The sequence below is a fragment of the Pollachius pollachius genome, assembly GCF_949987615.1.
Source record: "Pollachius pollachius genome assembly, chromosome: 1".
NCBI lineage: Eukaryota > Metazoa > Chordata > Actinopteri > Gadiformes > Gadidae > Pollachius > Pollachius pollachius.
In genome coordinates, this window is record NC_136934.1 from 11,104,676 (window position 1) to 11,226,571 (window position 121,896).

Consider the following 121,896-nt stretch of genomic DNA (forward strand, 5'->3'; position numbering starts at 1 on the left):
TGGTGATGTTTCTGTTCTCCATCCCAGGGTGACGACGGTCTGATCGGGAAAGCCGGGAAGAAAGGACGCAAGGGAAAGCGGGTGAGGGGACGTGTCTCGCATTTGAGTTCGAGGAACTATGACGAAATGAGTTAATGTACTGAACCCTCATTTTGTTTCCGGTCTCCCAGGGAAAGAGAGGGAAGGCTGGGAGCAGAGGGCTGAGAGGAGTCCGTGGGGAGAAGGTGAGTTCTAGTTAGTTCGTTATGGACCTGGTGCTTGTTGACAGACTAGTAATGATCCTGACGCTTGTTTGCAGACTGGTCCTGGTGCTTGTTGACGGACTAGTAATGGTCCCGGTGCTTGTTGACAGACTGTCATTACGGTCCGTTATGGTACTAATGCTTGTTTACAGACTGTAGTTATGGTCCTGATGCTTGTTTACAGACTGTATTAATGATCCTGATGCTTGTTTACAGACTGTATTAATGGTCCTGATGCTTGTTTACAGACTGTATTAATGATCCTGATGCTTGTTTACAGACTGTATTAATGATGCTGATGCTTGTTTGCAGACTGTATTAATGATCCTGATGCTTGTTTACAGACTGCATTAATGGTCATGATGCTTGTTTACAGACTGTAGTTATTGTTCTGACGCTTGTTTACAGACTGTATTAATGGTCCTGATGCTTGTTTACAGCCTGTATTAATGATTCTGATGCTTGTATACAGACTGTATTAATGATCCTGATGCTTGTTTACAGCCTGTATTAATGATCCTGATGCTTGTATACAGACTGTATTAATGATCCTGATGCTTGTTTACAGACTGCATTGATGATCCTGATGCTTGTTTGCAGACTGTATTAATGATCCTGATGCTTGTATACAGACTGTATTAATGATCCTGATGCTTGTATACAGACTGTATTAATGATCCTGATGCTTGTTTGCAGACTGTAGTAATGATCCTGATGCTTGTATACAGACTGTATTAATGATCCTGATGCTTGTTTACAGCCTGTATTAATGATCCTGATGCTTGTATACAGACTGTATTAATGATCCTGATGCTTGTTTACAGACTGCATTAATGGTCATGATGCTTGTTTACAGACTGTAGTTATTGTTCTGACGCTTGTTTACAGACTGTAGTTATGGTCATGATGCTTGTTTACAGACTGCATTAATGGTCATGATGCTTGTTTACAGACTGTAGTTATTGTTCTGACGCTTGTTTACAGACTGTAGTTATGGTCATGATGCTTGTTTACAGACTGTGGTTATGGTCCTGATGTCTCAAAGGTCCCTATCTGTGATGTTGATTAGCCTGTGCTATTCATTTCAAATTCGACACTATAGAGGTGCAGTCCATCTCTCTATTATTCCAGTTGGTACAGTCCACTGGGTAGGCTGGTTGGTTGATCTATTTATCCTACCAGTAAGTGTAGTCCAATGGGTTGGCTGATCTATCCATCATATGTCTGAGAGGACACTCTTGGTGTGATGTCACTAATGTGCAGGTTTTGAATTGATTTGAAATGGGTCATTGACGGATTCCAGAGGTTAAAGTTCCTCACCATTTGGGGTCTGGGGTCTGCTCTGGTTCATAGGGGATGAGAGGAGCTGCTGGTCCACTCGGACCTCTGGGAAGACCTGGGGCTTACGTATGTCTTCTAAAATTTTCTCTGTCTCTGACTTTCCTGTTGAAAACCTGAACACTTAGACTTAAGTTAAAACGTTAATCGGGATCCTGTGTGTAAAATAGATAATGCAAGTCAGGTAGATCTTATTGGAACCGTATCTTACTAATACTAGTACTACTATTGTGTGTGTGTGTGTGTGTGTGTGTGTGTGTGTGTGTGTGTGTGTGTGTGTGTGTGTGTGTGTGTGTGTGTGTGTGTGTGTGTGTGTGTGTGTGCGTGCAGGGTGCAGGCGGGCTACGAGGAGTTAAAGGGGAGAGGGGTCGAGGGGGTTTAAAGGTATGTGCCCATCTCTAACCTTCCTTCACTTTGTAGTGTATACTTACCAATATATTTGTTATTTCAAAACAAATGAAAAACTTATTTCACTTACAGGGGGAAGTTGGACAGGGAGGGTTGTATGGCCGTCCTGGAAAACAAGGATTAAAGGTGAGACAAAGTACTGACTAGTACAGGGTGTGTGTTCATCCAGTTTTTGTTTGTGGTTCACTGATGAACATGGACTCACAGTTGCCTCACACCATCCATTTGAAGCCTATTACTGCAGATCCATTTGAAAACACTTTTCTTTCTGTCTTTTCCTTGCTAGATTTGGCCAGTTAAAGTGGTCCGGGCATGAACTGAAAACGCTGTTTTAGTGTGGTGCTGAAAATGCTGTTATGGATGGAAACATATTGACCTTTAATGGCAGTAGTGTGGACACAGTCTCAGTCTGGCCTCTTGTTGTCCCCACAGGGAGTCAGAGCGTCTGCTGGGAAGAAAGGCAGTAGAGGATCAAAAGGAGAGCAGGTACCCCCACGTCTGACCACACTGTCCTGATTCACTCACTGTGGAGAACAGCACTGTTGGGCCACTGTGGGTCAGGTTGTTTATTTGTTTGTTTGTCTGTGTCTTAGGGTGATATCGGCCCAGATGGGAGGTGGGGCAAGGCCGGTCTACCAGGATTACCTGTAAGTCTAATTTGCTGGATCACAAACCAACATTTTCCGTTTATTCCTGAAATCAATGTTCAGGTGACAAAACTTTAACTTTGGTTTCATGTCATCTTCTTTAGGGGCTGTTTGGACACAAGGTAGGTCAACCTTAAACAAAGTAGAGAAAAGTGAACCTCCTTTAGCCACGTGGTAGCTTCTAAATGCTTTATGATAGGCACCAATGCTATGTGGTGGCTACTGAATGCTGTGTTAGCATCTGACTTCTATGTGAATGCTATAGATGCTATAGATTTAGGTTTTCATTGGATGCTATATGTTTCCATCAGGGTCTTAAAGGTTTCTCCGGAATTTCCGGCTCTGCAGGAAAGAGAGGTTTACCTGTGAGTACAAATGTTTTCAAATACCTATTTTTGACACTTACACCTGTAATGTTTACTGAAAAATAAAACCAAAGACCCTATCTGCTCCTTCATGACCCGTATCCAAGAAAAACAAATCACTGTCAGTCTCTTTAGATGAAAGTGTCCCTACTTATTTAAGTATGGAGAAACCAAGATAAACTTTACTGTGTTTCATGTCTTGTATCAGGGACCTCCTGGCCCTCCCGGACCCCCAGGAACCTCATTGAACCTCACACTGACCAATATAAAGGCAAGTAACCGAAAACCATTAGGATATACATGTAGTTATATATACCTGCTGACCACAAGTGTTTTAAATGAATGACAGTGAACACACCAATATGAGCTAGTGTGCCAACTTAAAGTGGGATTTTAACCATGTCATGTTTTCAATACATTAAAACCTACGAATATCCATACCAACCTGTAGGAACTCATGTACGTGTCAGGCAAACCCAACTACCTCCTGGTGCGCACTCTGTTGGCCTCCCTTCAGAGAGACCTGCGCTGGTTCCTGGATCCACCAGATGGCAGCAGAGAGCACCCCGCCACCACCTGCCTGGAGCTGTGGCTGGTCAAACCAAACATTTCCAATGGTGAGGGCACTGTTGGGGTTCACTCCATTGCAGCTTGTTGGTTTTTTACATGTATGTTGACTAGAAACAGTTTTTAGGGAGGCTTACTTTTGATTACAATTTACATTCAGAATGATCTACAGCACAGGTGTCCTGGTTGAAATGGTTACAATTACTGAACTCAAGATAATAGAAAAATAGATACATTTAAATAAAACATGTAACACAAAAATACAGTAAGGCAAAAATAAAGAAGTATATATGTATACAATCTATACCATTTACCATGTACCACGATACCATATATCATTTAAAGTTGCTCGTGAAAATGCTATTGATGATATTGTCAATATGGTACACGAACAAGTTGGTATGATGCAACGCTGTTAAAACGGTTTTCCTTCCAGGGAATTACTACGTGGATCCGAACCAGGGCAGCCCTGCGGATGCCTTCCAGGTGTACTGCGACTTCACGGAGGAACCAAAGACCTGCCTGAAGCCGCTGCGGTCTCAGGTAGGACAACGTTCACACACAAAGCATGTTTTGTATGTTTTGTATGTGTTTACGAGCTCTTGTATCATAGTTAACATGTTAAATCAATATGAGGTCCATCCTGAAAGATGACATATTATACCACCATGTTTGAGTGTGATAAGCCGTTAAAAGCAGTTTTGAAAATCTGCCTCTTCCGACATCAAAAGTGGGCGTGTCCAACTAGATGTATGACGGATAGATGAGCAATGTTTGCTCCAGTCCACTGGGTATGCTGATAGACTGATCTATCAAGCACATATCTAGGTGGACACGCCCACTTGTGATGTCAGAAGAGGCAGATTTTCAAAACGACTTGTAACGGCTAATCACAAATCACACCTGGTTGTACAATATGTCACCAAAATACAAACAATGTAAATATTGCAGGTTCCAGTCAAGCCATGGCTTGTAGACGTCGGCACCGACGTCGCCTTCCAGTGGTTGAGCACCTTAAAAGGTGGCTTCCAGGTTTGTACCAAACAACCAATGTTTCCAATAAGCAGTTGGTGTTCATGAAGTGCTTTTTATGCACCACGTGTCTAGTGCAAGCGTCCAGAAGATAGGAGGTCTGCCTCAACACTATAGGCTTTTAAATAGTGCTATCGATCCACTTGCGTTGCTTTGAAAGTCATATTGGAAAACCTGACCCTCTCTTATCTCCAGCCTGTGTTCAAACCCTTCTCCTCCCAGTTTGAGTACCCTGGGTCGGACGTGGTGCAGATGAGGTTCCTGCGGCTGGGCAGCCGGTTCTGCAGTCAGAGGGTCAGCTACTCCTGTGGGCCGGGGGGCCGGCAGGGGTCCCAGGAGAGGCAGGTCAAGTTCCTGGCAGACACGCGGAGACAGAGCTATCTGGCCGAGCTCAGCGACTGTGAGGTAAGCGACCGTGTCAGGTGAGGTAGTCACAATGCATGGGTGCAGTCCTTTTATTTCTTGCATGGGTGGCCACACTGAGAGTCAAACCCCTAACCTTGATCGAAACAAATGAAAATGTCGCTTTTGTAGGCCTTTTTTATTGATTAAAAAAAGTCCATGATTAAAGATATACCTAAAAGGTTATTGTGTTGACATGAATATTGAAAATAAATGTAAAGCTAAATCCTTTAACAAAAAAAAGTCAGCCGCAGTTACTCTGCCAACTCAGATTCAGTCATCCGGGACTTAAGAGAAGATCCACTGTACTCTGTACGTCCCTGGGAAAAAAAACTGCATTGATGATTTTCTCTGCAGCCATCGAACGGGCGGGACCCGGAGCAGCCGGAGTCAGTCTTCCTGTTTGAGAGCGAGGACCTGGGCCTGCTGCCCCTCAGGGACGTGGGGGTACTGGGAAACCACCGGCTGACCCAGGGGTTCGGCTTCACCGTCGGACCCGTCTGCTTCAGCTAGGGGAGTCAGGGGGGTGGGGGCGATGGGGGGAGTTGCAGCCAGGATGCGGGTCCGACGGTCGGCCCCGCACCCCCCGACAGCAGAGAGCATCGCGGCGTCAGCTGGGGAGTCCATACTGCTAGGAGGAGCCGGTCGTTTCAGACAAAGACGTTATTTGAGACGGGAGGTTATACCGAAGCTGCCTTTTGAGATTTTCTTTTAAGCTATCATTTGTACATTTGTGTTCACATGTTTGTATAGTTGAAACTGTTTATTTATGTCATTCCTACAAACATGTTTTCTGTTCAGGTATTCGTGTTCTAAGCCACATTGCTGTGGTTAAGTCCTCGTTGGTTGCAACTTTACACACAACCCCTTGATGCATTGCTCTGCTCCAGATTCTTACAGTAATTTGGCGAATCTAAACCTCAACATAAGCACCTCTAAAGTAATACATAAACCTCAATGTCACCTAAAGTGAATGATCATAAATCTAAAGTCCTTATTATTGTACCTGCCTATGCCTCAGTAGAGCTTTCATTCCCTTACCCATTTAAGGTGTTGACATGAAAGATTACACAGGGCAATGATTGAGTTTTAACCAAGTTAAAGAATAGTTGCTTGACAGACCTTAGTTGTTTACATCGCAAACATCTTATTGCTGGGTAATGACTGAGCTATGTAAGAATCCTATCCGAGTTAAAACCTAAGAAAACGGGTTTACATCGCAAACATCTTTGCATGAATTGTCCAATCTCAGTGGTTCAGAGAGAAACACTGGGATTACTCGACTGGCAGGGTTAGATATTTACTGTAAGCTCATGAAAGCCTGTGGTGGTGAAGTGCTTGTGAAACATGAAGACATGAGTGATCCACCCCCTCAGAAGCCCTATTCGGGCCTGGGATCCTTTACCTGTGCTTTGTTCGGTTTGGCCTACTTGCACTATTTAGGGCTTCACCATTTTGAGGGCTGTCTAAAATGTACAAACCTAGTTCTGTATATAGTGCACTACTTTATAACCGTAATACACCATCAAATAAGTGTACAGTACTGATGCAGTTATTACAGCTCAAAGGTTTTCATTATCATCCGATCAACCGCAAGAGATAGTCTGCAGATACTGTTTGTTTATTCAAATTAGCTCTTACAGGTGGACATCTTATAAAGGGTCGGCTTGTTTATGAGATTCATTTACATCCTGCCATTAGATATCTGGTGCTTAATTAGTGTCCTAATTCACCATATACTTGTTTCCTAAATAGTAGGGGAATGGGGAATGAGGACACAAGTGAGAACAAATGGAACCCAGACCTGGGTTCCATTTGAGACTGAGATGGAGTTCTGAGCAGGATCACACACACCTTATCAAGCACACCCGACCCGTCATGTCCTGATCAGCATTTTCCTTCTCCAAAAAAAACACGTTCTACCCATCACTGTTGCCATGGCACCCGTATTCAAAGCAAACCCATTAAATTCTGCCTTTAAGTTGTGTATCTATAAATAGACTTTGTGATGATGAATGATGACAGATCATGCAAAATGCATCCTGGAATGTGTTCAGAAATGCAGATTTTCACACTGCACTGCCAGTGTGGCCAAATGCATCCCCTGCTCTGTGATCAGCAGTGATTGGCTGATTATTAGATTACAATGAGCCTTGAATGCAATTATTCACCCCTGTTTTCAAAACTGTCCATTTGACGTTTTATGGTCAATGTTTATGCTACCTAAATCTTTGTCACTATCTCTCAAGGAGTTAAATTTTGTCAGCTGTGACCTCACTTTAACCTAGACATTCAGTAGTCCATTCGACATCCCACTAGTACATAGTGGCACCAAACTTTTTCGATCTCAAATGTATCTTCTGGTAAAAACACTCCTGAATTTCGATCTCATAAACTACATATTTGTCTTAAATACAATTCCATCCAGTCTATTAAACGCACCAGCAAGTTGCAGGAACTTTTCTGTGCATGTGCATGTTGATGTTGTATATTAATGTTCACTTTAATAAGATTAAATGTACCCGTCATAGCGAAAATGTAAATACTGTGTGTACTGTGTGCAAAAGGCAACTGCTGTAAATATTGTTGTAGGAGTTGTTTTATGAGTGTGTGGGAATTTTAATGACATTCAGTTACAATGAATGTATTATTTTGTAATTTAATTTTATATATCCTATTATGTGTTGAAATTTATTTGAAGTAAGTATTTATGTTTTCTTGTTTCAGGACAATTGTTATTTCTGCCTCAATTTAAATATTTTTTATTTTCCTCAACATTTTGTATTTTCAGCTGATGCTGCACATGAATAAATAAATGGATGGCTCGATTAATAGATGGCTACAGAACTACAATACACTCTTTATTCTTGTTGGTATTGATGGTAATTTATTAACACTGAAATCATATATTTTAACATAAGGACGAATGCTACCATGGTTTTAAAGCACTTTGCTAATTCCTATGACCTATTTGACAATGATAGTAAATTGTAATACAACCGAACCAGTGTTTTGTTTTCAAAATACTAGCTTTAGTTAGTCTATAAAGCTAGTATTTTGAAAACAGAACACTGGTTTGTATAGTGATTGTCCTTTGGTTGACCAGATAACTATAAATTATAGATATCTGGGCAACCAAGGACAATCACTATACAAATGGGTCGGTATTACGCGCAGCCTATCGCATGCAAATGTTTTGAATGGCCACGTTTCCTTGCGCTTACGCGTCCGGTGGGGCGGCGCTGTAAGAGGCGGACCTGTCAACTTCAACAACAGCGTTACAAGGAACTGGACACACAACCAAAGCTACAAGTGGATATCGTTTGTCACATACGCAGCGATTTCATTCGTACTATTTGACTGGATCGCATAAGAGTGCATTGTCGCCTCGATATCAACCCAACAGAACGCGATGTAAAGTGTGTTGCTGATACTTGCCACAAGACACATTCACCCTGACAAGGTATGTATATACAATTTCTATCCCAGTCGCTTTTTAACTATGCCGCTGTAATGACACCTTACATTGCATACCTTTTGGGCATATTTTGGATGTCTTTTTAAAGCACGCCTCTTTTACTTGGAGCGCATGGGATACATCAAGGCCTCATTTGAAGCCTCGGTCTGTAGTAGAACTGTGAGGCGGCGAAGACTCTCCTTGTCCCTGGGAGGTCGCTCTGCTGGCGCGTCGCAAGTGCTGTACTGTGTATGAATACGCGGAAATCCCATCTGGCATGAATCTAACCTTTTAAGTTGAAACAATGGTGCATTATAATATTTTTTATAAATATTATTTGTCCTGTCGGTATCTGTTCTTTCTGATTAAGTAAACAAGCGCACTGGGGATGTTTAGACTACCGATGGACGGATGTAACTGTCATAATATAGATAACGTTAGTAGCCTAACGTTACTTGTATCATGCATGTCAAATTGCCCAGTATCAAATTTGACTTGTTTACGTTATGTATCATTAATATCATTGTATACAGGCTATTGTTTATATGATTAATGTATACATTCTTGACAGCATCACGTCCAACAAGTAGTGTACTGCTCAAACGCTCGTTTTGGATTTTGAACCATTGCTGAGATCAATGAATAAGTGAGAGAACAAGCTATGTTTGTGCTGTACACAGTTGGGTGTCTATGGTGCCCCGGTGGACTGTGCTGGAGCCATGCCCCCCCCGGCCAGGAAGGATTACGTCTCGGTCACATTCGGTGAGCAGAGCGGCGGGAAGTACAACAACAGCAAGCAGTTGCGGAGACGATCTTGTTGGAGGGTGAGAACAAAACTTCCCTTATTTCTTATTGGGAACCTTATCTAACATTTCCTTCCCTGACGCAAGTCAGCTGGAAGAGGAGGGACCACTCTTCTTCTGTGTACCTTCTCAAGGTTAATGATGAATACTCCCATTTTCCTTGCACTTCACAGGGCTTGGGGTTAGTGGACTGTTGTGCAAATTGGGGCCAGTGAAGCCCTTTGAGACTGGAACTCTAATAAGGGCTTGACAAATACAAATAACATGACTAGACTCCACCATTGTCCCACTTTCCCGATACACAACATTTGTACTGCAGACATTTGTCTACGTAGTTAATACACGCAAGCATAATTATGCTGAACCAATCCATATTGCCCTGGAAATATAAGCAAGCAGCCTACCTACACAATTAGATTTTCTTCTATGCACACCAATGTTTCGTTTCGGTATGCACACAGATGGTAACACAAGGCATAAGCAGATGGTAGATTTCCTGTTTCTATTATTTTTAGCAAACCTTTAATATTGCCTATATCCTTATAAATTGGGTATAGTCTGAGATGCTGTACAGCTGATATTTGTGATCTTATCTCATATAACTACAGGTTTTTGACTGACTTACTTAAAAATTACATCTGTACCTAAATGTCAGCTGCTGATGAATTAAAACATAATATTCAAAATGAATCCAATCATTTTAAATTGATGAACAACTTCTTGTGTCCGATGAAGCTAGACATAGTTTCCATCTGACGTCCAACGTATTCTTTCCGTGGTTCTCGTATATTTTTCCGCTCCGAGTGTTGCTGTTGCGTTCTATGCGTTATAACGCCTCATCCATGTCAATAATGAACATGTGTTGCGACAGCCTGCCAATAATGTGTTTGTGGTTCTGCGACTGTAGAAATGGAAGCAGTTGTCCAGGCTCCAGCGCAGCATGGCCCTGTTTGCGCTGGTTCTCCTGCTCATCTTTGGCATGTCCTCCTACCCTGCCATCCACCAACACTTCAGAGGTATGACGCAGGCTGACCCACCTCCCAGGGTGGTTGGTTTAGCAGAAGCTACTAACCTCTGCGCTAGGTAGTGCAGAGGCTAGGTAGTCCTGTGGTTATCCCAGACACGACATGTGTGTGTCACAGCAGAAAGTACAGGAGAGTACTGCAACGAGATAAAAACTAATTTAAAATAAGAATTGAACTTCTGGTAATCTACAGAAAATAAATGTAAAGATGACAGACAGTTGAGGTGGAGGATAAGCACATAATTAAAATGATTCATTATTCATCATTATAGTGTCTTAAAGGTCTTGGTGACGAGTGTTCTGTGCTGTCATGTGTATTCACTACTACACTAGCTTTGTGTGTGTGTGTGCGTGTGTGCGTGTGTGTGTGCTAAATTTAGATAATTTAACAGAGTAATTGGAACAACCAGCGTTTTATGATATGACAGGTTGTTTCTATATTATTTATAATTTAATTAAATATTTATCTAATTTAGTCATTGCATTAAATTTTACTTTATTTGTGTTCCCTGGCTGGTTTATAAACCATCTCTCATTGTGTCCTATATTTTTAATCCCTAATGGATAATGGCTATCTGTTACTGTTTTTAATCATGTTAAGCACTTTAAAACACAATTTTCTTAAAGGTGCTATGCAAACAAAGTGTGTTAATACTACAACATGTCAAATACATACGACATACGTACATCACATTTTTATGTATTCGTTTTTTTTACGGCCTACAACAATTTGCTATCAAAATAAAGAGATCGACGTGTAGTCTTGTGTTGACCAAATGCTTGAAAAAGATTAACGGGCAGCTCCTCCAGGCCTTGTTGTGGTGGATGAGGAACGAGGGGCTGCTCCCGGCCTGCCACTCCCCCCCCGTGTCCTGCAGGAGCCAGTGAAGGTCCAACCTGAAGACCCTCTAAGACCAGAGCCCCCTGAGCTGTCCTCTCAGGTAGGCTGGGTCCAATGTGTCCCCTGGTCACATAGACCCAGTGGAAGCAGGGGGAAGCGGGGGAACACTTGTTTTTTTTTATGCCTTATTTAAAGAGAGGTTAGTGTAAACAGACCAGAGCGTGGGCAGAAAGAGAGACATGACATCCTGTAATAAACCATGCATCAGAATCGAACCTGGGCGGCCCACATGGATAGCACACAATAGCAGGTTGATTTTTATGTATTGTCTTCATAGTCTGTTAAAGGTATTTTATAATGTATCCTGCCTTATGTAAAGCGTGAATGACATTGTGGTTTAATGGGGTTGTATACAGTATATACTATAGTAAACCTATTGATTGGATTGTTGCCTCCATTGTAAGCCGCTTTGACTTAATGCGTCTTCTAAATGACTGATGGAAATGTGTATTTAATGCCTTCCGGGGCTGGGGAGAGGGATGTTTACTTCATTACCCAAGCTGTCTTTGTGCCTTTTCCCCTCCTGTTTCACCTCCGGTTTCCACTTCCATTTCTCAACCTGTTTGTCCTCTGGTTTCTTCTCCTCCTCTTTCTCCAGAGTCAGAAGAAGTGGCCCCAGAAGCGCGGGCCCCCAGTGCTGTTGGGGCGTCAAGAGAAGAGGGAGAACATGTCGGGCCCCCTGGTGGTGGGGTTGGGAGGAGGAAGGGGGCAGGAGAAGAAGAACAAGGAGTCAAATGACAAGGAGGAGGAGCCTGTTATGAGGTCAGGACTATACAAATGATAGAACAGCTTTTATAGAATTATTACATAAAAAAACACGGTTCCCCTGATCAATGAAGTGTCTGTTCTTCGTAAAATGGGTTTGAAATAAATGATTCTTCCAAACACACAAGCATGCTATGATAAAGGAGTGTGTATGTTTGTAAATATTGTTATTTTCAGTGAGTTGTGTGGACATTTCTGTTCTATTGGGTTTCTCAAGATTGTACAAATGTAACAGGTGACGATTATGCAATGTATACTTTCTTATTATGTGAAAAATAAGCATTTCAGAAACATGTATTTTTCTCTTCTCCAACTAAAGGGGGGCGGCGATTGAGGCGGACAAGCCCAGCGACTACCCCAAGGCTGGGAACAGCAAGCAGAACTCACCTGTGCTGCATATAGAGAAGACGCCCAAAGAGATGGGTAATACAGGCTGTTATTCAACAGTGTTCTCCCCAGGCACTCGTTAGCACCATGCTAGATGCACACTTAGGTGTGCGTGTTGTCCCCCCCCTTGGCATTTAGATGCAGCACAAATTAGAGTATGACAAATCTAGATAAATTAACATTATGAACGGTTGAGGTAGACATTATTGAGAGTTTATACCACAGTCTCGTTGAATACCTATTCCCGATTGGTCAATTACGTTCAAAATTGAACTCTGCTTTTGAAAAGTTCAACATCAATTTGCTACAAATCCAACTTTAAAATCAAAAGTCAAGTAGAACTATCCACCAAATGCTCCTAAAAACAACCCAAAAAATAACAAGAATTATGAATAATAAATAAATGTCTAATGCGCCTTTCAATGGGACCAATTTCAAAGCGTTTTGAGGCTTAGCGTTAGGCTGTCCTAAAGGGGAAAGTCTGTACGCTAGTACCTACCGGCCTAACCACCCTGCCTCGTGTTGCGCTCTTCAGAAGCATTTCGGCTCGAGGGGGTTCGGGAGTCGTTCCGGCACGCGTGGCGGGGCTACAAGGAGTTCGCCTGGGGCCACGACGAGCTGAAGCCCATCACCAAGACCTACGCAGAGTGGTTCGGTCTGGGCCTCACACTCATCGATGCCCTGGACACCATGTGGATCCTGGGCTTGAAAGAGGGTACTTCCTTATTCATTCAATAATTAAAGCTATCGTTATTATTTAACTGGGCTGCTAGCCAAATAACAAAGAACAGGAACAGAGCCGTTGTGTATTCGTATTAAAATGCTCGAGCCAATGTCTTGAATGTAAAAGGTATTAGGTAAGTATTAATCTTTAATCGGGTGAGAAGAGAAAACATGGATTACAACGATTACAAATGAATGAACAAGGGTAGTTTGATTCCGATGGTTAAGGAATGTGAATTGGTCATTCTCACTTGCACTTGCACTTGTTTTCCGTCAGTGGTTGTGATAATAACCACATACATATTGCGTAGAATGGGTCCATAATATCCTATCCACAACAAGATAATTGTAGGTCTGTACTTGAGGGAGATCTCTCCTTAGTCTTCAGTCCGTCCTCTGTATTTTCCTGAGTTTCAATGTGAATAATAGACTTGTGTTGACACTCTCCGCCTGCAGAGTTTGCGGAGGCCAGGGAATGGGTGAACACTGAGCTGTCCTTCAACAAGAATGTGGACGTGAACCTGTTTGAGACCACCATCCGCATCCTGGGGGGTCTGCTCAGCACCTACCATCTGAGCGGAGACAAGATGTTCCTGGAGAAGGCTGTGAGCGTGCACACACACACACACAGACAGAGACACACACACACACAGACAGAGACACACACACACAATTTAATTTGTTAATCAAATGTACTTGGCTGTGTTCCCCCTTACGCGGAAGCTTTCTTTCTTTTGTTTCCTTCAAGCCCCTGAATCCTGCCCGCTTTCTGCAAATGTTCGGAGATTCAGGATATGTTTTGGGTTGCTTGAGTAGTGCTCACACCCGTTTGAGTCTTCCCTTGAGCCTATCAGCCCTTTGTGCCGTCTTTGAAAACTGCTTGGATGGGAGAAGCTTCAGACTGAATTGAATGAAGTGAAACCCTGTTTTGTAATTCAGGATGATTATTGGCCTAATTCCCTGTTTCCTCCGTCCTCCAGACAGACATCGGCTCGCGGCTGATGCCGGCCTTCAAGACCCCGTCCAAGATCCCGTACTCTGACGTCAACATCGGGAAGGGCACCGCCCACCCCCCCCGCTGGACCTCGGACAGCACTGTCGCCGAGGTGACCACAATCCAGCTGGAGTTCAGAGAGCTGACCCGCCTCACCCACGACCAGCAGTACCAGGTAAACACACTCCCACCTCAGCAGGTAACATGCCCGTATGACACAAGGGCACACACCCAGTCAAAGAGATCATGTTGTCATGACTGTTTACCTGCTGTTGTAAATGGTCCCCACGATGGTGCCGCCTAGCGTTACAGTCAGAGGTCTATCATCTGTCTATGAATAATGAAGGCTTTTAAAGGCACTGCCTTTATATATATATTGTCTATACTATGATATATATATATATATATATATATATATATATATATATATATATATATATATATATATATATATATATATATATATATATATATATATATAAACTAATAATTGAAATATCACTTTTCGTTACATTTTTTAATGCAACTAAGCTAAATACCTGATGTTCAGCGATACATGGTTATTCAAATGAACTTCAGCATTTTTGGGGAACTTTTAAAGATCATCAATAAACAATTTAGTCTGGAGATTGAACCCCAGACTGTGACCTCTCTCTGGCGGTGACCCCCAGACAGTAACTCTCTCTCTGGCCGTGACCCACAGACAGTCAACCTCTTCCTGGCGGTGACCCACAGACAGTAACCCTCTTCCTGGCGGTGACCCCCAGACAGTAACTGTCTCTCTGGCGGTGACCCACAGACAGTCACCCTCTTCCTGGCGGTGACCCCCAGACAGTAACTCTCTCTCTGGCCGTGACCCACAGACAGTCACCCTCTCTCTGGCCGTGACCCACAGACAGTCACCCTCTTCCTGGCGGTGACCCCCAGACAGTAACTCTCTCTCTGGCCGTGACCCACAGACAGTCACCCTCTCTCTGGCCGTGACCCACAGACAGTCACCCTCTTCCTGGCGGTGACCCCCAGACAGTAACTCTCTCTCTGGCCGTGACCCACAGACAGTAACCCTCACTCTGGCCGTGACCCACAGACAGTCACCCTCTTCCTGGCGGTGATCCCCAGACAGTCACCCTCTCTCTGGCCGTGACCCACAGACAGTCACCCTCTCTCTGGCCGTGACCCCCAGACAGAACCGGTAACCTCTCCCTGGCTTTGCAGAATGCGGTGGGCGAGGTGGCGAGGCAGGTCCACCAGCTGGAAGGAAAGCAGGACGGCCTGGTGCCCATGTTCATCAACACCAACAGCGGACAGTTCACCCGCCAGGGGATCTTCACACTGGGGGCGCGCGCCGACAGCTACTACGAGTACCTGCTCAAGCAGTGGATCCAGGGTGGCAAGAAGGAGCACCAGTAAGACCTTGTTTAGCACTCACTCTCACAATCCTCTACAGCTTAGCAAATTAACCTTCCTGTGACATACAGTAGTGTTCTGCTATACAGCTAATGGGGCTGCTTTACAGCTAGAGGGGTTGCTATACAGCTAGCGAGGCTGCTTTACAGCTAGCGGGGTTGCTATACAGCTAGCAGGGTTGCTATACAGCCAGTGGGGTTGCTATGCAGCTAGCGGGGTTGCTATACAGCTAGCAGGGTTGCTATACAGCTAGTGGGGCTGCTTTACAGCTAGAGGGGTTGCTATACAGCTAGTGGGGCTGCTCACTTCCTTGTTATCATATTTTGTGATAGAATAATTGTTAGTACCATTTATCAATTCAACTTTATTTCCAGTATTTTGTGGTTTTTTTGCAAAACTGCAACGCAAAGTGCGTTCCTACAAACGGTGCGAATGTGCTTAATGATATCGATGAACATGACGTGAGTCACCAGATACGACCAGGGCTGTTACTTTAGACTTGGTGTCAAGTAATGATCATGTAATTGAATACGTTTGTACCCAGTCTGACTGCATCGCTAATACGCTCTTTCAGTCAGAATATCATAAACTCATGTGTACATCCCCTACGCCAAACACTTTAAACACAGACGTGTACTTTCTGAAAATAATCGGCTGACATTTTGGACTATAAGCTTTTTGGCTGGTTCCACACTTTCAAAGAAGTCAACCGACACCAGCCTGACCTTTGGCATGAACCTCTGAAGTGGGGATTAAATACCGTCTTTTTCCAAAAATAAATACCGAGTTTTTCCAAATAACATATATGCGTTCAATATGTCAGGCCATTTATAGTGCTTGACACAGGTCAAGATATACCATCTCAATGACTTGTTTGCTTAGATTTTTTGCCCTAATAAGCATATTGACAAATCAGTGATACATTCATGTGTTTAGAGACTAGAAAATAAGATGTTAAGTTCAGACATGCATTCTAATAAAATGCTGTGGCAAACCCGTCCTATATGCTACTCACTAGGCTCCACGTCTGTTAAACAGTTCATTGGTAATTATCAGTAAGCTGTGCAGTATGTGGGATCTAATCCCTCCACCACTCCATCAGACCTGCCCCGGTATCACAACCAGCAGTGGGCTGAAGTATTAATGTCTCTATGTCTGGATTCATTTGCCCACACGCTCAGAGCAGCTCCTTCAGATGAAAGATTCATGCACTGTCGTAGCAGCAATCCAAGCTGGTGTACACACACACACACACACACACACACACACACACACACACACACACACACACACACACACACACACACACACACACACACACACACACACACACACACACACACACACACACACACACACAGTCCTCACTCCAATCCCAGGCCCAGCCAGAGGAGACTGTTTCAGATTAAGCAGATTTGTGCTGCTGGAGGTTTATTAGAAATACACTGCAGGGAGAGTGAATTTAGGATTAGTCAGAAAAAGTACTTGAGCTTTTTGGGTCAAACAGGAATTATTTATCTTTAATCCCTACAGGGTCATTTAATTCAACCCATTCATGATAAATTAATTTTTTTTGACCTCCAAATAAAGGACATAACATTATATAGAGTATATTGTGTATGTGATTGAATGTTTTTTGTGTGTGTGTGTGTGATACCAGGTTTCTGGAGGACTACCTGCAGGCTATAGAAGGTGTGAAGAAGAATCTTCTCCAGAAGTCCTCTCCCAGCGGTCTGACCTTCGTTGGAGAACTGTCCCACGGCCAGTTCAGCCCCAAAATGGTCAGTAGTCCAAGTGCATTGAAAAGGAAAGTTGGCGTCCCTGGTCAATTCATCTGGGAAAAGTATGTCTAAATCCATTCCAAAATTAGTTTTTAATCGATCTAAATCGACACTCTGAGCGTTGTGACCCACCAGCATTGTAAAATGTATTTGCGTCATACTTAACATTTATTATAGACACTGTGTGGGGCAGTTATATATCCCCTCGCTCACAAACATGTTTTTCCAGTTGAGTTGGCTAGCTTGTTTATCTCAGCAAACCTCTGTTCTTATTAATTATTCACATCGTGCCTCTTGCGACTGGACTCCCAGCTGGTATATCCTGGGTTTTACTTCCAGGCATAGCAGTCTACTTGGAGGCATCCTAGATCAAGTGGCCCCTAACCCAGTGGTTCTCAACCCTTTTTGGCCCGTGACCCAATTTCTAGCCATGAAATTTTTTGGAGACCCCAACTTTCACTTTTCTGCACCTGCTTCCACACCAAAGGTTTTACACAATCGGCCGGTAATTTCAGTATCGCGGTGAATGTAATCACATGGCTCTACTTCACATCGAGTGATAAGTACTTGTTTGCCCATGACTGTAAAAATGGATCAAACATCTATAGCAATCTCCTGCGACCCTATATGCATATCAGGGGACCCTAAGTTGGCCATGTTGCCTTGTTTGGGAACCACCGGCCTAAGTCCTACCTGCTCCTTAAGGAAGATCCTGTTTGATTCCCTCCCCTGTCCAGGACCATCTGGTGTGCTTCCTGCCCGGTACCCTGGCCCTGGGGGCCCACCACGGTCTCCCTGACGACCACCTAGAGCTGGCCCGGCTGCTGATGGAGACCTGCTACCAGATGTACGCTCAGATGGAGACGGGCCTCAGCCCCGAGATCGTCCACTTCAACACCCACCAGGGGAGCACCAGGGACGTGGAGGTCAAGGTGAGAAAGGAGGCCTTCAGCAGGGAAACGTGGAGAACTAGTCACGGCAAGGTTTTGTTGTCATGGCGACCTCTCGCATGTTTTCCCTCTGATAAAAAACACGCATGGTCAACCATGACAACCAAATCCTAATCCGTTTTCCCTGGTTCGAGTTTGTGGTGTAAAACAGAACAGACTGTGCTGTTGTTTGCTGTTACACAGCCGACACCTTCGCCTAGGATGTGAGCCTGTGTGTGTGTGTGTGTATGTGTGTGTATACCCGGTGTGCATTTCCATATTAGGTACATTCCCCTCCATTTAAGCTTCACCGTATTTGCATGTGGTCTGCAGAGTCTCCACATCTGTATCCGGTCTGGGTGACTCATGAACACACCGCACTGCAGTGGTTCCCAACCCCTTTTGGCCTCATTTATAGCTCTGAAAATGTAACTTTTGTGCATCTGCTGCCACGCAAATTGTTTTTTCCCAATCAACATCTGGTAATATCAATGTTCCTGTCAGCGTAATCACGGTGACAGGAATAAAAATGGTCCACACACTCCTTCCACACACTGAATTGAATTGCCTGTCTGAATTGCCTGTGGCTTTTGATTCATTAGGCAGGCAGGCAGGCAGTCAGTCTGTACTTACAGGGTGTCTCTTGAATATTTGGATCATCAAATATTTATCCTTTATCTGAGTAGTCTCCTGCGACCCAATATGCATATCAGGGGAATCCAACGTCTGGAACCTGGGAGCATGAATGAAGTGTGAACATGAGACCTCATGTGAGTTGTCTCATCCTTCTCCCTCTGTCTACCCTCCAAACCCCACCCCCCCAGCCTGCTGACAGACACAACCTGCTGCGCCCGGAGACGGTGGAGAGTCTGTTCTACCTATACCGCTTCACCAAGGACCACAAGTACCGGGACTGGGGCTGGGAGATCCTGCAGAGCTTCAACAAGCACACCAAGGTATGCTTATTGCTAGTCTCACAAAACAGAGTTTTGTTAATAATGTATCCTATAGCAAAATCTGGGTGAACGTGGCATTTTGTGCCTCGACCAATGGTGTTGCTGGAAGCGCGTAATTGGCTAGTAACTACACCCAATAGCAGCGCTTAGAGCAGTGTCTCCCAACCTTTCGATCACCTGATGCATCTGGAGTCATTACTGACCTCTACTGATATCAATTTTTGAGGGTTTGTTATTTTCTCATTGAAAGTGAAACGATAAACTATTATATCTTGACATGTTTTTCGCAGGTGTCAACGGGGGGGTACACCTCCATCAACAACGTGCGCGACCCTGACTTCCCCTTGCCCCGGGACAAGATGGAGAGCTTCTTTCTGGGGGAGACGCTGAAGTACATGTACCTGCTGTTCTCCGACGACCTGGACCTGATCAGCCTTGACCGCTATGTCTTCAACACCGAAGCCCACCCCCTGCCCATATGGCCCTCTGACCCAAAGGAGTGAAGACCTCATCGACACTCGCGGTGGACTTTAGCCAACATCAAGGCTTGTGACTGGCAGAGAGTTTGTGTGTGTGTGTGTGTGTGTGTGTGTGTGTGTGTGTGTGTGTGTGTGTGTGTGTGTGTGTGTGTGTGTGTGTGTGTGTGTGTGTGTGTGTGTGTGTGTGTGTGGATGTTGTGGGGGATGGAGGGTTGGCAGTTTGTCTCAGGGCTTGATAGAAACCTAGATTTGTCGTCATGAATCCTTGGTTCTGACTTTTTTTGTATTTTTTCCACGTATCCTCGATGGCGAGACACAGCTTCATCAGACAATTGGGGGGGGGGGGGTTCAAGAATTTCCATGAATTTCAGTCCATGAATTCCTTAATCGGTTACATTTGACCGGACCCGCTTTTTTAAAGATGCAAACAACACTGTTATCGAAGTGTGTGTGTTTGTGTGTGTTTGTGTGACATTTTAAATGGCAATTGCTAGCAACCATCACGGTTTGGTAGCAAGGAGCACAACTGCTGAAACCTTAACTTCTCAGTAGTTGGTCCAGGGATTTTCAGTTTTTCACATGATTGGTGCATTCCTTTACTTCTTCTTTCTTATATCAGGAACTCTGCCATTTTGATACTGTGAAGCACTTTGTATGCGTGTAGCTTTGGTTTTGTTGTCTGGTGGCTTTTTTTGTTGATTGAGCTGCTGCTATGTACGTTTTACTGAATGTCTGTAGCTTTTTCCTCCTCCACCCCATCGCGGTGGTGGCAAGGGGTACAGATGTGTGCTGTTTCAGTGAGAGGACCAGCTGTACCTGAGATTAAGGTTCACATAATTATATATTCAAGTGATGTATGTCTATGTGTCGTGTAAAAGGTAGTTTAGATAGTGGATTTTCTTTCATTATATTTGTATTGTTTGGCTTGATGGATGTATTGATTGTAGTCTAGAGAAAATTGCTATCTTTCTTGTAAATAGTGTTAGGTGAGAGATAAGCTGGGACTCTTATTTTGAAAGAGTTTTGTACCGAGACCAAACACACCATTTTGATACCCAACCCTTATCAGAAATGGTTTGATCTTTCCTCTTTAACGTGCGTGGTCTCTCTGCGTGCCTTTGACGTCTGTCGCTTCAGACAGCAATTTACAACACCACTATTAACTGCCCATGTCTATGGTATACACATTTCTAAGACACTCTCTACAATTCCATTTGCAATCGAAACAGTTGGATATTATGAACACAGAGGAGATTTTTTTTATATTTTTTGGCAACAAGAAATGTGAATACCTTTTTTTTTTTTTTTTTTTTTTTTTTTTCTGGAGTTTCCTTTTAAAGAAAGTCTTTAAGTGTACAAAACAAAGTCCAAACCGGGTTTGCGTGTCCTGTCAACAAGGGCTCTCTTCTTAAATGACAAGTCCCTTGTCCGTGTTTGGACATTCCTGAGCCCAACTTTCTGGATGATTCTGAAAATTTGAAGAAAAGCCATCTTTCCAAAGCCATGTTGTTCCCTTCAAACAGTGATGAAGACTACGTTCTCAGAGCTTTTGATATGGTGCCCCAGAAATATGTTTTGAAGGTTCCACCTCTGCTCAGTATGTTAAATACTGGCAACGTCAAAGATAATGTATTTTCAAAACATAGGTTTTAGGTTTTATAGCTCACTACAGTGGCAAGGAATTCAAAATTTTTGATTTATAAACAATACCAACTTTCTTCTTTAGTAATGGTTATATTTTGGACATTGCTGAATTGCTTTTTCGAATGACCACAAGTTAGAGAATTTTGGTCACTCAGGCCAAGATGTTGAGAAAAAATATGGTTCATAGGTAACATCTATTTCATGCTACTTTGAAACGTTGAATGTCTAAAAACAAGTTATTTTTTATTCACTTACAATTAGCCCTTTGTGTGGTCATGAAAATGTAAACATGTGTCACATCACGACTGAAATACTGAGTCTTAAACTAGTCTAAACGACTTCACTTGAAAATGTGTAGCAGTCCTACAGCTTACAGATTGGCTGATCAAGACCCTAACCTGTGCATCACATGGCATTTTACCATTTGAATTGTATGTCATTGCAAAAATGTAAAGCTTTGCTGTCTTTGTGGAAGCTTGCACTTCAAAATAATAATTGGGGATCTTGGTTAATAATTAACAATGTTCAGGTATTTATTATGAAAGCCTTTTGAAATCACTATGAAATGAGTACAGGTAAATTAGTCATGAAATGTACAAACTGCCTAATGGAAGGCATATTTTAAAGGTTTTGTTGATTGTGTTGCTCAAACTATATGCCAAAAAGTGGCTCCAAATGTGCTTTAACAACTCCTGCATCTTTAAAACCTTGAATTCACTTCGGGTCTTGAAACCGTAGCTTGGTCTGTTCCAAAATGGGTTTAAAGCTCAACTACATGAGACCACATCTTTTAGTTTGCTACCATCTACAGGTCAAAAACTTTCACAACCTAGTTACCAAAAACTTAATTTGGTGCTACTGCTCTACCAAAGGTCAATCAGAAGTAGTTTGGGTTTTCTCTTTGCGTTTAATAATTGTTTATATGCATAATATTTTATGAATTCAAAAAACAAATGTTGTTGCAGTGTCAAATTTCAGTGAAGCCCAATATTGGAATATTGGTTTGAGAGTATTTTGATGTTTACATTCAAAGAGCACTAAATCTATTTTGTTAACCTCTCCAGATGGTAGCCAACTCAATGTTGAGTGTGTAGTTCATCTTCATTTCAATCTCAAGGGCTGTGCTTTCACGGAGATCTCCATTTTGTGTTGGTTCACTTGAACATCGACTGCCATGAACACAATGTTTAATTGTCACCTTGTTTACAGATCGGTTTTTCTGCTTTGATTTAGGGAAATGAGATTAAAAAAAGATTTATTGCACACTTTCAATATTTCATTACATTTCATTTCAACCTCAACCTTTCCATTGCCACCCACTGAGCGATGAGGTTGGCTTCAGTCTTCCTGGCGCTGATAACGGACGCTGGATCAGCGTCGTTTGCTCCTCTGGAGGCCAGAAGAAGAAGAATGGTATGAATAGGAGTTATGACAGGATTTAACGGATACTGAAATTGGGTTTTCCCAGCGAGTCATGAACGCCCCTCCCTTTACCTCAGATCCAAGTGGTGAGCTCCGTCTGTTATGTTGATGGCCACCACTGAGGGGCTAAGAGACGTCCGCACCTGAAGTGAAGAGATGGAGCTCTTACTATAACCCGGCCGATCTCGCTCCAACCTTCACATATAATTAAAGAGATGAGGCCTATGTGTTTACCCCTCCGTTGGCCCAAGGGTCTAGATCTCCGTTGGAGTAGATTATGTTGGTGGCTGTAGACAGGGCTGGGCGGGGAAAAACAACATGGTTAAGGTGATTCTAAATAATATATGCTGTTAAGGGAAAGCGTTTATCCAAAACATATTGCAGTACCGTGGGTGCTTAAATCTCGAGCACGGTTGGCTCCAGGGGGAATCCAACCCCCTAATCATAATCATGTTAAAACCAAAATGCCCCAACCAATCGCGCTTCATTAATTTAGAATATTACAATGAATCATTACGATCATCCCTGACGTTATTCAAGGGTCTTGTGTCTAGAAGCTGTGGCTCCACATCATCCGGAGCAACGCGTCACCGGGGGTCTCACCGTCTCCCCAGTACTGGGTCCGGAGCCAGCCCGGTCGCGGGGTGACGCCCCAGCGTTTGGAGCAGTACGCCAGCCGCTCCGCTTGGGTGAACGTCATGGCCGGGAACATGTCGGTCACGTTGTTGCTCTCGTAGCACAGCTCGATCTCCGTGCACGCCTGTAGAGAGATGACCGACGCACGTGAGTGGTTGTTTTTCAAGCGGCAATCGGCACAAATGTGTGGTCGCCCTCTGGTTCCTCTCATATCAGGGAACTGAATCTCTATGCCAGCGATGTTCAGGCAGAATTTAGTGTAATGGTATTTTGTGTGTGTGTGTGTGTTATTTTGAGTGTGTGTATGTGTGCGCGCACCTGGTAGTCCCAGGCCAGGCTGTTTGACCCCAGGCCACAGCCAGTGGGGTCAGCACACTCCACATACAGACTGTACAGGTCGAAGCAGCTCTGCTCCCCCGTAGAGTTGTATACGATGCCTGCATTGGCACACACACGTTAGGGTTCAACACTTCTGTAGCACAGTATACACAACCACAGTAGAGTGGTATTTACCAAATACTACTGTACAATATATAATACTATAGAACACTTTGAAAGAATATAAGCAGAGCAGAGGTTGTCCATTTTAAGTGCAATACTGCCCTCTTGAGGGCGCTTGTTTGAAATTCATCCGAGCTCCCAGGTAAAACTCAATGCTACACCATTTATGCTTGGTTGTGTTCTATTGTCCTCAATGCCACACACAATGTTATAGTGTGGAAAATGTCTGTATAGTAGTTGATAGGTACATATTACTTAGTCTTTAATAATGTATGTACATTTGTTTTGTCTTTGCCTCTGAGCACGATTATGGGGGGACACAGGACACATTCTTACTTGGATCTATAAACGTGACATGTACGTTTCTCTCCACTAAATTACATATTCATCGTTCATATGCGCCCCCGTGTTTGCTCACCTGAGGTGTTCCTCAGGTTAGCCAGCAGGTCGGGTCCACTGAGCATCGCCTCACATGCCACCTGAGGAGCAGCCGGCGCACGTTACCATGACAACACGAGCATGACGTGAGGTGGGTGAGCACACAACAAAGATATCATACATGTGTTTGCAGGACAAGCCGCCTCCTGCTGATCATTTCTCTAACTAACTGTAGAGGAGTGAATCGCTTTCAGTCATTTAGTCAACGCTTTTAGCCAAAGCTGCTTGCATTGACTGTAAACATTTGGGATCGAACCCCAAACCTTTAGGTGTCAGACTACTTAACCACAACACTATCCTGCCTCTTAACCTAATTTTCTGAGCATTGGCTGATTGACACGTCAGTAAGAGGTTGACTTTGTATACAACAATAAGATAAAAAAAGAATCAAGCAACTATGTCTCAATGTTGGGTAGTAGTGAGATATTTTTTAATTGTGATGCAAGGTTGTGCATTGAAAGTTGTGCCATTTGTGAAGTGTGCGGACAGTCAACGCAAAGCCATGGCATTTATATGCGCGGTTTGTAACACTTGTGTACGTGCGGTTTGCGAGCTATGCCTGCAGAGCTTCAGAATGCCAGAGATATGCTAGAATCGGCCTATGAGCCGTGCAGAGGCAGGCCTGTCCCCCCAGTGTGGGCTGTAATCACCTTGCTGGGTATAATAATAATAATGAAAACTAATGGTGGTACCTTAACAGGGTGGTTGGGACATGTCCCCCCAGAAGTGTGGGCTGTAATAACCTTGCTGTATACAGTGGGGCAAAAAAGTATTTAGTCAGCCACCAATTGTGCAAGTTCTCCCACTTAAAAAGACGAGAGAGGCCTGTTATTTTCATCATAGGTAAACCTCAGCTATGAGAGACAAAATGAAAAAATAAAATCCAGAAAATCACATTGTCTGATTTTTTAAGAATTTATTTGCAAATTATGGTGGAAAATAAGTATTTGGTCACCTACAAACCAGCAAGATTTCTGGCTGTCACAGACCTGTAACTTCTTCCTTAAGAGGCTCCTCTGTCCTCCACTCGTTACCTGTATTAATGGCACCTGTTTGAACTCCTTATCAGTATAAAAGACACCTGTCCACAACCTCAAACAGTCACACTCCAAACTCCACTATGGCCAAGACCAAAGAGCTGTCAAAGGACATCAGAAACACAATTGTAGACCTGCACCAGGCTGGGAAGTCTGAATCTGCAATAGGTAAGCAGCTTGGTGTGAAGAAATCAACTGTGGGAGCAATTATTAGGAAATGGAATACATACAAGACCACTGATAATACATACAAGACTCCCTCGATCTGGGGCTCCACGCAAGATCTCACCCTGTGGGGTCAAAATGATCACAAGAACGGTGAACATAAATCCCAGAACCACACGGGGGGACCTAGTGAATGACCTCCAGAGAGCTGGGACCAAAGTAACAAAGGCTACCATCACTAACACACTACGCCGCCAGGGACTCAAATCCTGCAGTGCCAGACGTGTCCCCCTGCTAAAGCCAGTGCATGTCCGGGCCCGTTTGAAGTTTGCTAGAGAGCATTTGGATGATCCAGAACAGGATTGGGAGAATGTCATATGGTCAGATGAAACCAAAATAGAACTTTTTGGTAGAAACTCAACTCGTCGTGTTTGGAGGAGAAAGAATTCTGAGTTGCATCCAAAGAACACCATACCTACAGTGAAGCATGGGGGTGGAAACATCATGCTTTGGGGCTGTTTTTCTGCCAAGGGACCAGGACGTCTGATCCGTGTGACGGAAAGAATGAATGGGGCCATGTATCGTGAGATTTTGAGTGAAAACCTCCTTCCATCAGCAAGGGCACTGAAGATGAAACGTGGCTGGGTCTTTCAGCATGACAATGACCCCAAACACACCGCTCGGGCAACGAAGGAGTGGCTTCGTAAGAAGCATTTCAAGGTCCTGGAGTGGCCTAGCCAGTCTCCAGATCTCAACCCCATAGAAAATCTTTGGAGGGAGTTGAAAGTCTGTGTTGCCCAGCGAAGGCCCAAAAACATCACTGCTCTAGAGGAGATCTGCATGGAGGAATGGGCCAAAATACCAGCAGCAGTGTGTGAAAACCTTGTAAAGACTTACAGAAAACGTTTGACCTCTGTCATTGCCAACAAAGGGCATGTAACAAAGTATTGAGATGACCTTTTGTTATTGACCAAATACTTATTTTCCACCATAATTTGCAAATAAATTCTTTAAAAATCAGACAATGTGATTTTCTAGATTTTTTTTTCATTTTGTCTCATAGCTGAGGTATACCTATGATGAAAATTACAGGCCTCTCTCATCTTTTTAAGTGGGAGAACTTGCACAATTCGTGGCTGACTAAATACTTTTTTGCCCCACTGTATAATAATAATAATTATAATAATTATAATAATAATAATATTAATAACCATAATGGGGGGACCTTAACAGGGTGGGTGGGACATGTCCCCCCAGAAGTGTGTGCTGTAATAACCTTGCTTATTCAATGATAATAATAATAGTAACAACTATCATGGTGGTACCTTAACCGGGTGGGCGGGCATGTTCCCCCAGAAGTGGGTGCTGTAGGGGTAGTCGAGCATGGCTAGAAGGGTGAAAGCGTTCCTCAGGAAGCCCTTCAGTTGCCTGACGTCTCCTGGTGACGATGGCTTCTTGCACAGGGCGAAGGCTGCCTGCAGGCGATCGTAGGCTAGAGGGCGGTGGGGTAAAGTAATCATCAATGACTTCATATCCAACTGTAATCCTCAGTACAGCAGACAGTTAGAAACCATAGCGTACATGTTTAGCATGAACGAAGAGATAGGAGGATGGTACAGACACAGAATATGTTCATCAGTTATTCTAATTGTAAGCAGGATGATCGTCCGTATCCAAAATGTTTGGCTTAACCACATCTTATTCGCATCAGGCTCAGATTGTAAAACAAGACTTAAGTGTAAGTGAAAACTGTGTGAGATAAATGTATTCTGGATAGTAAATAGCTCAGATTATAGCAGGTGTTTTTTGTTTTTTACCCTGGTGCTCTGCTAGGTCCTGCACACGCTGAAATGCTCCCCTCACTGCCGCACTGCATTCTGGGGCATAGCCCTCAAAGTCCTGCAGCAGAATATTCAGCACACTGAAACCTTCACATATCAAAACCTCATGCTGTGATGTGGTGTTGAGTGCATGAAAGCGAATGTAACAATTTCCCCAGATTATTTCCCCAGCCAAAAGGTTCTGGGTTTGATCCCCCATGACCTTTAGGCATCTCAGAGCAAGATGTGCTCTGGGATGTCTACACAGCAATGATGGGTTTGACTCACGGATGTGACATCTCTGAAGAACTGCCGGGGGTCTCCCATCCCGGCTGTGGACAGGACCGGGGCGCTGGCCGCCAGGGCCCCGGTCACCAGGTTGGGGTACCGCTGCCTCATGTAGGCCGACAGCATGCCTCCGTAGCTGGAGGAGATTATTAATGAAAGACTGTTATAATGACGCTTTTAAAGCCACTTGCATTGAATTCAGATACATGTCATTCAAGGCATACTCCAACTTTTGGGGATCTAGGGTATTTTCCACGTAACCCTACGTCAAATGAGAAGCAGCGTACCATTTTGACTCACTGGGGGATGATATGTCTGCTGTATAACACTCCTAAAAACAAAATCCCATGACAACCTTCCTGTTGTTGTTTTGCGGAGGCAATGCAGCACTTAACAATGTGCCTAGCTGCAAAAATATTGATCAAATCACCATTTATGTTCTCAGTCTCACCTGTAAGTCGCTTTGAATGAAAAGCCTAAATGTATGTAAAATGACTAAATGTAAAACTAAGACAAAGTCGTTTTTCTATTAGATATTCTCCCTCACCTGCCACCAAACACGATGACCGGGCAGTTTGAGGCCCCCAGCTCCTGTTTCAGCTGGGAGATCAAGAGGGCAAAGTCAGCCAGTGCTTGCTCCACTGTCAGCAGCCCCACCTGGGGGATGTGGAACGACTCCTGGCCGAACGGTAGGGACTTGCCGTAGTACCTCTGGAAGAATCAAAAGCACAAAACGTTTAACAAAAAGGATGACTCTTGGTTAGTTCAACATAGAACTATATTCATTTCCCAGTGTATTAGTTTGGTATTTTACAAAATATAAATAATCTAAATACTGTCTATGTATTGTCTTAAAAAATGGCTTTTCCTGCAAAACTGCAATACAAAATTACTTGGAAGTGAAACCGGAACAAGAAAGGAGTGTATAAGAACAGTACAACTCAATGCCTTATACTGAGAGGCAGGATTAAACCAGGAAAATTACACCTTAAGTGAGAACTTTATATTATATGGGAACAAGTCTTAAAATACTGTAGTATTGACCACACATATCAACCTCGACCCTATTCTCATATCCCCACCCGATAAATCATCTTAATCTATCCACTTAAATAACATTCTCTTACATGTTCAGCAAATATGACCAGGGCTCTCTGCTGTTCGGCCAACTCAGTGATGAATCCTGAATTCAGAGCAAAGTCCCATATGTCTCCCTCGTTGCCCGTGTAGAAGAATATAGGGCCATTTTCCCTATCCCAGTACTTCTCTAAACGGGGGAAGAAAATACAAAGGGCTCGGTTCATAGACCCAAAATAAACAAACGTGAATCGGTGGAACAGAATAGACCAAATGTGTTACCTGTTATGAGGTAACGCTGGCTAAACGTCCCGTTACCCATACTGTTGAAGTTAAAGTGGTCAACAATCTGAGAGAAATATTTCTCTGTAAAAGGAGGTTCATTTTCTGCTGTACGTCCATGGTGTCCTTTAGACTAAAATAAAAAAACACACATTAGGGCTCCATCGTTATGGTGTCATTGTTGTTTTGTTTGCTGTTTTGTAATGTGTGAAAAGTCAAGAAAAAATGCTTAAGGTGGAAGTTTTCAAGGGAATCGTGAAAACAAAACAAAAGAGGGAACGCACAGTCGAAGGACTATTTACCTTAAAATAACGGCTCGGTAAACTCTCTTGCACCCCTGCCATAACACCCAGGAGGGTTAGAATGATTGCAACAAAATTCATTTTCAAGGAGCGTTGTTTGATTTCCCATTCAATCAGTTCAGTGCGCAGAGCTTGTTGTGGTAGTTGCAACGAATGGATCACATGCTTAATGATGCGTTCAAGTAATATGGGACCTCCGACTCATAAATGGCGTTCAAGCCATAACTATACATAACAACGATCAATTCATAATTTAGAACTAGGAATCGTGTGTCTTAACCCTAACCCACACCTAATGGTTAATAATAAAGACGTGACTGAATAGCAAACAAATGAGTAAATACTAATAATGGACACATCATCAGCTGAAACCTGTCGTTCAATGTAAGTAGATCGTAATGAATGTAGTTATAATGATGTCGTTTCATTCATGCCACAGTTTTCTAACTATTCAAGGATGCTACTAGAAAAACACAAGCAGTGCAATTAAACAGAGGTCTACTAGTGTTGTAAAGATGGAAACATGGACGATCGGAAAATTCCCACCGCTAATCAACCATCCATCCAAATGACTTGAAGGCGCCATTATTCTCGGTTCCTGTTCATGATGTGTGTTGCAACGCCGTTGATCGTCACGGAATTTGATAGGCCCAATTGTCCGAATCCAAGAACCATCATAGTGCGGCTTTTCAAGATTCATGCACATGTCATTCAGACAATAAGATAAGAAATTAGTACGACAAAAGTAAAATATATAGAAAAATGTATCTAATTTGCCCTTGTTATTTAGGGTAGGGACAAATCAAGGTATTGATGTAGATGGAACGGTGAAAAAAAAATCGAACCGAGAAAATAATTGTTATCGAATGCCCCTTCGAGTAGCTTCTTCAAACACAATTTACATTAACCTTACTACACATGTAGCTGTGTTGGTGACAAACCGCATGAGGTCCCAACGGAGAGTCAGTATACAGTGAAAGTAATAGTCATAATTAAAAAAGTAACCGCACGTGCCTTCAGGATAGTCAGGCACGTTATTGCATGTCCAATAAATGCCAACTGTTTATGATACACCACAGATTGTTGGAAATGAACACATGCCCCAATTGTCAAGAATATGACTGCACTGCTTTTATTTCCTGGTGCATTCCTGGCACTAGGCTACGTGCACACAGTCAGCTATCACACTAGTAGGTGTATTTGAGGATTAAGGACAGAGGACTTCCTTGTAGGAGGGAGCTGGTTTGAGAGGGGGTGGGACGCTCCTGGTAGGCCAGTTCCACAGGTGTGCATGCTTGCTAGATAGAGAACAGACACAACAGGTGCTCCAGCCCGAAGTGAAAAGTGACTGAACTCTGCTTTGCTTTTTCGTTTAGTTGACACAGGTAAGGGATACTACTTTAACATTTGTTGTAGTGTTTTCTTAAATTGTGATTCGCAAAACACAAGCGTGTTTTGATAACTATACACTTTACATTTACATTGTAGTTGACAGTACTTATTCGGGTAGACTAAGTTATATATCGGGACACACCTACATGAAATAAGAACTTATGATAAAGCAAAAAGTAAGTCATACTATAGGATTCTGTACGACGATACTATTTAATACTGTACTTTTACATCTTACAGGATGCTGTACATTAGTATATGATACTATAATTATACATTCTACAGGATGCTGTAAATCAAAGGCCTACTACTCTTCTGTACTACATGATGTTGTACACAGAGCTTTTGCGGCTGTGGGACGGGGCGGCCCTCGGATACTCTAATACACTTTTGTGTACTCTACTATAAAACTATACTCTTCTCTACTGCAGGATGTTGTACACGGAGCTGCTGCGGCTGTGGGACGAGGCGGTGAGGGCCATGGACGCCCGTGACTGGCGCCGGGCCCTGGAGCTGGCGGGCACGGTCACGGAGCCCAACTCTCGCACCCTGTTCATAGAGGCCTCCGCCCACCTCGCCCTGCAGGAGCTGGAGCCTGCGCTACAGGTAGACTGCTCCCTTGTGTGCAGGTTAACCTGACGGGGAAGCATAAAGGCAGGCACCGGTGTGAGGATCCATGACGATTTGGATCCGGGCATAACATGCGGCATGCAGAACTTTAAATCAGGCTTTACCGATGCAATGTCCCTTACTGGAGGAAGTGAAAAAATAAGAATGACATATTAAAACACATTTCTTGATGTTGAGTCTGGGATCCCAACGAGATATTTAATCGCCAGATCTCGCTAGAAATAAAGCCTTGTTAAGTCTTGTTTCCGTTGTGTCTGCGGTGTCGTCCAGGCGCTGAACCAAGTCATCCTCAAGGATGGACGTCTGGCGGTGGCGTTCTTCCAGCGCTCTGCAGTGCTATTGCAGCTGGACAGGTAAGGGACAACCAGAAGAACTAGTTGTCAAAACCATATCACAACCGGCAGACTTGTGATATGATGTCAAGCAGGAAATCTCTTCTGTTCTTGCTGCCAAGAATACCCTTTTTGAGAGTATGTCTGATAAACTGTCAATACCCCTGACTTTATTTAGAAATCTGTTTAATCTAGAAATCTAGGTATTATTGTTTAAACTTATTTGGCATTAACCAAAAAAGATCCTCCCTCTATTACCTACATACAAGCTGAGTCCTGCATTTAGTAATAACCCAGCTATATCAGCAGCCTGTATAGGCTCTTTTGTCAAATTTGTGTATGTGTTGAAGCAGTAATCTTGTGTCCAATCTGCATTCTTTAAGGAGTGTAACGCTACTCTCTGGGTCCAATCAGCATGCTGTATGACTTGTCATGTGACCCGCAGGCTGGATGATGCTCTCTCTGACTGCATCTGGGCGAAGAAACACATGAGAGACAATACAGTGATAGACTACAGGCAGCTGGGCCTACCCCATAAACTGTTCAGCTGGCAGGTTTGTCTCTGTCTGTCTGTCTGTCTGTCTGTCCGTCTGTCTCCCTTCATGTTTTCTTTGTTGATTACTTTTTCTCTTCCCGACTCATGTATCTCTCCTCATTCTTTCCCAAGTACACATGTGTGTATGACCTCAGAAAACAGACATGCACATACAGCACATGTATACACACACTATAAACACGTTACAACAACTCAAAGGCACTCCCCTGGTTTCCCATCAAACTATAAATATCCAGATGCCTTTAGTCAGTGCTTCCAACCCCTCAGGCTGTCTTAGGGGATACGCAGAGATGAGTCTCGGTTTCACAGGCCGGTCCAGCTCAGTGGAACAAAGAGATTGTTGAAAGAGAATTAAGGAATGAGTTGCAAGATCTTACCACTCTGTCTTAACTCACAGGACAGGTTAGACCACTCCTCATCCCTCCTAATGAGGTAACTCCTTTATCTATCCCAGCAAGGCAGCACCTTTCCTCCTTCATTCCGGGGAGACAGACTTTATCTGCCTATAACAATATGTTTGTTTGTTTGTTTTTTTTAGTTTAATGAAAGACAATGCTAGAATTGATGAATAAAGTCAAGGTATTTAATGATCCAATAGGAAGGTCACCCAATTTGGTCATTCTGCCTGAAATTCATGTGATCTACGTACCACAGAGACACAGAGTACATTTTATTATGCCCTTTACAATAATTAAAAATAAATGAACAAAAATGATAATAGAATAAGGTAAAGAACTGCAAAAATAAAAACTCAAAAGAAATTAACATAAAAAATAAGAACATAAAATTATTATTACAGATGAAACCGTTTATTGTAGCTTGTAAAAATAAGAAGCAGTAAAATGGGGACACAGATGGAGTTGAATGTGATGAATGTGATGGTGGTGATGGTGAGGATCTTGTGGTCGTTGTGGGGTCTCAGGTGGTGTACAACTCAGCAGCTGTGTACTCCCGGATGGGCCAGTGGGAACAAGCCAGGGAGCTCTTGCTGTCCGCTTCCCAGGAGAAAGGAGGCATGCGGAGCAGCAGTATCGCGCCGGGCCTGGAGAGCATCTCTGTGAGTCTGGAACCTCACTGATCCACTCATTTTAGATTTCTTTTTAGAACACTTTTTGTGTGTGCGTGTATTTCTGCGTGTGTGTGTGTGTGTGTGTGTGTGTGTGTGTGTGTGTGTGTGTGTGTGTGTGTGTGCAAGCTTAGATGTTTGGCAATATCTTTATATATTCACATGCATGAAAATGTAATCATATATATGTGTATGTGTGTGTCAGAGGGGGGAGGTTCTGAACCCAATTCTGGTGCCAGAGGGGGTGGTCTTCAGGCCCAGGAAACAGGAAGTAGAACAGCTCCAACAGAAGGACTTTCTTGGAAAGGCCAAGGTACCAGAGCCCTTATCTCAAGAAACGCGATCAATAGTTACTTATCATGACAAACGCCTATATTATGCAATAAGAAAGGACACATGGTTCGCAGGAACTCTTTTAATTGTGGTAGTTAAGTGCATAATAGTCATTACCGACAATTATGAGATACACATAAAGTACATGCCTTTCTCATTCACTATCATTATCTATCAGTCTACACTGTTTCTATAGACTATACACAGCATGCTGTTGATTGAGAGAATACAACTAACTAACTAAAAATCAATTAGAAATGTGTTAGATATCGGTCACATACTATGTTAACAGAACAGATTTTTCCTACTACATGGCACATATACATGATATAATCAAATAGTACTTACATAGTACTTTACATAGTACTTGTTACTTATGAACACAAAGTACTTGACATCATACTTGACATAGAACGTGATATAGTACTTTACCTATTGTAACTTAGTCTAAGTCTTTGTGTGTGTGTGTGTGTGTGTTTAGGTAATCACCTCTATGATTCCCAACGATGACTTTGGAGGTTTTGAACCGTTGAGGATGCAGGTGAGAACACCCCCCCCTTGACCAATGAGCCCTGACAGCGCCATCCTTAGCTTGTCCCAGGGTTGAGACTCTCTGACCTCTAACCTCTGACCTCTGACCTCTGACCTGTCTACAGAAACCAGGATACTACGAACCCAAAAAAGATGGAGCAGAGTCAGTAGTGCTGTGTGTCTGTTTGCATGTGTGTGTGCGTGCGTGGTGCTTGGCGGCAGTGAAGCGTGGTGTTGTGTGACACATCCACGACCGACTCACCCTCACTTCCTGTTTGAAGAGGAAGTAAAGGTGACCCACCGTTTCCCGTGACCTAGAGAGATGGAGTGATTAAATGAAGGATGGCTACTGTGTGTGTTTGTGTGTCTATATATATTCACATGCATGCAAACGTAGTTCAGATTCTGTATGTGTATTTATGTGTATGTGTGTGTGTGTGTGTGTGTGTGTGTGTTTGTGTGTCTGTTTCAATTCATGCTAGCGAAACTCGCTACATGCGCATACGTGCTCCTTATATGGCCCGGGGGCGGGGTCAGCTGACGATTCCAGGCGGAGCTACCGTCTTCCTCTTCGATGAGGTCGACAAAGACGGCATGGCAACTGTCATATATGACGGACAGGTGAGCAAGGCTAACTTTTTAAGTTTCTCAATTCAGGGAGAAAGTATTCATTTGTTAGCTTCTCTCTTTCTCCACTGATTGGAAAGTGTTGGTGAGCTATTGCTTCAGCCGCTAGCATACCTATCTGCAAGTCAACCTCTGCTGACCTTTCTTGACCCTGTCTGCTCAAGAGAGGACTTCTGCCCATGACCCTGCTTGACCCCATCGACCTGAAGAAAGCCAAAGGCAAGAGGGGAGATGTAAGAACCCCAAATAAAGTATCTGAGTAATAATAAATTATGATGCATCATGCAGTCACTTTGAGGAGTGCAGTCTTAAGATACTTTCCTAGATATTGTTATGTTCTTTCACTTCATGTTTAAGATAGTCAAGTAGAGTCATTGTGAGAGGAGTGCTAGAAATAGTGTCAAAATATAAGTTTTACCTGTCATCATCATAAACTGACAAGGGTTGCAATGGTTTCATCACTCAAAGACAGAGATCTTCATTTAGATGTATCTTCATCTCCATTCTCTCTCTGTCTCTCTTTCTCTCATTCTCTCTCCGTCTATCTGTCGCTCTGTCTCTCTTTCTCTCCCTCTCTGTCCTTCCAGAAAGTTCCCAGTGGGATTCCCCTACCCCCGGGCGTCAAACCACCCACTCGCCCACGGTCCCAGCCCACCACAGCTGCTCCCGCCCCTGGTATTTTGCAGTTTGCTACCTCCCCCCGCCAGCTCTGGTTCTCTGTGCCAGAGGGACTCCTGGTGGAGTGCCTCTGGGAACAGGGAACAGGCCTTGTCTTTGAGGGAGATTATTAAATATATTTCAGAATGACTTATAGGAAAAATAATTACATTCCATTCCATTTCTTTTCTTTCTTTTTTTAGAAAATAAAGTTGTTTTTTATCTTTTAGTCATCCTATTCGTTATCTTTTTGCTATTCGGTGAAAGCAAATCAAACATTTGCAAACATAGCGGCTTCCCCAGTACCAGAGATCATTGCATTTGATTTTAAACCTTTATTTACACTTCATTTACAAAGACGACGAGTTGGTACTTCTACCAGTATGGTCCAAGTGTGAGCTTTTCACTCAATACAAAATAAGAAATACGACTTAAAGAGTTCCTCTGGTCTCTCTGTGGCCTAGAGACTCCGCCCCCATCGTACGCGACGCTGAGGAAGCAGGCCAGCGAAGACCCTCCCGCCTTCCTGCCCAACTCCCACAGCATTGACCAGGTACTCTCTCTACCCGGACCCCCATACAGGGGATGGACCACCATACGTATCCTATAGTCTGATTCCTATGGCTACTCTGCACTCTCTCCAGTTCAATTTTTTTTATAAATTTGCAATAGTTACACAGTTTTAGTTATTAAGACATGTATAAATGACTACATGTAAAACGTAAATGTACACAGGGTAATAAAACAAGATAAAACTATGCGCAATATTATTATAATAGATCCATATTCAACATTACATAATTCAATTGATGTGAAACTCAATATGCCATATATTACTTTATACAAAACCACTTGGTCTTGATGGTCGATATCGTTCCAAGGATGGTCATTATCTTTCAATTACGGGATAACACTGCCTTTTTACAGTTTCAGATCAATGGCCTACAAATCTAACATTAACAACAACACTTAAATTGAACTAATGACTAGATGTTTCTTTAACAACGAAAAACATCACTGCGCACAGCGGAAGAATATTTTAATTTCAGCTGATAAGGTCGATAACACTATAATGTAGTAGATGATTTCTTTTTTGCTTATTTCACTTCGGAATAAGCTGAATAAACCTTGGGTGTTCTGTAATTGGAAAATAATGTACTTTGGCGGTTATAAGCAACCAAGCAGCATTATTTTCCAATAATGGGACACCCCAGAGTGGCTTCTTTGTTATTACCCATTAAAACTGTAATATAAGATGTTCGGAAACCAAAAGGGGGTGGCTACAGTATAAATGTGGAGATTCACTTTAACTATCGGAAACTTTTAACAGTGCTTCTAGTTTTTAGGTGCTTTGGTTCCGTTGTTCCATCAGTTCCAGTACTCTCAGAAATACGTAAAACAGAAAACAGTTGCATCCTTTTCCAAGAAACGAAATAGATATTCTACTTCTTCTACTGTTGCGGACATTTGGTTGGATCTCCGAAAGCATGACGTGGAACATTAACAACATGGAGCCACGTAGCGTACCACACAGCAGGAGCTACTTATTGAACCTGGGAACACAGAGGAAGCTAAGAAGGACTTTCCTGATCGGTGAAAGTCCATCAGTGCAATGAGTGTTCGTTCATGTCAACCTTGTCAGACAGAAACATTCTTGTGGAGAGATGTGGAGTTTGATGTGCACCTGTCCTATTTTGTCCTCCCCCGCCAGGAGGATGTGCCTGACGGGGAGGAGCAGGTGGTGGTGAAGGTCCACTTCACGTACACTCTGGCTCTCAGCATCAACCCCTATGCCTCCTACAAGGAGCTCCAGGACAGGATCGCCCACAAGTTGGGCCAGCCGCCGACCAACCTCCGCCTCAGGTGATCCCTCCTCCTCCTCCTCCTCCTCCTCCTCCTCCTCCTCCTCCTCCTCCTCCTCCCCCTCCTCCTCCAGCCAACTTATGTCACCTTTCATTTAGACAGGAGCCCTGCAGTGTCTAAAAATAGACTCCTATTCTCTCTTGGTCCACTCTCTCCCTATCCCCTTCAATGTCTCTCTCCCTACCTGTCCGTCCCCCACCTCTCTCCCTGTGTCTTTACCTATCACTCTCGATCCCTCCTCTATTTCTCTCTCTCAATATCTGCTCTTATTCTCTCTCTCTCTTCCAGCCTCCTCTCTCTTTCTGTATGTCTGTCTCTGTCTCTGTGTATATGTGTGTCTCTCTGTCTCTCTCTCTGCATTATTTTTACTGCAATCGATTTAGTCACCTCAGCATTTTTATGTGCCTCAAGCCAAAACACCAAAACGAATGAGCTGTCACTTTCATTGGTAAGAATTGTAAATAAACACCAGATGTTGCTTCCCAAAATGATGACGAGAGGTAGGTCATCAAATTAGTGCAGCTCTGCGTTGCTATTTCTTGACATGACGAATCATACAGATGAGTCGCTTCAAAATGTCCCTTTCAAAAACCGCCATCTGTAAGTTTTGGTAATTAATTACACTAATAGATGAACTACTTTATTATTCACGTTTACTTATCTAATGTACATTTGTCAGAAGCATTTATCCAAAGCATCCCATAGTGAATTCAGTTACATGTCATCAAAGAGCAGGTAGTGTGGACTGTGGACATTGGGGATCGAAGCAATGACCGTAAGGCTGACCACTCTCTCTCCCCCCTCACTGCGCTCCAGGCACCGAGTGTCTGGCTCCCAACTGCTCACGCCCCTTGAGCAAGGCAGCGGGTCGGGTGAGGAGTCGTACCCACTGCTGCCTGTGGTAGAGGAGGGGAGAGCTACTCTGTGGTGCCAGGTACACACACACACACACACACACACACACACACCGTACACACACACACAGACACACACATTGTTGGTTTCAGGAGATAATGTGAAGACTAACCATAATGTACTGTAGCTGGAGGACCCTCTGGCGGGCCGTGCCATCCTCTACCACATGGTGGCGCTGTACGACTACACAGGCAAGGGTCCTGAGGACCTGGAGTTCAGCGAGGGAGAGACCATAGACATCCTTGGAGAAGGTGAGGGGACAGCCACACTGCTAACAAACATCTGTGTTGCCTTTTAGCTTCCCTCATTCTCTTTCTCCCATCACCCCCTCCCTCTCTCTCACCCTCTCTTCCTCTCTGTCAAATTATGTTGTCAATCTCTCTCTCTCTCTTTGTATGTTTATATCTATATAAAATATATATATATATATATATATATATATATATATATGTGAAATCGTTTTGATGTACTGATTATCAGGTTATTAAGAGACTAAATATCAATAATTTGCTCAATGAAGTGAAAGTTCCCAAAAGAAGGAGAAGTTGATTCACTCTTCCATCAAATTCTGCAAATCTGTTTTTTTGTGATTATAGGGACAAGATCATCAAAATGATTGATTTCTTAACTGTGTAGACTCTTATTTGCCAGTGAAACAGTCTCAGTCACTCTCTCTCTGTTTCTATGTCGCTCTGGCTCTCTCGCTCCCTCTAGTTAATGAAGAGTGGTTGGAGGGACACTGTGCTGGAAACATCGGCATCTTCCCTCGGTGTTTCGTCTACAGTGAAAGGGCAGTGGAGGAAAAGTCCATCCTCTGAAAAAAAGGGTACAACCACACCGCAACCACACCATAACCAGCCTACAACCAGCACATAACCAGCCTACAACCACATCGCAACCACAGCAAAACCAGGCTACAACCAGACTATAACACTACACACAGACAACTACAAACAGAAGAAATATATATTGCAGGTGGTTGAGCTGTGGTTTTGTCTATACAAGTGTAGTTTTTAGTCTATGGTGAGCATATTACTATTTACTTATGACTTATTACTTATTATACAGAAAATGTTCAGACTGAATTCCTTATATATGTTATATATGTTTGTTTTTTAATACATTCAAACTGTTGTTATGCACCACTCTCTGATACTAATCAAGTAATTAATTTACGGACTTTCTCTTCTAGATTAATGTGGTTTGGTCCTTTGATCGTGTCTGATCTTATCATAAAAAAAAAATCGTAAACGATTACTGTTTGACGAATAAATTATCTTTTGGGAAAATCGCTTGTGACACGATGGCTGCCATTCTTTATTAATCCCAAAACACCAGACACGCTCACAAACATTCACTCTTGTCAAGGAATCTCCCAGCTCTCATACTGGATACTGCCCATAGTGGTGATATTGGGTCACATCTAGGGTTATGTGTTAAAACAGAGGCAGCTGTGTGTCCTGACTCACCATCTGTCAGTAGAACCAAGCAACACAAGGGAGCTGTAGGTCAGGACTTACACTTCCCCCTTGGATAACTCAACAAACACACACAGTGTATGTCCAAATGGGATTATCCTGTCTCTTTTAGTTTCCTCCGCTTTTAACCCTTTTGCAATCAAACCTGCGATTGCCAGTGATAAAATGTAGATCACGGCAAACCGCCAACAAACCCTTTCTCCGAGAAAAGTTACAGCTCGTTATTTGCCTTTAAAACTCGAACAACACAAGTGACTCACTTCCAGGCTGGCTAGCGCTGTGTTTGTGTTCCTAAAGGCGATGGCGGCTGCAGCAGTACACCATATCGTCTTCATTATTGTCATCATCAGCCATTGCGGGGTGGTGGTGGTGGTGGTGGTGGTGGTGGTGGGGCCGCGGACCGAGCGCTAATTGCCACAAGGTAAATGTCAGGTGCTTTTAGCTGGCGTCATAAACGACGGAGGTGTGAAAAAAAAGCCGCCACAGAGAGGTGGAGGGCACGGAGACGCTGAGAGCTTCATTGAAACGCGTTACGAAACACAGGCCCCTAATTACCCGCTTTATTCCCATGAGCGGGAAAAGCACCGCCCACCTCTTCCACTCAACATAGGCTAGCAGCCGCGGTTAATGTTACTCCGGGTATTACTGTTACTGTGTTGTTATGTCTGTCTGCTCTCCTGTCTGTCTACCCTCCTCTGTCGGCTCTCCCGTCTTCCTGCTCTCCCGTCTTTCTGCTCTCACATCTGTGCTCTCCCGTCTTCCTGCTCTCCCGTCTGCCTGCTTTCCTGTCTCTCTACCCTCCCATCGGCCTGCTCTCCTGTCTGTCTACCCTCCTGTCTTTCTGCTCTCCTATCTTTCTACCCTCCCATCGGCCTGCTCTCCTTTCTCTCTACCCTCCTGTCTGCCAACCCTCCTGTTTGTGGTGCAGCGCAGCACCTGTTAATGAGTGGTCAGTGTTCCCTCCCCACTGCTTGGGGAACCCAAGTGACCCACGCTGGAACAAAAGGCCCACACCCCATTAAATTAAACAAATTGCTGCCCGGCCCCCTGGCTCCCTTTGGACCAAACACAGCGTCTGGCTCTAGGTTACTGCTACTTGGAGAGTCACTCGGATTGATTTCTAAACCTGGCGAGGGTTCGAGAAGACAAATGCTCTCTTATAGGTTTAAAAGAGTTACACAATAGTTATGAGTTAAGTTAAGTCCAGTGATAGTGTAGTCAAGTTTACCTTATTCTGTAGTTCTTTGTTTACTAAAGTGTAAGTGCTTATCCAGCTTTGCCAATGCCTTTTTGATTCGTTTTTTATACTCGGGACAATTCATTGTAGTTCTATTTATTTCATGAGTTAAATATACAGGCATTATTCTGGCATGAACCGGCTGTACATCAGCTGTACTTCTGACAGACAATGAGCTTCCTTTGATACATGATGGGTCTTTTTTGGGGTGTAAATCTCCTAATCATAATAATCATTTGCAATCATATGACTCATTTCAGCGACACCTTCTTCTTTATCTTGAGATGAAATGTGTCCAACTAAGCGCTCCTTAATGGCGAGAACAGTCAAACTCTATTAAAATATATAACAGGCTCTAGCTCATCCTTTGTGTATTTCTGTCTCCATCTCACTACAGTATCCAGGGTTCATAGCACATGGCCATACAGGACAGTTGAGTGGCTCAAGAAATTAACAAGCTTGAGGAGAGGTCCGTACATCCCTGGTGGTTTGTGGAGGAGTGAGTTAGGGTTAGCTCTTACCTGATTGATATGTGGCCCCCCCTTTGTTGGGATGGTCTTTAGAACTCAGCATAGACCCCAGTATTGTAAGTCTAAAGACGTTCTACAGACTGCTAAAGATACTGATCTTGGCACAGCAGATACCGGTCTAGCCTTTTAGGCTACTTAAGTTATATGCTCATTACACAAGATTTGAAAGTCCATCTCCAATGTACCAATGTGCTGTCCTAATTGACCAAACATGAACCTACCATTCAATGAATGGTCTATTTATTCACATGATTCCACATCTATATCCAATGCCCAAGAAGGTGTGACCAAATACGTGGTGGGAAATAGAAATTACTTCCAAAACAGGACACAGCAACACTGACACAAGGCCGTGCTCTCTGGCATGAAGCTACTGACGCTGCATTGGCAGCTTTGTGTTTGAGTTTGACGCTGAACCGTTTAGACCAGTGTGAGATTTGCATCCCTACCTGTAGACACAAGCCCTCAGGGAATGAGAAACTGGAAGCAATAATGAAAGCTATAAATAGCCGTGTATAAATAGATCCGGGCTTGGGATATGACAGAAGGAGTTTGCTAATGCAACTTGATCAGCTTAAGGAGCTGTCATTCCCATCACCCCCACACACACCTACTCGATCCTGGATTCAACACAGCGCATTTAATAAAACCAAAAAGAGATCGTGGAATCTGCGGCGCGTATTTGATAAAACCTATAAGTATTAAAAACCACAAACACATCAAACTTTTAGAATGTGTAGCAATGGATGTTATAGGCCCGTAATGTTCGCTTTGCTGTTATCTACGAGGGTCTTTAGTTTGATGCGTCGTGCGCGTCTGTTCTGCGCGCCTCTGTCGGGAGGCTTGGTGAACACAGGCGACTTCATTATAATGCGGAGAGTTTCTCCGTCGACAAGCCATCCTCTGTTGTTCCTGCTTCCATTCAACCCTAACGTCATCGGTTCAAATGGTTTCCAAAAATAAACATTTTCAAAAGTGTGGATATGTGTTGTCAGTTCCTAAGCAACGCGCATTTACGCAGACACGAACACCCACAAGCACGAACATGCACTCACGAACTCACACGTAAACACATACACACTGGCACATACACACACACACACGCACACACACACACACACACACACACACACACACACACACACAGGCACACGAACACACGCATACGCACACTTGCGGACACACTCACTCTCGCGCTCAAATGAAAAAGTACCCACCGCATTTGCGCTTGCGTCATTTCCTTTGCCAAGACGGTGTTTGCGCGAGCGAGTTGGAAATGTCGATCGTCATAGGAACCTCCTCGCCGGTGACCTCGGAGCTGGTCGCGAGACGCCGAGTCCTCCGGGAGACGCGCAGGTGAATCCATCCGCTCCGTCTCCTCTCCCCTGTCTCCCCTCGTTACCGTCCCGGATCTAAAGACAGACAGGTTTCTGGACATCGTTTGACAGTGTTTTTTTTTGTGGTCGGGAGAAAAGGTATGTTGAGTATGTTTGTGTGTGTTTGTTCCTGGATGAGCTGAAACTTTCTCAGATGAACTAAACACACCGATCACTTTGGATCAATATTTATCACCGAGTTTACCTGAACAATATTCACACATGTTTTTGCTTGTTTTTATTACATTCAAAAGGGAGTCCCAGCTCGAAAAACATCATTTCCTTGGGGCACTGTTTAATTATTATTTCCTCATTGAATAATGAATCACCGCGGGGAAACCAACGGCAGGACGCGCCGCCCAAGCCGGACGCCTGCTCCTCTGTCTCTGTCCTGCCAACGTGACGAGGGAGCAGTGAGTCTCGCGGTGCTGTAGGATGAGCGCAGAACTGGAGCGCGTTTCACTCAACACGTCGGTGACCTCGAGCGGCTCGGGCGACCGCAAGCTGTCGGCCAACGTCCGCCGGCTCCACCGCGCGCTCAACCTGCTGCTCAGCGACCCCGAGAGGGAGCGGTTCATCCACTGTCTCAACGTGTACCACGCCAAACGCAACGTGTGCGACCTGGTGCACACCCTGCGCGTGATCCTCGACACGGACACCAAGCGTCAACTGTTGCCCATGTTGCGCCTGGTCATCCCGCGCTCCGACCAGCTGCTCTTCGACCAGTACACCTCGGAGGGCTTGTACCTGAAGACCGACCTGGGTCTGTTTCAGAGCAACAGTCCAACCAACAACATTGAAGCGCTTTTGGAAAGCGCCGGTCGTGGTGACAACGCGGGACTCCTCGAGCATTGTGGGGGCTCCGGATGTCCCGATGGCTTCAGCACCGCGGTTGACGGGACAGCTCCCGGCGCGTCTCCAGAGACGGCGCCCGGGACAGCGCCCGGTACCGCTCCGGGGGGGCAGACCCTCGGAAGCAGCTTGTTCCTGGACTCGCCGTTCGGGGAGATCCGCCAGGTATCCCTGAGACGGAGCAAGAGCCACGAGGGTCTGGGGTTCAGCATCCGTGGTGGGTCGGAGCACGGAGTGGGGATTTACGTGTCTCTCGTTGAGCCGGGCTCGTCCGCCGAGCGCGAGGGGCTGAGAATCGGCGACCAGATAGTGGCCGTCAACGACGTGGTGTTCGACAGAGTCACTCACATAGATGCTGTCAAGGTAACGTGTGTGTGTGTGTGTGTGTGTGTGTGCGTGTGTGTGTGTGTGTGTGCGTGTGTGTGTGTGTGTGTGTGTGTGTGTGTGTGTGTGTGTGTGTGTGTGTGTGTGTGGTTACTGGTTACTGGTATTCTTACAAGGCTATTATAATAAGGATACAGACAAGGAATCAGTCATCTGTTTGTGTGGGTGTATGCCTGCGGGTGTATACGTGTGTTTTTTGTTTGTTTGTGTAGGTCAACATATCTATGTGATTGTGTGTGTCACATTCACATCTATGTTTGTTCCGTCATCAGTCATTTTAACGAGGTCATGGCCCCCAGGAGGTTCTGACGCTGCTCTGTGTTCGGTGTGGCCCTCCAGCAGTGTCGTTCCTTTAGCTTTTATACAAATCATTTCACAAAGGTAAGTTTAGCACAATCAAAAGCTGTGTAAACAATATTGGAGCCCAGACAAAATACTTCTGTTTTGCTGAGAAAAGCAAAGTAGAAAACAACAAAATAAGTGCAGAGTAGCTGCATAAAGCTGTGAGAACAAAAGGTTAGTCAATCATTGGTTCTTTCTTTTTAATTACTGCTATTTAGTCGTAACTGCCCAAAGTGACTCATAGTGAATTCAAATACATCTTATGAATGAGCAGGTAGGGTTAAGGGTCATCTTAGGGTCAAGAATGCCTAAACAGATTCTGGACTTTGGGGATCAAACCCATTTTCCTTCTGGCTGACACAACCAGTCCCCTTCCATGAAACCTGTAGAAGCTTGCCATCTCCCAATTAAGGCTGAGATGTTGCAGCCCTTATCTTGCAGATCAGCCATCCTTTTGAGTTAACAGATCCTCTGATCAAGCGCTATGTCATAAGAATCTCATGGCGAGACAGCGCAGGGCCCGGCCTGGAACCCAACAACTGCAAGGGGCGGAGTTACGCTTTGTTTCGGAAATATTTAACCGAAGAGAAATTCATCAGTGGATAACATTTTCAGAAGGGGATTTTAACAAACAAAACTCCCCCCCCTCCCCATTATAAACCCATGGTGGGCCAACCCCCCACTGTCCACGAGCACTATGTGATGTTCTTGATGTGGTTCATTCTGTTATGTAACAGTCATACAATGTGGAGAGAAAGACAGAGAGCGAGAGAGAGTGGATGGAGAGAGGAGAGATAAAGAGAGGAGAGGTGAGGAGAGGAGGGAGAGAGAGTTGAGTGGTGAGAGAGTGGATGAGGAGAGGAGGGAGAGAGGAAGGAGAAAGAGAGAGGAGAGGAGTGGAGGAAGAGAGAGAAAGATAGAGAGGAGGAGAGAGGAGAGAGAGAAGATGACGGAGAGGAGAGAGAGATGGAGTTGAATGAGGAGGGAGAGGAGAGGAAGGAAAGGAGGAAGAGAGGAGTAAGAGGAGGGAGAGAGAGTAGAGGAAAAAGAGGAGCTGAGGAGAGGAGAGGACGAGAGAGGAGTTTTGAGGATAGAGGAGAGAGGAGAGCGGAGTGTAAAGCCTATGAAAGTGCCTGTTTCTCAGGGCCACACAGAATCTCAGAGCTGGAATATTAATGCGAGCTGTGAGCTGTTTGTAGTCACTGTGCGTCTGTATGTCATCTGTACGGGTGTCATAAGCTTTAGGGGGATGGGCAGCCTGCAATTCACCCAACTTATTTGTGTCCTTCCAGCGGTTTTGTTTAAGAAGCCTTGTTTGCATTTTCTCCCTGAGTCTGACCTGTATCTCAGTCTGCTACCTCAGGCGCAGGCTGGGGGATTGTTGTTACGAAAGGGCAGAATAGCGCAGAATAACACGGTCAGGATTCTCTATTCATCCGCCCAGAGAGCTGCAGATAAAGAGGAGGCTGAATGATCTAACAATCATTCAGCCGGAGACGGAGTACAGCGTTCGACGCACACCGGGGGGAGGAGGTGTTTTTAGCTTTCATGTCCCAAGGCAGACAGACCTTTTTAAATCCACCGGCTGCAGTAAAACAAGAGGTGTATTACAGCGGTGTGTCAATCCGATATTGCCCTAGATAGATACAGTACACAGCGATGTACCGTGGCCCTGAAAACAATAAGTAGGCCGTTGTTGTAAACCCAGCAGGCCGCTTAAGGTCAAGAAACTAATAATGTCCTGCAGCTCCCAATCCTCCAGCCATGATATTAATGAAGTCATTAAAACAATAATGTTCCCTGTTCAGTGTTATTTCCCAGATGCTCTCTTGGTATCTCTCTTTCTTGGTCTCTCGGTTTCTCACTCTCTCACTCTCTCGGTCTCTCTGTCTCTCTGTCACTCTGTCTGAGTCTCTCTGTCCCTCTGTCTCTCTGTCTCTCTGTCTGAGTCTCTCTGTCCCTCTGTCTCTCGGTCTCTCTGTCTCAGTCTCTTTGTCCCTCTGTCTCTCGGTCTCTCTGTCTCAGTCTCTCTGTCCCTCTGTCTCTCGGTCTCTCTGTCTCAGTCTCTGTCTCTGTCTCTAGGTCTCTCAGTCTCTCTGTCCCTCTGTCTCTCTGTCACTCTGTCTCAGTCTCTCAGTCTCAGTCTCTGTCTCTGTCTCTAGGTCTCTCAGTCTCTCTGTCTCAGTCTCTGTCTCTGTCTCTAGGTCTCTCAGTCTCTCTGTCTCTCTGTCTCAGTCTCTCTGTCTTTTTCTCTCATCAAACAAGTTATTCATCGGATATGCTAATAACACCGGCAACATTTAAATAACCCTGTGTGTATGGTTGTGTGTTTGTGTGTGTGTGTATGCATGCATATTTGCATGTATCTTGTTGTCTGTGCGTGTGTGTGTGGGTGTGTTTTTGAAGGCCAATTTCTACATCTACAGTTTTACTTCAAAGCTGATGTGTGCATAGTTTTACAGTATACAGTATTTATATAGTTAAATACAGTGTGTATATACTGAAGGACAGAATAAATTAGGCAACACAAATGCAGGACTTTTCTTTCAACAAGACTTGTGTTTCTCTTTGGCTGGGATAAAACAGGTGAACAACTGCTGGGTTGCCTATCCGATACCAGCTACAGTATGTCGGTCATGGGATGCCTTCATCCAAAACAGTTAGCATAGCCCCTACAGTAGCTAAGGGTTCTGCATCCTGCTCAGGAATGCCTTAAGGTAGGCCTTCAATGTTGGGATTTGAACAAAGGAGCTTTGGGCTAGAGAGACTATCCTACGCACCTGAACCACTGGTATCTTCTCAAGTTTCACTATCACCTTATCCATCCTGTCTTTCAGCTGCTCTCTGCTTTACATTCCTAGCCTCTTCCATTGGTTCGTTGTTCTCTGAACAGAATGTGTAATGTATTTATCAGCATACTTAAATGATCATTAATACTAATTATCCTTTTAATCTCATCACTGTGTCGTGGGAGTTTGTTTGTTTTGTCCTCTCTCTGGAAAACTGCCAGCGGGCCGGTCGCCACGGCTACCGCTGTGATGGTTTATGGCACAAAACGGTTTCAGTCGATAGCATCTTTTGTAGCGGCGTGCTAATCGTATCGCGCCACTGGCAGGTGTTCTGGCAGACGCCGTGGAGACGTAGCGTAGGCGCTCGCAGACGGTGGTCCGTGTTACACTCATTTACCTTTACACAAGTCCTGAACAGAAGGCCCAGTCATCGATGATGTGCCCTACACATTCATGTTTTTGTACAAATGCATCATTTTGTTATGTTTGTATTTCCTTACTGTACTTTCCGTGGGATCAATAAAGTAATCTGCATAGGATTACATCCGGATAGAAAACCCTGATTGACGTGGCTCAAGAAAACAGACGATAACTCCCTGCAGAAATAAAGGATGAGCAACATGTAATGATAACAGCAGCGGGAAATAAGGAGTTGCTGGGCCTTTCTTTGAACTCTGATACGGTTCTGGTACTCGGTCCACACATGGATGAAACAGCTCACTGATCTGAGTAGATCTAGTAGATTCACCATCAGACGTACCGCATGTTTTGAAGCTTTGCCACAGCAGTACGACTCGCTGCTGGATGAATCTGTGAGCACTGACTCTAGAGAATATAGATTACACGCACACAAACACACACACACCCACACACACACACACAAACCCTCACACACACACACACACACAAGCGCGCCCACGCCGCCCCCTGATTTCCTTGGGTGTTTTTTTTCTTTTAAAATCTCTGGCTGTTGGTTGGCTGCTGCTATTGTGGAGTGTCCTTGAACACAGCTCTCCATTTTTCAAAGTGCTGATTCTGGTTAACAATCATCTGTGTGTGTGTGTGTGTGTGTGTGTGTGTGTGTGTGTGTGTGTGTGTGTGTGTGTGTGTGTGTGTGTGTGTGTGTGTGTGTGTGTGTGTGTGTGTGTGTGTGTGTGTGTGTGTGTGTGTGTGTGTGTGTGTTTGTGTGGGAGGTAGCCAATGGGAAACAAGCTTAAGGTGATGGAAAATAGAAACATGACCAGCTGCAGTTCCTGGAGTTATAACACAGGTGTGTGTGTGTGTGTGTGTGTGTTTGTGTGTGTGTGTGTGTATGTGTGTGTGTGTGTGTGTGTGTGTACAGATAAATGCAATAATTGTTGTGTGTGCATCTGATTGTATGTGGTTTTGTGTGTGTGTATGTGTGTGTGTGTGTGTTTGATTGTGTTTGTACATCTGAATGATCGTGTGTGTTTCTGTGTCTATCAGGTGTGGTAACAGTGATAGATGAAAGCGTACACAGCGGGACACAGCTGGTGGGCCGAAATTAAAAGTGGCAATTTAACTCAACACAGACACATGCACACGCACTTACACACACACACAACCACACGCACATGCACACACGCACACGCACATGCACACACGCAAGCAAGCAACTTACCAGCTCACTTACTAACACGAAAGGAAGCAACTCACCTGCTCACATTCATTTGAGAGAGAGAAAGAGAGAGAGAAAGAGAGAGAGAGAGAGAGAGAGAGAGCGAGAGAGAGAGAGCTCTTAAGCTAATACTTTTTTTTTCCAAAATATAGAAAGAAAAATGTAACTAAGCCGGTTAGAAAAGGGCAAAATAAAACAAAAGAGAGAGCAATGGTAGAGAAGTGTGACAGCAGAACTGGTTTGAAAAAGTGCCAGACTCAAATAGGAGCTGTTCTCCCGTATTACAGCTGAAGTGTTTTATGGCCCAACCGCTGCTGCACTGCATCATGGCGGAAGAGAAAGAAGTCCGCTAATGGACTCCGTCTCTCTTAGTTCTCTGCCATTTTGTCAGACTTTTCTTGCCCTTTTGTTGTTGCTGTTTTTTTTAACCCAATGAAAGAGAGAAAGTAGGGCAGCTTTTAGCACCAAGTCACGCAGAACAGACAGGCCAAAGTAAACTCACATGAACTGTTGAAATCCAAAAATAACTGCTGGTTAAGTTTGGTGATTGTTTGTGGGGAAGGGGGTGGGTGTTTGGTGGGTCTCTCTCTCTCTCTCTCTCTCTCTCTCTCTCTCCCCCTCTTTAACGCACTCCTAGCACCAGTGCCCCTTTTCTATCACAAAAGACATCACAAAAAAAGACAGCAGTCACAAAAGACATCAGTAAACAGTGAACAGTGAACAGTGAACAGTGAACATGATTTAAAATAATGATATCAATATCATATATCTAATGAGACTCATTCAAATCATGAATCAATATATACCAAAAGAAACTGGTATCTATCAGGTGTGTGTTTTTGGAGTCACTAAAATACATGTGCACTCAAACAATTGCATCGTTGATCTTGAATGGATTAGTCACATGGTCCTTGTTTGGACTATAATAAGAATACCAAGTTATTCCATCGGGTGCCATCAGGTGGAGTGGGCGGAGAATGCGTGTATAGATATATATATCGTCCACAACGCACTCCAAAGTACCACTAGTCTGTCCATTATGCAGCCACTCTGCGGGGCTGGTTGGCTCCAAACCTGTAGGCACTCGGCCTGGAATACAATCCCGCTTCCTGTTTGGTGACTACATCTGTTGTGGTGATGTAATGGCATGGCAGCGATGTGAATGGACAGCACCCACGGTCATCTGCTATTAAAGTCTGACTCGCTCTTCCCCGCCTCTGTCCTGCCCTTTCCTCCTCTGTCCTCTTCTCCCCTCCTTTGCTATTCCTCTTCACCCTTCCCTTCCTCTTCTCCTCTCCTCTCCTCTCCCCTCACGTCATCTACCCCTCCTCTCCCCTTCCCCTCTCCCCTCCTCCTCCACCCCTCCCTCTCCTCCTCCTCTCCCCTCCTCATCTCTAACCTTCTTCTCCCCTTCTCCTCTCCTCTCCCTACCTCCCCCTTTCCTTCCATATTTTCATTTTTAACGCAGCATATTTTACCATGTTACTTTGCTTGGTTTATCTGGGTCACTCTTGTCTCACCCAGTGGAGAATAACACAAATGAACAACATCAGTTATTACATTTGTATATGAATATGTATATTTGGCATACAATATGCATAATGCACTTCTTATTATAAAATCTTGTATTGTTATCATTATTATTTTAACATGGAGTACGTTTATTTCTAGCTTACATCGGGATGGCTGAGGTCCCTTGCCAGGTGTCCCACTCTTCTAGTCTCTTCTACTTAATCCAGATCTATGCATGCCTAATTAATGAAAAGATGTGCTTAGTACCCCCAGAAGTTTGGGCACTGAACATAAAGCTATAAACATAAATATTGAATCACCGCAGCATCTGGAAGTTTTCCTCGTCAATCGACCTCTAACCAATGTCACTGTCAACAGGTTTCCGGTTGTTTTGTCTGAGGGTTTTAGGGAATGGCAGCTCCTTGTTTGGATTTGATATTCCGTGAAATTGTCTGAAAGCTGAACAGTCTCTGGAAATCACTCTGTCTCAGAGATGCTAGTCCAATCTCTCCATGACCTTACCGTATTCCACATCAGTGTATGTCAGACAGACAGACAGACAGACAGACAGACAGACAGACAGAGAGACAGCAGAGAGAGACAGGATGGTGAGACCAGCTAGATCAGTTTCCCAGAGAAGATCAACTGCCCTATATGACTGAACAGCCCGACATATGATTAGATACTAAAAGTGATATATCGCTGTATAATAACAGTCACATATCTCTGGATGGAAGATTGGTGAGCAGCAGCATCCATCTCCATTATCCGTCGGTGCGTCTGTGGCTCCAGAACGACTGCACCCTCCCACTCTAAACCCAGGGCCTGTCTAACCAACGCCGCTAGCTGCCAGCCACTATAGCCCTGGCTGTCTTGGCTAGCTTAGCTGGGGGATCCCACAGCATCAATCAACCTCACACTGTTGGTGACCTTGAATAGCAGAATTGGATGTTTATTAATTAAAAATGGCAGGTCGGCATGCACAATGCCCTAATGTGTCTAACAAATCCATTGAGACTTTTTGTAATGTACCGTGCACGCACAGACCGAAAAATGAACTTGAATGTGAACTTGAATAGCTTAAGTTAAGACAAACACTAGGGCTACAGCGAATGGCGGGTAGATGTTTCACATACTCACCTCCCATTAATGAACTGAGATGCCGACCGGTGAGCCTCTCCTTAAGGACTGATACCACGAAAAGCTCTTCCCTCTCCACCTCCTCTCCTTTTTAATCTTTTAAAAGTTGATGTGGGTTTCCTCTGAGGGGGAGGAGTGTGTGTGCCAGCAATCTACTTAGTGAACTGGAAAACTTTATTCATAACACACACACACACACACACACACACACACACACACACACACACACACACACACACACACACACACACACACACACACACACACACACAAACAGAAAAACACACACACTATACTGACATGCACATGTAGAAGAGTGCAGAGGAGGAGGGAAGGACTCAAAAAGATTTAAAAAGGGGAACATGATTGGGCAGCATTAGAGCGGTTGAATTATGCCCCCTAATATCAGCAGTCTAGTCAGATCTGCCTAATGACTCGTAGCCACAAGAAAAGTGGGCTTACTGCTTCTCTGGGTTATTGATGTTATTCTGGGGTGTTAATGGGGTTCAAATGATGTGTTTGGAAGCAGATGTAAGAATAAAGTCAAAGTGTTTTAGTAATCAAATGCAAAGTATAACACCGTTCATTCTGAACCATGAAATATTTGAGAGATGGCAGCAACAACTACATAGGCAGAGTAATATATAAAACATTTTTTTCAAAGAGTCATCCATAAAGGCAAAAGGCAACAATGCAAGGGTTGCAAGAAAAACGTGACCTAAAAATTGTTTGGAAGATGTGTGTGTATAGGCTGTGGTAAGCGAAAGGGAAGGTGGTGCGAGCAAAAGTGGTTATGGTAATGTTGGGATAATCCAGGGCATGGCTGTAGACACCACACCTGATGCAGATTACTCTCTCTCTCTCTCTCTCTCTCTCTCTCTCTCTCTCTCTCTCTCTTGTTCCCTCTTGTTCTCTCTCTCTCCGCCTCTCTCTCTTAGCCTGAATATACTAATCTGATCTAATCAACATCTGCTTGCACAGCACATTGTGTGTGTGTGTGTGTGTGTGTGTGTGTGTGTGTGTGTGTGTGTGTGTTTGAGTGTGCGTCTAATATGTGTGCCAGTGTCTCTTTCCCTCCATCCATTCATCCATCTCTCTTTAGGTCATGGGTTTTTATTTTTCTCTGGATGTTTCACAGAAAATTGATCCCCAATGCTTGCAGCAGTCACACGCACAACACACACAAAGACCCAGACAACACATGTCTGTGTCCTTTTGTTTCACCCTTTTCAAAGTACTCAAAGACATTTTACAGCAGAAAAAATCACAGAGTTAAAACATTGCATCATAAAGTAAACTTAGGCTAGGACATCGGGGAGGGAAACAAATCAGACAAGGCCACCAAAATGCACGCATGACGCACGCATCACCACAAACATCCGTCACCCCCACCCTGGGGTGACAGTTGTCCGATGGAGCTGATGAGCGGAGCGCTGGTCCGCTACAGGATATACACGGTGTTAGCGGGTCCGCCACGGGCCTGAAACGCGGGGGAAATCTTGTATCACAGTCAGCTGTTCTCATATTGTGAAAACAGGGGGGGGGGGGGGGGGGGCTTGCGGTATCGTGCACCACCCCTAAAGAATGACCGACGACGGGGAGGAGGACAGAGAGCAGGGGCAACTCTAACCTGAGGCAGAAGGAGAAAGAAGAGACATTGATTAAGGCTTACGGAGGATTGAATTTTGTTGTGCTTGTCCAGACAAGCAGAGAGGTTCGATATTTCGGGATACATTGCGCAGGGGGGTGCGCCAGGCGGATTTGGCAATCGATAAATACCTGTATATCTGCAGTTAATGTTCACTTATATTATAGAGGGTTAGACAGTTATGAGGCGAAGCAGCAAAGGGTAGCGGTGAGTGGGGAAACCGTGCAGGAAAAAGCATTTGGAACGATTGATGGAGAGAAAGAAGTAGCTACACACAAAAGAGGGATTGATGGTTAGAGCGAGAGGGAGAGAGAGTGAGATAGGGAGAGAGGGCGGTCATATATCTAGAGCTAAGTAGCTGGGTGAAGTCCTGGCAACGGGGCCCCAGAACCCCTCTGTCCATCACCATCACCATGAACACGGTCATGGGATCTCAGAGAGAGAGAGAGAGTGATGGTACGAGAGAGAGAGAGAGAGTGAGAGAAAATGAGAGAGAGAGATGGATGGAGAGATAGAGAGCGAGGCAGAGACAGAGACAGAGTTGGAGTGATGATTGAGTGAAGGCAAGAGGAAGAATATAGTCATAATTACAATCGCCTCAGTGCCAGCTGTCTATCAGGAGCTAAATGTTCTTGTTCATCTGTCCCCCAGCTGGATGCAGTTCTCTCTTGTGTCGCTCGACCACAGAGAGTGAAAGTCCCTTGGCGACCGATCATTCCTGTACACCAGAAGTGACATTGAATGACAAAAAACAACAACAAACAAACAAAAACCCTCCGTTCATAGAGAAGACGACAGATGACAGAAAGGGCCTTGCCTGTACAACCTCCTACTCTCTCCCTCTCTCTCTCTTTCCCTCTCTCTCCCTTTCTATATCACTGGCTCTTTAACCAAATCTCTCTGTAACCAAAAGTCTTTCTCTCTGTCTCTTTTTCTATGTCTCTCTCTCTCTCTCTCTCTCTCTCTCTCTCTCTCTTTCTCCTTCTTTCTCTTCTTCTCTCTCTTAACAAAACTTTTTCTCGCGGGACATGGCAAAACCCCTTATCATGAAGAGGTGTATGTATGTGTGTGTGTGTGTGTGTGTGTGTGTGTGTGTGTGTGTGTGTGTGTGTGCGCTTTGATGAATTTGATGAATGGCACGTATTGAAAAAGTCTACTGCTTTATTAATTAATCTAAACTTTTATTTTAATTCACCTTGTTCGCAACGTCCCTTCCCTTGCCCATCTCTATGGCAACTCCGATGAAAAACACTCAATTATCCCCACCGTAACCCATCAACTGTCCTCCCTATGGTCCTCAGGTGCTGAAAGGAAGCAAGACGCTGGCCATGTCTGTGTGCTCGGTGGGTCGTGTCCCCGGGGGCTACATCACCAACCACATCTACAGCTGGGTGGATCCCCAGGGCCACTGCGTGTCTCCCCCTCCATCCCCCGACCGGCAGGACCCCGGCCCGGGGCCCGACGGCACCAGGCCCCCCCGAAGCGTGGAGGAGAGAACGGTAGGCCACACATGGTCCAAAGTGTATTGTTTTAATGTTTACATTTGTTAATCAATGTTCAATCATTTTTGCAGTTGGTAGTTTGTTTAGTTTAAAGGAGAGCTAAACCCATGGCTGCCGGCCTAGTGAGACCATCCATATAGCCAAACAGCCAATCAGAGTGACGATCCTCCAGATTTGTGCGAAGATTTCTGTTCATCTTCTTAAATTGTTCTTCAATCTATTCCGGTTGCAACACTTACCTTGTTCGCAGAAAGAAGCAGAACATGAACTCAGAGGTCAGGCTGGTCTCACGAGGTAACAGGGTACCAGCTCCCCTGTAAACACACCTTTTACTCAGTGTCAAAAAGCAGAGGACAGGTGTGTCGCTTTAACGCTTCGTCAGCAGCTGACCTGGTAATCCTGTCAGCCAATAGGATGTTAATATGCATGTATGGGTTTGGCTCTCCTAGTTCTTTTAAAATAACTGCTTTGGATTTTTTGTACCTTTTTCGGACCACGACAGTGATGAAAGATGGGTTCTAAAAAGGGAGGGCAAGACTTGTAGCATAGGTCTGCAGGTTCGAGTCCCACCTGCATTCGCAACAAGATGCATTAGCTATTGGTCGTTATCATATTAGTGGATTGAGCCACGGAGCAAAAATCCTACGAGGAAACCAATTAGATTCAAGGACTCCGTGTTACAGATGACTCAGGGTCTAAACAGTTCATTAACCAGAAATCAAGTTGTTTTTTTTGCAGTTAAATGGTTGTACAGACCAGACACTTTGTGTTTTTGACTATTGAATAAGAGACATGATTGTCCAAAGTGACTTATAGCTAATTCAAATACATGTCATTAAGGAGCAGGTTGGGGTTAGGACATCTTAGCTCATGGATGCCTATAGATGATGCTGCGGATACTGGTGATCTAAACAAAGTACCTTTCAGCTGGTGAGTCAAACACCAATAGCCTACTCACACCCGAGACGATGTTAAGAGAAAGGAGAGAAAGAGAGAGAGAGAGAGAGAGAGAGAGAGAGAGAGAGCACGCAGTGTATTGGGCATCTCTCATCGGGGGGGTTGGGTGTGTCTGACCAGTGGACTGCATCTAACATTAGCGCTAAGTGGCCAAGCTATCGTGTCGTCTTTGTTCAGCGGAGATAACCTCTTCCAATAATAGAAAGCGGCTGAGTCTCAAGATCTAATTGAGTGTGAACCTGCTGAAGTACAGGTATAGGATCACAGGCGATAGACCCCTGCGCAGAACACAAACCGGTGTGCAGTGTGCCGTCTTGTTTGCCCCGGTCATCACTGTCCATCACTGGTTAGACGCCGGTCCTGAGTCCGCGGTTTTCGCCTGGGTCGATACTTCCGCTGAAGCTAAACTGTTTTTAGCCCTCTGTTGGTCAAACCAATCAGATTGGCAACCCTATTTCAGGGCTCGATGTTTCTACCTCAACGCGTCAGGAGCTTCCATCCGGGACCCGCTATCTGTGTGCGACCAACAAGCTGCTCTGGAAGGATTTTGAGGAACAAACTTTGGTGTTTACGGGACTAACGGACACTGTGTGATAGCAATCATCATAGACAGTCTCCTGAAATCAGCACCCTGAAAAAACATTTCTTGGCCGTGGAAGAATCTTTTCGGCTGACTCGGCTGGAACGATTTTGTCAGAGCCAAGAAATGTTGAAAGAGATATGCTTCGACACCCTCATCTTCGGACACTCTTTGCAAACCTCCTCAGTCCCAAACCACACATTTGCTGTGTAAAAACAGAGTGTGTTAAGATACAAGGACTAGAATGAGGATGTCCATAAAGTGACTGTGGCTGTAGTAGTTTATATTGGGATGAATGAGATGGGAGTAAACAGCTTATTAAAGGAAGTAGAAAGCAGGTAGAGGCCAGGGGAGTTTAATGCCTGTCAGTGGTTATGGACCTGTGGGGTCATGATTTGTTGCCTCACAGGATACAGAAGATGTAAATCTTTTCTCAGAAAGAACCAGAGAGTTGCCAGTTCTTCTGCAATATGCTAACAATCTGCATTATGAATTTAAGCTAAGTGCACTAGCACGCTAGCCTCTCCAAGTCTTCCTGTCACTTTGAGAAACGATGGGGCAACACTTTCAATTTATTTTGCCTTTTTGTATTTTTAACAAATAACAAATCATTTCCAAGCACATGAGATTCCAGGTAGTGGTCTCATGCCAAAACTGCATTGCAGTCCGGTCCTGCATTTCAAAATAACATTTTTTCTAAATGTTCTGCATTCAAGAGACGACACACATCATAAATGGAATGAGAAAATTATATATGTACGAACCCGCCGGATCTGCATCTAAATGGAAATTTACTGTTAGTCTCTTTGGCTAAAAGTGTCTGCTAAGTGACTGAATAGCTATTAAACATGACCTTCACCTCATCCTCCTCCTCCTCCTGCTCCTCCTCCTCATCTTCCTCCACCACCACCTCCCCCTCCTCCTCCTCATCCTCCTCCACCTCCTCCTCCTCCTCCTCCTCCTCCTCCTCCTCCTCCACCACCTCCCCCTCCTCCTCCTCCTCCTCCTCTCCTCCCCCTCCCCCTCCTCCTCCTCCTCCTCCACCACCACCTCCACCACCTCCCCCTCCTCCTCCTCCACCTCCTCCTCCTCCTCCTCTCCTCCTACTCCTCGTCCTCTTCCCCCTCCCCCCTCTCCCTGCAGGTGACCTTGAACATGGACGACGGTCGCTCCCTGGGCCTGATGATCCGTGGCGGGGCGGAGTACGGCCTGGGGATTTTCATCACGGGGGTGGACCCGGGCTCTGCTGCGGACGCCGGGGAGCTGAAGGTACGCCCGGGCTGGCCCCGCCTACACACCGCCACCTCCAAACCCTGCCCACATTGTTCCCAGGTGATCCCATCTTCCACAGGGGAGAGAACACCTGGGGATGGAGGCTTCGACTGTGGGGATAGTGGCAAGACCAAGGGGGGGGGGGGGGTATTCCCCTCTTCTTCTTCTTCTTCTTCTTCTTCTTCTTCTTCTTCTTCTCACACAGCTAGACACCACAAGGCACCGTAGAAACAATGTTCATTTCAAACATGTTTATGGCTGTTTAATTTATGTCGTATTTTCGTTATGTTAGCTCTCACACTCCTTATCGTCCCTGGCAGGAAGGATCCGTCTTCTGTGTTGCTTCACAATGTTTCTAACCTCTGGGTTCGGGGAGGTCTTCCTTGAAGGCTTTTAGAGGGCTCAGGGTTAGGAGGATTGTATAATGTGGACTGCTAAGCCCTCGAGACTGGAGCCGTGATTAAGCACTATACAGATCCAATTGAACATGAACTGAGCCATTTAGATTAGATTACATTGGATTCCACTGTGCTGTTGTTACAGAGTACATTGTTAAAATAATGCAGTTATCATCCGGTGCCATGTTTATATTGGTAGCGTGAATGTTAACCCGCTGAGGAAGGTTCAACAGTGGTGTGTTTCATAAAAGCTTCCCAAGGTTTACATAAGAATGTGGATAATTTCTATGTTGGCTGGTGGCCCGAACGTATTCTCTGTATTAAAAAGCAGTAATGAGATTGGGTTGGGGAAAAAAGACTTATGCATATATTTGTTCTGGAAATACATGCAAGATAACTGTATCCAAATGATATTTTTAGAATAGATGGCTAAATTCCTGGATTCTGGGGTGGCGCTTTCTTACGGATATTGATGACGGAACTTTGAGATAGGATGGAGATTTTAAGGAAAACTTTAAAACTTATTGATATGATTTATATTGAGTTAGGATTTAGAAATACTTTAAATGCTCTTGCGATACTAATGAGATATTAATGAGATATTAGCTGTTACCACTCAGGATTTGTGTTCTCTCTCTCATTCTCTCCCTCTCTCTCTCTCTCTCTCTCTCCTCCTCTCTCTCTCTCCCTCTCTCTCTCTCTCTCTCTCTCTCTCTCTCTCTCTCTCTCTCTCTCTCTCTTACCCTCTCCCTCTCCCTCTTTCTCTTTCTATAAGCCTCCAAGCTAATACTTTCCTCTCACTAATGAAAGCCTGAAAAGTCTTTCTAGTAACGACTCCTTTCAGAGAGACAAAATGTTCTCTTCTTTAACAAGCGGCCATTTCTACTCTGTGCTATTCTCTCTCCCGCCCGGGGCAGCGGAGGAGGATGATCCGACCAGTAAACAGATAGAGGAGATGCGTGGATGATCTCCCTCTCCCACCCGAGCGGGGATCAAACAATGTGTTCTATTTACGGTGTTGACATCACAAACCAATTAGTCCAGCGAGAGAGAAACACGCCAGAGACACTGTAAAATTACACAAGAAACACACTGGAAACACACTGGAATCACTTTAGAAACACAATGGAAACACACTAGAAACACGGTCGGAACTTAATAGAAAAAAGGTATCAATATAGTAGAATCACTCTAAAAATATACTAGAAACATAGTAGATGCACACTAGAAGCAGTAGTAGAAATACATAACAATATGACTGGAAACACACTGAAACATATTAGAAACACAGTAGAAACATAATGGAAACAAAATTGAAAACCCCGAAAATATAGAAGAAGGAAATACATCAGAAATATGGTAGATACACAGTAGAAACAGACGGGAAACATACTGAAAACATTGTACAAACATAGTCCAAACACACTGAAAAACAAGAAACACAATAGCACAGTAAAAACACCCTTAAAACCCGGTCGCATCACTATAGAAACACATGGCCGAGGTTCCTGGCGCAAGGCCAACTTAAGCTCTGGTTCTTGTTTTGTTTTCTTACAAAATTGTGATAAAACTTGTTTTATGGTCGTCCCTCCCTTGTGAGGGAGAGAGACGAAGGGAGACAGGGTATGATGGAAGAACAGAGGGATAGGTGAGGGCGAGAGAGAGGGAGAGCGAGAGTGAGAGAGCTCCGCGGAGGATTGCCTCGTCACGCTGATGGCTTCCTGACGGAGAAAGCTCAAGGAGACAGAAGATGGAGAGAATAGAGAGAGGGAGAGAGAGAGGGAGAGCTAGAGAGAGTGAAAGAGAGCAAGAGGGGGAGAGAGGAAGAGTAGGATGAAAACGGATACAGTAGACATGACAACCCCCCCCACCCACCCGCTGTCATCCTCCTTTCCTCTCTCTTATAAACCCTCCAGACTATTCCTCTGTGGCTGCCATGTGGACACACACACACACAAACACACACACACACACACAAACACACATAAAACACACACACACAGGCCACAGGGATACAAACACGCACATATGCACGCACGCACACAAACACACACACTGGCACACGCACACCCACAAACAAACACACACAAACACACACACACACACACACACACTGGCCACAGGGATACAAACACGCACACAAACACTCATACTGGCACAAGGACACACACAAACACAAGCATGACTTGTGCATCGTGTTTGTACTAATATTGTAGTATCTTAACAGTATCATTCTAGACTACCTATTGAAATGTTGAATCAGGAATACTTCAATTTGAGATTGAATTGGCTGAAAAATGTAAACATACACACACTCACTCACTCACTCACTCACTCACTCACTCACTCACTCACTCACTCACTCACTCACTCACTCACTCACTTATTCACACCATTCCATAGTGAATAGTTTGACTCTGCTACCCTCTCTCCCCTCATGCCTTCCAGCTCACATTATTCACAATGACTGGCTCCAGTGGGAATGGGTCTTGCCAAAAAAGGAACTGATCAATGTTTAAAATTTTCCTTGGGTGGTGAGAAAAAGTACAATGTGGCATGTTTTATTATGTTTTGTAATGCGAGGCATGGCATTACAAAACATAGACGCGAGGCATCGCATCTAAATATGAACAATAATTAATTATGAATTATTGGGTACACACTACAGACAAATGCAGGGCCTATTTTCAACCTTTTCTGCTTGCATTCAGATTTTTGCTAAATTCAGCATTACAAAAATACAGACTTGAATATTCATCAGATAAGTTCATGAATAAAATTGACAGTCGCTGTGGGTGACTTTTTCTGCGGAGACGGACTCATTTGATCTCTCTTTACACATTGAAAGCTAAAGTCAAACACCTGTCTGTTGGAAAGTAAAATATCTGTTATTCTAGTGCCACGAGGTTAACATACATGAAAGCAGCCTGGCTTAGCAGCTCTTTTCATGTTGGATTAGAGAGTTGACCGGTTATGTTAGATCCGGATTTTGTCCACCAGCGATATTCTGTTATAACCTTCACATAGTTTTCAGTGGTGTGTTTGATTCTAAAATGGCCTCTTATCTCCTTTCCTCTCCTCTCCTCTCCTCTCTCTACCGAGGCAAAGTAAGAGTAATAGTAGAGGTAAAAACTTTAGCTTCAGCTTGCTAGCTTATCATACCGCACATCACATCTTCCAACCTCCTCTTCTTTTGAAAATGGAGAAGATTTTGGGACTGATTCACCGCTACCCACTTCACTAGAAAACCTCACTGGTCTTCCAGATTCAGAGAAATAACAGTGAGGCATGAAACTTTGATATCAAGCAGGATTGTCTGAACTACAGAGGAAGTGTGGGAACAAAGATGGATAAAAAAGAATATTAACCAAGTGGAATAACTCCTGCAGCGCACACTGTCACACACACACAGGAACGGTCAGACCCACTATGACTGATTCAGTTGTCACATTAATTCCACAGAAGGCGCTTTGGTCACTGTCTTTAGCAGCACCGTCAAAACAGAGATGACCCTTTCTCAGGGAAGAGAGGGGAGAGAGCCGTGAGTGGGGGGCGGCCGTGGGAGTGTGGTAGAGAGGGGAAAGAGAGAGGAGAGGGGGGAGAGAGGAAAGATTGGGAGTGAGGGTGGAGCACCGTAAGAGTACGACTAGAACGAGAGGCGGCAGAGAGAAAGGAGAGAGAGAGAGAGAGAGAGAGAGAGAGAGAGAGAGAGAGAGAGAGAGAGAGAGAGAGAGAGAGTCTGTAGAGCGTTGTGAGTGAGTTGGGTGATGGTGATGGTGTTCCTGCTCTCCTCAGCCGTGTGAATCTGCACATTAAAGCTCCTTCATCCCCCCACTGAAGCACTCCACCACCCCTGGGTGTGGGGGAGTGTGCGTGGAGGACTTTATTACACTGGCCACCGCCCACGGGATCAACGAGACGCAAAGCAGCGTAGAGGCGCTTAGACAGAGGTCAGCCGGGGTCGCTGGCAGTGCCCTTAGATGGTGGTGATGATGATGAAGTGTTGGAGGAACAGGAATTAGAGGTCAGTACAGCCTGGAGGCTCCAGAGATTTTATGAGGTCCATCCCTGATGTCCTCAACCATGCTTGAACACAGCCCATTTACCCCTGACTTCTCCTTAGAGCCCTGTCTCTGTATTCACTGCCCAACTTCCCTCTGCTCCTGAATGCCCTGCTGTCTCTGTATTCACTGTCTTACCCCTACCTGCTCCTTAATGACCTGTCTCTGTATTCACTGTCAAACCCCAATGCCTGTTCCTTAATGAGCTGTCTCTGGTTTCACTATCCAACCCCTACCTGCTCCTTAATGACCTGTCTCTGTATTCACTGCCTAACCCCTACCTGCTCCTAAATGTCATATATCTGAACTCAGTGAGAGAGAATTTGGAGGGACTTGACAAGGAAAAGCCAACCACGTTGTTCAGAGATTCTGACTGCACTTCTGCAGTATGCTCTGTAATTATTTGACAGTGGATGTTTTCATGTTTTTCTTCGTGAGTGGCTGAATGGTGCGTCACTTTAAATGTTGCTGCTGCAAGGAACAGTGTGATAGCATTGTTCCCTTTCCTTTTCAGAAAGGATGGAACAGTGTACCCTATGCTAAAGGTGATAAGAAGGAAAGCCTCAAAGCAGCTTTTCATTCCTTAGAATAGCCCTTATCATGGCCGCCACTTAGAAACTTCTGGGTCATTTCAATGACATTTAGAAGCCCTCCAGAGCAAAAAGACTATTCGACCGGAGCCCTGGGCTGGGCTGCGTTCCATTAGGTGTTCAACTTGCCCTGGTTGACTTCTCCTTGGCACTTGCCCTAGAGGGAACCTGCCGCCATCATAAGTGACATTCCATTTGTATGAATAACTGAGGGCAACCTTGGGAGGGCTAAGGCAGCGTGTCAACAACGATGGTCACTCCGGTGATGTATTTCATCCACAATGCATTGGAGTCAAGCATTTGGTGCAAGAAAATACATCCATGGTTAGTTTGAAGTAATGAAAGTAAAATTCAAGTGGTAAGAACTGAATGAAGATAAGAATACATTAAAGTTACAAATATGTTTATTGGCCTATAATAGGTCACCAACTTATTTTCTGGGCTACAACTAGTCACAGCTCAGCACATATAAACTGGAAATGGGAAATCAGCAAGGCATGGTTTTACTCGGTACGCCCAAAAGGGGCACTGGGAGAAGGACACACAGTGTGAGGGAATAGTGGGCGTTGTAAGGGGTCATCTGTAAGGGGGTTGACAGGTGTGTCCCACCTCAGGATCAGACTCAGCTACATGATTACGGGACGTTACTTCATGCTGGCTAATCATGTGTGCTCTCTCTTGCGGAAAGGCTGGGTCAGAACACAAGACTCCCAGCTAGCTTCCTGAAAAGGAGTTGTATACTCAGCAAAGCGTTATTTCTGTGTTCATTTTAATTCCGGAGACAGCTGTTTTTTTATGTTTTTTTTGTTTGGTGTTAAACAGCAAAATACAAAATTATTTTAAAACCTGTGACTGGATTCTTCTTTGAAGCCCAGCAGAATCCTTAACCCTGCTACACAAAGCGTATTAACTGTATCCACATATTGAATTTAGACTACGACTTGATGGTGAGGGAAGTTTTAAAATATGTTAATAATTTACTAAACCAGAGAATACGGAGAAACAGACACTGTGTACTGAGCATTATGACCGTTTCATAATATTAGTATCAAACAAAGACAGACATTCACCTTTAAGCAAAGTTAAACCCAGTACTAATGCAGTGAATAACCCCCCCACCCGTTTCCTAACCCTACCTCTGCTGTCGAACAGCGTAATTAACCTGTCAGCACCCTCTGCTGCACGTGTTTGTGCATAGTTGTGTGCGTTTGTGTTAGGTGTGTACCTGTGTGACAATAAAGGGTTCTCCTGAGAGTTGGGCTTTGTCCTTGGTTGTTACGCGCCATTGGATTTTGAAGTTGAAGAGCTAAGCACTTATTCAGCAAATAGGCGTCTAGCTCAATCAGAGGAGGAAGACTTTACAACGGCGGGATATTTCACTGCCGACTTACTAGCAGAAATAAGTATTGCCTCATGTCCTTGTTCTCTTATCCAAGATAATGATTGCCAGTTGCAACATGTTTAAGAGCATTCTCCTCTGTGGTTTCGAAGTGTTGTCGTGAGATTGTATCAAAGAAGGTATAGAGCTATTGATTGGAGCAGAAACGATGTGAGAACAATAACAAAACACAACACAATAGTAATCAGGAGGACTGTGTGTGTTTCTGATGATAATGGCAGAGCATAAAGTTTGACGATGAAAATGATAGTGATCCCAATAACAAAACACAGGGCCGTTTGTGATTTTTAGAAGGATCTCCTGTATTTTCACTTTTACATGGTGGCTGAAGCTATGCCTTGTAGTGACCGCAGGTTAGATTTCCACCTGCAGTCCTATACTAGGCCTACATGTTATTCTTCTCTCATCAGCGTTGTGTCTGTAAAGGCATAACAGACGTTTATTTATTAATCAAATATTGCAGCAATACAACCTTTTTTGTAGCTGCTCCAAATCTTGTGAGTTTCCATTGTCCTCATGCTCACTTGTAAGTAATCATATAAGTCCCTCTCTCTCTATACTGCCTCTTTTCTCTATCTCTTTTTCTCAAGAGGCAAGATTAGACAAGCTTTATTGACATGGAAATTGTACATTTACAATGAAAACTAGAAACAATAAAATTCAAAGCATACAAAACAATGGAAACTTAAATGGTAGGTTGACAGATATACAGTGAAAAAGTATTGGGCTCAGACTATAACACATCAGAAAAGTGATAGCATTGTAGTTACGGTTGTCAAATATCTCTTCCCCCTCTCTCTCTCTCTCTCTCTTGACATATCTCTGTCTATCTCTCTCTCTCTCTCTCTGTCTCTCTCTCTCTCTCTCTCTCTCTTGCTATACCTCTGTCTATCTCTCTCTCTGTCTCTCTCTCTCTCTGTCGCTCTCTCTCTCTCTCTCTCTCTCTCTCTCTCACTCTCTTGATATACCTCTGTCTATCTCTCTCTCTGTCTCACTGTCTCTCTCTCTCTCTGTCTCTCTCTCTCTCTCTCTCTCTCTCTCACTCTCTATCTCTCCGGTGCAGGTGGGCGATCAGATCCTTGAGGTGAACGGGCGGGGCTTCGTGGCCATCTCCCATGACGAGGCGGTCCACATCCTGAAGACGTGCGTCCGTCTGCGTGTCCGGGTGCGCGCCGTCGGACGCCTGCCGCACGCGCGCACCGCCGTCGACCACACCCGCTGGATCAGCAACCCCGCTGCCGCCGAGGGCCCCGACGCTGTCGCCATGACAACCGCTGCCGCTATGACAGCAGCCAACACCGGCGGACGGAGCCCCGACGTCATCGCCGGCGCGGGCGGACCCGGCGCCGCCCCGGTGGTCCGGTGAGAACACACCAACTTTATTAGTATAGCCCCACCTCACACCTCAGTGACACAGTCTGTAATAACACCCCTGAAGCTGAGAATACAGGGTCTCAATGTCATTCACGTTAATCTGGTCGGCCTGGCTGTCGTTAACAAAACAAAGCCCCACATGCCCTTCCCTGCTGCTCAACCAATCAGCGGTCAGCACACTCCAACCTCTGCAGAGAGAGGTTGCATGTCTTCGCACATGTGTAGGTCCATGTCTGGCAAAAGGGGGTGTGTACAGGTCGGTTTGTGGAGCACAAGGACACCTCCTTGGGGGGAAGCAACCTTCAGAAGGAACGATGAAGAGGGATCCCTGCTTCCAGGGATGTTGAGGAGTCTATAATGTTCATTAGGGTTATGATAAAGTGACCATAATACTCCAACAGGAGGTCGTTTTGTATTTTTATGGTTTGATGCCTTCCTCTGCCAAATTGCCAGTCCCAGAGAGGTATTTCAACCCACAGCCATGCGTGACTCATTTGAGCATTATCTTGCACATGGACACCATCTGAGTGGACCCGCTGCATTAATCTTTAGCCAGTGTTGATACGCTAGGAAGATCTGGATTAAAGGCTGGAGTTATTCTTAACTGGATCATAAAGGTCCAGCGTTGCAGTTACAGATGGATCATAACACCCCGCTTTATCGTGCTGATGAGGAGACAGAGACCTCTCTCTCTCTTTCTCTGTCTTCCTCTCTCTGTGTCTTTTCCTCTAACTCTCTTTCTCGCTCTCTTGCTTTCTCAATCCCTCTATCTATCTCTACCTCCCTCTCTTGCTTTCTCTAGCCCTTTTTCTCTCTCACTACCTTTCTCTCTCTCTTTCTTTCTTTCTTTCTTTCTTTCTTTCTTTCTTTCTTTCTTTCTTTCTTTCTTTCTTTCTTTCTTTCTTTCTCTATTGCTCTCTTTCTATCTATACCCCTCTCTCTCTACCTCTCTCTACCTTTCTGTACCCCTGTCACTACCCTCTCTCTTTCTCTCCCTTTTTCTCTCCCTTTCCCCCCCTATATCTTTCTCTCATTCTCTCTCCCTCTTTCTCTCGCTCACCACCTCCCTCTTTCTCTCTTTCTTGCCCCTCTCTCTCCTTCCATAAACCCTTCCCTGCCCAACCTCTCTGTTTGCCAGCTCTCGCTCTAAAGACATAATGAAGGAGGACCTCATTGAGGACAGTGCCAGGTATGCATTTCCTCTGCAGAGTCTTGGAAAGGATACAATATGGCCACTCAGCATAACAGAGCCGTCACCTCCCTTCTGCCCGAGGTGTTCTAGAACGGCTTTGAACTTGCAACTCGGCATTCATGGTTAATGAATGGTGGGAACGTATGTAGCATATTGAATGTTAAGTTTGATTTTATCAGTATCATTGTATCCCATTGTGATTCTACTTTGCCCTTCACTGTGTTTTGGTTGTTGCATTATAAATACAATTCCAGCCGTAAGCCTTCATTTTGCTTTATGATTCTAAAACCGATGTCTTTACACATGAATAAGTCACAGTACCCTGTGGATTATAGTGGGGGAAACTATAGGAAAGGGAACCCAAACTCAGAACAGCTAGAAAAAGCGAATGGAACCCAACCCTGTGATCAATTCCAACCATCCAGAACCATTGCTATAGGTAGAATAGGTTAACTATAGGTTGCAGACACAACAAAAATTTCAGTCAATCATAATTATACAAATATATTAGTAACATAATACTGATTGTAGCATGTTTCTTTTTTTCCCTCAGACCCACCTCGGCCCAAAGCACCGCAGCACTAGCGAAGGTGAGACAAAACCCTCTTACATCAAGACTGTGTTCCACTCCACTCCATCTTTTTGATGTTCATTTCCTCCTCTCGTCAGCCATTCATCTTCACGCATTGATGAGGAGATCTACGGCCTGCCAGGCGATGCTCTTTAGAATGCATCGCACCGAGCGATGAGCCGTCCCTTTCAGTCCAAGACAAACACACAAGATGTTTAACTTGAGTGAGGGCTGGCTTGCCGTAATGCGATGGACATTTATCACAACCGGCGGTGATCGGAATAATAATATCAGAATAAACAACCACGAGATACAAAGAAAGAATCAAAGTTTGAAAAGGAGGTAAGTAGTAAGCAGACGGGTTACAAACGTAACATAACTAACAGACAGAGAAGGAATGGAAAATTCTGTTGACAGAATCCAAAGCGACATCCAGTGAATTCAGAAAGAAGCTATTAAGGAGCAGGTAGGGGTTAGGGTATTTTACATAGTGATACAGTTAGACTATCAGGGTTTGAACCCAAAACCTTTTGGCTGGAAGTAGAACACCCAATGCCAGGTCCAAGCATGTTGCTAAAAGTCAGTAGTAAACAGCTGATGCTGTGATCGCCCCCTTGAATCACCACAGAATGTGTGTGTCTAGGTGGCCTTGGTGATGTTCATGTGCTACTTCAACTCAACAAGAGATTGTCCAATAGGTAGGTGAAATGTGCCTCGGTACTTCAATCCAAACTTTCTATTCAGGGAGCTGAATGCCAAGCATGCAGGTTTTCCCTCTGTAAACACACCATATTATCAGTTTACCTCATGGCTAGCCTTGAAGCGGCCCTTTCGTCTCCGCAGGCGGCCTTTTTGCTAGCGTCTACTCCTCCACTCCCAGCTGGCTGGCTGAGACTTCAGTAGGAGGAGATGGCAGCTGTTTTAAACCCCTGCCTCTCCGTCTTATCATATGCTGTGCACACCCTTCTCCCAGCCTTCTACTCGCTCTGTTATAAGCACAGCGGCTCGAATGGGATGAATATTTTAATATCTAATATTGTTTACGTTTGCAACCTATAACACCACTCTCTCTTATCCAGAGACTCCATTAACAACAGAGGAAGACTCAATGCGTTTATGCTAAGCAGCGCCGACCCACCTCGAAGTTTGGCTGCCAAGGGAGAGCTTGAGTGTATGTGGGGTTAACTTCATTCCTGGTTGAAAGAAAGTCGAGGGTTGTCGAAGATTGTTGTTCTCTTTAACTTCTCCTTGGTGTATCAGCAGAGGCGCTAAACACAGGGGCTGAAACACAGTAGTGTAAACACAGGGTTTCTGCTCCGGGTGACTGATGACCACTGAAATGCAAAGGCCCAGAAGAAGTGTGTGTTCTTGGGAGGCAGCCTTAGAGGTTTTATGTGTTAGTGTGGTGTTGGTGTGTGTGTGTGTGTGTGTGTGTGTGAGTGTGTGTGTGAGTGTGTGTGTGTGTGTGTGTGTGTGTGTGTGTGTGTGTGTGTGTGTGTGTCTGTTTGTGTTTGTGTTTGAAGTGTCGTCTATGTATGTGTAAGTGTGTGTGTATGTGCACATGCGTTTGTGTCCGTGTATGTGAGTGAGCTGAATACTGTCTGAGTGGGTCTGGAAGCTGACAGATTTCTGATCGGTTGGGATTAACCTCAACCGACCCCTTCCAGTATGTGCCACATACTACAGACACACACAGAGACACTAACGCAGAGACACACGTTTGCTAAGACTTTAGAAATAAGTGCTTGTTGAATTCCTATGTAATGGCGATCAAGGAGATTTATGGAAAATGCTTATATTTCTATAGCAAAAGAATACCATGGTACAGCAGCGAGTCACTTCAGACAAGCGACTCCAATTAACATTAACCAGTAGATCTATAAAAACACAGCAGAGAATTACCTTTTGTTCATCAATTTAGATTTATCAACGTAACAACTTTTCACATTTCAAAAGAAAAGCACTGAAGCAAGAAAGGAAGGAAGGGATGGAGGGGTTGTGGATGTAAGGAGTGTCGAGTATTCTTGTCTTATTTTTCATCTAGTGGTTGAAATAATTAACAACACCCCCTATTCTCCGCATAATCTTCCTTTAACGCTGGGAGCCAGCGGGAAAGACTCGGATAAGCTTTGGAGGACCCTGAGTGGATCTTAAGATGTGTGTGAAGAGCACTCACTGTGTCACCCTCTGCTGATATAAAGTGGGGCTGGTCGTGACACAAACTTATTTTGCTGCCAGAACTTACAACAATGTGCGATTAATGAGCTCAAATATGACATGTTACTAGTCAAATGGTTTTTAAGTTACTGTGACTAATCATATGGGTACACATATACACAATCTAATACAGTGTATGCTGTATTAGCTGATGTGGCACCCTAATTAAGTATTATGTCCTCTTCTAAATACAAAACAAATCTGTGGTCTAAAATAAAATATGAACAGACTCAGAAACACATGAAATATGCAAATAGGAACAATGCATTAAAGAATTCCTGGTCAAAATGAAAGGTCAAATAAGGTTAAATACAGGTTGCGTCATGAGGAGGTTCATTGTGTGGTGGATGGCTGGTTTAAAGGGTAATTCCGGTGTAAAATGGATTTGGGATATGTTTTGTATGATAACAAGTTGAAACGTACGTTTTGGAGCACAAAAAACGCATATAGACACATTCTTCAGTTGGCTGTCTTCAGTTGGCTAACGGTCTTAACATATAAAACGAGGCATTGAGAACTTTGTGAGTGTAAAGATTGTTTTTTATAAAGGACATTTTATACACACAATACCATCAGTAGATCACCCGTCAACGCCATTTTGTTTTAAGACTTGATAGGTAGATTGACGAACACAGAGATTATGACATCCGTCAGCAACACGCAAGCTCTGTGTTTGTCAATATACCTAACAAGTCTTAAAACAAAATGGCAAATACAATATCTACTATTACCAAAGAAGTGTCAGGTACTTTTAGCCTTTTAAGTGGTTTAAAATAGCGATTTAGTTTTTACCATAACCAGTGCCCCCATCGTTCAAAGTTTATAGCGTTTTGATAGAATCGGCTAAAAACAGCCAACTGAAGAATGCGTCTATATGCGTTTTTTGTGCTCCAAAACACACGTTTCAACTCGTTATCATACAAAACATATCCCAAATCCATTTTACACCGAAATTACCCTTTAAGCAATGCACTCAATGCAAAACAGGTGTGCATACTCACACAGAGTCTAATCAGTCTGACTGGTGCCAGGTGAGGCTTTTGTGCATTGAGTAATATGTGCGCACGTGTTAAACCAGCCATCCCCACAAACACTCGGGAGATCTCCTACATGCAGCATGGAACACCTGCTGTATGCTCAAGCTCTGCAATGACGCGGTTTCAGCATCTATACCCTGTGTCCGGGATTTGGAAGAGCCCAGTAAAAGCCACTACCTAGGTGGCCTGTACAGATGACATTGCTACACTGGCGACCAACCTGGAGCCTCTCTCAGCCAGGACACAGGGTCAGCACAGGGTGCAGAATTCCAATAAAACTGCAATATATTATTGCAATTCCTGTGGGACGCAGTGGATCTTATTAACCTCGCGGTCATCTTGGTTCCAACTTGGTTTGAAATTCAAGCTGGGTGGGAGGCGAACTGAATGCTGAATTCCCCCCAGCTAGCATTTGAGAAACAAGATGGCTAATAACAATAAAAAGGAACGGACTGCATTTTAAAGAGAGCTTATGTGTGACTTTTACCCAGGGCGATGGCAAGCAGAACTCCACCATCTCGTTAGGAAAACAGTTTGGGGGGGAGAGGCGGGGTCCTGTTCAAGCAGGAACCCCCCGAGAGTCTCCCCAGCGTTACCGCATCGAGTCCAATGTCGCAGTCTTCTGCCAGACGCTCCGGAGTCGAAGGAGAAGGTCACTGCAGGAAGGGGGGGGGGGGAAGAAGGGGGGTTGGGCGGGGGGATGGGAGCCCAACTCACCGGACCGGGGAAGCTGCCTCTGCCTCTCATTTGGCACGTACCCCGAAGCACAGATTGCTATTGCCCCCACCCCCTCCCTTTCTCGTCCTCCACTTATGGCCTTAGAAGAATGTGCCTGGGTGGCTCCAAAAGCGCCCTGTCAGATTCTATCACAGAGGAAATGGTTCTACTTTGGGAAGCAGAGTGCGTCTAAGCTCTGCGCGCAGAGAACCCCTGGTATGTTGTAACGAGGGGTGACACGGCAGTTTGTCCAATAGGGGATGTGCTCTGGATGTTCTTCTTAAAGGAATTGCATTTTAACATCATCCAATCCCATTCATTCTATTGACTTTGAGGTTAATCAGCCCTTACACGGGATAAAGTTGTTTCTGGGTTAGAATTTAATTTTCGGAAAAAAGTGGCTTACGAAGTAACAAAACACTGTGATTCAATCATGACAACAACACTAAGCACAATATATATCTATACATTGTGTATAGTGCATCTGATTGTTTATATACCGACTGGTCCATAGTCTGGTCCTTGTCTATGTCCATAGATCAGCCTCGGTCTCCCCAGGGGGACTGTACCAACTGGTAGGTCCATGTATCCATCATATATCTGGGTGGACACATCTCCTCTTGTGAATGGGTACATTTAAACATGGCTTGTAACGATGAAGCAACATCACATCTGGTGGTTTCAAACCCTGCATCTTCTGCAGGCGTTCACATCCAACAGAGAGAACCTGCTTTCAAGGAAGAGATGTCCGATTCAGAGACGAGAAAGGGAAAGGATTGCCAATAGTCACGAATCGATTTTTGTTCTTCTCATCTTCATATTCTACTCGCTCCACGGACTGACGCATACACCTTGGAGGAAGATATCAGGAATTATGTTTCGGTATTAGGAGGGACCACAACTGAGCTGACCGCGTGTTATCCGATAACACTCAGCAGTCTCTCCCAGCCGGATGGCACATTGGAAAGGGTGAATTCAGCTCTGTCAACCCTCACGGGCCAGCGTCTGGTCTCCATCCTACAGTATTATTAAGTATTGATTTCTCAATGCGCCCAGCAAATGGGGTCATGGGATTTGTAATTATTAAGCCTCCATCTCCGTGTCTTCCACTTCTTCCTGATCTTCATCTGCCTGAGGATTCTTAACCTTTTCTTTTGCTCCTCTTGCGCTGGATTGAGGAATGCTTATTTATGGATTTGTTGTCCCATTCATCACCAGTGTTTTATTCCATCATTACCGACTCCACCAAAAGGGAGCATCATGCATTTATGTGTTGACACTTTCTCTCCAGTTGATGAGTTGTTTATTTGATTCCCACAATTCACACAGAACTCCAATTGTTTGCACTTTTAGTTTTTGCATGTTTATATTTGGGCTTTATGCTGGGTTTTCGGAGCAGCTGAAAACCAATTGAGCCAAAGGTAACAGAGTGTGAAATCCCAAGGGTTTGAAGTGGTGCTGTTCTTTTGCGCCATCAAACTTTTTCCTGTCAGACTATTGGAAAAATGGAAAGGAACTAAGCCATTTATTGTGAAAATATGTGTGTGGAAGTGTGTGGAAGTAACTTGTGGCTTCTCTTTTTTCCTAACCTTCCTCTGCCTCTTCATTTTTCTTTTCATTCATCCATCCATCTTTCCTCCAACCATCGTCCCCCAAACCATCCATCCATCCTTTCCACCCACCCTTTGATCCATCCACCAATCCATCATCAATCAATCCTTAAACCCATATTTACATCCACCCATCCATTAATCCATCCCCCTCCCACTCATCCATCCATCAATCAAACCATCCCTTCATCCACTCATCCCCCCACCCCCTGGTCCTCCTAGCCCTCAGCGTGTAGGGCTCTGGGTCCCCCGGGCCCCCAGGTGAGTCTGGAGCAGCAGGCCTACCTCCTCCTGACGGACCTGGAGAGACAGACCATGGCCTACTACCTCCAGGAGTACCACAATGGACACATAGGGGTGGAGCCGCTCACCATGGCCCTGTTTGAGCTCTTCAACACTCACGCAAAGGTCCGCTAACCCTACCCCAAACAACCTGAAACCTAATACCTATATTGAACTATCTTTAACCTCATATCACACTCCATGATCTCTATCCTTATGCCTACACTTATCCATCTCTGACATCATACCTACACTTAACCATCGCTAACATAATACCTGAACTAAACATCTCCAACATCATACCTACACTGAACCATCGCTAACATAATACCTAAACTAACTATCTCTAACGTACACTTATCCATCTCTGACATCCTACCTACACTTAACCATCGCTAACATAATACCTAAACTAACTATCTCTAACATACACTTAACCATTTCTAACATAATACCTGAACTAAACATCTCCAGCATCATACCTACACTTAACCATTTCTAACATAATACCTGAACTAACCATCTCCAACATCATACCTACACTGAACCATTTCTAACATAATACCTGAACTAAACATCTCCAGCATCATACCTACACTTAACCATTTCTAACATAATACCTGAACTAAACATCTCCAGCATCATACCTACACTTAACCATTTCTAACATAATACCTGAACTAACCATCTCCAACATCATACCTACACTTAACCATTTCTAACATAATACCTGAACTAACCATCTCTAACAACATACCTACACTGAACCATTTCTAACATAAAACCTGAATTAACTATCCCTAACATCATACCTACTCTTAACCATTTCTAACATAAAACCTGAACTAACCATCGCTAACATCATACCTAAACGAACCATCCCCAGTTAATGGCGATGCCGGGATGGTTGTACGTCTGTGTGAATAGGACCAAGCGAAAACTTGACGGAAATTCTCAAAAGCAATCCCGATGGACCTCTGGCTGGTCAGTCTTTGTGGGTTTGTTGTTTCCATGGGCAGATTTTTATCAGGAAGCTGTTTGTTCCAGTTGTCCATGATGTCGGAGGTGCGGTCGCTGGTGGCTCCCCAGGATCTGGAGGTCTACGACGGGCATGTATTGCGCCGCGAGCGGGAGGCTCACAGGGCCTGGCATGGAGGCCTTGGGTCTTTCCACCCACAGGCCCACTATGGCCTTGCGACCAGCGACGGACATGTCCACTTCTCCAAGGTATTGGCCTTATTCCCTTATTCCCCTAGCGGCCACATTCAGTTCACCCACCAAGATAGCTTTTAGAATCCGGATGGCTGCTACATGAAATAGAGAAAAGTTTATCATTAACATAGTGTGGTCTGAATTTATTAAAATTGACACTTTATTTAGCAGCAGACTCGTTTATTCAAAGCGACTTACAAGTGAGGACCATCAAAGCATACAATCGTTATAGTGCTGCACAACAAAGTTTGAAAACAACTGGAGAGAGAGAGTGAAGAGTAGCTAAAGGAATTTCTGTGTATTTTCAAAGTATTATCTTATCGTCAGGGGGTCACATCTCTATGGTTCTTAGCTGCAAGGAACATCTCCCCAGAGGTCCATTTAAAACTAAATGAAGAAGTGATGTTTGTTTGTTTTCTGGTAAATGTTTCTTTCCTGACCTGGGTCTATATATGTTTCTCTCTGTCAGCTGGTTTTGGATTTTTGTCGTCTTTGAGCATAACAACATTAGAAGTTACACATACATAATCATGATGATTAACCTTTATGCCACTGTTTCATACACATTTTTTATGCAATAGTCAAGGGCTTAATCTGTTGATTATGCTTCACCAATGTTCCAAACATACCGACCGTGTGTATGTGTGCCTGCGTGTGTGTGTGTGTATTTTTGCGTGTGTGTGTGTGTTTGTGTGACGTGAAGAGAAAAAGAAAACTCAGTGTTTGCATCTCATCACTGAAAGACAATTTCACATAATGTCCTAGGGAGTGTTTGACAGGGATCAAGCGACAGAAGACTCTTTCTAGCTGGCCAATGCTGTTTATTGTATATTTTCTTGTGTGTGTGTGTGTGTGTGTGTGTGTGTGTGTGTGTGTGTGTGTGTGTGTGTGTGTGTGTGTGTGTGTGTGCTGTTTTGGTTGGATCCTGCTGGCAGTACAGCTTGCCCCAGTGTTTGTGTAATCGTCTGTAAGAACATCTTAATTATCATGGTTGAAAAATAACCACAACATAGCTAGTTGCAGTTAATTGATAGTCACTTAGTGCCTCATTAGGAACCAATTGGAAGGTGTTAGCCCATGTTCCTCCATACTTTGTATGGTTGGTGGCTGGATTACAGACTGTGTACCCTGGATTTACTTAAAGGGGTTAAAACAAATTATTTAAATTTTTCTTGATGTATATGTAGCATACGAAGTCGAACTTATTCCCAATGGAAATTATAATTGTATGGGATAAATTGACGGTTTCCCTGTTCAATGTTCATGATCATTGATAAACGTCAGTATAGCCTCTTTATCATAGCTGTTTTATGTTCTTTGTCTGCCTCTCTTCTAGAGCGATTGCTCTGAGGGGGGTAAGATGGAGCCCAGTGAGGCAGCGTGTTTGATGGCGCTACAAGATGTGGTGCTGGTAGGGGCTTTGATTTGATCATTGCATGTGCTGCATGTTTTTGAATATGATGTGAATGTGTTAGATACATTTATAGCTGTGTCATTTTCAGACGCAAGCTAAAGCAGTAACTGCGTGGAGTTAACCACGGTTGGGGACCGGGGGAGTAAAAGTTGACCAGAATAAAAGAAATTAGAGGAAAAATGTATAGAATGCTGTAAATAATGGTGTAATGGTGTAAATAGCCGCAGTAGAAAATGTACATAGTGCAGGATAATGTATTTTAACATGTTTAAATGTTTTTAAACGTGTTTATTTTAAATGTATTGAAACTTGTTCAAATGTATTTGAAAGTATGTATTTCAAATGTATTTGAACGTATGTATTTCAAATGTATTTGAACATGTGTTTTACAGGAAGAGGTTCGGCCCTCGTCTGCCTCTCCTCCATGCCAGCACCAGTCCTCAGTGGGCCACGGCCCCCAGGAGCGGGGCCACGGCCCCCAGGAGCGGGGCCACGGCCCCCAGGAGCGGGGCCACGCCCCCCAGGAGCGGGGCCACGCCCCCCAGGAGCGAGGCCACGCCCCCCAGGAGCGAGGCCTCACTAGACGACCCTCTTCCCGTCCGACCCGGCCCGGCTCCGCCTCCAGCATGCTATTCAAGGGCCCCACGCGACTCCTCCAAGACTGCCTCCAACGGTCCCTTAAGGCCCTTCCCTCCCACACCCCCGCCCCCGCCCCCGCCCCCGCCCCCCAGCAGTCTCCGTCGGCAACGGTGGGTGAGCCGTCCCACTGCGTCTGCCCTGGTTCTGGCCTGACCCGGCTCCAACCGGACCCCGCTCCCCAGGGCTCCCTCACGGCCCACACCCGACACAGCAACCCCCAGCTCCACCTCGCCTCAGAGCTGGACCAGCAACAGCTTCAGCACCTCTACCTCTACCACCACCACCCCCACGCCCACCACCACTTCCCCTACCCCTCGGCCCCATACCAGGCGGGGCCCGACGCGGGGGTCCACACCTGCCCGGGGTTCCTGTACCGCCGGGACCCCTCCTGCTCTCCCAGCACGGAGGCCATGGCGGCCGCTACACAGAGATCCGCGTCCTACGAGCCGTTGTCCAACTCCTCCTCCTCCTGCGTCCTCCAGACCAGGTCCGCCTCCTCGTCCAAAACGGTGTCTCCGATGCCGTCCCCCCGCCCCTCGCCCCACCTCTCCCCCTGCCCGTCCCCCTGCCCCTCGGTGGTCATGGCAACCCCGCCCCCTTGCAGCCCGGACCGGTCCTGCTCCCCGGCTCTCCTGCAGAGGGGGGCCGCCGCCGTCGACGCAAACCTGCTGTCAGCCGAGTGCCGGCCCCAGCAGAGAGGTAGGTAACGGCTGGAACTTGTTCCCAGGCGTTGTCATCTTACGACGGAGCTCTTTGAAAAAAGGGGGGTTTCGAGTGTTTCAACTTCCGAGCATGCTTTCGGAGGGAGTGTTATCTGTTTCAGTTTAGCAGGGTTTGGCTGCAAGAGGGGGGGGCGATTAGGGGACTTCCGAGAGAGGGGTATACGTTTCCGTTGCACGTTTCAGATACTGCATGGAGGGTGGCTCTCTTTGTGGTTGAGACCACAAAGAGAACCACAAGGTGTTTCACATCCTTTTTTTGAGAGACGCCGAGATCGTTTATTGGCCTGTGGCATGTGCCACCGCGACCACTGACATACCATGGCGTATGCCGTCCCTGAACGGCATACGCCATGGTATGTCAGTGGTCGCGGTGGCACATGCCACAGGCCAATAAACGATCAACACCCTACTGCTTTTTTTGGGGCCATGTTTTCAGGTCACACAAATTTGTGCATCTACTTTCACAGTCATGATTTTACGCAGGCAACATTTGCCTGTATTGTCAATGTCCCAGTGGATGGATTCACATGACGCCACACACATAAGATCATCCACGGCCCCTGATGAGCCATTTGTCTGTCAGTTCGTATTCAATGGACCTTACAGGCATTACTATGTTATCCTTTAGAAATGAACTATGAAATATCCACAGCTTCGAAGCCAGCAAATCTCCAGAGACAACATTTGCACCCGACTCCAAGATTGGGAAACACTGGTTTCTCCCATAGGCTTTAGGGTTTATTTGTGTTGATGCATCTGGTTTTGTATCGGTGTACGCTGTAGCCAATATCTTCTCTGTGTTAACGAACATTATACTTGTGTAAATACTTTTTAATTTACTCTGAGAGTGACCTGACAAGACATGAACATGGTTAGGCTGTTGACGGATCGCAGCAGATATTACAGTTATATCACTATACTGTTTGGGCAGTCCCTTGACAGTGAGATGTTCTGGGCTCTAAGTGCTATCATGTTATTGCTTTGCGTGGTTGTATTTTAGTGCAGAACGGCAGTGAGCTGTCTAGGGATGAATGCATTGTCCCTCTAAAGAATGCATGCGCAAGGCCATCCATGCGAGCTAGTTTCAGTGAGACGTTTCTGTTGAATGAATGTCAAAGCATCAAGGATTTATCGCGAATTGCTTTACTGTTTAATGTAGCATACTATCATTTAGGAATTGTCCTAATACACTTTAGTTCAACAAGTATTACCAAACATCGCCAGAGTGTCCATCTGCAAGGTGTTTGGTTTAGAAACCAACCCTGTTCAAACCTCCCTCCAGGCGCCACTCTGTCTCAGCTGTGGGACAGCGGGCAGACACTGAGCGAAGACAGCGGCGTGGACATCGCGGAGGCCGGGGGAGTTAGTAAGGACGGGAGCCCACGACCCTGTAAGAGCCAGCCGGGACCAGCGCCAGGGGAGAGAAACCAGGGGAACCAGGGACCCCCAACCAACGGCCCTAACTCCCTGCACGCCCCCACAAAGGTAAGGCTGAGAGGGGACCTGACACACCCCATGGTGACGGAAAGGGGTCTTCAGGAAATAAACTGTTAAATTAAACCAAATGATACTAAATCTTAGTTATGAAACTATCGTCTGGTTGGCAAGACTTTTGTTTCTTTTGTCCGGTTCTGATGGTTAATGAAGTCAAAAACATTGGCTGTACATAAGAATTGACACAAGAAGGAAAGAGTGTGAAGCACACTTAAAAGATGACTTTAATATCTCTTGGCGTGCTGAAAAAGATACATGTGGTTAAGGCGCAGGTAGGAGTCAAAGATTCAGCAACACAAACAAATGAACCAAAATAAATGAAGAGGCCCCCTTCATTATAACAATAACAATTGATTTGAGGGCGACAAATTGTCACATGCACCAGAGCCGCATTGTGGGTAATTGCAGCATTCAGCACAGCAGACCTCCGAGGCGCTGACACATAACAGACATTTAGTCCCAATTAATATTTTCACTTCGTATTGTGTGAATTCAAAAGGGCATCTAATTACATCAGAGATGGGACATGGGAGTTTTCACATAAGGTTGCTGTCTACACAATTTGCCTGCATTGTTGATGTTTCAACTCATACAACTGATATTCTTGACACTGGTTCAGGTAAATATGAAAAGGGAATATGAAATATTATGATAGTGTCTAAAATATTGCATTTAAAAGGTTGAAAATGTCTGAAATTGTATTTAGCTTTTTACAGCAAATACATATTTTGTAAATGACTGACTGTGTGACTAAGAAGCAATCGGACTAACTGACTGAATTACTAATTCTAACTGACGTTCTCTCTCTCTCTCTCTCTCTGGCTCTCTCTCTCTCTCTATTGCTCGCTCTCTCTCTCTCTCTCTCTCTCTCTCTCTCTCTCTCGCTCTCTCTCTGCTCTTCGCGCTGCGGGCTGCAGAGTGGGTCAGTGGTCTCTCTGCTTGCCCCCTCCACCCTGGTGCGCGTGATGAAGAACAACAGCACCCTCGGAATCGCCATTGAGGGCGGAGCCAACACACGGCAACCGTTGCCACGCATCGTCACCATACAGGTGAGGGTCCGAGGAAACACGCTGAAGACTCCCTCTTGGCAGATGCTTGGGCACCACTCGGCTGCGAGTCAAACATCCCAACTACACAAACACAAACACCCTTGAATAACGCACAAAAAAAAAGATGTCTGTACTGTACATGAGCACGCAAAAATACATAAATACCCTGGTTTACAGATGTATTTATTTTTGTATCTATATTTCTACATATCGAAATATTGGAACATTCCATTAAGAGTTATTATTAGCCTTGTTCTGCGGACCACTTAGCGGCTAATGGAGGTGGAGGCTGTTAACAGGGTGAGGAGAGGTGAGCTGGAGGTGGGCAGCTGGAGGGAGGGGAGAGGTCAGACAGGCTGTCTCCGGGATGTTTTCCTCGGCCGCCGCAGACGGGAAGAGGGCGTAAGCGGAGGGCAGATACGGTCGGCTCGGAGGAGACGCGTCAGGCCGGCTCTGTTGACCAGCTGTCTCCCGCCAGGAGGGCGGACGGCTGGGCCGCCGGGCCTTTTGTTTTCAACCTCCTCCCTCCCCTCCCCTGTCTCGGGCTCTCTCGCTCCATCTATCTCTCTCAACACACACGCACGCACGCAAGCACATACACACGCACATACACGTACACATTAAAGTACACACACACACACACCGCTACACACAGGGGCATGCATTCACACGCGTGAATGCATACTTATCACACACTCGCACGCACACCCTCTCATCAACCTCAGTTCTGTTATTTTGTCTCTGTTATCTTCCATGGGCTTTTAACTCTTATCTCTTGTGTGTTGTCCTTCCTTCTGCTTCTTGAATATCTTAATATCTGCCCTTCCCACCATTTCACCCCCCCCCCCCCCCCCGATGCTCACCCTACAACACCCCTTTCACTCCATCTACACTTCACCCCCTCCAGAAGGGAGGCTCCGCCCACAGTGGCGGCCAGCTGCGGGTGGGTCACGTGATCCTGGAGGTGAACGGCGTTTCGATGCGTGGCCGCGAGCACCGGGACGCCGCACGTGTCATCGCCGAGGCCTTCAAGACCAAAGACTCAGACCACCTGGACTTCCTGGTTGCAGACCCCGACGTCTAGCCGCCCACGCTCATTAAAGAAAGGAAAAAAACCAAAAACTAAAATATTACAAACATAAAACAATACCATAACATTCGAGGGGTTAAAGGTTAAAGGAAAGTTTAGTTTGCAGGTTGAAATTTGCTGGATGAGTTTTCTTCTTAGCCACGAGATTTGGATTGGTTGAATTTTTGACAGTTTTCTGTTTTAAAAAGCGATCACCGCAGCAGGTTATCTGAGGACGAAAAGAGGAGAAACCGTCGATTCATGAGGCGGATAGAGAATCCGTTCAGTGCGACGTCTAAACCCTCCTACGTTTAGACAATACCAAGTTAGGGCATTTTACTTTCTTATCATTTCACGAGAACAAAAAAACAACTGTGTCATCCTCAGCTTGCTCCAACCTTCTAGGCAGACTTTGAGTATAAAATGAACACTACCAAGATCCAACAGAACTATGTTCAGAAATAATGTTAAGCATATCAAACTGTCATCTAAAAGGAATATTAATGTTGCCAAAACTGAAGCATGCTCATTGCTCCGCCTTAAACACCAAATGTATAATATTTGTCCACCTCTTAGCAGAGAATTGTCAATTTGTCAAAGAAAGAAAGAAAGAAAGAATACAATCATCAACCATTGGGTATCTGTTAGATTGTCCCTTTCTGGCATTTATTGTAGTAACAAACTGTGAAGAAAATATTATTTGGGTTCTATCAATTATACATTTTGTAGAGCTGTTTAGGGACTGGCCTTCCCAGGCCCAGAAAGAAATGCTCAACATAAGTTGATACCACTCTGTGGATTCATTGTGGGTGGGCTTACCGGGTAGTACACAGATGGACAGTCTTCCTACCCACCAGGAAGGGATGTGGTTTACATTTTATAACCTAACCAGTTCTGACGGAACAAGCTGTGCTTCTGCGGAGAGAAACACTGAGTCATCGGTGGCCCATGAGGTTTGACAAATAGGAGGACTCAAGCCATTGCTACGAGCAACCACGCATGAACTCCTTGAGCCTGTCTGGGATTTGTAGTTCAGCAAAACAGAACTGTTGACGTGCCAAAGTCATCCTATGCAGCTTCAACAATAAGGGGGAAGGAGATTCACAACACATACCCGTGACCGAAGAAACATATATTTAAAAGTATTTATTTGCACTGGAAACATGTGATACGATAGAAGTCTATATTTTTGTCGCTATATTAACAGAGAATATACAATCGATGGCTGAAGTGGTGGGTCGATCGGATTGGTTAATTGATCGTCATGTTTTTTGGAAGTACTGATGGACGTTGGATGCATGGACTGCAGAACAACAACAGAGACTCAACTAAAACATGGAATGATATAATCAATCAATATCCAATCACTAATGTAAAATGTGTAGATAGTTAAAAACCGATCCAAATGCCATCTTTTGTAATGCTGGAATGGTATAGTATGATAAGAGTTCTCTATATATATTCCTCTATATGATATAGTATCCTACAGAACCTTATGTGAATTCCATTGCATAGATTAGTTTCTCTCTCAAACAGTTTTTGCCGATTTTAGAGAGTTGCTTGTATGCCATATGTACAAAAATATAATAATAAAAAGCTGTACTCCAACTCCATCCAGTCGCCCACGCGGTCCAGATCAAAGCGGCAGGTAGAATGCGCAGGTGAGCCTAGCACCATGCTAATGTGCAGTGAGACTGATGAATCCGTGGGCAGGGAGGAGTGCAGTGTTCCAGGGAAATACAGTCCAGTATTTTAGCTTCCACGTGGGCAGTGCTCTGCCACAGGGTGACAGGGAGAGAGAAGTGTGGGTGAAAATTCATCAGGAAATCCAAAAATAAAATGAGACTGGCTAAAATGTTCCCCCTGTTGATGAGTGTCATTTATCAATTTGACATATTTCAAATCAATTAGTTTGAGTGTTTTTTCCTCTTTTTTTGGTTCACAAGTGTTTTGGAAGGCTATTTAGTTTCTTTATTTTACTTTACTGGTTGATTTAGTTTAACCCTATAAGATGTCTCTAAGTTTTACTCTGGATGTGTTTTAACTGTGCTAGGATGGACTGGGACTGTACTCAACAGTAACTAAATTCTCATCTCTTCCAAGCTGAAATTAGACGATTACAATTTAGGTAAAATAATTTGGGATTAAAAGTATAAATTGTTAACGATAAACGTATTTTGTTTTCAGGCTTAAAGTATTGTACATTCACTTTAGTTGTAGGTCAACGTTACACAATGAAATAAATTGGACTTCTTCAGCTACACTTATACAGTATACATACTACAACCCTACACTATAAACAGTGTTCTCAGCCCTTTACGTTGTATGTAGCAGTGGCTCTCCCTGTGGTTTCACAAGGGTATTACATAAGTTTTACTTTCATGTATTCTCTCAGTGCCTTTTATTCCCCATTGATATTTCATATAAATTTCTATATCTAAATCCTTTGAATTCAGTAACCCACATGCAGCATCAGGACCGCATTAGACAAAACAAGTGCTAGGGGACAAATATTTAAAGACGCAATGTGCAAGCTTTAGTCCATCCCATGAGGGAGACTTCTAGAAATAAGTAAAAATAAGAAATAATAACAAAATACTTGTTCTGTCCTCTAACTGGCTCCAAAATGTGTGAGGCTAACTAGCGTAGCACCGCTGAAGGGCCGGACTGGGAACATCATTCAGGCCGGGAAATATAGAGCGAAACATAGCCCTAGTCAGTCCAGTTTTTAATTTGGGGTATCGGTCCCCCAGCAGGAAAATGATATATTCAAATGTTTATTTTCCTGCATTTTTGGGGATTTTTTGTGCATTTGAATCACAAACTAAAAAGCCATGAAACTGCCTAGTACAAAGTACTGTTATGACAAAATGTATATGTTAACGTATAAAAATACATTTAGTGAACATTTTTCTAATTTAAATGTAAAAAATAAGGCCATGTACCTGCAGATTGCTCTGTTGGGTTTCTCTTGTTCATGTCTGACTGCGACTGCTGTGGCAATAGCAATGCTACTCTCTCCACCTTCAGAAAGTAAGCACCAATAGCACAACATATTTCTCTCTCCCCCTATTCAAAGAACAAAGCAAGAGCACATCTTATTCAGCTGAATGATCCACTGACTACCCCATCAAATGCTTGAACAGCCCTTCAACCAACACATACATTAAAGAACATATGCCTTTCAACAACACTGTGATAACATTGGCCCGAGTAATGTCTGACAAGCACGGCTGGAGGAGAGCGGTAGAACACCTCTCTCCTTCACCCTTCCTCTTTCTTCCATCGCCGTTTTCATGCACCGTTGTTCTGATGATGTGCTACCTATATCGAGATGTGCTTCAATCCCGTTCTGCATGCATGCGTGTGACAGACAATCCTGGCCTCGTATTCAGCTCGTTAGACCACTTCGATGCTATGTTATGCTTCACAGTTTGGTTATCAAACCATCGTATGCCGCTGCTAGACACTGGGCTGTCCTGATTTACATTAGATCCAGTCTGGGCCTACTCGGCTGGCTGGGGGGCGTGAGTGTGAGGGGCTTTGGGTGTCTGGGGGCGTGAGTGGGAGGGGCTTTGGGTGTATGGGCCTACTCGGCTGGCTGGGGGGCGTGAGTGTGAGGGGCTTTGGGTGTCTGGGGGCGTGAGTGGGAGGGGCTTTGGGTGTCTGGGGGCATGAGTGGGAGGGGCTTTGGGTGTCTAGGGCGTGAGTGGGAGGGGCTTTGGGTGTCTAGGGCGTGAGTGGGAGGGGCTTTGGTTGCCGGAGGGGTGAGTGGGAGGGGCTTTGGGTGTGTTGTCAGTAAGATCTTTGTATACTAAGAGAGGTACAGGTAGAATATATAAATTATAGGATGGGATTTTATTGACAACATTATTGAAATTAGCATCGATCAGCAATAACTAGATGTGTCCAGATTATTTTAAATTACAAGATTATCAAAAGATAGCATCTTTAAATAAAAAATATATAAATTAAATCACTCCAGGCACAAAAGAGCCAAGGGGACACTATATTAATATGCTGCCTAATGTGTTGACGTTTTGAAACCATCTGAGATCACTTTAAGCTGAGTTGAAGAAAAGTTTCTTTCCAAAAACCTCATCCATCAGTTTAAACCCCTCAGACAACTTCAGAGAGCAACAAGGGAGCCATTGACGTAAGTAAGAGTAACAGAAGCTACTAATAACTCAGAAGCCACTTTAATAACTCAACGTGTACATAATGCATTGTCCTTGGTTGGTCTCTCAGCATGGGTTTCATTTAGCATGTTTTAGTAATATACTTTAGTCATGACCTAAAATAATAACAACACACACACACAGTCACACACACATGAGAATGGTTTGTTTTTCTCGGACAGAAAAATAATCTTTCAAGGGAAAACTTAACATCTAAACAAGTTATATGAATAATTGGACGGTGCACATGTACAAAGACAAAATAACAAATACTCTGAGTATAATACTACTATTAAGGTAAATTACACGATGGCATAATTTACTTTATATTCCCATTTCCATTTGTATTTAGGGTTACTTCATATTGGTATTTCGGACACTGGATGTCACCTTATAGCATACATTTACACAATACGGCAAACATGTAAAACACAAATCGACCATTAAATCGGCATGCTCTGTTAGAAAAGGAGAACATTTATTGTCCCAGAATATTTGAGAAATACTTGAAGAAGTTTATACTATAAAGAAGTCGCTGATAATAAATAAAAGTAATTTCATGTAGTACTTACTTATACTATTAAAATATCATTAGCATTCATTCACATTAGTTAAGATAGATTTCCAGCCTTTTTTTTGTGTCATTTTGCAGTCTAAAACATTTATTAAAAAATGCAATCATTCTTTAAAAAAACAATGTAGGCCTTAATTAAATAATAATAAATAGATCATTCAAGCCACTGCAATGCAATATGCCCAATATTTAACACAAATTCAATCTTTTCCAGTAAATTTAAAGTTAAAAAGTAAGTAGAGGAGAGGTCTACACAAACATACACAAACTGAAAGTATATCATTTGGTTTATATACTATAACTAAGTGACAGATACGATTGAAACTGGTTGTTTATGGATTTTCTTTTCATGCCACAGTATTATGATGCTTCTTTGAGTAATGTGTATGTCTGCTAAAGGATTAGCTTGTTAAGGTTGGCGTTACAGAGGTCGTCTTAGCTTTTCTTCTCTTCCTCTGTTTTGTCCAGGGTTTTCAGGGCGTTCAGAAAGCGGGGCGGGTTGATTATTCCAGTTGATCCTGAAGGTAAAAAACGACAGGTGTAATGTGAGATAAAGACAACGTCAGACAACGTCAACCTCATTCACCGAGCCATATTGGTTTGTTGGGTCGGGAAACATTCAAGGATCTTTGGAAACCATGAAAACTCCACGTATTATTTCTATTGAGCATTCCATTTGACATTTAGAACGCATTTCCATTGAGTTGTCATGGTTATGGCTTCAAAATGACTGATCATGAATACTGAATCATGGTAAAGTCCAAATATGCCATCTGTTGGCTGATGTAGACAATAACAGTCTTAGCTACAATAACAATGTGATATGTCAGATGCCATACGTCCCAACAAACACTAACCAAACAGATAAACAGAGGGAAAGTTGGAATGTTATACACAACAGATACACAGACAGGGATTAAATATGCAAAAGATACAAACATATACAAATGATATACAGACCATGTTATACACAACAGATACACAAACAGGGACTAAGTAAATAAATACAACGGATAAACAAACACAGGGCTCGTGTGAATTAAAGGGGAGGCGTCAAAACACAAACAAAAAATATAATGGTTGATGACAAAATATAAAAAGGTTTTATTTAATTATAATTGTAGTTTAATCCGTGGGAGGTGAGCTAGGGGAAGGCGGATTTACAGTACAGGGGGTGGAGGAGGAGGAAGAGGAGAAGGTGGTCGTGGTGATGAATCACAAACGGCGGTCTCCGTATTTACTTCCGTGACCTCAATCCGCGGGGGGGTCGGCGGGGGGTTCCGCACCCTCAGGGGGCGCGTTGGGGTCCATGAAGTCTGGGTGCTGTAGTTCCTTAAGGTACTTGGTGGGGGTGAGGATGTGGGTGGCGCCTAAAGTATCAGAGATAGTCGACTGTGTTGAACTCGCTCTCTCTCTCTCAGACGTTACAGACAGTCAAAGTGAATGTCTCTCGACCAGGAGGTCTGCCAGAAGTAGTTTGTGGTGTTGGGGTCTGTATTAAGCTTTTTTTTAGTTTTATGTGAGGCATAGAAAAGATATTGGATGTGTCTATGTATGGATATATAGAGATACATTAAATTGAAGGTAATATATATATACATAGATACAGTAGATGGATGGGTAGATGGAGCTTGACATTTGAACATAAAATACATCATTTAATTTCCTGCCCGTACTGAGGACATACTGACTCATCTCTCTCTCTCTCTCTCTCTCTCTCTCTCTCTCCTCTCTCTCTCTCTCTCTCTCTCTCTCTCTCTCTCTCTCTCTCTCTCTCTCTCTCTCTCTCTCTCTCTCTCTCTCTCTCTCTCTCTCCACAGTTACATACTGTTTCTCTGCTGAGGGACCACAAGGGGGTTAATATGATTCAGAAGGGACATATATTAAGTCTAAAAATGGATGAATCATCAGAAGAGAAAACAAGGACCCCTTTCTATACAAATAACTCACTTCAGTGCCAAACTACCTCTCTGGTCCCTATTGATGCTATTGATATTAACCCTCTTGTTGTGGTGAACCATTTTTCAGTGAAATATTATGCATGCAAAGATAGCTTGGGAAAGATATTGAAAAGGACAAGAAAACAAGTTATTCAAACTGGAGACAGGAGACCGTAGTGACTTGGTTGTTAGACTCCAAGCCAACATGTTCTTGGTTCAATCCCCAATGTTGGCAGTCTTCCTGTAGGAATCCTTAAGCAAGAAGCCCCCTAACCCCTACCTCCTTAATTGTATGTATCTGGATTCACTGTCTAGCCCCTACCTGCTCCTAAATGACCTGTCTGTGAATTCACTGTCAAACCCCTACCAGCTCTTTAATGACCTGTCTCTATATTCACTGTCTAGACCCTACCTGCTCCTAAATGACCCTTTGTGAATTCACTGTCTAACCCCTACCTGCTCCTTATTGACCTGTCTCTATTCTCTGTCCAGCCCCTACTTGCTCCGTAATGACCCGTCTTCACTGTGGGGGGGGGGGGGTTGACTCACCGATGATGGCCTCCCACTTGCCGTTGGCCTGGGTGACCTCATAGACGCAGCGCATCTCGCTGTAGGTCACGCCCCCGATGATGAACACCAGCACTCTGGGGCCCGTCTTCATCTCAGTGGGGCCCTTGTTCTTGTGCCAGTTTCCATAGCGAGCACTGCTGTTGAGGTGGAGAGGGAAAACTTAATGAATGTGAAGGTCTCAACTGGTAGAGCATGGCACTAAACACTGCCCCGGTGAGGGGTTCTATTCCCCCTGGGGCCACCCATGTTGATAAGGTATGAACTCACTGTATTGTTAGGGGGCTTTCAGGCCTACAATTCGGTAGACTTGGTCCGATTCAGGGGTTGATATTAGTTGATATTTTATATTTGTATTTTTATTTGGTCTGGTGAGCGTACAAACTGGACATTGTTAGGCGAACCAAACATTGCAAACAAGAGTCTTGCATTCCAGTTTGTTTCTCGTATACCAGACAGAAAATCCCAGGGACACATCCTTATTGAATAATGATTGTGAAATAATGTGTGTGTGTGTGTGTGTGTGTGTGTGTGTGGGTGTGTGTGTGTGTGTGTGTGTGTGTGTGAATGTCTGTCTGTCTTTATATGAGTGTTGCGTGCGTACATGTGTGAGAGTGTGTGTGTATCCAATTGGTCTGTATCCAAGTGTAGTCGACTTCGTAATATTTGTGATGTAACATTTGATACAGGAAATGCTGATCCATTCGAACTGACTTTTAAACCAATAGATCTGTTAAAGTTTCACCTGTCGCTGAACAGTTATGTTAAAGTTCCTTCAGTATCTGAACAGTTATGCTGAAGCTCCTTCTTTCTCTGAATAGTTACACTGAAGTTCCTTCCGTCTAAAGTTCTGTTAAAGGGGTGCCTAAGGGGCCTCTGAAGTTCTTAGTACCTGGAGGGAGCGCTGGACTTGGACGAGACCTGGCGCTGGGAGATGTAGGGGTAAAGCTTTGGGTCCAGTTTATCCTCTATGGCATCCTGCACAGACACACAGTGACACTCAACAGGTGGTTCAGTATTTACAGCCTAATGCTACAGTGACTAGCTTTACCTCAATATCTACAGACTAATACTGCAGTGACTAGTTTTACCTCTGTATCTACACAATAATACTACAGTGACTAGTTTTGACTCAGTAACTACAGACTAATATCGCAGTAACACATGCTAAACAAAATTGTCAACTAAGTTAAATTAGTTTTTCTTCTCTATCTACTTTGAGTAAAGAAATACATTTCTGGCAACAAATTTCTTTAAATTTGTTATAGTTAAGATAGCCATTTATGATAGAGGTTTAGGGACAGAGAGTTAGTGATAGAAAGTAGGGATAGAGTGTTATGGATAGATAGTGAGACAGAGTGATTGATATATCGATAGGGATAAAGAGTTGGAAAAGAGAATAATGGATGGATAATTGAGACAGAGATTGAACAGAGAGTTATGGATAGATAATTGAGACAGAGAGATTATACAGAGAGTTATGGATGGATAATTGAGACTTATTGATTGTTATGCAGTAAGGGATAAAGAGTTAGGCCAGAGAGTTAGAACAGATAGTTGAGACTGAGTGATCGATATGCAGTAAGGGATAAAGAGTTGGGAAAGAGAGTTGGCACAGTGATTGATGATAAGATAGTTGGGGTGCGACAGTTGGGGCCGATATTTGTACCTCCATGATGTCCTTGATGAGCGGGGTCCAGCGGGACAGCTGGTACGTCTGCTCGCTGACCCTCTCCTTGCGGTCGGGTCTTGGTCTTCTTGGGGACTCCCTGAGAACGAAAGCGGTCTACCTTATTCCACGATGAACTCAACAGCATTCCAGTAAAATTGACTGCATGAAAGAGTTCTGTGTGTTAATTATGGCTGAGTGATGAATCAACATAACGTATCTTCCTTCAGTGGATATATATCTGAACACAGGATGAATGTATGGTCGTGTGTGTTGTCATGTGTGATATTGTTGTGGAATGTATTCTTGTGGGCGGGTCCTCACCTCAGCGATGATGGGCATACCCAGGTGAGCCATGTTAGAGATGATGTCACTGTCTTCTGGGGGGATGTTGGCGTGCTGGAGGAGCTTACACAGGTTCTCCTCACTGACACCTGATCACACGCACGCACACACACACACACACACACACACACACACACACACACACACACACACACACACACAACCATGCTCAGTGCTCGAATGCATTGAGATTGCATTTACAACTCTCTGTACTATTACTTTATGTAAAAAAAGAATAATCCATTCACAAAAATAACACAATGGGAGAATTCCAGAGAGAACGTCCTCATTACCACTTGTGAGACAAAAACTGTATTACGATTCTGTCACAATGGCACAGGAGTGCAGGTTCCTGTCTGCGTGCGCCCACTGCTCACCGTTCTTGAGGAAGATGTAGAGCAGGATGATGCGGATCTTGTCCGAGACAGAGACGTTGGCGTCCAGCAGCACTGGCACGATGGCCCGCATGGGGTCTTTGATCTTCTCCCCCTCTGCGTCTGTACCCATCGCCAGGTCCTGGGGAGATGGAGTAATACTCAGCCTCATCATCACCATCGTTGTGGTCATCATCGTCATCATCATCGACACCAACAGCACCATCATGATGGAACACTACTCAGCCTTATCATCATGATCGTCATCGTCATCATCATCGACACCAACAGCACCATCATGATGGAACACTACTCACCCTTATCATCATTATCGTCATCATCATCATCATCATCGACAGTACCACCATCATGATGGATTGATACCCAGCCTTATTATCAACCCCATTGTCGTCATCATCATCTTCATCATTGTCATCATTATCATTGACACCACCACCACGGTGGAATAATACTCAGCCTCATCAAGATGGAAAAATACTCATCGTCATCTTCATCATCATCATTACCATCATCCTGACCTTCGCCATCAAGATAGAAAAAATACTCATCATCCCATCATCTTCATCATCATCATCATCATAGAGCCCTGAGATGTAAGCATTGTTTTATATTTCTGTGTCAGAGAGCTGCTTTGTTATGCTTTTTGACCCTGAGAAAGTCCATATGGCGTACAATAAACCCTTCCCTTCATCTGGCCCACATATTGTGCCATATCGAAACAGATTTAGTTACATAATGTCAATGTTCGTTAGAACCTAAAGCTCTTTTCTTACTCTGAAAGATAGTATATCCTTTTTCTTTAAAGATTTAAGTTTTGATGTCTGAATGATGACTTTCATGCTACATTTTTGCAATCGATGTGACAATTAGTTTTCATCTATCATCTTTTTCAACTAATCAATTTCTTCATAGATTCCTGCAGATATATTCAACCATGTCCAGACTATTCAAGTTCACAGCTTGAGAAGAAGAAACGAAAGACAGCAGCAGTCATTAATTAAATCCCAGACATTTATCTTGCCAAAATTTTCCTTTTTACATTTTTAAGGTCTGTGTCTCACCTTAGCCCACCCCGCTAGCTGCTGTAATTCCTCACACAAGCGACACACCGTCAAGCAGTTACTAATGGTGAGAATGATGGCTCAGGTTTCAAAGACCCCTAGCTGTCCTAAAATCGCTGCGAATCATGGCCTGTAGTGGCGTTTTGTTTTTATAAAACAAAAAGGCCTTTTTTTAAAAAGCTGTTTAAAAATGTTTTACTGCCTAGTAACATTTCACCTAATTTACACATAGCAACATAAAATGCCATCACTTATTTAAAACCAAGCATAATCCTCCCAACAAGCAATACAGTTCCTCAAAACAGCAAAAAGGTTGCCAAGCAACATCACAATAGCATACTTTGAGATTGCCGGCACATTCATTCTAAAAAATAATTGTTAAGCGGTCACAGGTTTGTGTTGAGATTGTATTTTACCATCACCGCCAGCCAATAAGAAACAAGGAACAGAGTGGTCCATTAAATAATCACTATTCCACACAGCGTGTCCACCCCTCACATGTTCTTCAAAGCTTGTCCACTCCCTACCTGTTCTACGCGACACAGCTTGTCCACGGTTCCTTGGTAACGGTTCATGCAGTCTTCAGCCAGGTGCAGGTGAGTAGAGTACTGCAGACCAGAGAGTACACACAAACACACACACACGCAATGAGCCCCAAAACACTGTATGTACCACATGTTCCTATACATGTACAAATATATGTTGTCTATGGAAATATACACTCGCTATATTCTGGGAGGGAAAAAAGTTAATCTGGATGGTATATGAAAGAAATAAAAAAATAGAGAATAGTGCAACATATTTTAGGAGAGTAGAATAGAATACAAAAAATATGAAATAGATAAGAATACAGTGGGTAGAACATTAAAGCGTAATTGATTAGAGTAGATAAGGGGTTGAATAAAATAGGTTAAAGTTGGATAGAGCCGTAAAGTGGAAAAGATTAGAGTAGAATAGAGTACAGTAGAGTAGAGTGGGGGCATAACAGTAAGGTCAAAGAGATTTAAGTAAAGTAGGGTAGAATGGAACCGAGCTCATAAAGTGCATTATTGCCAAATATGATTTTCCATACACGTTATTTGTTGTGATGTATTGAGAATAGAATGCAATAGAATAGAATAGTACAGTAGAGTAGAAGTACATGGAATAAGAACCACGTGAAACAGGGTGTCACCTCCTCCTCCTCCTCCTCACCTTGCTCAGTTCCTTCTGATACTGGGGCATAGCCTTCAACATCTGGGACAGCTCCTTCATGGTGGTCTGGAGGAGAGCAGGAGACATGGTAAGCTGACTAGAAGACCAAACCAGGCCTAACACCGGAAAAGCCCTCATTTCATCACCCACAACCCATTGATTATTACGGCAGCGTTTCCCAGCTCAAAGCATTGGCTGACGGAACGCTCATTAAATGTGATGGTTAGCGGCTCTGATGGAGCCCCCCCCCCCCCAAACCACCCACCACCCCCATGTTCTCCCACCTTCTCTCCTGTGCTCAGCTTCTTGCTAGCTGAGAACTCCTTGAGAGAGCGAGTCACAGCCCTGGAGAGGACAGAGAGACAGGGAGATAATGAGCAAAAGATAATGAGGGAGGGATATGGGTGGACACGAGGTGGATAAATGAAGGAGAAAGTCAAGAGGAGAGGCTGCGAGGGGAAAACAAATGAGAGAGACGAGAGGAGACTGGAGAATAAGGCAAGGTAGATGGAGAATTCAAATCAGTGAGTGGCAAGCGGAGAAGGTTGTGTGTGTGACTCACGTGGAGACCTCTGCGATGTGTTTGTGTCTCAGACTCTGCCACAGGTCGTCGTCCTCATCGAGCAGAACCTCCTTGGTCCTCACCTCCCCCATCCCACTGGTCTCATACCTGGGGAGAGAGAGGTTCACTTAGAGGTGAGAGAGAGAGAGAGAGACCGTCTCACACCTGGAGACTGTCTGAGTGAGACTGTCTTATACCTTGATAGAGAGAGGTTAACTTAGAGTAGAGAGAGAGAGAGAGAGAGAGAGACCGTCTCATACCTGGGGAGAGAGCTACACTGAGAGGAGAAAGAGACTGTCTTATACCTTGATAGAGAGAGGTTAACTTAGAGTAGAGAGAGAGAGAGAGAGAGAGAGAGAGAGACCGTCTCATACCTGGGGAGAGAGCTACACTGAGAGGAGAAAGAGACTGTCTTATACCTTGATAGAGAGAGGTTAACTTAGAGTAGAGAGAGAGAGAGAGAGAGAGAGAGAGAGAGAGAGAGAGAGACCGTCTCATACCTGGGGAGAGAGCTACACTGAGAGGAGAAAGACACTGTCTTATACCTTGATAGAGAGAGGTTTACTTAGAGTAGAGAGAGAGAGAGAGAGAGAGAGAGAGAGAGACCGTCTCATACCTGGGGAGAGAGCTACACTGAGAGGAGAAAGAGACTGTCTTATACCTTGGGAGAGAGAGGTTAACTTAGAGTAGAGAGAGAGAGAGAGAGAGAGAGAGAGAGAGAGAGAGAGAGAGAGAGAGAGAGAGAGAGAGAGAGAGAGAGAGAGAGAGAGAGACTGTCTCATACCTGGGGAGGAAGAGGTTAACATAGAGGTGAGAGAGAGAGAGAAAGAGACCTTCTCATACATGGGGCGAGAGAGCTTCACTTAGAGCAGAGAGAGACCATCTGATACCTGGGTATAGAGAGGTGATCTAACTATCGTAATCATCCAGCCTGCCCTCAGAGCTTCCTCTACCAATCACATTTGTCAGAATCCCTTCATGGTGCCGGTTCTGCCTCAGAACATTTCCAGTGGACGCGATTGCCTCAAATGTAAACTAGCAATACAGCCCTTTGGTTTTTGTGAGAAGACATTTCATAGAGTGCTTGTATGATGATTCAGTTATGTTGTACAAAAATGTTGGTACTGACCAACGCACATCCAAAAGGGAAAGCATCTGTTTAGTTATATTTCAGTGTTTGGTTCTTTAGGGCTTGTGTGCTTATCGTGTTCACTGTGTGTGTGTATGTGTGTGCGTGTTTTGTTTGTGTTTACTTGTAGACGTCGTTTTCAATGCCCAGCAGGTCATAGCCCATGGCCTGCAGGGTGAGCTCGTGGAGGACGGGGGAGACCGGGTCAAACCCCCTGTCCAGGATCAGCAGCTGGCTACGAGACTTGTCCGGACCCTGGAGACACACACACGCACGCACGCACGCACGCACGCACGCACGCACGCACGCACGCACGCACGCACGCACGCACGCACACACACACACACACAGATAGACACTGCTAGGTTATTTATTTATTGGTTGTCCCTTTGGTGAACATATTTCAAATGTCACAAAAGGCCATTTTTTATTATGTGTATCATTTTATAATTCAATCTGTGTTCAAACTGTTACAGTGTGTCAACCCTGAAAATGAGCATGGAGCTGAAAAGTGTCTAGTGCTACAAGGTCTAGTGCAACATCACAGAGCTTTTTACTGTGATGCATACATGTATTTGTATACATGTCATTTGGACAGGTCAGGTTGGGGAAGTTGGCATCTTGTCCTTGACTTGGCATTCATTGCTCCGCTGGGGGGGTGATGTTTGGAAGTTAACGTATGGTATCTACGTACCTCGCCCAGGGTGGGGTCGTCTGCTTTGTAGCCATCCAGTTTATCCTGAAGCATCTGGGCTAGCGTAGCGCAGTCTTTATACTCCCTGTCAAGCACGCAGTCTTTATATATTTGCATATTTATATTTGACAGCTGTTATTGTGTAATAGCAACACAGAATTCAATGTGCTATAAAAGCTTTTCTGACCGTACTTGCTACATTACATTCTTCTGCCCAGGCAGTATTTAATCACCATAGTAACACATTTACAAATGTCAAATGGTTGAAATAGGAGATGACAGAAAAGACAACCAAAACGTCTTATTTAGCCGTACTAATGGGAGAGTGAGACTTCAACAACACAACACTCCAAACACAGCGCACTAACCACATGCAACACAACATGCACACAACACACATTCACACCCACATGCGCACAAACCACATACAATACATATAACACACCCACACTTACACACATCACATACATATAAAACACACACATACAACAAACACAAAACTCAACACAATGCACACAATATAACAACAAACCACATACTACCCCCACAAACCCCACAGCATGCACACAACACACAACACAACACATAGATCCAGGTGTCTGTGTACTGGGACCTACCCTCGATAACGTATGCCCGGGTACTCCTTCAGCGTAGCGCACAGAGTCGCGATCTGCTCCGCACATCTCTCCAGCATGTTGTTCTTCACGTCTGCCTTGTAGGGGCTGTAGAAGTCCTGGAACGCATCCACCCTGTCCAGAGAGTACACCTGGACACACATTAGGGCTGGGCCATTAATCCAATTTCGATCTTGATTCCGATTTTAGCGTCAAACAATCAAAAAACTAATATAATCAATTTTTTGATTTTTTTCTTTTGTTTTTTTATGTTTTATAGAAAGTGCAGAACAGCTGGATACATATCTGTACATTATTTTAGACTTGACCATTTTGTGTATTACTTTAAGGCGAAATTTAAAATTTCTCAGTTACAAAGTGTTTTTGGGAGAGACATGCTGAATAAAAACATCATGTTTTTAAACTCAAAAATAATTGTTTGAATAATCATGATTTCAATATTGACCAAAATAATCGTGATTATGTTTTTTTCCATAATCGAGCAGCCCTACACATGCATGCACAAGTGCGCGCACACACACACATACACACACACATGCATATGCACGAGGACGCATGCATGAGCACACCCATCCACACATGGATGCGCACCCACACCCAAAGTTAGTTAATCATGCTTTCTACACATGCAGAATATGATTGACACGTTTAGACACACACACACACATACACACCAGACACACACACACACATGCATGCACACACATGCATGCCAGACACACAGACACACACACACACACACACACACACACACACACACACAAGAGGTCATCTGTTGTGAAAGCCGTCAAAACAAAACAATCCCCTTCATTATGACACCTTGAACCTGATTGGTAAAGCGAGTGAGAGCTACACTTCAATTGCCCAATGAGGATTAGCGGATTAGAGGCAGATCCAGAAGGCTACATCCCCCCACAACCCTCACTCATTAGGGATTTAACAGACAGGGAAGTAGTTGAGGATTGGAGATGAGAAGATGATCAGGAATATTCAAGGCCCCTCCCTTCCTTAGCTCAAGTTAAATATTATTTATTATGGTCTGTCACCATAATACAACAATCCCTGAGAAATAAGGAATTAGTACACACACGCACACATACAAAGACAAACCGGAATTATATTCAATAACATTGAAACAAAGAATATAACTCCTTTGTTTCTTTGTACCGGAGAGGGTGGTAAGGTAGTATAAAGAGTAAGTTAAGGTTTAGGGCAAGAGGGTTCGGGTGGTTATGAGGGAGAAGTTTAGGGTGAGAGGGGTAAGGCTTAGGGTGAGGTGAGAGGGTGAGGATTAGGGAGAGGTTTAAGAGTTAGGGTCCAACTCTGACCCTTGAAGTTTTTGGTTTCCGGGCTGGCATCTGAGCCTTCTCTTACCCGGATATAGTAGGACTGCTGGAGCCGAGATAAGTGTAAGTGCGACCTACCTGAGACTCATAGGGAAGGAAGGAGACGTGGATCTCTGTCAGGGCCTTCATGGCCTTGGAGGCGCGGGATTTAGTCAGCAGGCCGAACAGCGTGTCTGGGATAGCTGTGGGGAGCAATGTGCCAGAGTTACTCAGAGATCAGAAACACTGTTGTTAACTTACAGCCTGGCATATTTGGGATGTTGAATGTAACATAGCAGTCTTTTCTACTCAAAGTTTAAAGCTCTGGTGGATGAATCACAGTTCGATCAAGCATTCATTCAAATATATTCTATTATACTTGACAAATGTTTAAATACAATTTAGCTTGTTTATCAAATTGTACTTAAGGTGGAGACACACAAATATTTTGAGGTAATCCTCCGATATCTCTACAAACTGTTCTCCTCTGTAAATTAAAAGTACGCACGTGGAATATAAAAACAGTGAACTACACTTCCAAATGTTAAAGTACCAGCATTAATGCAACAATACATTAATAAAAGAGTCAAATATGAAACAATCTTATATTAAAAGCCATTTCCCACTTGAAATCCACCTTTATGTATGTGACTAAAGGTGGTGATGATGGCGTTTGGACGCTTGGTGACCTACTGTCGGTGAAGAAAACGTGGGCTGCTCTGTACTGCGGGTTCCTGGGGTCTCTGAAGTCTTCGATCAGAACATCTACTGACTGGGAGACACACAACACAGAGGGGTGAGTTCAAAACAGGAGTGATATCAACTGCCTGAAACCATTATGACTGTCTTATACAATCTATCTAAAACTTGTTTAACTGCTATATATATATATATATATATATATATATATATATATATATATATATATATACATGCTTCACCTGCATGAAAGTCATCTACGCTCCATCTAAAACCTTTATGACAGTAATACACGCTCCATCTTAAACCTGTATGACTATAATACTATATGCTCCATCTGAAACCTGTATGACTGTAATATACGCCCCATCTGAAACCTGTATGACTGTAATCTTACAGAGTTAAATGCATGTAGCGGTTTATTCCGCTTATACCAGTTACTAACAATGATTAAATAATAGTTAATAGTAAAATTAATCTCCCATAATCTGATGTTTTTCTATCAACATAATCATCTGAAATTAAGGTATTTGTCCAGTGTGCTTTGAGAATATTGTTATATATATTTTTATGAAACATCTGTTCACATCTCATTCTCACCTCGTCTGAGGGCGTGATAAGGTAGATAGCCTCCATGCTGGGAAGAGGCTCTCTCTTCTTGGTGATATCTTCTACGACTAGGGAACACAACAAGAGAGATAAACACTTGGTGATGTATCCTACACGTAGGAAGCCCCACAAGGAGAGATTAACATTTGCTGATGTCTCCTTCAACTAGGAAGCATGACAGATCAACACTTGGAGTTGTCTCCTACGACTAGGAAGCAAAAGAGAGAGAAACACTTGCTGATGTCTCCTACGACTAGGAAGCACGACAGATACACACTCTGTGATATAGTCTATGAATAGGAAGCATGGAGAGATTTCCTCACCCTAAACCACGGGTGGAAGGATTTTGAGATTAAATAAATTGAATTGAGTTTAATTGTTTTGTTTTGTGAATTTCATTTAACTCGATTGGAATAAATTGGAAAGTTAACTGAACTGAACTGAACTGAATTGGCATGTGATCTGAACCGAATTGAACAGGGTAAGAGGGTAAAATACTGGGTCAGTGGGGTACTTACTCGTGATGCCCTCTGACATGATGTCGGTCATCTTGCAGCAGGACGAGATCATCCTCATACTCAGCTTGTCCACCACCAACACCTGCATTGTTAGCATGGAAACACCCCCGCACACACACCCATTGAAGTAAGTTCGACCGATGCCACATGCATGCCTTTCGATGTATTAAGGACTGAGTATGAAGAGAGGGAGAACGGTGTGTACCTTCCATTTCCCCTTCTCTCTGGCCTTCCTGATCACATCGTTCATGATCTCTGCAGAGAAAAGTACAGACATGCAGCCATTATATTTCAACCATCCAAAGATCGATTTAGACAACACCCACAAACAGCATTACAGCACGGCATCTGATTGAGGGTTTTATGAGGACTAGTGGGAATTGAACACCTAACCCTTGTGGTGATAATGCATTGCTCTACCAGTTGAGCTACACAGATAATATAACCCATAACCCTGGCAGTGTAAATGCCTTGCTATAGCAATTGAGCTACACAGGGAATATAACACCTAACCCATTGTGGATGCCTTGTTCTACCAATTGAACTGGACAGGGAATAGAACCCCTAACTCTGGCAGTGTTAATGCCTTGCTCTACCATTTTAGCTATACAGGGAATATAACCCTTATGCCTGGCAGTGTTTACTTCCCGATGTGTGTGTGTTTTTGCCTGTTTATGTTTGTTAGGGGGGGATATAGAGGGAGAGAGAGAAAGAGAGAGAGAGAGAGAGAGAGAAAGAGAGAGAGAGAGAGAAAGAGAGAGAGAGAGAGAGAGAGAGAGGGAGGGAGAGAGAGAGACCCATAGCAATCACTGGCTATAATCTCTTCCCAATCCTCTTATCCAAACGCTCCGTTATTCCAGATCTTTCTATGTCAGTCGATGGGATGTCCAACACACACACACACACACGCACACACAACACACACACACACACACACACACACACACACACACACACACACACACATACACACACACACACACACACACACACACACAGACCATCATACACACATATCCGATCACATAGTAACACACATACAAACACGCATATACACCATCAAAAACAAGAACTACACAGAACTACATCACACACACATATCTGATCACATACTAACATACATATAACCACACATACCCACACACACATGCACACACACACACACACACACACACACACACACACACACACACACACACTAGCACCCACATACATCTGATAACATACAGCAGGTCACGCACACGTGACCAGCATAAGCTCAGACTTGTATGGCTAGCATAAAAAACATTGTGCCATGTTGCGCACTGAAGCCACATGTAGATAGAAATAACAGCCCTTACCAAACTATACACTTAAACTATTTACTTTTTTAGGTACTGGGTTTGATCCCCCAATGTCCACATACCAGTAGCATCTACTTTGAGAAAGATGCCCTGGCCCTTACGACACGTTTCTGAAATCAGTGTATTCAATAGATAATAAATGATAAGAAAATGAAGCCATGGGGTTCCATCATGGAAACAGTGAATGGCTCTGTGGATCTCATTACTAGAGGATTAGGTGAGAGCTGGACAAAAACAGGACAGGACAGAGACAACGCCCCCGCAGGACGTGGCTACATCCAGCCAGGCTGGTGCTTCAGGAGACAGACGATATCCATCAAGCATGTGCGCCACACAAACAAAATAATATTTTGTTAATGCGTAGATATGCATATGGCTTAATTGTGAAATTTCAAATAACTTCACAGTGACTGCCTTTAAAGTAAGGAATATACACACGTTGTTACATTTTTTGTGTCACACCGCCACTGACAGCATCAACACCATCATTTACACCACCACAACTAGCACCACCATCACTTTGGAGAAGTAGGCGTATTGTACAATGGCACAAACAAAATTGTGATTGAATTGTTCGATCTATACATGAACAGATACAATTTACCCTTGAACAAAAATAGGGCACTGGAGTTTAAACAATATCTGGCAAGTTATCACTTGTTCCATCTGACCACCATATATAGGACATTGTGTGGGCTGGGGGTTTAGCCTGATGGTCATCCATGGAATGTTTACAGTGTGCGTGACAATAGACATCACAAGCTGGAGACAAAATACACTATAGCGCCTGGTGCTTAGAACCGTTCTGATGCACAATAACGGTTCGTGCCAATAGTAGTCCGGTCGACTCCATAGAGCAGGCTAACACAGCGCTATCGCACAAGAGGAACTGGAGTACTTTAATCCTTACAGACACAGATTAGCGCGTAAGGATTTACGCAGAACCAGGACTCCGCACTCTGACACAAAACTACCTGTATTATGAAGAGAATAAAAGCTCAAAGGTGAATTGATCGACACTATTCAAAGATAATTTCCAAAAAATCTGGAATTCTGGAGTGAGGCGATTTGGTAGGAGAGGCCGTTAAGTAGATGGAGGGTTGATGCGCGCCTTTTGCGCAATCTTTTGGGAAGAAACTGTAGTCATTCAACAGCATTTCAAAGAGTAACGTAGCATAGGCCTTAGTTTTCGGATTTATTAGGTAGGATCAAATCAACCTACAGTAAATTAAACATTTTCGCACTTACTGTCACAAACAAGTGCTTTTAGTCCGAGGGGTGCCATGGTGACGCGTCTCTACGCTCCGTGCTCTCCTAAATCCAACTCCGGCTTTGAACTGGTAGGGGGCGGGACCTACCTGAGGCCTGGCGGGAAATGCGTAAAGCGCGCAGATTTACGGACTCCTCCTGTAAACCGCTTAGAAGCAAAAGCCTTCATGAAAGCGTTCATTCACTGTGGTTTGATATAGTGACCAGATAGGCCTATTTGGCCAAGTAAATGAGGCCATGTATCTGGTTGCGTGGTCAATTTATGGAGATTAACAGGAAACTATGTTACAGGTTATTTTTCCCTTTTCAGTCGATAGTCATATCTGACTGACACCCACGTTATTTCCGAGGGATACTTAGAATATTAAGGAATATATAAAAAAATTAAATAAAAAAATAAGAATAAACATACAAAACAAAGAAGAAATGAAAGAAAAAAAAAAGAACTGACTGATTGGCTGCATTTATGCCTTTTGTCCACAGGAGGGCAGTAAAGGATGCATTATTCGTTAATACACAGGTCCATATCCTATGATCATCATGATTGTATGAATAGCGATCATTAGTGATTACTTGTCAAGAATAACTGTTCCGACAGTTTTTACCTGCTTGCTATCGCTTTACAGAATTTCCTGCGCATTCAGGGTAGGCTAAATGAAAACGAAGAAAATATTCTTTAATATTCAATAGTATAGTGTTTAACATTGTTTACAGAATCAAAAGGTAAGTGAAATGAACACAATGATTTATAATGACTAGGGTTTAATTGTCTATTTCACAATTGAACTTTGCAGGCAATTTTTAATAACAAAGGTAGCGTAATGACTGTCATGGTAATATCAAGCGTAACTATAACTATAATGTCATGCCTATAACTATACAAATTATATAAAACCCCCTTTACATAATTACTAGTCAATTGAAAGGAATTTCTACATTCTCCTGACTTTGGCTCTGGTCATGATGCTTTTCAAAAGAGGACCAGGCATTTTAGCGCAGGTAGAATCAAGTACATTCTCAGTTGATCCAGGTTGTTTGCTTGCATAGATGCAATGTGTATTACTGTGATGGAAAATCCACATGTTGTTACGTTTTTCTTTATGAACTTAGGCTTTGTTTACTATTGTGTATGGTCTTGCCACCCTGCTCTTCTTCAGGGTCTAAAATGTAAACCTTTGTGTTTCGTGTGATGTATATCTGTTTTCACATTCCGTTTCTCTAGCTGCCTTTTGTTGGTTTGGGCCCGTTTTCTTGACCCCCTGGGGAGCGTTGAGAAGCAAAGGGTTCCATGTGATAAGGCACGGCCGCTACCCCCATTATGACATCCTGTGGAGCTTCAATCAAGTCTCTTGCCCACTGCATCCATCCGTTGCTGGATCCCATTGACTTTGAATGGGGCGGGGCCGCAATGCATTGTGGATCCATCCGTTCCGTTGGATCCGTCGGCTTCGTCAAGAAGTTGAAAAATGTTCAACTTTTCAGTCAGCGACAGATCCGTCATCCAATCAGAGGTGTTGCTGCACTGTCTCCACAGAGACAATGCAGCGATATCATGTGCAGTTCTAACTGGAGAAAGTAAAATCCACGAGCTGCTGATCATGTGAGAGAAGGTGATGCAGTCATATTAAAAAAAGGCGTTGAAAGATGGTGCGATCTACGAGAGAGACGCAGAGGAACTGTCCTTACGATGTTTTGGTCGGGATAAAAAACCCTAACCCGTCCCTAACCCAAAAGTGGTCAGTAAAATAAAGAATATGTTGGCGTTTTTGCACTTGTAAATAGTTAATCGCGTTTGTAGCCTACATTCAGACGTGAACTCGTTCTTGCATGCAGGTGTCTTCATTCATAAAAAAATTAAAACATTCGGCAACAACTCCGTGCGCAGCCATGCCTTCTCCAGTGAACCAAGAAAGCCCACTTGGCAGTGTAGAAAGGCCTTATGCTGGAGAGAGGGCAGTAGTGCGCACCTAAAAAAGCAGCCAACCAACCACTCTTAAAACACTACACACACACACACACACACACACACACACACACACACACACACAGGCTTGTCTTTGTCACGTTGTGGTACAACCTGACAGGAACCTACATTGTGGGAGCCACCCTTCCTAGACATCATACACCTCTGAAAAAAATCTGGCATGTTTAGATGCACTTGAGGAGCATGAATATCACTTCAAATTAACAATATTCATAACTTGGGTTCAGACCTGACTGGGACCTCCTATGTGGGAACTTCTCAGGTATAGCTATTCTTCTGGGGACCCTAAACACACATCTCAGGATTTGCTATTCTTCTGAGGAACATCTTAACACACTCCTCAGGTATATCATTCTTCTGGGGAACAGCTGTTCTGACATCCCTAGACAGGACCACTATCTGGTGCAATAATCTCAGACAAACAACCACAAACAGACTGTGGGTTGACCAACAGTTGACACCTGCGCCACAGACCTAGTCTAAACGTGAAGGTGATATGGCCTACCTACAGTCATAAAATTAGAGTTGGGTGATAGTAAGTTTGGATCATGTATGGTGCAGGCATTATAGAACAGGTTTGTATGCTATGCTATATATATTTGATTCTCTATTCAGTACCTTTTGTATAATAGTACGACCCAGGAAGTGACGTCATGTTCTCGCGTCAGTACAACTCGGGCGACGACTTCACGAGACAAATGGAACGCAGCGTAACTGTTTGGTCAAGTGCAGTGCCAGCCTGTCACAAAGCCTACAACTCCTGTTTGAAAGGGAATGCGTTGACGTTTTCGCCAGCCGGTTAAGTATTCACCGTGTAGCACAACACCTGCACGCAATCGTTGCGTAGTAGCATTACTTCTGTGTTTATTTGGCACCTTTTGGGGCTTGCATGTAAAATCATTTCATAAAAGGTTTTGAATTATTTTTTTTCAATTGAGGATGCACACCATCGGCCCATGCGCAAGCCGTATCCGAAATTTTAGGCCGATCTGACATATGGTCAGAGAGATATACGAGCCCCAGACAGACAGCCATTTATAGATAGATGAGGTTTCTACACATGAATTAGAATTATATCACCTGAACATACTTTAAAAGCTCTTTATTGAGTGTCAACTCAAATACAGTAGGCCTATGAACCGCCCGACAAGATTCTGAACAAGGAATCTCTATCCCCTCTATCCCTATGGTCCCCCCTCACTCTCTCCCTCCCTATGGTCCCTCCCTCTCCCTATGGTCTCTCTCTCCCTCCCTCTCCCCCTCTCTCTCTCTCTCCCCCTCTCCCCCTCTCCCCTTCTCTCTATGGTCCCCCCTCACTCTCTCCCTCCCTATGGTCCCTCCCTCTCCCTATGGTCTCTCTCTCCCTCCCTCTCCCCCTCTCTCCCTCGCTCTCTCCCCCTCTCCCCTTCTCTCTATGGTCCCCCCCCTCCCTCCCTCTCTCCCTCCTTCCTTCTCTCTATGGTCCCCCCCCCCCTCACTCTATCTCCTGTCCCCCTCTCCCCCATTTCTCTCTATTGTACCTGATGAAAACTGAAATGTTTTACATTTTCCTTTTTAGTGCAGTAATTCTATTTTTGATGTAGAATTTGAGTGCCTTCCAGTCTCTATTTTTTAGTGCTTCTGGCTCTGATTTAAGGCACTTATCACAGTCTTCCTTTCTTGGAACATTGCAGGTCAAAATGAAGTTCCTCATGTGCTTTTCAACGGCATTTGTCTCCTCAGTTTCCCAGGGCCTCTTCTTCTGTGGCTTGCGAACTAAATAAGAAATGAATGAAAAGTTAGTTTAGGACATAAATGCACAGTAATTGTTAAGTCTGGCTCAAATAAAGTCCATTATACAACTTAGTCCCGACTGCGTTTTGTGATTGGCATTCAAAACTGTATTTTTGATGAACTACCATACATACGCATGTTCACTATTTGAAATTCCACACTAATGTGAGTTTTAGGAACTGCATTTCTTAGAGTCAAAAACTAAACTCAATACATAATATCAATTGAACAGCTAAACTATTGCTGTGCTGCCATAGGCAAGAGAGCATTAAAGTCGTGTTTTATTGCTTTATTGTTACTTAGACAATATAGCGCGAGTGAGTGAGGATGTCCGTCGCCCATGGCTGCGGCCAAACCACAGCCATGGGGATATCCACAGACCTCCTCACGAAAACGAGCGCTATATTGCTTTTATACAGCAATTCCTTTTACAACTAATTACTAAATAAACACCAGATAAAGTTTTCAAAAAGGTTCATTTCGTTCAAATACAGTCTGAATACGTAGCAAATATAGTTCCAGATAAAGCGCCCAGGATTCATGGTTGCCGCGTAACGCACATTGGAAGGTGCAAGTAAATGTTGCTGAAATTAACAGTCACATGTAGCTTATCGCACAGTGATTGCTTGTGATCAGTCAAGAGTTCTACATTCGGAGTGGATGTGGGATGTGCATGATATCCTCACTGAAAGTGCGTCATAGAATGCCTCTCGAACGTCTCATCCAATTGGAAAGGATTCTACATAAACAGACCTAACTGCTCTATAATGTACTGTATGCTGTTATGCTACTGTACACTAGTGTACTATACTTTATTGTATGCTATTGTACTTTACGCTAGTGTACGCTACTATACTGTGCCCTACTGTACACTACTGTATTGTCCTGCACTGTACTTTACCAATATAGTGAAATGTTTCAGAAAAGTAGCCTTGTCATCCTCTGCCTATGCCAATCCCCATGTACAATTTCACATGGATTGGGTGTGTTACTCAAGAGAAAAATGTAGACAGATGGATGGACAAATATACACACAAACAGCGTTTTCATCATTATATAGTATAGGATAGTAGGATTCCTTACTGGTCTTGGACTTTTTCTTTTGGACAGGGATGTCGTCTCCATCGGAATTACTCTCCCCTTCATTTTCTTGTGGAGACCCACTTCGTTTCTGCTCCATGCTTCGTGCCAGACTGACATCAGAAACTATTGAATGACAAGATGATTACAAGTTCTCATTAAAACTTCAAAATTCATGTACAATCCCAGCCGATATGTGAATCACAAAGTGGAATCTCTATCTACAATATTATACTGTTTATAGCTATAGCAGCCGTCTGTTTAACCTGGTATGAGAGTTGTGTGAGTGTTGAGGATGTATCAATTAGTTTGTTTTGATGACACAAGCAACATTTAGTGAATTGTGGCTGATGTTGTACGTGTATATAAATATAAGGTGTGCTTGGATCACAGTATGATTGTGTGTTTGCTGTCTCTCTACCCGTGATGGAAATGTGTGCCACTATCTTTTGAACCTTTAATTGACCTTTGGATTGCATGCAAGTAAAAGTGTTATTGATTATGATTGAAGGCATTTAAGCCTTTTTAAGGACATAGTTACCCTGATCAGGGACAAAGTTTTAAAGATGGATATATTTTTAAAAATACAGAACGCAAGATATGCTTGTAACCTAAGTGTGGAGGGTGTATGTGGAGTGTGTGTTGTTGATGGCTGGTTTACAGCCTCACCTGGCCGGAGTCAGACTGATTGGACTCTGGCTGGGTGGGGCTGCACACCGGTGGTGCAGAGCAATTATGGCACCCAGGATAAACCAGCCATCAACACACACACTCGAGGAGGAGCCACAGTCATGGCAGTTTGTACCATCAGCTCGGCGAATACAATCTGCCTTAATCTCAAATAAACATCTTGCACTACCATCTACCCGTGTCCTGTGTTGGAGGGCCCCAAAGGAAGCCACTTAGGTGGCGTGTGGTAAGGAGCAACCCTGCCACACTAAGATATTCATGTTCTAAGTAACACCAAAACACATACCTTCCATGTCTTGTTCATACACCTCCTCTGTAAGGTCATCTTCAGACTCCGTATGCTTGTCCAACTGGATTGTTTCTAAACAGGTGGTATGAAATACATTATACTGTAGTTATGGTGTTGTACCCATTTAAAGCTCAAAATGGCAAGAGTTGATTTAAGCAGAAACCACATACCAGTCGGATCAATGTTGATCTCCTCAAGGCTCTTGCCTTGAAAGTCTGAAAGGCGGCCCTGCTCCATGGCCATCAGAATTTTACTGATCTTGACCAGTTGAAGGGTGCCCTCCGGTAACCGACAGAACTGCCGATGCACTCTAATATCGTGGCCCATGAAATCCGCCAGCTGGTCAAGCTCTGTCTCCTGAAGGTTTAGTACTTTAGATAAGGTAGCCATGTGCTTCCTCAGTCTTGTTGAGGTGAGTGAGAGAGGATTCTTGACATCACAGAGTTGGACAAACTGGCGGATGCAATCTGACCCTCTGTAGTGCGACATCACTCCTGGTCTGGCAAACACATATGCGTTTTCTTTGAGGACGCCACACTCCTTTCTCTTTTGATGAAGCATGTTGAGTGCTTCATACATCACTGGGCTTAGGAGGATAGCAACTTTCCTACCTCGCTTTCCTCTCATTTCTATTCTGGTAAAATGATGGCAGAGCTTTTTCTCGAGCTCAGAGAGAGCAAGGTTGACGTCTTCGTGAGGTGCTGATGTGTCTCTTGATGTGAATGCAGAGAGGGACATTTTGGACACCTCACCTTCTCTACGCCGGTTGAATAAGATAACCTGTGCGAGAGTCACCTTTGCCAGGGTGGCCCAGTTGTGCGATGACGCCTCAGATTCTAAATCATGTTGGTACTGCTGTTGCTTCTCATCCAGGTAATTGTGCAACTTCTGCACATCTGCTGTGAAAGGCAGCAGCTGGGGGGCGTTCCACTTGGACTCATTGAGGCTCTTCAAAGATGTGACTGACACAAGCTCGTGCCATTTTGCATCATACAGATTTCGATAGGCTCGAGCTTCTTCTGCGCCATCCTTGTCTCCTTTAATGATTGCATCACTCTCCAGGAGCATAGTCATCCTCTTGAGGCTGTGTCCAAGTTTCAGAGGAAGCGATTTGGAATTACCTTTATTGCCTTGTGCTGTGTGTTTCACTGCATCGACTGTCTGCATGAAGTTCGCTGGTATGACATATTCTTTGATCGTCTTCATGTTTGTGACCTCTCCACCATGTAAGCAAAGTCTGCCAAGCTCCCTTAACTTTTGCCGGATATATTCGTGCTTATCAACTTCAAATCCATGCTTGTTGTAGAGGTGCTTCCCCATCTCCATGATGCACCAGTCATTTCTGACTGCATGTGCAACAGCATCCTGGTTCATGTTGTTCACCAGTTTCCATAGCTCTTCCGAAACTCCAGCAGGTGTGGGTTCTGCAAAGGCACAGAGGGCTTGGACTCTAGTTTTTCCCGGTTTGGGATCGACAGGTTTGAATTTGCAAATCTGAAAATGTCTCCACATTGTACGTTTCATAAATAACCCTTGACAGTAGAGACAGTGCATGTAGTCTTGTGCTTGGGATTCTTCTCTTGGCTGCTTGCGTGCAACCAGTTTTCCTGTGCCCGTTTTCAAAACTTCAGCATTATGTGCAAAATTACCTTTGTTTCGGAGACATTCTAAGTGCACACGTCTTTGTTTTGAGCCCTTTGGGAAACTAAGTGCTTTTGCTACCTCCAGCTCCTTTTTGTGTTTACGCTCCAAATGCTTCACGATTTTTAGGAAAGAAGACCAGCAATACAGACAGAACTGTCTCTTGTTGTACATCCGAGATCCATCTTCTTTCTTTCTGACAGCAGGAATGGATACTGAGGCACTTTCACCATGTTCCCTGCTAGGAGAGCATGTGGTGTCAGGAATACAGACATTTGTTGCACTGCTTCTGCTACTCAGAGTCCTGTCCGACAAGGATGATGGTGACATAGATGGTGACATTTCACAGATCATGCTTCCATCTGTATCATCTGTACTTTCTGCAATTGAAGCTGGAACGTATTCTTCCCCACTATCAGTACTGGTGCAATAAAGCTCATCAGATCCATCAGGAATCCTGTCTTTCATCTTTAAGAAATATAAAATAAAACAGTTTAGATGCACAAAGGGTTCAAGGATACGCGTACTACCCGTCAGTGATAACTTTGACCACTGAAGTACATTTTGTCAACCACAAAGATGTCTACAGTAAATGACGATGACTGACATTTGTTGGTGGGACTTACAAAGACGCTTTTGGTCCTCCTAAGCCTTGGCACAATCAATTGTCGGACATCATCTCCATGTGTCATTCTGGGGTCAGAAAGATCAAATCCAACAGGAATCTTCTCTTTGCTCTTCAAGAAACACAATTAAAATACCAGTTTAAACAAACAATACAAACGGTCATGGAGAGTTACTCTACGTGCAGGCTTTCAAAATGTCATCTAATACCTGTTTATTTAGGTTATTAAGGACCTGGCAAGCAGCTGATTGGAAGTATCAGATTGCTATGCTAGGATTGGAGAGAGAGCCTCAAGGTGAGTTGCTCTCCAAGACCATAATTGGAGATGGTCTAAATGTTCAGGGTATTACAGTGCAAACAGCAAAAGCAGCTATTTAGCCGACTTGCAAGTGTGCTTGCTTATTAACTAAATTGAGCAACAATACAACCAATTGCCAACAGCTAGCCTGACCAGCCACCCCCTCCGACATTTGATTCCGGCAGAGGTTCTGGACCCACGTCTATAGGGTCTTGTTTACTGAACGTATTTTCTCACGTTCCTAAAAATATAAAATAAAATCTAGCTGTAGGTCGATTTCTTTCAAATCCAGTCCAGTTTGATTGGAGCGTGAGGAAATAAGTTTGTAAATGAGACCCTACGGATGTGGGTCCAGATTCCGCCAGAATCAAATGTTGATGAGGCTAGGTGGGAGCTGCCATAATCAAGAGTGGAATGGATACAATAGAGGCCTGTCACTAAGCAACGGACATACCCACTTTTTAACATGGCCATCTTGGAAGAATGGAATGTGCCCATTCACTCCAATGTTAAAACAATGCAATTTCAAAGAACCAAAACAGTCAAAAGAACAGGCAGAATACACATGGAATTACAATCTTATGATGCCCTGATTTAGATTTGTAGATTCCATGTTTTTAATTGCATGTAAGTGAATAGCTTGATTTGGCTTTGAGTGCTTTGAGTTATCACTGAGTAGGAAATGCGCTATATAAATAAAAATGGATTGGATTGGCATTTATGCCGCGGTGCCAAAGCCTAACCAAGCCAAATCACAATCATGTATTTCAAAACACAAAATATTTTGCAGTAAATAATAAAATAGTGAATGAGCACTTCAAAATTCTGTTCCATCAAGATGGTGGCAGGTTGAAAAGTGGGTGTGTCCATTGCTTAGTGACAGGTTGCTGAAATTACTAAAGTGATCTGACTAAGATACCTGTATGGTGGATGAGGGAACATCTTCATTAGCGTTGGAACTGACGGCTGATTCATCCGAGTCTGTGTATTTTACCAAGCTTAACTTGGCTTCTTTGGCAAACTTTGTGTCTTGTGACACCATGGTGGAGCTGCATACAGAGGAGCTGTTCTTTAAATATGTGTCTCCACTGCAAACCTAAGACATTAAAAGAAATTCAGATTATAAAGACTGCATGTTTCTAATCAAATCAAAAATAAATTGTGAGGGATCAAACAGTGGGTTCACACTGAATCGCTATCATAGAAGTGAGCATCCTGAATTAATTACCAATGCTTTTAGTTGTTGCCACAACATGATGCCAATGCTATCATTAGAGTCAGAGGTGAGTGATAATTCAATATCCTCACTCTCCCCCTGGTCATAGCATACAAACTGTACAGCTCTTATGAGATGTAGCCTGAAGATGTTGAGGGCAGAAGAAGGGAGGCAGCTTTGAGTGGCAGCTGGGTACGGATACCCCACAAGGCTGCACCTGAGAGCGTGTGCGTTAGCTGTATTATAAGTAACTATGAGTGAAAGCAGGTTAGGTATGAATACCCCACAATGCTGCACCTGAGACGGTGTGTGTCAGTTGTATTATCAGTAACTTTGAGTGGGAGCTGGGTGAGCTGGGTACGGATACTCCACAAGGCTGCACCTGAGACAGTGTGTGTCCACTGTATTATCAGTGGGATACCCGTACCCAGCTCCCACTCCAAGTTACTGATAATACAGCGACACACTGTCTCAGGTGCAGCCTTGTGGGGTATCCATACTCTGCTCCCACTCAAAGTGATAACGGTAACTTTGAGAGGGAGCTGGGTACCGATGCCCCACAAGGCTGCACCTGAGACAGTGTCAGCTGTATTATCGGTGAGATACCCGTACCCAGCTCCCACTCAAAGTTAATGATAAAATAGCGGACACACAGTGTCTCAGGTACAGCCTTGTGAGGTATTCATACCTAACCTTTTCCCACGCAAAGTCACCAATAATACAGCTGACACACTGTCTCAGGTGCAGCCTTATGTGGTATCCGTACCCAGCTCCCACTCAAAGTTATCCATAACTTTGAGTGGAAGCTGGGTACGGATACCCCACAAGGCTGCACCTGAGACAGTGTGTTTTATTCATTGCATTATGCCACTTCATGTAGCCTTCATCTGCCATGCAAGCCTCCCTACAATATCAAATGACAAAATGCAACCCATTGGTCTGACCAGTTAGCCAAGAATATTCAAGTGGTTTAAACTAACAACTGCAGCAATATTTATGTCCCAACTAAGTTTGTGGGACATTTGTACAGCTATTCCATTTTTTTATTCAGGAGCTTTTAAAACAAGCATATGATATTCTGTTTCCATCAAGATGTCTGCCAAGTTGGTCTGATATTTTGGTAACTCCCTCCTCTCTCAACAACAGGCTGTGCTGATTGGTTCTCAGTAAAATCCTGATCCTGGGTCAGTGCGTATTCTAGTATCTAGCATGCCATTTCAAGCCAGTGTGTATAAGCAAGAACCGTATCTGAGCACACAAATCCTCACAAATGAAAATCCTCACAACTGGCAAAACTCTATGACATGGACTTGAACCTCATTACACCTAGTAAGTGTGTATGTTTGCATGGCTCCTTATCACAAACACATTGACAAGTATCTAAAACACAATCCATCCATCCACAATCCTTTACCTGCAAGCTGGAGGGTGAAACCTCCTCTTCTTGCATCACTGGGTTGGAGCTGCATGGCAAGATACTATTGTCCACGGATATGTCATGAGAATCGCCACCACCACCCTAAAATATGAATTTGAATCAGTTATTCAGAATTTGTCTGTGTAGCAGTCACCATTTTGATTACCAGCATATAGTCTACACAACAGCTATACAGTTGCATGCGTCTTCTACTGGTATGAGACCAACGGCCAGTCAGCAACTAATTTTAGCAATCATCAGTCAAGCACATTGAGTAATAACCAACCGACTGTTTTAGCGGAAATACAACCCTGAAGAGAACATCAACATACAAATTATCTCAAGTCACAGCTAGTAGGCTACTGTCTCAGGTGGAGCCTTGTGGGATAGCCGTACCCAGCTCCCACTCAAAGTTACTGATAAAACAGGACACACACACACTGTATCAGGTATAGCCTTGTGAGGTATTCATACCTAACCTTTTCCCACGCAAAGTTACCAATAATACAGCTGACACACACCATCTCAGGTGCAGCCTTATGGGGTATCCGTACCCAGCTCCCACTCAAAGTTATCCGTAACTTTGAGTGGAAACTGGGTACGGATAGCACAGTGGACAGTGTGTGTCCGCTGTATTATCAGTAATTTTGAGTGGGAGCTGGGTACAGGTGTCCCACAAGGCTGCACCAGAGACACCGTTTCTGAAATGGCATACTACAGACCAGAGAACACACTGACCCAGGAACAGGATCAGTGTTAGTCAAACTATGGTAAATGACAACACATTATGTCGGTTCAACATGTAATTTCTCATGTAGTGAGCTGATTTTGTTGGTTTTGTGTAGCTTAAGTTTTGCCTGGGTGACAGTCTAACTTCTGTTTAGTGAAGTTTTATTCATTGCATTATGCCACTTCATGTAGCCTTCATCTGCCATGCAAGCCTCCCTATAATATCAAATGAATGCAAACCATTGGTCTGACCAGTTAGCTAATATTCAATATCCTCACTCTCCTCCTGGTCATAGCATACACACTGTACAGCTCTTGTGAGGCGTAGCCTGAAGATGGTGAGAGGACAGAAGAAGGGAGGCAGCTTTAAGTGGCAGCTGGGTACGGATACCCCACAAGGCTGCACCTGAGACCGTGTGTGTCAGTTGTATTATCAGTAACTTTGAGTGAAAGCAGGTTAGGTATGAATACCCCACAATGCTGCACCTGAGACGGTGTGTGTCAGTTGTATTATCAGTAACTTTGAGTGAAAGCAGGTTAGGTATGAATACCCCACAATGCTGCACCTGAGACGGTGTGTGTCAGTTGTATTATCAGTAACTTTGAGTGAAAGCAGGTTAGGTATGAATACCCCACAATGCTGCACCTGAGACGGTGTGTGTCAGTTGTATTATCAGTAACTTTGAGTGAAAGCTGGGTGAGCTGGGTACAGATACTCCACAAGGCTGCACCTGAGACAGTGTTTGTCCACTGTATTATCAGTGGGATACCCGTACCCAGCTCCCACTCCAAGTTACTGATAATACAGCGACACACTGTCTCAGGTTCAGCCTTGTGGGGTATCCATACTCTGCTCCCACTCAAAGTGATCGGTAACTTTGAGAGGGAGCTGGGTACCGATGCCCCACAAGGCTGCACCTGAGACAGTGTGTCGCTGTATTACCGTTGAGATACCCGTACCCAGCTCCCACTCAAAGTTACTGATAATACAGCTGACAGTGTCTCAGGTGCAGCCTTCTGAGGTATTCATACCTAACCTTTTCCCACGCAAAGTCACCAATAATACAGCTGACACACTGTCTCAGGTGCAGCCTTGTGGGGTATCCGTACCCAGCTCCCACTCAAAGTTATCCATAACTTTGAGTGGAAGCTGGGTACGGATACCCCACAAGGCTGCACCTGAGACAGTGTGTTTTATTCATTGCATTATTACCGTTCTTGTGATCATTTTGACCCCACAGGATGAGATCTTGCGTGGAGCCCCAGATCGAGGGAGATTATCAGTGGTCTTGTATGTATTCCATTTCCTAATAATTGCTCCCACAGTTGATTTCTTCACACCAAGCTGCTTACCTATTGCAGATTCAGACTTCCCAGCCTGGTGCAGGTCTACAATTGTGTTTCTGGTGTCCTTTGACAGCTTTTTGGTCTTGGCCATAGTGGAGTTTGGAGTGTGACTGTTTGAGGTTGTGGACAGGTGTCTTTTATACTGATAAGGAGTTCAAACATGTGCCATTATTACAGGTAAACAGCCTCTTAAAGAAGAAGAAGTTACAGGTCTGTGACAGCCAGAAATCTTGCTGGTTTGTAGGTGACCAAATACTTATTTTCCACCATAATTTGCAAATAAATTCTTAAAAAAAATTGGATTTTTTTTTTTCATTTTGTCTCTCATAGCTGAGGTTTACCAATGATGAAAAGTACAGGCCTCTCTCGTCTTTTTAAGTGGGAGAACTTGCACAATTGGTGGCTGACTAAATACTTTTTTGCCCCACTATACCTTTTCAACCTAGTGAAATGGAAGCACTGGACTCGTCTTTATCGGGTCGTTCACAACATCAAGAGTCTGGTTATTCTCAGTCAATCTGTAGCAGCTAAACCAAAGGAACAATCAATACAAAGATACTGGGAAGGTACCACTAGAGGATATTTGACCCTTCAATAACTAAAAATAAACTATGGTAGATGAAGAGAAAGGGGAAACGTTGATTTGAACCTCACTGTATACTTTTGTAAGTTATTAAGTCAATGCAAAATTCTAATGAAAAGCATTCTTTAATGAAGACTTACCTCTTCAATATCTTCATTTAGGGATGAGGAATATGTGGCCTCAAAACCCTTCTGAGGCACTTCCTCATCAAGACCCTATAAAAAAAAAGGAAAAACATAACCATCTTGAAGACAGGATGTTCCCTGTGTGACATCATGTGAAAGGCATCATGGCCGTGTTGTTGCCATTATGTTTTGTGAGAAACAAATCCACTCTGGAACTGCTCTACAGTCACTCTACAGGTCAAAAAACTACAGTCTGTAGACAAAAACTACATACCACTGTCCATATAAACCATAAAAAAGTCAAGTGACTAAACACATACACAGCACCCATGTTGCACGTTGATAAAGAACTCAAACGTTAACTTGTGCACAAGCAACATTAAAAGATGACATTGACAATTTAGATTTCAGAAGAAGTTCAATACAGCAACACTTACCATCCATAGGTTGTTTCAAACCTATTCATACAAATGATGTAACACATTAACTCACCTTATCAAAGGTTTTGGGCAGAGCAGTTGATGCACCAGCAGACGCCTTTTTTTGCCACCGACTTGTTGACGCCTGTTGAGTTCTTGTAGTAGGCTCCACTTTGTCACTTCCAGCACCAACATATATTTGTGCATCTTCCGTTGGATTAACACGTCTTCGCCTTTGCATTTGACCTAGCAGGAGTCGAAAGCATGAATTATCAAAGAGGATTGTCATTATTATGTTATTTGTAGGACAGGCATGATGAAAATATATACCTGTGATAACCAGTAATGTAGAAGCAACATTACATATAAAAAAGGCCTTTGCCATCCCGACCTAACCAATTATTTTTGCCTTCAGGAAAACAAGTTTACATTTGAGGAAAAGATAACATTTTGTTTGCTTGCATTGTGCATGTTTCTCTCACAGCCCGGCTCAAGGGAATGACAAAGAGGAGTCCACACATAGCTTTAAGTTTAATAATAGTGCTGTGTGTGGATGAGTGGAGAATGTGGTGTATGTGCAAAGCAAAGCTAACCCAAAAAACCTAAACAAACCATATGTCAAAGGAGAGAGAGCCCAAGTGGCTGATTCCTACAGTTTATATAGCTGAGCAGCTCAGCCCGCATGAGTGTTAGCCATTACACTGATCACTCATTCAGGACGGGCCAGAGGGCTGTCACATAAAGTGTAGCAACACCTTTCTACCAGAGAAATAGGCTGGTAGGGGGAAATCAGATTCAGATCCGATTCTCTGCTACCTGTACCATAATTCTGAATCATCTAATCCATCTTCCCTCACCATCTCTCCTTTCACATCAGCCTATTTCAATACAAACTTTACACTAATAAAAGGATAAGCAGGTGTGACACGTAGTCACAAAAATCTTTTTAATATCAATATATTGACCAACTGAAATATATTTATTAGCCGATTTATTTATTGCATAGCGTGTTTCCGCAGATAGGTAGCAATGTGTGGTGCCCCCCTGGCGCCGGTGGGGGAATCGACTGTCACGGTGCCATGGCGGTCGGTGGAGTCGGTCATCGGGGTGTATGCAGAGTGTGTGCAGCGGGCGGCGTTCAAACACACACTTTCTGAAGCTGCCATGTTAAATATACACCTGTATGCTTATCTATTGTCACCTGATGAGGCAATTTTAAAGATACAAGAAGCATTTTAAATTATTCAGATCAATCTTAATTCTTTAAAGTAAGTTCTTTAAGAGAAGACAACTAAAAACATTTGACCAGAACCCTGCCTGGTTTCATTCCTTTCCCCAACTCCATACATTACAGGGCAGGTCAGTAGAATTAGTTTGCACATACAAAGACCTGGACTTTATGTTGGAGGAATACCTGTATGTTAAGTTTCATGATGAGAATTATTTACCAAAATTGATGTTAAAGTTTAGTTTTTACCTAAATGTTTGCCTATTTTAGTGGTTTTTATTTGAAAAACTGAACTCAACACCTACTCAAACCTGTTCTTGTATTAAACTTTTTTGGCGAAACAAAATCAATAGTATAATGTAACAATACAAATATAATAATAAAAATAATAAACGGGCTGGGGGTACCCAGTCTAATACCGTAGCCTATCTCAACTATAACTGCATTTATATTAATCGCATCGTTTGCTGCGTTACCAACGTTATCTATGCTGACTTAGGGTGCGGGACGTTGAGTTCATAAGGGCTAACATTATCTTTTCTGAGTTAACAATAATTTTGGACAGGGGTGTTTGAGCACAATATATCATACTAAACTTTGGTGTGCCAAATAAACTAAACTTTTGTGGCAAATATCCCGCTGCTTCGGGTTTTCCTTTGATAGGCGCGTTGAGAGGAGGAGCGGGCGAATCAGCTGTTTGAAAGTGTACCCGCGCACCACTGGCATGAATGCGCGTTCGTCTCTGTGCGTGTTCGTGTGCGCATGCGTGTGTGAACGAGAATGACAGGGAAAAAGAGTGCAACGAGAAGATGAATGAACGTAACGATATTCATATTTAAAAATCTCAAAAAAATAAAAAGAAGCGGAATCAATTTGTGGCGCCTGGTGTTGATTCTGTGGCGCTGCGCCACATATTGGTCTATGCATCTGAGAAACAATCATATTGATATCTTTATTTAATATACTTTCAACTAAAAAGTGAATACATGTTATTTGGACACTAACAAATGCAGCTACATTCATAGTCCTGGTAATACCCTTAGGTCTGGGGAGCGCATGAGAAGTGCAGCTGTCCGTCTATACCATATAAACACACACATACACACACACTTGGCATGCACATCGTAATACCCTTAGGTCCGGGAGCCCGGGTGAGAAGTACAGCTGTCCGTCTATACCATAAAAACGCACGCGCGCACACACACACACACACACCCCACTGCCCAAATATTATACTTTTTAATATTGACTGAATAGCATTAAATACAACTGCCCTTAAATTTAAATCATAAAACAAATACCCCACCCTTCTTTTTCTCCGATTGACAAACAGGAGATAACATTTAACAGACACTGGCGTAATTGAAGCGTCTGCCGCTACCAAATAACTGGTCACATCTGACCAGTGATATAGCACTATTCACAATTAATATACTCATATCCTCTTCTTCCAAACCAGTTCGCCATACCTCCCGATTTTACTCGGTTGCTACTTAATTAACTATGCAGAGAAAGTTAATTTGACTTTATTTTTCAAAAAAAAAAAGATGTTTTATACATTACATTTTACACAAAAACACATTTATAAGTTACTATTACTTTCTCACGCAAAAAACAGCTGTGTCTAGTTCACCATCATGCAGGTTGTGTTCAGTAAAATAAATAAATAGCAATCTGTTTTTGGCGCATGTACGCCTACATCTTCCTAATCCAACGTTGAACATTTTTCGATGTTGAATGTATGGTGGTATGGTGTGCTTTTTGCATTGGGAAATCACATCCGTCTTAAGATGCAATATCTGATAAAGGAATTGCCACGACATTACTCACCTACAGCAGGCATGCCACCACCAATATCCTCTTCAACCTCGATTGAAATGGTATCTGGGGTCTGCTGCTTTCCACACAAAGAAGGAAACACACAAGACATATTCTTTCATTTGTACAGAATAATTGTCAATCCCCACTGACGACACATTAGGCAATTTTACAATGCCAAGCCGTGCAATTTCACTGGCTTGCCTGTGTAAAACCGACGGGGTAAAATCCCCATTCGTCACAGAGCCGGCTTTCTTGGTTCACTGGAGAAGGCGGGGCAACGCACGGAGATTACACCTTTTTACAATAATTTGCATACTCTGAATGTTTTCGTTTTTTTATGATTCAAGACACTCGCATGCAAGAATGATTTCACACTTCACTTCTGAGTGTAGCTACAAACGTGATTAAATATTAAAAACCTTAAATATTAAGTGCAAAAACGCAACATATTCTTTATTTTGCTGACCACTTATTTTTTATCCCGACAAAAGCATCGTATGGAAAGTTCTCCTGGTACTTTCTCCTAGATCGCACCATCTGTCCCTGTCTTCATTAAATGCGACTGCATCACCATCTCTCCCATGATGGTCAGTAGTTTGCGGATTTCACAGTCTCCCCAGTTAGAACAAATCATGTGGATATCGCTGCGTTGTCTCTGTTGTGGAGACAATGCAGCAACACCTCTACCGAAGTCCTTACCCTGGAACCGCATAGCTGTCTAATCAAATTTACATGAAAATGAAACCGTATGTGTAGGGTCCGAGAGGGTTGATTGGGGTGCGAAATCAAGCCGGTAAATTACCTCGGTGAGTGTAAATGTGCGGACCATGCAGGGAAAAAGGCGGGCATAAGACGGGCATATTTGGCATTGTAAAAAAGTTTACTGAATCATAAAGGTGTGGGCTTTCTAAGGGTGTGTTATGGAGTTGTAACAGAGGAAGCCTCTCTTTTGGATGGTGAATGAGAAGATGATTTTTAACCTGCACACTCAGCTCCTCATGGCGGACCAATCTCTTGCTGCGCCGCAGGCCCGTGGCCACGCTGCGGTCCGCAGACAGCGAGCTCGGGGCCTCCACTTCGGACGCTGTGAAGAGGGTGTCATGGCCACCCACCGCCAGTGGGCCCTCCCCTTTTCCGTAGAAGCTCAGTATTCTCAGTTCCTCGCTGTGACTGGACATGTGGGAGGAGCCAGCGGCGTCCACACGCAGACTCTCCGAGGCGGCGCCGCGCAGCGTGCTATGGTCTCGAAAGGCTTCGCAGTCTTCTGCAGAGGGAAAAAAAAAAAGACAAAGTAATTGTTTTGATACATTATTTGCATGAAAGGAGGAAGTGTGTATTTGTACAGGTGAAAGAAACTAAATGTATGTGCATTGACACAGAGGGTTTAAAATGTGTACTGCAGACACAGATTCACAGTTTTGGAAAGGGATGTCTCCTCCAGCCCCCTCCTTCCTAGAATCAAAGCTCAAGCGGGTGACAAGGAGGAGGACACTGAACGAACACCAGCGCAAAATGATCTGAGCACAACAAAGCATGCGAGACAAGCGCAATTATTTTATTTTGACAATAAAAAGCAACAACGTGTCCTTCCCTGTACGCTGATCAGCTAACATTTATACATGTTGAATTCATTGGTGTTTGAGAATGATAAACCAGCTCATGTGGCCTCCGTCCTGAAACCCTTCTGTGCTCTTGGCTGATTCCATCTTTGAAATAAAACTCCCAAATTGGACTCGTGTTTTAGAAGGGCGTTGGTCATGATGCTTTTCAAAAGAGGACCAGGCTTATTAGCGCAGGTAAAAACAAGCACATTCTCAGTTGATCCAGGTTGTTTGCTTGCATAGATGCAATGTGTATTACTAACTTGCCTCCACCAATATCCTCTTCAACCTTGATTGAAATGGTGTCTGGGGTCTGCTGCTTTCCACATGAAGAAGGAAACACACACAAGACATATTCTTTCATTTGCACAGAACAGTTGTTAATCCCCACTAACGACACATTGAATCATAAAGGTGTGTGCTTTCTATGGGTGTGTGCTGGAGTTGCAACAGAGGAAGCCTCTCTTTTGGATGGTGAATGAGAAGATGATTTCCAACCTGCACACTCAGCTCCACGCTGCAGACCAATCGCTCGCCGCGGTCCAGGCTCTTGGCCACGTAGTGGTCCGCATAGAGCGAGTTCAGGGCCTCCATTTCTGATGTGGTAAAGAGGGTGTCATGGCCGTCCACTGCCAGTGGGCCCTCCCCTTTTCCACAGACGCTCAGGATCTTCAGCTCCCTGTTGTGATTGGACATCTGGTAGGAGCCCGGGGCGTCCATACGCAGACTCTCCGAGATGGCGCCGCACTGCGTGCAGCGATCTCCAAGGCCATCACTGTCTTCTGTAGAGGGAGAAAAAAATGACAGAAAGTAATTGTTTTGATACATTGTTTGCATACAAGGAGGAAGTGTGTATTTGTACACATGACAGAAACTATTTAAATGTATGTAACATTGACAAACAGGGTTTAAAATGTGTACTGCAGACACAGATTCACAGTGTGAATCCCCCCAGCGTGTCCCCGAACCCAGCAAAAGATGATGTTAGATCTAAATCCGATTCTAAAAAAACACAGTTAGAATGTCAATAATAATATCAGGTCAAGCCTTAGATTTCCCCCCTCTTAAGGCTTCCAGAGCAGCTCAGAGTCAGAACAGATGATAACCTCTCTAGGTCTGGTTTTCTCATTCCACCTTAAAGCCCATAGGATTGCCATTAACTCAGATGTGAAAACAGAGCTCCCATTAGAGATGCGCCGGCCAATCTTTTGGATTGATTCAAACTGCATTTTCTAGTTTATATTGTTAATAGAAGTTGTGTCATATATTCTGTGTGTGTTTTTGTGTGTGTGTGTGTGTGTGTGTGTGTGTGTGTGTGTGTGTGTGTGTGTGTGTGTGTGTGTGTGTGTGTGTGTGTGTGTGTGTGTGTGTTGTACAGTGTTTCATATAGTGTATAGCGTTGTCATCAGCATGGTACGTTCCTTCTTTCCTGACTGCAATCACCATGTAATAACGTTATTATTTATTTAATACATGTGTACTCTAACTTTCTATTAATCCAAGGAAAATCATGGTTACTGTGGTAAACAATCAAATTCAGCAGCACTAGCAGTCATCGATGACTTGAATTTCCAGGGGAGGGTAAAAGTTTCCATATAACAGCAAGCTCCATCAATCAAAGACATCATGTTACATTTTAGGATTATGGGTAGTGTAGTGGTTTCAAATGACATCGCGGATAAACCTTTTTCTTTTAACCTAGAAGCTCACGTCTTTAACTTGTGGCTTCTACAGGAGCCTATACCATCGTTTCACAATATAACAACGCACGGTAAATATATCTTGGATGGTTTCGACATTATGGATTTTAATCAAAGCCTCGGGAGAAAATTAATGGGATTTTTACTTCCAAACCCACACTGTTGCGCTCGATTGGGAATGTCCTACCCTGCGCGTGAACACGCAAAAGCAAGGGATA

At 43.9% G+C, this 121,896-nt stretch overlaps 6 protein-coding genes across 6 annotated transcripts; 3 read left to right on the forward strand and 3 right to left on the reverse strand.

Annotated features, from left to right (window-relative positions):
* The first annotated feature begins 8,295 nt into the window (after positions 1-8,295).
* On the forward strand, positions 8,296-22,514 carry man1b1b (mannosidase, alpha, class 1B, member 1b). Its single transcript, XM_079746670.1, has 14 exons — positions 8,296-8,464; positions 9,139-9,282; positions 10,169-10,277; positions 11,096-11,226; positions 11,785-11,948; positions 12,271-12,374; positions 12,874-13,053; positions 13,518-13,666; positions 14,042-14,230; positions 15,271-15,461; positions 17,123-17,243; positions 17,981-18,175; positions 18,997-19,128; positions 19,419-22,514. The coding sequence occupies exons 2-14, from the start codon at positions 9,178-9,180 to the stop codon at positions 19,629-19,631; spliced, it is 1,983 nt and encodes a 660-aa protein (XP_079602796.1). The 5' UTR covers positions 8,296-8,464; positions 9,139-9,177; the 3' UTR covers positions 19,632-22,514.
* dpp7 (dipeptidyl-peptidase 7) lies at positions 22,502-29,355 on the reverse strand. The gene is made up of 13 exons (XM_079746694.1): positions 29,220-29,355; positions 28,918-29,050; positions 28,686-28,825; positions 28,106-28,269; positions 27,559-27,694; positions 27,268-27,349; positions 26,776-26,942; positions 24,229-24,289; positions 23,628-23,746; positions 23,277-23,433; positions 22,908-22,972; positions 22,746-22,816; positions 22,502-22,640 (listed from the first exon to the last, which is right to left on the reverse strand). Exons 1-13 carry the CDS (start codon positions 29,298-29,300, stop codon positions 22,538-22,540), a joined length of 1,479 nt encoding a protein of 492 aa, XP_079602820.1. The 5' UTR covers positions 29,301-29,355; the 3' UTR covers positions 22,502-22,537.
* Positions 29,356-30,450: 1,095 nt separating this feature from the next.
* On the forward strand, positions 30,451-39,412 carry noxa1 (NADPH oxidase activator 1). Its single transcript, XM_079746683.1, has 16 exons — positions 30,451-30,604; positions 31,043-31,217; positions 31,512-31,594; positions 32,019-32,127; positions 33,052-33,186; positions 33,401-33,508; positions 34,010-34,069; positions 34,185-34,222; positions 34,542-34,680; positions 34,851-34,919; positions 35,274-35,361; positions 35,808-35,896; positions 37,055-37,206; positions 38,023-38,140; positions 38,249-38,372; positions 38,836-39,412. The coding sequence occupies exons 2-16, from the start codon at positions 31,044-31,046 to the stop codon at positions 38,937-38,939; spliced, it is 1,590 nt and encodes a 529-aa protein (XP_079602809.1). The 5' UTR covers positions 30,451-30,604; position 31,043; the 3' UTR covers positions 38,940-39,412.
* Positions 39,413-43,177: 3,765 nt separating this feature from the next.
* Positions 43,178-80,421, forward strand: whrnb (whirlin b; the record flags this gene model as incomplete). The annotated part of the gene is made up of 11 exons (XM_079752797.1): positions 43,178-43,957; positions 54,350-54,547; positions 57,231-57,356; positions 64,871-65,169; positions 66,927-66,963; positions 72,748-72,933; positions 73,855-74,034; positions 75,826-76,771; positions 78,077-78,279; positions 79,206-79,337; positions 80,245-80,421. The coding sequence occupies 11 exons, from the start codon at positions 43,178-43,180 to the stop codon at positions 80,419-80,421; spliced, it is 3,264 nt and encodes a 1,087-aa protein (XP_079608923.1).
* A 5,988-nt stretch (positions 80,422-86,409) lies between these two features.
* Positions 86,410-101,128, reverse strand: stxbp1b (syntaxin binding protein 1b; the record flags this gene model as incomplete). The annotated part of the gene is given in 20 exon segments (XM_079752836.1): positions 86,410-86,528; positions 87,648-87,805; positions 88,558-88,643; positions 89,335-89,413; positions 89,415-89,434; positions 89,659-89,768; positions 90,057-90,195; positions 91,663-91,743; positions 92,330-92,395; positions 92,614-92,674; positions 92,892-92,999; positions 94,145-94,275; positions 94,715-94,799; positions 95,332-95,480; positions 96,774-96,877; positions 97,368-97,446; positions 97,974-98,050; positions 98,501-98,582; positions 98,706-98,755; positions 101,092-101,128. Coding segments are annotated over 20 exon segments (1,821 nt in total).
* Positions 101,129-107,416: 6,288 nt separating this feature from the next.
* LOC307087315 (uncharacterized protein) lies at positions 107,417-120,698 on the reverse strand (the record flags this gene model as incomplete). Its single annotated transcript, XM_079752848.1, has 7 exons — positions 107,417-107,427; positions 107,681-108,012; positions 115,562-115,574; positions 118,387-118,450; positions 119,358-119,641; positions 120,246-120,294; positions 120,477-120,698. The coding sequence occupies 7 exons, from the start codon at positions 120,696-120,698 to the stop codon at positions 107,417-107,419; spliced, it is 975 nt and encodes a 324-aa protein (XP_079608974.1).
* Positions 120,699-121,896: the final 1,198 nt, after the last annotated feature.

Excerpts from the sequence above, each read along its gene's own strand:
- man1b1b (XM_079746670.1), top strand. The coding sequence starts at position 9,178 with ATGCCCCCCCCGGCCAGGAAGGATTACGTCTCGGTCACATTCGGTGAG. Across the intron at positions 12,375-12,873 it reads GAAGACGCCCAAAGAGATGG|AAGCATTTCGGCTCGAGGGG; the intron begins GTAATACAGGCT and ends TGCGCTCTTCAG. Across the intron at positions 13,054-13,517 it reads GATCCTGGGCTTGAAAGAGG|AGTTTGCGGAGGCCAGGGAA; the intron begins GTACTTCCTTAT and ends CTCCGCCTGCAG.
- dpp7 (XM_079746694.1), bottom strand. The coding sequence starts at position 29,300 with ATGAATTTTGTTGCAATCATTCTAACCCTCCTGGGTGTTATGGCAGGG. Across the intron at positions 28,826-28,917 it reads CCAGCGTTACCTCATAACAG|AGAAGTACTGGGATAGGGAA; the intron begins GTAACACATTTG and ends TCCCCCGTTTAG. Across the intron at positions 23,747-24,228 it reads TAACCTGAGGAACACCTCAG|GCATCGTATACAACTCTACG; the intron begins GTGAGCAAACAC and ends GTGCCAATGCAG.
- noxa1 (XM_079746683.1), top strand. The coding sequence starts at position 31,044 with ATGTTGTACACGGAGCTGCTGCGGCTGTGGGACGAGGCGGTGAGGGCC. Across the intron at positions 35,362-35,807 it reads CACAGCTGCTCCCGCCCCTG|AGACTCCGCCCCCATCGTAC; the intron begins GTATTTTGCAGT and ends TCTGTGGCCTAG. Across the intron at positions 38,141-38,248 it reads GAGCTACTCTGTGGTGCCAG|CTGGAGGACCCTCTGGCGGG; the intron begins GTACACACACAC and ends AATGTACTGTAG.